At 30.8% G+C, this 141,226-nt stretch overlaps 1 protein-coding gene across 1 annotated transcript; it reads right to left on the bottom strand.

The window, feature by feature from the left end:
• Nucleotides 1-19,785: 19,785 nt before the first annotated feature.
• On the bottom strand, nt 19,786-114,351 carry myd (mayday). Its single transcript, XM_065498549.1, has 5 exons — nt 113,769-114,351; nt 66,915-67,185; nt 52,357-53,179; nt 20,755-21,439; nt 19,786-20,685 (listed from the first exon to the last, which is right to left on the bottom strand). The coding sequence occupies exons 3-5, from the start codon at nt 52,866-52,868 to the stop codon at nt 20,611-20,613; spliced, it is 1,272 nt and encodes a 423-aa protein (XP_065354621.1). The 5' UTR covers nt 52,869-53,179; nt 66,915-67,185; nt 113,769-114,351; the 3' UTR covers nt 19,786-20,610.
• Nucleotides 114,352-141,226: the final 26,875 nt, after the last annotated feature.

Here is a 141,226-nt window from a genome sequence, read left to right as displayed (position 1 = left end):
CTTCCGAAAATCACTCAAAAATATAAATTATTGAAATTTTAAAAGAAAAATGTCTTTTCTCTTTTACTTAGTGTTGGGTATTATATGGTCGGGCTTGACCGATCATATATTCTTACTTGTTTTTTTTTCACTTTTGCATTTTTATCAAAACTTTTAATATAACTGTACAATTTCATTGAAAACGATTCATAATCATCCATATAAATATTATAAAGTCAAGTGTTGGTTTGTTTGTGTGTGGAGCTGATCTCTGATCCGATTCAAATGATATTTTCTATTTAGAAGAGTAAAACAAAGAAGAGACAAAGAAGAGTAAAAAGGACATAATTATAATCAACTGTTTATCTGACTCTATTGGACATAGATCAATGATATTTGGCACAGATTTTTCTCCCTTAAGGCCAAAGCCACGCAATGAGCGTATATGCAGGACATTTGCTGAATCTTGCCGTTTTATAATATTTGTTTTGTCACTGCATTGTCAACTACTGCATTACCAAACATTGGAGACAACTACAAGATGAAGCTAATTAATGCGTGTTATGTATTTTGCAGCCATTAATGAGACTAGTAGAAAAGATAAGATATACATATTAAATACATATATGGGGGATTTCATGTCAAGTGAACCAACTTTTGAAATCGATGTCTTCAGAAATTTACCTCAATGTCAGTTCTATTGGATAGTAATTCAGACACAATTTTTTTTAACAAGATCGGTTGAGAACTCTCTGAGTTAGAGGGGGTCAAAATTTGACATTTTTGCAAAGCAGGTGTTTTTTTCTCATCCATGTAACTTATTACCTATTGTTCTTAGCAAAATGTGTCCCAAATAGTTTAGATAGCTCTTTCTTCAATCTTTCGAAAAAAAAATTTAAAAACAAATAAAAATTTTTTCAAAATGGGCCCTTTTTTTGCTCAAAAGAAAGCTTGGGTCTATTCCTTTAAGACGTATTCGGTCGCTTAGTGGGATGCGAGTGGGATATATAGAAAAAAATGTTTTGTAACTCAAGATATAAAATTTTTGATTTTTTATTGGCAAAATCGAACTTTTTTCTGAAATGGGCCCTTTTTATACCCTACACCACCATAGTGGGGAGGGTATATTGGGTTAGTGCTGATGTTTGTAACATGCCTAAATATTGTCCCAACACCCACCTTATAGTATACCAATTTGCTTAGGATCACTTTCTGAGCCGATTTACAGATGTCTGTCCGTCTGTCCGTCCATGTAAACCTTGTAATCAAACTACAGGTCACAATTTGAAAGATAATTCGATAAACTCTTCTATTACCCCAAAGACGAAGCCTATTGATTTTGGTTAGAATCGGTCCATTATTTCTCCTAGCCCCCATACATTTGCCCTATCTGAAAATAGTTAAGCTCTCATAAATACCTTAGTTATATAGATATCCAAACCAAATTCTGCAAAAATAAGTTTTATATATGTAAGTCAAACTCGCCTCACCAAATTTTGTGATGATCGGTCCACAATTAGTCATAGCTACCATATAGGCCCACTTCCGAAAATCACTTTAACTAGCTTAAATCTCTTAAAAATATTGGAATTCTTATAAAACTGAACTCAAATAATTTGTATATATACGAAAGTCATATCACTAAATTTTATAACGATCGGTCTATAATTAGTCTAACTCCCATATAATGCCCACTACCGAAAATCATTTTAATGAGTGTAGATTTCTTAAAAATGTACGAGTTATTTTATTGTAAGTTAACAATAGTTTTAACATCAACATATAAATGAATATGATATGAACAAAAAAATTAATGTCTTTGCCAGGTGGCGAACCACTAACCTCCCGTTTTCCAGTCAAACACACTAGATAGCTGTGCTAAATGCAAAAGTTCATTACCAACCTGTATAAAAATAAGTACTTATTCTAGTATTTAAAATAATGTGCTGGGTAACCACCACTCCTTAAAAAAGAATGCATGAAATAAATAGTTATCATTACAAAAATTCACAAAATTTTTGCTGGGTAATTATCCAACCGTAAGCTTATGACATTTTAATAATTATAAAATATAATTATTGAGTATGGCTTCCTTAATTGCTTCCCAGAAATGCTCAGCTTTTCAATTAATTCAAATGAAATACATATTTAACCCAGCAGTCATGCAAGTAGTCAATGTGTATCCCTTATAAACAGTAACTGTGACTAATGTCATTTGGCACGTATGTGTTCTTTGTAGTGCAGAGAGAAGTCAACTGGTTACTTTATACATCCCATGTAATCTAGCGTGAAGACAATTTTCAATTAAGTGTCTCTAAGTAATCTAGAGTTAGTCACTTTAAACGTTTATTTTTTGTACTATTTTTTTTTATTCAAATTTTTTATATATAATTCTCATCCCATGTAACCTAACGTAGAGTAAATTGTCACTTTAGTGTCTCCAAGTATCCTAGAGTGTAGTCACTTTAAACATTTATTTTATACTTCTCTTTATAAAATAGTTATGTTACGCACCATAAGTAATCTATTGGAGAGTTGTCGGAGGAAGGATTGTTTACAAACAATCGATTATTGGACTGTTTATGATATGTCTTTTTAACTGACTACTTGACGTTACTTAGCACCTGTACATGTTAAAACAAGTAAGAAAGTATGGTCGGTCAAGCCCGACCATATAATACCCTACACTAAGTAAAAGAGCAAAAAAATGTTTTCTTTTAAAATTTCAATAATTTATATTTTTGAGTGATTTTCGGAAGTGGGGTTATATGGGGGCTATGATCAATTATGGACCGATCACTATGAAATTAGGTCGTGTGATTTATGTCTACATTAAAGTTAACTATGTTGAATTTTGTGTGTTTACCAACATTTTTAAGCGATTTATGCACGTTAAAGTGATTTTCGGAAGCGGGTCTATATGGGAGTTATGACTAATTATGGACCGATCGTAACAAAATTTGGTGACATGAATTTTGTGTATATAAAACTTATTTAGAGTGGAATTTGTGGAGATACATGTATAAATTAAACATTTATGACCGATAAAGTCCAATTTCGGGAGGACATTTGTATGGGGGCTAGGTGAAATAGTGGACCGATTTCAGCCAGTTTCAATAGTCTTGGTCCTTGAGCCGAAGAAATAATATGTACCAAATTTGATCGAAATATCTTCAAAATTGCGACCTGTACTCTGCGCACAAGGTTTACATGGACAGCCAGCCAGCCGACCAGACGGACGGACGGACATCGCTTAATCGACTCAGAAAGTGATTCTACGTCGATCGGTATACTTTAAGGTGGGTGTTAGACTAATATTTTTGGGCGTTACAAACATCTGCACAAACGCATAATACCCTCCCCACTATGGTGGTGTAGGGTATAATAACTAGTTATTTAGCTGATTAAGTAACCAGTTAGGTAGCTAGTAAGATAACTCACTCCAAGTAGCAGGTATGTAAATCCAATGCCTTGACTACTTTGGACCAGCTATCAGACAGTCTCATTGTAATCAGAAATGGTCAGTGTCATAGTCACGTAACTACTTATGTAACTAGTTGTCACCATAAGTGATAGGTAAAAGCACTAGTTCGGGACAGGAGACGGAGAACTCCTGGGACATAACTAACTACTTATGTACGTACGTACATGCATATTTATGCAACAAACATTTATAATTATTTATTCATTCATTCGATAAGATATAAACACAAAGTTCAATGTTTAAGTTCTAAGAATTCTGTTGCATTTTCTCCTTCTGCAAATAAATATTTAAATATTTTTTATTCAATATTTGCACGTGTCCTTTGCATTCGTACACAATCAAGAGAAATTATTTACATTTCTTTCCTTTTTGCAAATGAATCGGAAAAGAAGCAAAAAAACAAAAAAAAATAAAATAATATGAACACAAAAAATGCATTGGTCCATGACTGAGTAATGAAACGTGATTCAATGAAAGGATTCTCAATGGCTTTAGTTACAATTTCAGTTTTTTTTTTCATTTTTGGTTTGTGTTTATTTAACACACAAACTCTTACATTAATACCTATACTAACACAGCCACACACACTTACAACCGACTGCAAAAAGGATACACACGCAAATTTAAATAGTAAACGGCTTTAAACATTTGGAAGATAAAACTATTGCCGATCTTTGCAGACGTCATGTTTTAGTTACTTCAGGACGATATTCAGAAGTTAATTGGAAATTTAAAAAAAAAACAAGTAAGAGTACTATATTCTGCCGTGCCGAATCTTAAATACCCTCCACCTAAATATGATGGTATAACAACTGAAATAATATAACAATTGTTAGTAAGACTAGTTTACGCAGAAGATATTTTTTTTCAAATGTACAAAAAATTGTATCTAATTCAGCAATTTATAACTGAAATTCCAATTAGAACGTATGAAATTTAACAATTTATATACTTAATAATTAGTTAATAAGTTTGGATCAACATTTTTCCCTTTTAACCTCAAGTGAAAAAACAGAGTAGAAAAAAGGGTATACAAATATATTTAGACAAATTTCAAAATATTTGGTTATGGGACTTATGTGGGAGCTATGACCTATTATGATTCGATTGTCATAAAATATTTTAACCTGATTTTTATGTATTTATATGAGAGCTGTGGTCAATTATGGACCAATACTCACAAATTTCAGTATTATGATTTTTATACAAATACAAATTACTGATCTGTGTACTATTTTGGTTTAATATATGGATGCTAAGACCTATTATGGACGAATTATGAACCAATATTTAAAAAAATCTTGTAGTACGATTCTTGGATACAAATTACTGATAGGTGTAAAATTTTTGTATATATTGAATAAATTTTTTTCGAATTTCAACCTGATAACTATATTTGTAAGAAATTTATGAGGATTTTAGTGATTTTCGGGAATGGAACTTATATGGGATCTATGGTTAAATATGGACCGATATTCACAAAACGCAGAAGTATGATTACTGGATACAAATTACTGATCTGTGCGTAGTTTCATTTTGATATCGATATGTTTTTAATATTTTTTAAGGTTAATATCTTTTTCGGAAATGGGCCTTATAGGGGAGCTATGACCAATTATCAGCCAATCTGCATAAAATTTTGTACAGTGATATCTATGCATATGAGTATTATTTTTGTCGAATTTCAGCTATTTATAAGAGATTTATGAGTACTTAACTGATTTTCGGAAGAGGACCTTATATGGGAGCTATGGTCAAATATGGACCGATATTCACAAAATCCTGTAGTATGATTTCTAAGTATAAATTATGGATCTATGTAAAATTTTGTTTTGATATTGATATTTTTTAGATATTTATGTAGGTTAATGTGTTTTTCGGAAGTGGTCCTTATATGGGAGCTATAACCAATTATCGGCCGATCTTCATAAAATTAGGTACAGCGATTTTGGTATATATGGGGACTATTTATGACGAATTTCAACTTAATAGCGATATTTATAAGACATTTATGCTTATTTAAGTGATTTTCGGAAATGAACTTTATATGGGAGCTACGGTCAAATATGGGCCGATCCACAAAAAATTTGGGGTTGTAATTTTTTTAAGCACGAAACTTATTTCTCCTGAATTTTGTGTGGGTACTGCAATTTTGTAGGCATTTACAGACCATATAACCATATTTCGGGAAGAAATTCACCACTTATGGTGGTGGAGGGTATAAAAATATAAAAAACCACGGTATTATTTTTTCGCGGTTGTTAAAAAAGTTCACGCACCAAACGCAATCAAGTTTTTCATTAAATTTTTTCAATTATTTTGAAAAACAATATATTTTATTTTAATAATAACTGCGGTATTATTAACATAGCTGTGGAACATACAACATTTAATAAAAGCTTTGTAGAAATAGAGCTTTCTATGTGGTAATGCAGTGTATATAAATTTGCAAGCATTCATTAAAAATATGAACTTTGAACCTATATAAAACCCAAACTTCAGCGAATTTCGAAATTCTGGAGAAATTTAAATTTTGTAATGCCATTAAAACATGTACATTAGGGTGGCCCCAAAATTAAAGTTCCGACTAAAATGAAATGTTCCCGACTAAAATGAAAATTTGATTCATTCTACGTTTTGAAATTTTTTCGTCCTGAGGTCAATATTTGGCGAGCTGGATCAAAGGATAAATAGGTACTTTTTTGAGGCTTTTTACATTTTTTCCATATTTCTTCCAAAGGAAGTATATATAAATTTGTTATCATATGATACCAAATTACATGATGTTTATGATCAATAAATTATATGAACAAATTAAAAAAAACTAAAATTTTGTCGAAAATTTTTAAATTAAAAATTATTTTTTTTTTTTTAAATTTCTAATAACCAATTGAATGCGTCTCTCAAAGACCTTTCATATAAAACCAAATTTACATATACTTCCTTTGGAAGAAATATTGAAAAAATGTAAAAAACCTCAAAAAATTACCTTTTTATCCTTTGATCCAGCTCGCCAAATATTGACCCCAGGATGTAAAAATTTCAAAACGTAGTCTTAGAATGAATCAAATTTTCATTTTAGGCGTGAACATCAATACCTTATTTTTTCTCCACCCTAATGTACATAGGTATAACAAAAATTATCGAATTCCGAAGTGTAAAGTTTCAAAATTCATTATTTTTTATCGGCCTTAAATTTAATAGCATAGAAGATACTTATTGGTGATTTCTGCAATTGAAAATGTTTGTTGGGAATTTATGTATAAAAAACCAATTTGTATTTGTACTGACATCAATGGCAAGAATTTGACAAATATTTAAATACACTCACTCAGGCACAATTACGGCTTTTGGTTGGTGAAAAGATTTTAAATATTTTTCATATAAAAGTGCATTTTTTTTTCAGAGTTAACAGATTTGCTCTATCGTAACTCGTTTTATATTCTTTATATATATAATTCTTCTGTATGTGTGTTAGTAACTGAACTCCTCCTTAACGGCTGGGCCGATTTCGATGAAATTTGTTGTGTGTGTTTGAGTGGGTCCCTGGATGGTTTAGATTCACAATTGACCTCTATAGGAACAATGGGCATGGCACCTCCCATACAAAGTAAAAATTTATTATTGCATGTCTGGAATACTATTATAGTGGGAGTCTTCAAACTTTATGTCAGTTGTGGCAGAACAACGTTTGCCGGGACAGCTAGTAAATTTATTTTTTATGGAAAATATTCAGTTTCGTTTGCTTCTAAGATTTTCTGCAGTATTAAATTTTTGGTAAGTTTCAACATATTTGATTGGTTTGATCCAGCATTGTTTTCGATAAATTTCTGTTTCGGCCAGAAAATTTAATTTTCATATTTTACACATCCATACATATGTTTGTATATATTTCGTATCCTGCATTAACATTAGCGCTGAGATAAATTTGATAGCATTGTTTTCTTTTTTTTTTTAAGCTACTGTGAGTATCATAGTGGGACTCTTATCTCTGGTACTGAATATATAGTATCTGAATAACTGTTATTTCCATATTTCAGTATGTATGAATGCATGAATGTGTATATTAATCTGTTTGTTTGTGAGGATGTTGATTATAACGAGGATGTTGAAATTATAAACGCATGAATGCAATAATCATGTTGAATCATGAACATTTCACAGAGGAGGGTATAAATACATTCTTTACGTGTTTGTTTACACTAAAATTCGCAGATGATAATGCATTCATGTGTTTACATGCATCCATATATACAGCGTGAAAACAAATATTTCGTACAAATTGAGATAAGGTGGAGCAAAAACAGTTTAGGAAAGTTATCAAAGTGAAGCCTGATGCTTCACCCCAATGCGATGGCAACAATGTCAAGTTAAACTGTCTTGTGTGGATGAACTTCACGACATAAGACAGCTGGGTGAAGAATGGCCGGAACATAGGCTTGAGTTGGTATCATAGAGTGATTACACCAGCTGAGCCATCTAACCCGGAGTAGATTCTGGAGATTCTTCAGTGCTGTAACCCACAATTTCCAACACATGACTGGAAAGTTGTGAAAATTATAGAAGCGGACGGATCTAGATGGCTATCGTTGTCCTGAACAAGAACTCATTGGAACCGCTAAGGAAGAAGCAAGGGAAGTTCTACTATCGATATTACTGTCTATTGAAGTGACAAAACGATGTCAAACCTATGCAGTCTGAAGAACCCAATGAGTACAACTATACTACTGATTCAAACGATACTGAAGACACTTATTACGTCTCTAGTTAAATATGGCTGGTATCCACCTGGCGCATGATGACGGAGACCAAATGGAAGAGTCTGTAATATAAAAACAAGGCGAATGAATTCAGCAGAATTCAGTGATCTAAGCTGACACCAATTCGCATCACATCATATGGAAAGGCACTAACACCAATTAAAGAGTTGATAATTTTTCAACTTCATACTGGGTGGTTAGAAGTAGCTAAGAAGGGCTCAGAATCCACTTTAATTATCTCGTATTGAAGAGATATTCTTGACTTAAACGCTAGTGAGTGCTGATCACCACAGTATGATTGGTAAATGGGTGATCTCTAATGACTGCTCATTTTCTGATCAATGGTGCGCTCACACACTCTCTACAATGTTCACCCTTTATTGAGGGTATAGATGACATTGAAGTAGCCGTAGACATACTGATGAAGTCGTTTCGCTTTGGCAACAATACGCAAAGACAGAATTGGTGGAGTCCTGAATACATAGAATAGAATACATCGAAATCACCGAGTTCGGATTTTTTTATTTCCGCACAATAACTTAATAAGTACACAGCATGTATTAGATGGATCTACATAACCAAAATTGGTAAACAACACATACTAAACCAAAGGACTTTATATCATTTGATCTTGTACACATAGAAAGCAGATTCGTGATAGCAACCGAATTTGTTGCCAATCGAATGATTCTACCCTGGCAACCGAATTTTACAGTTGTGGCTACAAAATTTTAGAAGATGTAACAAAAGTTTGGTTGCTTCAACTTAATTTCTTCTTTATCAACTGACTTTCTCTTGATAGATTTGATTGGCAACAAATTTGGTTGCTATCACGAATCTGTTTTCTCTGTGTAGTATTCATTTGAGAATGACTTGAGCAGATCTCTGAAAATAACTCATCATTGAAGGCTCTTTACCGCGTATGTAGTATTTATACCCTACACCACCATAGTGGGGAGGATATAATGCGCTTGTGCAGATGTTTGTAACGCCCAAAAATATTGGTCTAACACCCACCTTAAAGTTTACCGATCGACTAAGAATCACTTTCTGAACTTGAAAATTTGGTACATATGTTTTATATATACAAAATGCATGTCACTATATTTTGTTACGATCGGTCCATAATTAGTCATAGCTCCCATATAGACCCGCTTTCGAAAATCACTTTAACATGAATAAATCTCTTAAAAATGTTGGTATTAAAACTTCCATATAGACATAAATCACACGACCAAATTTCATGGTGATCGGTCCATAATAGGTCATAGCTCCCATATAAGGCAAACTTCCGAAAAGCACTCACGAATACAAATTATTGATATTTTAAAAGAAATATGTTCATTTACTTGGTTTAGGGTATTATCGGTCAAGCCCGACCATACTTTCTTACTTGTTTTGTTGCCTTTCTGGAAATATGTGGAAGGAATTATGTCAGATGCCGGTGAAATTAATGGTGATTCATTGGCTGTCAACTCATCGATGAGGCTAAACGCTGGATGCTCATGGTAAGGACTCCTGGATCCTGGATTACACTGTGTGTAATTTTTTGAGTCATAACCATATACGGACACCACTACGTGATAAAAGACCAAAAAAAAAACACCCAAAGTCATGCACTTTTTTTTAAGGGCTCCCAAACATTTGGGACCTCAGTGTCATTTTCTCAGGCTCATACCTTGCAAACAGTTCGGAATTTTGAGTTACTTTCTGAGACAAAGTTGTAGCCCTTATTATAAAGAACAAAAATTGTAAACATATAAAATCAAAAAAACTTCATCTTTATAAACAAATCTACTTCGAAAAAAACCAGTTAAACCGGTTTGGATATTTAAGTTTTTTGAAAAGTTTAAATATAATTTTTTTTATATATACGATAATTTTAAAAAATAGATATGAATAAATGAAAGTTAACTTTATAGGCCATATTAAAAAACAAAAATATTTGCTACTGCGAAGATTAAAGCTTTACAAATTAGACCTATTTATAATGTAAATTTAAAATTTACGGAAAATTTTCTCTATCAAAAACTAAATACGTTTTTTAAATACCCTAATATATTCTGAATTATTTTGGAAATGAAGTTGTTTGCTACGTCTATATCGTTCAAAGGTCTTCGCCAGGATAAATGTACAATCGTGCACAGAATACTTAATACAAACTATAATAATAGTTTGCATAATGGAATCTGCAATAAATTATATAATATTTTTGCGATACACACATTCATGCGAAAGTAGCGTTATAGTGCAGAGTCAACAATTATTGTTGTGTTGTTATCATCACGTGCCCAAACAAAATAGTTAATCCCTTTTCAGGATTGCAATGGAAACTTTGACAGCCGTTTGTTATGCGGAATCATTTGATGTAAGTGTGTGGCTTACAAATGTAGAGTTTTCAAAAATTATGAATTATTTCATATTATCGTGAACAGTATTTTTAGCCTTTTTAGTGAAGAGGGTATATCGAGGTTTGTATAGAAGTTTATAATTCCATTTGTAAAAGTAAGCTTCAAATCAAAATTGTACATATACTTGTTACTTTTAATTTGAACAGTATTATTAATAGAAATATATACATACAAATATAGATAGTATTTTTTTTTGTGAAAATGTTAATCTTTAAAATGTTGCCAATATCTCTTTAATAAATCTAGTGTTATTTATTGTTATTGTATACAATCCATTTCCTTTACAATTGTAATAACAGTTTTAAATAAAAAAATATATAAATGGCAAATTACATTTCCTGTAAAATGTGATGATGATGATGATTACGATCATGGGGGGATATTATGGAAATGTTAACACGTATACATATATGGTTATATTTGCATACATAAATATGTATGTATGTATATTAACCCATTAACGCCAAATGGATAGAAAAATACCCAATATTAATTGATAGATAAATAAAGAATATAACTGCTTAAGAAGAAATATAGGGTCATGTCTTGGTGGGTAATCAGCGGTTCAAAAGTCTGCAATTTTACAACTTCAAAAAATCTGAACATAAAAGGCTCTGGAAAATAGAGCGAATGGAATTCCAGAAAACCCTCTATCAATTTAAATTTAACGGTTTTAACATCTGGTTTCCATATCCACCATCTTTTGTATACATTGTCATAAGTGGATACTTCAATTATCAGCACATTGCTGTCTAACATTAACATAGAGGCTGCTGAAAGCTCTAGAAATAGAACATTCTAGTTTTGTTCTTTCGATAATTCATGAAACTTCTAGAAGATGGCACTGTGTATATAAATAGTAACAGCAACTTGCAGTCAGTCAGTGTATTATAGGCGCTATTAGACTTAACATCAACTGTATTAGCAGTGTGTTTTTAAAGTGTGTGTATTAAAAGAGAGTGACTATATAAATATAAATATAAATAAGTAAAGAATTGTTACAAATGTTAAACTACTGATCGCTTTTATTTGCAATTAAAGAATACGATTTATTTAAAGGAAATAAACCACGTTTTTTAAAAGGTAAAAACGTAACAATATGTTCTCTATTTTAATATTCATTTCGGCATTAACTTGTTCTATGAAAATAAATTTTATTTTTCGAGTAAAAATTATAGATATTTTATAGAAATTCGTAGTAAACCCGATGGATTAAGGAATACGTATCAGTTAAGTGATTTGTCTGCATTCGTGGCAACTTCACCTTATTAAATATTTTAGGAATTAATAAATTAAACAGAATCTAAAAAACCTAAAATGAAATCGATCGGAATACAAACTACGGAATTAAAATCATTTCGAAGAAAATGTGTGACAGGCTTGTATGCATAGATTTGTCTTAAATAAAACAACTCTATACACAGAACATATGTGTCACATATTGAACTGGTTTCAATTATTTCATAATTAAATCAAGTATTCATTTGCTCAAAAACAAAATTTCTTGATATTTTCTATTGAATTTTGAGTTTTGAATTTGATTATTTTGACAATTGAATATTCAATTTTCGTTATTGGTTGAATTTCAAATACAAAAATTATTGAATAGATAATTTTCGTTATTGAAAACACATTTTTGTTATTTTTTGTGTTTCAATTACGAAAATTATCTATTCAATAATTTTTGTATTTAAATCTAACAACAACAACGAAAATTATTCAATTAATCGAACAATTGATTAATCAGTAATTTGATTAAAGAAATTTGAATTAATCGATTAATCACACATACCTAATTTATATACATATGTACATTCTGATTTAAAAAATATTTACTTTCGACACAAATTACGCAAAATTAGAGAATTTTAAAGTACAATTCCAAAATTCTGAAATACAAATGGAAATTTATTAAATACAATTGGAATGCAATTAGAACATTTTAAAGTCAATTCCGATTTCTATTTTCTTTTTGGTTGAAACGATTTCAGATCAACAGGCAGTATTTAGATTTCATCCGCCAAGGTCCTGCTCTCAAGGTCATATTCCCTGCAAATAATACGTCTAGTCCACACACGCATGTAAAATATTGACTATATGGAACTAGGACTAGTCCAAAGGTAACCCAAATGTGTTGAAAAAACATTGTATATTTAACATTAGATGCCGTAGGGTTGGACAATAAAACCCAGCGTAGTAGTCTTAAAAAAAGTGTTTAAAAAACTAGACTACAAGTAGCAGTAGCAACGAAAAAACACAAGTAGTCTAGTTAAAAAATTAATAAAAACTCGGAGTCAATAATTACTACTTCTACTGCTACCTTCACATTTTGGTAGCAGTAGTTGTAGTAGTACTAATAAAAGAAACATTTAAAAGTAGCAGTGTAATTTATTTTCTATAGCTACCTTAAAAAAGAAAAAGTTTTGATGTAGCAGTCATTAGTTTTTTATTAATTCTGCTACTTTTAAAATTTAGTAGTAATATAAGTAGCAGTTGAGGTAGTAGAAGAAGTAGCAGTTAAGTAGCAGTTGAAGTAGCAGCTAAGTAGCAGTTGAGGTAGCAATAAAATAAGTCAAAAATAAAAATCTTCAGCCAAAAAATTATATTATGTTGTTGTTGTGAATGTATATTTGTGTATGTTGGTCGTGTTGTAAACAAAAGTTATTTTTGTTATACACACAGAAAACACGATCTTTCTGTTAGCAACACGAACATCTGAGACGAATAAAATCGAATAATTCTTTCAAACTCTCTCAAAACAAAAACAACACACAGTGTTTAATTCTGTCAATTTTGGTGTTATGACTGAAGATTTTCTTTTTTGACTACTTTTATTGCTACCTTAACTGCTACTTTACTGCTACCTTAAAAATTAAAACTCGATATAGAGCAGTAGCAATGATTTGTATTTTTATGCTACTACTCCATTTACAATTCATGTTTTATTACTACTGCTCTGTTAAGAGTTTTATATTTTGAAGGTAGCAGTAGTTTTAAAAAAACAAGAAAACGAAAAAAGACAAATGCTACTGCTACCGCTACATACACTTTTTTGAAGCAGTAGTTGCAGCAACAGTTAAAAATTTGTTAGTTATCGTAGCTTTTTAAACACTGCTTAAAACTACTCCAATATTTCAATGTGCTACAATATCAATGATAATATCATTGGTGGTGGGTAAAAACAATTAATTTTTCGGCATTTTTCTAAGTTTTAAAAATTAATAATATTTTTACAAAGATTGAGAATAAATAATTTTAACAAATGATTTTTTATATCCACCACCAAAAATATGGGGGTATGTTGAGTTTGCCATTCCGTTTCTAACAAATCGAAGTATTGGTCGTAGAACCAAAGTGAACCAACTTTTGAAATCGATGTCTTCCGATCGGGATGAAATTTGCACCAAGGTTAGTTATAATTTATAGTAATTCAGATATAATTTTTTAACAAAATTGGTGAGAACTTTCTGAGTTAGATAGGGTCAAAATTAGACATTTTGGCCAAGCTGGGTGATTTTGAAGTCACTCACATGGAAATTTAACTGTAGGTACTTTTATGTATAATTGCTTAAGTATTTCCAGAGCTTTATGGTATTTTCAGAAGACTTTGGAAGTTTTAATTCCGCATACTATAATACCAATTGCACTTCAGATCCTAATGGAATCAGATTTTGTTCATTTTGATGAGCTAGCGGAGAGACTCCTTGGTATGGATAGGATTAAAGACTAGTTTAAATATGTGTGTAAACCATAAATGGGAGTATTTAATTACATGGACTAATTAATTGATGATTTCATTACCATTAGATTGCAAATAATATCAATTATTATTTACACTTTAATTATAATGATTTTTATGCCCACCATCAAAAAAGATGGGGGTTAAATTGATTTTGTCATTCCGTTTGTAATACATCGAAATATTCGTCGTAGAACCTCAAAAGTATATATATTCTGGGTCCTTATAAGGTTCTCTGTTGATAAGGTTTGTTTGGTATTGAAAATGGATAATATCGGTCCATGATTTCACCTAGCCACCATATAAATGTCCCACGTAATATTGTTTTAGCAGTCATAAATATGTTGATTATGTGATACAAAAGCATGTCAGAACCCCTGAATTATATATTAGAGGAAACTTTTTTGGGTGATTTCTCTTGTATTGACTAAAGAACTGTTGAATTGTATAACTCAAATCAATTCCCATAAATATATACATATGTATGAATATGAGTCTGTTTAAAGATCTACTTAACCACAAATAACCATTTTCTATAAAATACTTATATTTAAATAATTTTATTCGGTACTCGTTAATGTGTTGGTATAAATATACATACATAAGTATCTGTGTGTGCTTTTTTAGTATTTTTGCAGTTGTTTATAAATTCAGATTTCTTTTTTAAATGTTTGCGAAAAACTTTCGTATAAATTCATAAAGTTTTAAGTGAAGTGTTGTTCAAAAGAAGCAAGCAAGCAAACTTTTCTAGCCAGTGCGCCAAAAACTATTTTTGCAACTTCGTTATCGTTTATTTGAAGGAACTTCAGACGAAATGGCACAGAAAAAAAAATCAAATAAACTTAAATGTTGAATTACTTAAGCATTTTTGGATTTCATTTTACAATTCAATGACCTTTGGACATTTGACAACTATGTGCTACTTGTACTTATAAACTGTTTGACTGGGAAACGAGCATTTTCAAGTGTATTTCGTAGTTGTTACATATTTTTTTTATCATATATCGATTTCAAATGGGTACAATTGAAGGCAATTACTAACAATAAACGCTTACAAGTAGAAAGTTAAATAAGTTGATATCACTAAAATAACTTATTATAAGTAACGAATATAATAACGTATAATTGTAAGAATATTCCGGGGAATCCCCAGAATATACAATATTTATTTTTTTTTTTCCCGAGAAATGTTTTTCGGGATAATTCGTAAATTTCTTTATAAGTTCTCTTTTTAAAGTAACAATATTAAAATTAGTTTTGATGACTAAGTTTGATGACCAAGCAATGATTCACAGAATTCCATTCCGCTCAAAAATAAAAAACGCTGTCAAATTAACATCAGAAATACAAAATTATTAAATATTTTTGGAATTAATAAATTATACTGAATCTAAAGAACTTAAAATGAAATCGATCGGAATAAAAACTACGGAATTGAAACCATTCCAAAGAAAATGTGTGACATGTTTGTATGTATAGATTTGTCTTAAATAAAACCACTCTATACGAGTTTGATTGTTTATTTAAATATTTAAGAACTAAACATTCAAATCTAACAACAACGAATATTATTCAATTAATCATTTAATCGAACTCAATTAATCGAACAATTGATTAATCAGTAATTTGATTAAATAAATTTGAATTGATCGATTAATCACACATACCTAATTTATATACATTCTGATTAGGGTTTTTCATTTCCCGACCTTTTTTGATTCTCGGGAATCGGGAAATTTTTTTCTATATAAATAAATTAGGAATATTTAAGCCAAATTTCATATAAAAACTTAGTGTTATAATTATTAAATATTAGAGCTTCGAATTAATTAATAAAATTTGAGCTTAATTCACTAAAATCTTAATCCGTAATTAAAGAATGTCAGCCTTTCATTCCATAAATCCATTCCTAGTATTTAATTTTTTAGATTCATTCCAAAGCCTTTGTTTAAACGGAATTAATTTTAAAGTTAATTAATAACTTTGAAAGATTCAATTTTTGTTAAATCAAATCATTTACAAAATTATTTGAAAAAATTGTCTTAAGCCTTTTTGTACTAGATTTGAATTGAAGAACAATTTAAACATTTAATAAATTTTTGAAGATATTTTGTTATGGATTTGAAGAAGAAATTTAAAGAAATTAGAATGATTCAATAAGAAATAAATTCTATAAACAATAAATTCACTTTTTAAATTTTCATACGAAAAACCCCAAATAAATAATAATAAACGGTCTATTATTGCCGAGATATAAGCAAAAAACTGTAAAAAACTATTCACTGTTTTTTGGTGAAAAAAATAGAGTTCTAACTTTTTTTCTATGTATTTTCGTCAGTTTTTAATTCCCGACTAAAAATCCCGGGAATCGGGTAGTGAAAAATTGGCAAAATTCCCGGTAAATTTGTACCGGGAATTTCCAGGATAAAAACCCTAATTAGAGAATTTTAAAGTACAATTACAAAATTCTTAAATACAAATGGAAATTTATTAAATAAAATTGGAAATTTGTAAAATTAGAAAATTTTAAAGTCAATTCCGGTTTATATTTATTTTTGTTGAACCGCTTACAGATCAACAGGCAGTATTTAGATTTCATCCTCCAAGGTCCTGCTCTCGACTAGTCCACACACGCATGTAAAATATAGCCCATAAGAGACTAGGAATAGTCCAAAGAATTCTATGTATTGAAAAAACATGGTATGTATATTTAACATTATGATGTCGTTTAACTACAAACTCTTATTTAATAATGACATTGTCCATGACTGATTTACATTGGACCATGTTTACTCCATTTCATCTAAAATTTATCATGTAGTTCAATATTATTTTCAGGGTTGTTCATTCAACAGATGGACAGACATAGCTGGATCGCCTTAGAATTTATTTATCCAGTGAATAATTCAGTAAATAATTTCAATTCATAATTTCTGTAAGTATACACGTGGAATGCCGAAGAACGGTTTAGGGCCTATGAATGGTCGTCGGGTAACCCTATTGGCCCAGCAATCAGCATGTTCATTACCAGCGTGGCCTTCATAACCAGGTACCCAGAACAGAAAATTTCCATTTTTGTGCTGTTATTGTAAATACTAGACTTCATGTTATATTTTTCTTAAGTTTCATCATAATCGGCCCAAAAATATATAACATTTCGCTATTATATAATATATAATTTTACCTATGACCTTCACGATTTAAGGGTTAACGTTTTCCGATTTTAATAAAACTTTCAGACTATATTTAAAATTACCTGTACTATAATATTCTGAACAGATTCTACTTAAAATTAATAACAGTAAGGAAATTGGGCTCATTCGCCAAAATATGGCCAAGAAATTTGTTTTTCTCGAAAATCACAAAATTTATATCGCTGGTACGTAAAAACTATAGGACGTATTGTCATACTTTTTTCATATTTTTATTCCCTATTATGTTGTCAATAAATCCACATGTGATGATCAAAAAATTCTGATATTTGTTTAACAAAATTTTTAAAAATTTGAAAATGGAGTTTTGCAACTGCCGTTAAAAAAATTATTATTTTTTGGTCATATCTGCGAATAGGTTAACGGTTTCCTACTAAGACAAAAACTCATATACATGTAAATATGGTTATATTTTAAGTAAAAATGAGCTTTTATTTTAATATTTCTAAAAATATGTTAATTTCGTTCCTACATTTCTTGTTCTAATGGCCTGAGACAGATTAATAGCCTGGCGAATTTTTAATAACTTTAACATTTTTTAACCAATTTTTGTCTTTTATATCTCATTCGAACGACAATTACGTGCACATTTTGATTTTTTTAAATTAAATTGCAAAAGTAATTACTTAATAGCAAAATTTTTACAAAAACTGAAAAATTGCATTTTTTCCCCTTCGGCACGGGTTGCAATCATGATAGAAAGACAAAATTTCATATTTAACTATAGTTTTATATATGGGGGATTTCATGTCGAGTGAACCAATTTTTAAAATCGATGTCTTCCGATCGGGATGAAATTTGCACCAAGGTTATATCTATTGGATAGTAAATCAGACACAATTTTTCAACAAGATCGGTCAAGAACTCTCTGAGTTATATATTGACATTTTGGCCAAACATGTGTTTTTTCTCATCCATGTTACTTATTACCTATTGTTCTTAGCAAAATGTATCCCAAATAGTTTAGATAGCTATTTCTTCAAAAAAAAAAAATTAATATTTTTTTCCGAAATCAAAAACATTTTTGAATTTTTTTTTTGAAAATGGGCCCTTTTTAATAACTCAGAGAGTTCTTGATGGATATTGTTGAAAAATTGTGTCTGAATTACTATCCAATAGGTCTAACCTTGGTGCAAATTTCATTCCGATCGGAAGACATCGATTTTAAAAATTGGTTCACTTGACATGAAATCCCCCATATTTTTTTGGCTTATAAGGGAGACTCTATATGCATGCATTTTACAAGGTTAAATTTACCAATTATATTTTCGAGTAATAGACAACTTTTATTTTTTGCCCAGTCGCTATATGGGAACGGATCACTGAGCATCGGTGCACAGTGGTTCAGAAACGTATTTTTTTGGGCAATAATTCGGTATCTCGTGAACTATTAAAGATATTATTACGAAATTTCACATGGTTGGGGCTGAGGTGTTTTCGAGTTGATTTACAGTTGTTCAGAATCCTAGATGTAATGGGGGCCAGTACATGGTCCCTCAAATTTGGACACCTCGGGTCTCAAATTTTTAAAAAATCGCCAAAAATCCATTTATGATCCGAATGAGCTGAAATTTAAAATATAAATAGTCCTTGAGAAGATCTAAAAATAAGCTTGCACGTGTAAGATATCTCCATTAGTTGAAGGGATATTAATGTTTATTGATTTATTTGTTTTTATATTGGTGATAAAATTCTAAATCAGATAAAAATAACTTGCTAACAGTTATGTCGTCCCTATAAAAAGTTACATGCATCCAAATTTGGATTATGTAAAATGGGCCGTATTTTTTACGTTTTTTCCCAAAAAAGTTCCTATATTTTTTCTATTGTAGGAAAAAATTTACTTCGGAACTATACACAATTTGTATATGATCCTAAAAGAGAACCTAATGCAAAAGCGTGTAAAGTAAAACTTGGCTCACTTGAGCGGACCTAGTCGCCCCCAGACCTATCCAAACTTGGCCAAATTAAAAAAACAAATTTTTGGTTTGAGTAGAAAATTTTAAAAAGGCAAAGCATTGATCCTCAAATAGCCCTATATGTTTCTTAAATACTTGCAAAATCTTTTTATACTATCACACGGTAAATAACGTCACAGTAGGAAGTTTTCTAAAAAAAAACTCAGTTTTTGGAACACATTAATCTTTTTTGAGGTTGGTATTTTTTATCCCAGTTGTGCGTTTACAAAATTTAAACAAAATTTTACTCTTATTTTTCATAATTTTAAGAAAATGTTTTTATTTTCCATTTTATACAAATACAATTTCAATACATTTATTTAATAATTTTATTTGTTTTCTTTTTTTTTTGTAACTAAAAGGAGTGTTTTATCATTTGTGTATGAATATATGGGTGTGTATTTGTACGTGTATGTGTGTAAGTATATTTGTATGTGTGAGTCGATTTAAGAACTTAAATATAATATCACTATATAATTTCACATTTCCTTTTCGCTTTTGTTGTTATTTAAATTTAAATTTATTTTAGTTTGTTTTCAAAGATATTGCTAAAAAAGTTGTTGCTTTTGTTAGAAAAAACACATTATTGTAATTCCAAAGGACGGTTAACAAAAAAAGATACAAAAATTTAACAAATTATTTACATTATGGCCGAAAATATTATCTACTCAACTGGTTTCTGTTGCACAGAATTTAAGGAAACTAAGTTATTAACTTTAGATAGGAGGATTAAGAATGACAGTCAATAAAGCAAACTATGAAAAAAATCTGAATTTCTCTTAAAAATTATTTATTCAAATTGTAGGTTTTTTATGCAAGAAAATTAAAGCAATTTCGTCACAAATCTTTATTAATATTTTGAGACTAAAGTCTTCAAAAAATTCTGTGCAAAAAAATGTTGTTGAGTAATTTTAATTATATAGTTAGCAAGTATTTAAAAATTGACTAAAATTACTTTCAAATTGTTGAGTTAAGACAAAGATATGTATGTATGAGTATTATAAAATATTTATGCAGGAAAGGATCCATTCACAGACAGAGACAGAGAGCAATTATAACCAAGAGATTTAAAATTCCGTGTGAAAACTTTGGGCAGTATCAATCATTTTAGAGGTTAAAAATATTTCAGCATTTGAAACTAACTGCAAAAAATAAAAACAAAATCCAATTAATTAAAAACAATTCATTCAGAAATCACACAATCTTATTACCTCTTTCAGAGTTAATTTACCATCACGATTATCATCGCATAAACTAAATAAAGTGGCAGCCTCCTGCAGAGCATATCTGGGTGTCTTGGGATTAACATAATTCAACAGTTCACCTCTATCTGCCTTGCCGTCTTGATTCTTATCAATAATTCTTTTGAACTCCTCTCTTCTCTCCACCACTGTCTTTGATATCAACGATTTTCTTATCAAATCATCATCATCGGCCACATTCACTTCGGAAAATTCCTCTATACTCAATTGATCGTCACCATCCTGATCGAATTGTCTGAGTAAATCATCTACCAATTCCAATAGATTTGAAATACTCGATTCGGGATGACGAAAGGATAGATACTCATCAATCGTTAAAGTGAATAGGTCCGTTCTGGCCGCCTCAGACCATCTCGCCTTGTCGCGCATCATATCTTCACGGGCCTTACGATTTAAAGCAGTGTGTTTGATTTCATTGTGCTCATCGATATCGGCTTCGGTCATGCCGTGTTCTTTCAAAAAGAAACGATGATATTCTTCCCAGGTTATAAGGCCATCGGCGGGTGCTATATCCACCCGACGAAATTCCCGGGGATTGAGTTGTATAGCCTCATCTATATGGTCCACTATGTTTTTATTGATATATTGTCCCAGTTCTTTGATGGTCAAGTAGTTGTCATGGTTGCGATCGGCTCTAAAATAATGAAATTAAAAAAAAATAAAATTTCATTAGTTTTCAAAAATTAATTTTCTTTCGTTTTATAAATCATAAAACGAAACGACAATCATTTGAAAATATAATATTCTTCCTTCGCTTATAAATTAAATCCTTAGTTTGTCAATAAATCTTAAATATAAACCAATTTATATTTTCCAACTCCTTTTTAACGAAAACAAATATGTATGTTGAAAGAAATCTCTACAGATTTATTTGTTTCCAGGAAATCAAAAATTCTTTAAGCATACAATGTACTTTGGAAGCCAAAACCCCTTCCCTCTCCACAATCAATTAATTTATGTTATGACCTTCTATAGATTTTAAGGAAAACAACAAACCTCAACCTCAAAATTCCAATTTGTAAATACTTTGGAAATATTTAATAGCCTCTGATGCATTCTACACCATCCATGTGGTCTGCAACAGAATGTGTGTATTTTGTTGTTGTTGTTGATGATTTAAGGATTTTCAACTCAATTCATAAGTCGGGGGGATTTTTAGGTCTGCTTTGTCATGGCCTAAATACTTGTGTCATTAAGATTTCGATAATAAATTATTGAAACATTCGTTCGTTCCCATGATAAAACATGTTTTAGCATGTTTGTATTTATTTGTAGGACATTTGTTTTGTGTGACTGAACGAATGAATCGATGAATGATGAGAATAAAAGGATAAATGGACATTAATACTCGTACATGTACAGTGGCTGATAACACAAAATGAGAACGATATACGTTTAGGTACAATTCAGTTTTTAAGGTCACTTCTTTAGACATACAGATGGCAAGATAATCTTTACCAGATTAAGGCAAACATGATTATTGGAAACCTGAACGGCCCGCCACTCTGAAATAATAGCAGACATGAATAGGAATTTAATAACGGACTACGAAATTCCGCATAATGTAATGGGAAACAAAATTGATAGTACTATTCCTACGCTGGTGGACTGGATGCGGAGGAAAGTATGGTAATCGGACCTTAATTGTGTTCACCGATTCACAGTGGTATAAAAAAGAGGGAAATAAATCTTCTAAACGGTTAGTTCAGTTTGAATGAATATTCACATACGCAAAGATAAAGTGTTGTCGAGTTTAAGTTTTGATTTTGGACCTCATGGTCCAGAATATGTTAACCCTCTAAATCCTCAAGTCATGGGTCTTTTTTATCCTTCTTTTAAAAAAGAGCAACAAACACCATTAAAACACCCATTGAAGAACGCTTATGCTGAAATATGCTGGACATCGTATGGTAATGAAGAGGAATTGCCTAGAGCTAAAACAAATGTAATTAATGAAGACTTCCTATCCAAATTCTTAATAAATACGAAATTAGCCGTAGGCTCTCTTTTGGTGTGTCTTATTTCTGACTTTCTGGTTGAATTTTCCGTTTTGATGTATTCAGGGACTTATAGTAAAATTTTGTTGCAGAACATTTTAACTCCTTAAATCCCTGTTTTAATGGTGGTTTTTGCACTTTTTTAAAATAAGGAGGATTTAGAGAGTTAATATATTCTACAAAAATATTCTCCGTAACAGTTTACATAACTTTGCTGAACACATTTTATACCTAAAATGTAAGGATCATATGGTTTCTTATGCCATACATTAAATAATTCTGAGTTTTTCACACTGTATTTACCTGAAAAAATGCGTTTTTTGAAAAAGTATGCAAATATATGCAGCTGAAATATAAAAAATTCTGTAGGTAATTAACTGTCCTAAAGAACTGTTATGATGTTATAACTAACATCTGCTAACATTTTTTTGTAAGTCCAAATAAAATTCAGTTTCATAATTTTATTATTTCATCGTAAGGTCACTTTAATTTTTCCAATTTAATCGGTCTAATAGCCGAGTTCACCAAGATCTCTCTATATATTAATAAAGTACTCACTTTCAACATTATTTTCCATTTTTTAATTTTTAAAAACTCTATATATTTATTATGAAAACTTTTATTAGAAATTGTATCAAAATTTGCTGCACTCAATCGTTATATGAAAACTTATTTAGAAATCGAACATAAAACAACTGATAAAGTGACAAATAATCAACTTTTTTGCAAAATTTAAAAATATATGTTTACTTTGTTATATTTTTATTTATAGTAAAGAATAAAAAATGTATTTTTCAAAAATTTAAATTTTACATTTTGGCCAAGAAATGGGGAAATTTTCCTATAGTGCAGAGTTGGGAAACTTTAACCACCCCTCAAATGAAATTCAGATGTGTAAACTTTCAAAACGCCGATACACGGCGTTTTTGTCTCCTCTATCAAAATTTATTGGTCGGACTTGGTAATTTTGAAAAAAAATTGATTTTGTTGTATAGTGTTATTTGAAAAAGAAATTTCAATGAAAATATTTCTAGTATATCTAAAATGTTGACAATTTGAGCAAAATCATATAACGTATAGAAGTTGCAAAGTTTATTTAAAGTTTTAGGGTTAAGTAGCTAAATTTTGCAAACACATTTTATTTCATTAACCCATAGAAGTTTAAATTCAAAAAGTACAAAAATAAGGACCACCATAATGAAATGCCAGAGTGTATTTCTAATATAAATATTTCAAATCAGTTTAACTTCTTGGAAATTGCATGCAACGAATAATATTTGTGTGTAAGAATATCTAAATGTTTGTGTATCCAGTTAGAAAGGATTAACAGGATTTAATAAACGATTAAATAACATATGATGTGACATCATGCGTCGCAAAGTATGTGTATATATTAGGTTCGTCAATTATTCGAATTTTATTTTAATCGAATAAAATTTAATAATAATTATTTTTAAAAAATTCCTCGATTATTTAAACGAATAAGGAGTAAAAATATTATTCGAATAATTTAATAAAATATATTTAATACCAGATAAATTTTAATAATTTGTTTGTTAACAATGAATGGAAATGTAAAATTAATAATACTAAACCATTTCCAATTGTATTTCAAAAGTTTCTAATTATATTTCAGAAATTTCCTATTATATTTCAGAATTATCTAATTGTATTTTAGAAATTTCCTTCCGCAAAACGATCCACTAAGAAGGGATTTTTGTAAATTCAAACGTTTAGGGGGTAAAAATGGGTAAATTTGGTAACCGTATATCTTTAAAACTAATAAAGATACAAAAAAAACTTAAAATTGCAAGTTACTCCATTAAAAAAAAAGCTGACAGTTGTTTGGCACTTTTTTGAAAATCGAACTCTTTAGAGGATGAAACGGGTAAAAAAATTATTTTGGTACTTTTTTGGCACCAAATGTATCTTTTAAACCAATAAACACAGAAACAAATTTTAAATCGTATTCTTTACTTATTAAAAAATACAAAATACATGAATTTGGTACTTTTTTGAAATTTGAAATCTTAAGGGATAAAATTTGTTAAAATATGTTTTTCTATAAATTGACTTAGACATATGAATATTTTATTATGAGCACCCACCACGATATATAGATTTATTTCACTAAAATTTAGCACCGCAATAGGTATAAAAAAGGTAACAAAAAGTGGGTAATAACGGGAAAATACATTTTATTTGAAATTATTATGCCAATTTTGATAATTTTTTAAACATTGGTTCCTGGATTCATAAAAAAATAATTAACAGAGTGTTATTTAGAATTCGAGTGGACCAAATCCGGGTATACAGTTTGGTACTTTTATTAAAACATATTTTTTCTTGAGCACATTAACACAGATTTTAATCGTTGAAGAGATGTCTGTAGCACAATTTTTGTTTTTCAATATGGAGTATTTTTTAAATTTCAAACTTTACCCCTAATGGTACTTTTTTAATATTTTAAATTATTTAACTTATCGACATTAAAGTTAGCTATTATGTATCTGACTAAAGTTATAGTTATTAATAAGGGATAATATTTAGGTACCAAAATGTGAGAACTGAACTATGGACAATTTTTTGTTCATCTAATGGTACTTTTTGAATTTTCTTTAATAATGGACCTAGAAATATGAAATTAAACATAAATTTTTCTTTTTTCTAATGGTACTTTTTGTATTCTCTTCACTAATAAATATAAAAACATGGACTTGAGCGAATGGGAATCCACAAGTGGGGGTTTATGGTACTTTTTCTTTATTTTAAATGTACTTTTTGAATTTTCTATAATAATTGACCTAGAAAAAATAAATAGGAATCAGATGGAATAAGGTTTGGAAAATTGTGTACAAACGCTATTTGAGATGTCCTATGCTACATAAAAAACACATTTTTTAATTGTACATTGATATACTTTTATTTCAATATCAAAATAAACTTGGGCAATATGCTTCTTTTTTTTCAATTTTAATTGGAAATCTAATTTACGAGTATTCGATTAAACGACAATTATTGAAAGAATAATTTTTTATTCTAAATCGAGGAAATATATTTTTTCCTCGATTATTCGAATGACAACCCTAGTAACATATAAACGTATGAATGCATAATCCAGCAATTATTTCTTATTTGCAAATTTCAATGGCCACATTTAATTAATTTCATTTTCTCAATTCATTCTTTTTTTGCTGTTTTAGCATAAAGTAATTAAATAAATTTAATAGTGTTTGTAGCGTTTAAATACACTTCACAAACGGGTTGAATGAGATCAAAGCTAAAATTCAAATGCAAAAGTTTAAATATAAATTTCAAAATAAAACCGCACACAGTTTTTTTCTCGCCACATTTTTAAAATTTTTTCCAACTTTGACTGAGAGCTTATATTTTCGTTGCTGCTATTTGCTCCAACTTGTTTGTTGTTTGTGCAGCACTTAAATGGATTTTTAATTTAATTGAAGCGATTATTGTCATTATACATACATACATACATACGCAAACACATTAATATTTATTAATTTATTTACTTAAGTACGCCATGAATAAATTTATAAATATTTCAAAATGGTAGATATTGAAAAGTTATTAAGAGACTGTTATGGAACACTCCTAATTACTTCAACAATATAAACGTTAAATAAAATGTAAAGCAAACATGTCAGAGTGTTAAATTTATTCGACTGTGTCGAATCTTATATACCCTTCATCTTTGTAGAAAAAGAAAAGTATTGACGTCAGAGTGAACCAAAAAGAGACATGGTTTAAATGAGAATGTATTGGTTTTGAAATTAAAATACCCAATAGTTCGGTATTGATTTTAGTTATCATTATGTGTATGCTAAGGAGTATTCGATTTATGTTATTAAAATGGGGCATACAAATGATTCAGGGCGGCGCTATGGGTACCTTTGACATATAAAATTTTTAAACACATCCAATTTGTTTGTTTTCCATCTAACCCATTTCAAAGATTCTTATATTTTTAGAAAGCACTTGGCTAGATCCTGAATAATTTCCGAGTTATAGGCATTTCAAAATTGAAATTATAAAATTTTGTCATACATTGGTCTGCTTTTTTAAAAATATAGGTCGTACTTTTGGTCCGAATGAACTCGATTTTTATTGTTAGTTAGACAACTAAATTACGAATAACATACAAAAGATTCAAGAGCAATATCCATCACGGATCCAAAAATAAACGATTTTAAATTTAAAACATCAAAAAATAGTAGATTTTTGCTGTTTTTTTTTTGGTGAAAAGGTGACTTAACTCATTTTTTTTTTATTAAAATGAAACTTTCTTTAAGAACATATGTATAACAATTTTATAATTTTCTGTAAGGTATCTTTACGGAAAACATTTTGGTGTAAAAAAACATGTCCTATTTATCGAATATATCGCAACTACGCCCTTCGGAATTTGACCTATTTTTTTATCAAAATTTTAACTTTTGGCCTAGGGTTTTCCCGGGACAAATTTCTCGGGAATTTTGCCAATTTTTCACTACCCGATTCCCGGGATTTTTAGTCGGGAAACCCGGGAATTAAAAACTGAAGAAACTTCAAAGAAAACAACTATTTTTTTAAAAAATGGGAAAAGGTTTTTTTTTACAGTTTTTATTTGGGGTTTTCGAATGATGCAATAATTTAAAAAGACATACGAACATCGCTTTATCGACTTAGGTATTTATAAGACGTCAGAGTATATACATATTTATATTCTTTATGGGGTCGCAAAATAAAATTGACGAACTACACTTAACGATCATGGTATAGGGTTAAACAGCCGTACGTAACATCATTTTTTTCTTATACTATATGGATGCAACGCACGTTTTTCAAAAAATTCTGAATATTTCATAAAATATTTGATATACTACAAGTTATCATTTTGATAATTTATTTTTCTGAATACGTACTGCTGACGCATTAAATATCTGTTGGTAACAATGAAAGCTTCATAATGAGTGTGTTTGCAGACATTTTATTATCAAAATTCATAATCATCATTGATTTTGTTAAAAAAGTTCAACCACAAAACGCGGTAAAGTTTGGAGATAATTTTTTTTTATCCAAAAAACGGAAATAGTTTTTTTTTATCAATATATCAACCTGGCTCGAATCTTTTTTTAAAATTCGCTGTTTTACTATAAAAAAATAAAAAAAGTAATAAAAATTTGAGAAAATTTTGAGTTTAAAAAACCGTTTTTGTGGGTTAGTTGTTTTTATTATATAACATACATAACAAAGGATAGAAAGAATTATTAATTAATTCATAATTCCATTTTCGAGACAAAATAAATTGTGTCTCTTAAGGATTCAGTTAAATGTATTGAATTCATTCCTTAGTGAATTTATTCATTTGAGAATTCATTATTTATAGAATTAATTTCTTATTAAATCATTATAAATTTCTTCAAATCCATAACAAAATAGCTTTAAAAATATATTAAATGATTAAATTTTTTCTTCAATTCAAATCGATTACCAAAAGTCTTAAGACAATTTTATTTGATTTAATCATTTTGTAAATGATTAAATCAAATAAACCTGAATGAAGAAAAAAATGTAAACTCAATTTGTAGTAGATTTGAATTAACAAAAATTTAATCATTCAAAGTTTGAATAAATTCTGTTATTAATTAACTTCAAAATTAATTCAATTTAAACAAAAGCTTTTGAATGGAGCTAAATAATTAGACGTTGGGAATGGACTTATGGAATGAAAGGCTGACATTTTTTAATTACGGATTAAAATTTTAATGAATTTTAATAAGCTCAAATTTAATTAATTAATATGAAGCTGCGACATATAATGATTTCAACACTATGTTTTTATATGAAATTTGGCATTAATATTCCTAATTTACAGTATCATTATATATTTCGGGAATAACCGGGTACTCGGGAATGTGGAAAAAAATGTACCGATTCACGGGAATCAAAAAAGGTCGGGAAATTAAAAATCCTATTTGGGCCACATGTTCTAAAATCATAAAGCTGGGATCAGAAAACTGAAAGCAGCTTTGAAACTATTTCCCCAAAGTATTATCCCCTCCCCGAAGGAAATGTGCACCCTATGGGCAAAATTGTAAATAAAAAATATTTTTATGATTTTCGCTCAATATGAATTGCGATATTCCCGTTGACCTTTTGACAAGTTTTTTTTTTCACTTTGTTATTTAGAATGTCAAATTTAAAACACGTTGAAATTTCATTGAGTTTTTTTTTAATAAATAATGATTTTATTACATATTTATTGAGTAAGTAGGTAGGATTGCAAATATCAGAAACAATTTGATCCACATCAACTTTTTTTAATTTCTCTGTTTAGAAAAGTTAAATTTTGGTTTTACAAAAAAAAAATTCAAGTCAATATCTCAATTAGATTCAAAAAATGCCACTTTAAAACTCCGTCCTTAAGGCTACTCCTACGTCAAATTTTATCCCGAAAAGTGTGTTTGCGGTCATTGTCATGTAGAATCTGTCACCAATTCCAGTCATAGTTTATGTTATGAATTGGACACATGCCTTGCCCTACACCATAATATTGCCACCGCCAAACTTGACAGTCTTACTTAGGGTTTTTGAGAGTTTTTTGTTCGAGTGAAAGCAGCTGATTAAGGTTAATGCCCTGGGGATTGATTTACGTTGTAGTATAAATAGTTGGAATAGCCTTTGAAATACCTTTCATTTGATATAGATTTTGTATATGCATAAAATATAATCCGAGATATATCCAAAGATATTTAAACATAATCGAGGTATAACTAGCTTTTTTGCTTATATCTCAGCCATTAATGATATCACTTGTTAGTCCTTATTTTATCTAGAGGCTTCTGATAAACTATATTTACAAATATACGATTGTTTGGGCAAAACATCTTAAGTCGAGATAAGAAAATATCTTAGTTTTTTTTTATAATAAAACTAACTTTTCAAATCGCTCCGTTTACACTAATGTGCTTCTTCGACGAATATTAGTTTCTGAGATATCATAAAAGCACAAATCAACTTATTTGGAGTTGTTGTTGATTTGTTTTTGACAAAACAACTTAATACGCAAAAACTGTTGAATTTATCGATAACTATTTTATTATTTATCCTTTGTATAATTTTTTGAGACAAATAAAAAAGTTCTTCAAGGACAAATAATAAAATATTGATCGATAAATTCAACAGTTTTAGAATTTGAAAATTCTACTTAAGTTGTTTTGTCAAAAGTTCACAGATATATATTTTATAGAGTATAGATACTCTGTGAGCATAGTAAAGGGTACACTAATAGTGTGTAGAGCACATTTGAGATTAAATTCCATCCTATCTAGTTCAAATATAGATTAAAATAGCAATTAAAAACGAATACAAATAGCTGAATGTCAGTCTATAAATTTTGAATTAAACCACCCATACACGCATATTAAAATAAGTTTTAAATCACATTTAAAAATGTGCATTTAATTGCCATTATATGACCCACAATTAAAAACCGCCAATAGAATGAATGTTATTTAAAAAATATTGTTCTTGTTGTTCATGATGATGCGGATAACGATGATGTTGTTGATAATGTTCGTGTGTTATTTGTTGTTGGTGCCAAAACATTGCTCCAGCATGTCCAGCCTCACCCACTTTCACTCACAGCAACACACAAATTGCCACAAATCCACTGAAGATAGAGGAAAACAACACAGCGCAACATTAAAAAAAGAAAAAAATACTGGAAATTGTACTCGTATAACGCCCCAATAATTGTGTAATTAAGAACACAGGACTAACCGAATAATTTATAGAGAACTTCAGCCCAACAACAGCAACAACGCCAAGTACAGCAACAGTAGCAAAGGCAGCCAGCCAGCCACCAACAACAACGACTATAACATGCTTAACACAGAACTAAATACTCGTACTACGACCGGCATGAGGAAGCGAAAATTATACAGAAAACTTAACTCCATCTTTCTACAGTGTAGTTGAGAATATGTACTTTAATTGTATTTTCCAGGAATTTCTAGATTTTCTTTATCCATTTATATAAGATTTTCTTAACAAATTTTATTTAAATCAAAAATCTGTCATACTTTTTCAAACTACATGAAACCACTGTCTCCTCATCTCTATCATTAGAAAAACTTCTGCAGAAGTTATTAAACAGTATTTAACAGTGTCTTGTCAACACGACTACTAGAACGATCCTGTGAGAACCGTTCTCGTGGGAGCCCCAATAGTCCCGACGACTTATTGCATAAGTATAGGATACATTTAAGACCATCTGGTCTGAGCAGATTCATAAATTGCCCCCTGTACTAGTGTCGTAGAGCTTAAAAGCGGAACACTAACCAAATAGTAGATTTCCTCATCTTGTAGATAATAACCAGTTTTAGCCAGACCCATTCGCAGATTTGGATAGAAGATGCCATATTGACCTGCCCGTGATTGATACAAAATATCAGGGTTTCGATATTCAGCTCTAGCAACATATTTCTTACATTTGACTATGCAATAAATATGAAATTATCTCATTTCATCACAATCAGCTAATATAAATATTCATACTGTTCGTTCGTATTACTATTAAAATTGCAATGCTAGTCTGCAATTTTTAGTAGCAAACACAATCCATTGCATATCCACCAAAATATATGTTCGTGCTTTAGTACCACACACAGTTTTTCTGTCGTGCTAATATTGCACTCCATTCGTTTTATTTTGTTGTGCTGGCAAACTTTTCTAGCAAAAATACACACTTCTGTAGTTGTGCTATAGCACAATTGACATTTCTGCAATTGATGCTATCAGTTGCTGTTCTTGATAAGTGCATAACAACATATCAGTAAACACACCCAATGTACAGTTGGGCAGAATCAAAATTTTTTTGAAATATATCTGGCATTTCTAAACGGCTGATCTGATCAGGATAAAATTTGACGCGGGCATAGACAAGGAGTATTCGAGTTTAAATTATTGAAATGGGACCTACAAATGCCTCAGGGGCGGCGCTATGGGGGCTCAGAATAGGGTACCTTCGTCATGCAAAATTTTTAAACACGTGCCATTTTTTTGTTTCCCATTCGATTTCAAAGAGTTTTATATGTTTAGAAAGCGCTCGCCTATGTCTTGAAAAAATATGCTTGTGTGTGCTATTTATCTCTTATACTTTTCGAGTTATAGGCATTTCAAAATTGAAATTTTAAAATTTTGCCATACCTTGGTCCGCTTTTTTAAAAATATAGGTCGTACTTTTGTACCGAACGGGCTCGATTTTTTTTTGTTAGTTAGACAACTAAATTATCAGTAATATACAAAATATTTCAGAGTAATATCGATTATAGATCCAAAAATAAACGATTTTCAATTTAAGAATTCAAAAAATAGTAGATTTTTGCTGTTTTTTGGATGAAAAGGTGACTTAAATCTTTTTTATTAAAAAAAACTTTCTTTAAGAACATATAACAATTTTATGTTTTTCTGTAAGGTAGCTTTACAGAGAACATTTTGATATAAAAAACATGTCCTATTTTTTGAACATGTTGCCCTTTCGTCCTTCGGAATTTGACCTATTTTTTGATAAAAATTTCAACTTTGGGCCACATGTTCTAAAATCCCAAAGTTGGGATCAAAAAACGGAAAGCAGCTTTAGAAACCTTGATTTGTTCCCTATTTATCCCCAAAGTATTTTCCCAGCCCCGAAGGAAATGTAGACCATATGGTTAAAATTGTAAAAAATACCATTTTCGGGATTTTCGCTTAAATTTTTAGGAATTGTGGGATTCCTTTTAACCTTTTGAAAAGTTTTTTTACACTTTGTAATTTGGAATGACAAATTTAAAAAACGTTGAAAATTTCATTGAGTTTTGCTAATAAATAAAGATTTTATTACAGATTACATATTTATTGAGTTTCTAAAACTAAAATTTTTATCAAAATTTTAATAGGATTGCAAATACATATTAGGAACAATTTGATCCACATTTATTCCGAACATTTTTTTTTCTTGTTTAGATATTTTAATTTTTGGTCTTACAAAAAAAATGCAAGTCAATATCTCAGTTAGATTCAAAAATATTTACACTAATGAATAATCGTTATTTCGTATTACATACTTGACAATAAAATAACTAGCAGCATCCAAATAGCCAAAAAACAAGAAATATCAATGCAACCATAGCAAAGCAACCAAAGAAATGTAAATTGCTGCCAGAGAAAATTGATAGCACAACAAAACAAAAACGAATGCTGACGCGCAATATTAGTTCGGCAAAAAAGTGTGTATGCTGCTATAGCACGAACATATATTTTGGTTGTTGTGCTACAATAACGAGTTGACAACTGGTTGTATCTGCTACTAGAAATTGCAAACTAACTTTGCAATTTGTATAGTAATATATGAATAGTAACAGCAATTTATATTAGCAGAGTTATACAAAATTATAATAGTAACTATATTTTTAGTATGCAGATTGATAAAAATGTATATTTACTGCAATTGACGGCTAATATAGTAGCAATTGTAAACCCTGCAAAATATCATCTGTCATGGAAGGGTAGGCGTGGTAATATCAATATTAGCATAAAATCCTTTGTTCCTTAGCCTCACTATCAAATTCAGAACCAACACTTTTGGCAGTCAGTAGTTCATAACAAGCATAACAGGCTTCGTAACGGGCTTGTAATCACCAGTGCATATTCCCGCAGCAGGTGGAATTACCAAGTGCTATTCACCAAACCAGTGCACTGTGCATTCGTATGGGCTTGATAACCATTGATAAAAACTCTGAGAGCCTAAATTCTACCCCATTAAGTCGCGGAAGTGGAAAATGAAGTATCCTGCACATCAATTCCATGTCATTGCTCCAGCGCACAGTGGTTTAGAAACTTTTTTTTTGGAAATAATTCGATATCTTGGGAGCTATTGGAGAGATTCTTACGAAATTTCATATGGTTTGAGCTGAGGTGTTTTCGAGTTGATTTACTAATGTGGGTCAGTGCGCACATTGGTTGAGGTTCATAGAACGAGCGGCTAAAAATAGAAGAAGTTGTCGAAGGACAATGAAACTTGGAACATAGGCATTTTTTGTTTAAGTCAAGAAAAACATGGAAAAATCAAAATGATCCGCCCACTTTTACGTCCACCTCTCATACAAAGTAAAAATTAAATTTTGACCTACGATATTATTTTTTTGGCACATAGCTTTTTTGAAAAATATACGCCCACTTCTACGCCCACTTCCTATACAACTTGTATTGAAAAAGTGGCATAACTGGTACCGTGAAATAGCTCCCAAATGAAATAACTCCCAATGAAATAACTCCCTATGAAATAATTCCCATCAAAAATGAAATAATTCCCAAACTTGAAAAATGAAATAACTACCAAAGTGTAAAATGAAATTACTCCCAATAATCGGCGGTTTCATAATTTTAAAAATATTACTCCCAAAAAAGCGAAATAACTCCCAATGAAATTAATCCCAATAGAAATGAAATAAATCCCAATACGAAGCAATTTATTTAAGTAATTTAAAAAAAGGAACTTCTAAAGTGAAATTATTCTTCGCTTAGCAAACATTTTTTGCATTGCAGGCCTATGGCGTAGCGCAAAGTTTTACTCCCCTGGGATGTGTCAAAAACTGGCTTCAGTCAGAAAATTTGTTTTGCATTGCCGGCCTTCGGTAGGGCGCTAAGATTTTCTCCTCAAAAACTGGCTTCGTTCAGAAAAGTTTTTTGCATTGCCGGCCTACGGCCGGACTCTAAGGTTTTCTCCTCCGGGGTGTATAAAAATCTGGCTTCGCTCAGAAAAAATTTCTTTCATTGCAGAAAGGTTAAGAAATCGTTGCAAGCTGACAAAGACCGACGATGTAAAAATAATATTTTCTGAACGAAGCCGGTTTTGATACACCCCAGAGGAGAAAACCTTTGCGCCCGGCCGAAGACCGGCAATGCAAAAAACTTTTCTGAGCGAAGACAGTTTTTGATATTTATGTGTTCTGCTTTTGCAAAGTAGAACCCAACAAAAATTAAATAACTCCCAATACAGTGAAATAACTGCTAATTGCCAAAATAAAATGAAATAAAACCCAACAAAAATTTCATTGCGAGTTGTTTCATTGGGAGTTATTGCATTATGAAATAACTCCCTATGCGTTAGGAGTTGTTTCATAATGAAATAAGTCCTAAGTTGTATGAAAAATTTGTTGGGTGTTATTTCATCTTTTCGTGGGGAGTTATTTCATTTGGGAGTTATTTCACGGTATCGGCATAACTCACTTGATTTTTAATGAATCAACTCAATTTTCACAAAATATAAATATTTTAATTGTAGCATGGGCTCCTGATACCATATATTGTAGAATATATACCTGATAGAAAAATCATGAATAAGTAATTTAGGTCTTTTAAGAATTTTTTAACATCATTATCGTAATCCAATTTTTTGAAAAAACGTACAAATTTGTCAAAGGGGCAAGGTTTGTCGAACATCTGAGGAGTAAATAATTTTTTTTTTAAATTCGCCAAATTTGAACAGGTCTGGGGGGTGATATGTCCGCTTAACATTGAGTTATCTTTCCGGATCATATAAAAATTCTATATTGTCCCGATGAAATTTTTTTTTCTACAAAAGAAAAAATAGATGGTTTTTTTTTGGGAAAAACGTAAAAAATACTGCCCTTTTAACAAGTTTCAACTTTGGATGCGTATAACTTTTTATAGGGAAGAGATAACTGTTAGCAAGTTTTTTTTATTTTATTTAGAATTTTATCGAATTTTTTTCGACCCTCCGTATGCCCTCCATACCTAAAAAACCACAAAAAGATCGAGCAAAATTAAAAAAAAATAAATCAATAAACCTGAATATCTCTTCAACTAATAGATTTTTTGTAGATATTCTCAAGGACTATTTATATTTAAAATTTCAGCTCATTCGGATCATAAATGGATTTTTGGCGATTTTTTTAAAAAATTTGATACCCGAGGTGAACAACTTTGAGGGGCTACGCACTGGCCCCCATTAGCGGTAGGAAGCTGAACAATCGAAAACTCGAAAACACCTCAGCTCAAACCATATGAAATTTCGTAACAATATCTCGAATAGTTACCACGATACCGATTAATTTAAAAAAAAAAGTTTCTAAACCACTGTGCAGCGTCTAAGTAAGTTTATTGAAATTTATAGGCATTGTCAGAGAGTCACCATGTGTTTTCCAGAAGCAGACATAACAATATCATGCCCACACGCAATGGTCTTACAAATCATTAAGGGTAAGATTCCAGAAGATTCGCAATAAAACCTTCTATATTTTCATTAGAAATTCCAAATATTGTAAAATTTGAACTTTGACCTTCACGATTTAAGGTTAACGCAGTACGGTTGAGTTCAGGAATTCCGGCTTTCTATACGAAGGTCGATTGGGTGTTCCTGGACGAGGATATTCTTAGGCGTAAGGCGTATTTTGTAGGAAACTTAAAATACTGAAAATCAATAAAATTTAATATTAAATTTATAAAATATTCCAAAAATTAATTAAAATAATGAAGTGCTTATTGTGGTGTCAAACTTAAGGAACATTTAAAGATTTTGCAAACGTGATAAAATAATATTTTAATAGTTATTCTTAATGGGTTTTCATATGTATTTTTTAATTTTTGTTTTTGATAATTCTGTTTTTACACAGAAAAAATTATATTTCAATTCAAACATTTATCCCATATTGAACTGGTTTCAATTAATTCATAAATAAATCAAGTATTCATTTGCTCAAAAACAAAATTTTGAATTTGATTATTTTGACAATTGAATATACAATTTTCGTTGTTGGTTGAATTTCAAATACAAAAATTATTGAATAGATAATTTTCGTAATTGAAACAAAAAAAATAACAAAAACGTGTTTTCAATTACGAAAATTATCTATTCAATATTTTTTGTATTTGAAAATCAACCAATAACGAAAATTTTCAAATTCAATAGAAAATATCAAGAAATTTTGTTTTTGAGCAAATGAATACTTGATTTAATCATGAAATAATTGAAACCATATGTGACAAATATTTGAATTGAAACGGTTTAAGAAATAGTGTAGACGTAACAAGACATACAATTGACAGCTCTCCCTAATGAATTCCACCTTGTAGTATACATTTAAACGATATTGAAAAGAATTTTTTAAACATTTTATAAAAGTACAGTAAATACTGTCACAATATTAGACTGTGTTTATTGTTTTAAGTAGTTTTTATTTGATTTTCATGAAAACCAGTTGAAATTAGGTTTTGATTTGTATGGAAACCTAAAGATTCTAAAGAAATTTAAGTACTTATTCAATAAAAAACTACTCATTTTGCGCTGTTGTAAATTTCATACATATAATAGGTATTTTCACGTTCGAGCATTGTAATTTTGTTGGTCCTGGCATAACGTCATAGATATGTATTGGGGGTGACTCTAAAGTGTGTAGTGTTTGGAGGAAGGATATTCTCTAAGTGGCTAGCTTGTACATCGAATTTCTGAATTGTGTCTCTCGCCCACTGCATTGTTTGGAAACCTATAGGATATTTGTATACAATTTCACAGCTTTCTATAGGCACCATTCAGTTTTCCTAGTAGGGTGTAAGTTAAGCAAATATATCCGGAGATCAGCTTCCTTGTTATGCTTCAAAGCATCACTTAATCTGCGTCGATTGAATTGAATCTCAAATTTTGCTCTTCACTTTTAGCAGTTAACATATAAATTGTGAGTATGCTGGTGTGCGAATTTTATTAAAACGGTATAAAACGAGTTAAGAGACAGACACTGAATAAAATTAAAAATTTTCTGTGCACAAAATTAATAGTATTTAAAAGAAACTCCAGCACACATACATAGATTTAAAGGATGAAATGCTAAAGAAAGCACCCTGAAGTAGGATAAGGAAAAGCTGTTAAATCATTTAATGCTCTAAAAATATGAGTTTTAATACAAACACACATTTTTTTTATACCCACAAATATACATATATTTATACTTATAAACATACCTACATATACATATATTTTATTTACACAGTGTATACGTCGCTGAGCATACAAAAGAAGCTATGTGTAATTTTTAAAATTTTTTTATTCCATAATTATATATTGAGAATTTATAGAGAAAAACCAATTTCGAATATATCTATTGGTTAAGGAGTTAGCGCCAAAAGGGCTATGTGTAAATCATATGTGGGGCTTAGAGCACAAGGGTTCAAGTGACTTATGTTTAATAATGAGGAAAAAGAGGCTGAAGTTAATTTAGAATAAAAAATGTTAGATGCTATCTGGAATATTACTTTTTAATTAATAGAGATCCTGAGATATATTTTAATCTAACACGATAAAATAATACCATCTTTTACATACAAATACCCAAAAATTACCTTTGAAGTACGGAAAGTCGCACTTATACCCCTTGTGCTTTAAATTTTTTTAAAATATCTGAATTGCCTAATAAGAAAACCACATAGAATCAACATTTATTAACATTTTATTAAGAAAAGTTTTTATGGTTCTTTGTTACATTTGTTAGTCGTCATAATCAGAATCCATGACATCATCAGGCTCATCTTCATCCTAACTTTGACTTTCGATTCTTTCCGGAATTTCTTTCGTTCTATTGTGAGGAAGTGCTTTAAACCATTCATGGTAAATTGGTTGTATATAGCAAAGAAGATCCTGAATTCTTGAATTTCTGGAACATTATTGTTTTGACGCTGTTTTTTGGAGGAAGTTGTGGTAGTAACTACATGGCTCGGCCAACATTTCGAGCTTTCATATTTACTTTGGTGAAGTTTTCTTGCACATTCCTAAGATCATCTTTGTATGAGATGGTCAGATTAAGAGAATTCATCAATATTATTTTCAGATTCACTTATTTTTAAAGATTTTACACAGAGAAAACAGATTCTGTCTTAATGCTCGAATTTTACAGTTGTGGCTACAAAATTTTAGAAGTGGTAACAAAAGTTTGGTTTCTTCATCCAACATTTTTTGTTATTCATTGATTTTCTGTTGCTAGAACCGAAAAATTCTAAGTGTTCAACCAATTGATTCGATTGGCAACAAATTTGGTTGCTATTACGATTCAGTATTCTCTGTGTATGTACCAAAAATAATAAACAATCGACAATTATTAATATACTCGATTCCATTATTTTATGTTACTTTTTATTTTTAGGGAAATATTTTGATAACAAGTGATGGAATGAATTACTCGCAAAATTTAGCTGAACACTTATCGGAATTCACTAAATCAGTCCATGTGAAAAATTAATTTTAATATTAGCTTAGAGCACAAGGTGTTTAAATGCTCACCTACCGCTTGTGTTCCAAGCAAAACAGGTATTTTAATGACAATTGCTAGAATTGGTAGCCATATCTCGCTAACTGATGAGAATCCCACATTCAACTCTTGTGCTATGAACTTCTCTGAACTTCACCTACTAACTCCATATATTAACTCAATTTAAGAAAAAACCCCTTGTGTTTTAAGCCCCCCATATGGAGAAAATTCAAAAAGAGTTAACTAATTCTGTTTAAATAAAGTTCAATAATATTTCGTCAGTTCGTTAAAAATAAAAGAAATTAAAAACAAAAAAATATGTACATATGTATGTAGTATACTACATACATATGGGCTAATCCTGCGTGACGAACGTTTCATTCGTACACGTTTTCATATTTAAATATGAAATTTTTTTGGTTTTTCAAGTAAGATACCTCCAACGTATACTATACGCTATAGTGAGATTTAAGTGCAATTCCAAATGGCATAAGACATTTCTCTTTAATTGCCATTTCTTGCGAAATAATTGATCGCAAAATTTTGTGACGCACGTTACAAAAAGTGAAAGTAACTTTAAAAGTTGAAGTGTTTATTCGTAATTTTAGCGAATTTGGCATAATAAAGCACACAAAATCTTATTCCTAAAAGAAAGATGAATGAAAGAGAATTCAAATATAACTTATTTGCATGAACAATCATTTGCCGTTTTCATAAAAAGCCGAGAAAATTTTGTTAAGCACGTTACGTGACGCTCGTTACAAATTATCCAGTTGCTAGAAAATTATCTCCTTTTCCGTGAGAAGTTGCGAAAAATTCCATTCAAAGTGAAATTACTCAAAATTCATTTGTATTTAAATTGAATGGTCAAAAATATAGCTGTCAATCGAACCATCTTGTTAACATTTCAGTAATTATAAAAACACATTAAAAAATTAAATTTTTTGTATAAAATTAAGCTATCTGACCTAGTGTTGGATTTGATAATCATTTTTATATGAATGACCATCAAAATACATTTTGTTTATATATAAAATATAATATACATATCAAGTCTAATATTACAATTAAGAATTCCAAAAATATAAATTTATTCAAAGTATTGGCTATTGTTAGCTATGACCTTTTCCCATCTTTCTGGCAACATAGGAATCCGAGCCAAAAGAACAGCTTAGCTTTTGAAGACTCTGTTCTGAAGTGAAGAGTATTCTAGATAGAACGTTCTGCATAGATTAAATCAAATAGTAGTCGGACGGTCTGCGGTCTGTACTATAAAGCGGGTTAATCAAATCTTCCCAACCACTTCATTCTAAATACTTCTTAACAGGTGTTGCAACATGTTGCGATTCCAGCGTTGTTACGATGGAATATTACGGTTTTATGTATGACAGCATATTCTGGGCGTTTTCGGCCAATGCTCGCTTCAAACGAATCAGTTGCGTTCGGTACAGGTTCCCTGTGATAGACTGACCAGAGATATGGCGGATATTTGGCTTTGGTGTCGATATGCATTCGAATTTTAAAAAGGCGATTTTTCGCAAATTTTTTGGGAAAAAAGTACTTTTTTCTTTTGAAGTTATCGCAAAAAATTTCTAAGCTAACTTTTCATGAAATATTTTAAATGAAAAAAAAAAAAATTTTAATTGTTGATACCGAGGGTCTATTTTTTATGTAAAATTTAAATTTACGGCAAAAATTCTCAAATCGCATATTCGATATGAAAATATAGTAACCGATTTTAGATGGCCCAATATATTTTTAATTATTTTGTAAAGGGTTCCGATTACACCGACCCTGGTATGGATATTATAGCAAAAAAACTAAAAATTTCCATTTTTGGGATTTTTCAACATTTTTTTTGGGAATTGCGGGATTGCTGTAAAAAAATTTCAAAAAAATGCACAAACGAAGAAATAGGATCGTTTTAAAAATGTAACATACCCGAGGTGTCCTACTTTGAGCACCCTTGGTCGCGCCCCTGATGGGCCCATGAGGTCCAAGTTCAAATCTTAAACTCGACAACACTTCTTCTTTCAGCATGTGAAAGTTCATTCAAATCGGACTTACGGTTTAGAAGTTACATATTTATTTCCCTCTATTTTTTTTTTCTATACCACTGTGCGACGCTTTTAATCTAGAGTTGCGACGCGAAAAACAATGTGTTTGCGATGCCTTGAAGGAATTTGTTCGAACAAACATCAACCTTGCACTTGGTTCATCAGGAATTACAGCTACGTTGTTGGAAGGCGGTCGAACTGCTCATTCAGCACTCATGTTGCCATCGATTATGCAAATCAATGAAAATCCAACATGTAACATTTCCAAGAAGATCGTCAACGTCAAGAAACTCAACTTGATTGCGAACATGCATGTCGAGCTGCAGAACGACAATTTGCTGGACCTTGGCAAAGGCAAAATCCCGGTTGACATATCGACCGGCTGCATTCAATTTTCCGTCGCTTTCTGCCAGTTCCCCGAATTAAAATCTGAACTCATACGAAAGGTGTTTTCAAACATTGCACAAAATCACAAAAATCATGATGGGTTGAGCGAACGTGCTTATTGGATGCGAAAAACATTGAAGTCAACTAATTAAATTTTAAGATTCAACGTTTTAGGATGAATTTTTGTTGAAAAACTTTTTTTCGATTTTTTACTCTTTTTTTCGAAATGAACGCATTTTTTTAACAGGATTTTGGAAAAAAGAGTTGTGTACACATTTCAAATGTTCTTACAACTCAATTTTTGCTCTCCTGAAAACATCTTAAATAACACATAGCTGGTTTTGTACACTTAAGGGCGATATGTATAATTTATAAAGTGTTTATAATGTGCTGTGTTGTATTGTTGTTTGAGTATTTGAATAATATTTTTAAAAAATGTACATTTACAACGCAGGAAACGGAAGTTACATTTCCATGTATACATACATACATATGTATGTATGGATGTATTTACACATTTATATTTACACACAAACATTTCATACATATTTGTGTACGAGTACTAATACTAGTACAAAATTGTTGTTAATTATTCACTTGTATTATCAACAGCAACAACAGAACAAATACTCGTTTAAATACACTCCCGGGAATAAAGTTAGTAAAGTGAGTTGAAACTTTTCTTTTTCTTTTATTTTGTTTACTTCACCTTGCAACACGTATTTGAAAATTCTGTATTACAAGCTAAATATGTAACAATTGTATTTTGTGTGTACATATGTATGTTTAAAGCATTTTATTTACCCTTTTTGCCATTGATTATGATAAGGGTTCAATTATCAGCAGGAGGGGAAGACTCCAGTAGTTCTGGGTAACTGTCCTGAATTGGTAATTTTAGCTATCCTTTAGGATGACCAGTTGTTTTATAAATAGCTACGTTATTTTAACATGTACGGGTGCTTAGGTGAAGCTAATTGACTGTATGTTTAAAGCATTTTATTTACCCTTTTTGCCATTGATTATGATAAGGGTTCAATTATCAGCAGGAGGGGAAGACTCCAGTAGTTCTGGGTAACTGTCCTGAATTGGTAATTTTAGCTATCCTTTAGGATGACCAGTTGTTTTATAAATAGCTACGTTATTTTAACATGTACGGGTGCTTAGGTGAAGCTAATTGAATGTATGTTTAAAGCATTTTATTTACCCTTTTTGCCATTGATTATGATAAGGGTTCAATTATCAGCAGGAGGGGAAGACTCCAGTAGTTCTGGGTAACTGTCCTGAATTGGTAATTTTAGCTATCCTTTAGGATGACCAGTTGTTTTATAAATAGCTACGTTATTTTAACATGTACGGGTGCTTAGGTGAAGCTAATTGACTTAAAAATACATCTTCTATACAGTCCAATAACTGATTGCTTGTAATCAAAACTTCCTCCGTCTACTCTCCAATATATTACTGCTGGTGGGTAAAATAACTACTCTCCAAACTTTTAAAGTGTACTTAGATACACTAAAGTGACAATAGACTTCACGATAGGTTACCTGGTATATATAAAGTAACTAGAGCACATAGGTGTCAAATGACCCAAAATATATAAATTGGAGTCAGCCAAATGATGTTTAGTTACAGTTACTGAATATAAGGGATACATTGACAATTTGCTAAACTGCTGGGACGTTCACTATTACAAGTACCTTCAAGATATAAAGGTGTTATTATACTATGACCATGTATTAAGCCATGTGTACACTACCAAGTTTACTTGCGAAAGTTGCTTCCAGAAGTGACTTCGTGTAAACACGTATTAGAAGTCGACTTTCAGAAGTCACGGCATGCAGAAGTTACTTCCAGCAATTATGTGGAAACACGTGTTTGTTGCTTGCTGGAAGTAACTTAAACTTAATTTGCTGTGAACTGCAAGTGTTTTAAAGATTTGCAGAAGAAGTCGGGTAAACTGTTTGTGGTGTTCTCTTCTGTTTTCTGTTTTTTTGAGTTCATTTCCAAATTTATACAAATGAACGAGAATAAATTCGTTTGGAGTAGTGAGAAAACATTTGGTAATTGAAAAACAAAAAAAGTTATACTGAATTATGGGACACGTCCTCAAAACACTATAAAGCCGTGTGTCCACTATCAAGTTTTCTTGCGGAAGTTGCTTCCAGAAGTAACTTTCATAAGTTTTTGCTGTGTAAACACGTATTAGAAGTCGACTTCCAAAACTCACGGCTTGCCGAAGTCGTTTGCAGTAATTATGTGGAAACACGTGTTTGTTGCTTGCTGGAAATAACTTGAACAATTTGCTGTGAACTGAAAGTGCTTTGAAGACTTGCAGAAGAAGTCGGGTAAATGGATCGTGGTATTCTCTTATGTTTTCAGTTTTGTTTCGTGTTTTTTTGGAAGAGTAACTAAAAGCCGGTCTGTTGGAGGTATAGGCAATCTCTTTTTAGTACCCTGCTTTTGAATACTTGTTTGAATTAAAGATAAAATGTATTCAAAATCATCATTAGACATTCTCAGGAAATGTTTCAGATGCATGCAATCTTCGGTCCGCAATTCTTCAAGCACCTAAGTTCTCACCCAAACCTTCTTTTTGGTTCTTTTTTTTAATTTGTTGTTTCTTTTCTGCCAATCTTGTTCTGTTACAAGAAATTTTATACTTTAATTTGTTGAAAAGCCAATTTGAACGCCTGCAATTTCGTCGTAATAACTTCTACAAAGTACTTCTGGAAGCAGACTTCCGCAAGTTTCGGTTTGAGTGGAAACATTTCCGCAAGCGACTTGCTAGTTGACACACGTCTTAAAATTAAAAAAACCAAACGCTTTAAAGGCGGTAGCTGCATTTAATCGGTAACGATAATTGCAGTTATTTCGGTAAAGGTAGCTTAGAGGTAACCAGCCAACCTTGTAATAAACTGATCCTAATCATTATACGTTTTTTGGGAAGTTTGTGAAATAATGGATTCGAAAGTGTTTCGTGTTTTGAATAAACATTTTAGATTTTGCCACCTTAGTATAGAGGTATGAAATGCAACTGTTGCATCGATATTTCTGCATGATAAGGTCTCTGACTCATCCTTATATATTTTGATAGCACACCACCAGGTATTAGCGTAACAAAATCAGACGACCTAGTTGGGCACATGCGAATTCATGGTATCTTTGAGAACGATCCGAACTACATGTCACCGACTCGATGTTGTACAGGAATGTTTAAAAGTTTTTAAACCCTAGTGATGTTGTAAATTGCTTATAGATGAAATGAATCAATTTGGTCAGATCAAGTTAGGCGGCAATAAAATAATATCGATTAGTTGTGGCTAATGAATCCTTTGAACAAGATTCATTCTGGGGACTATATATTAGCTTATCAAAATTGTAAAACTTTGTGTTTTCAAATTGAAGTCAAGTATAGGGTGAATCATTTAGAGGTTTTTATATCATAGTAAGGGTAGGGGTATAAGTTTGTCATTCTGTTTGAAATTTTCTGATTTTTCATTTGCCATTGTGGATAATTATAGATAGCGGAGTCTAAATTACCATATCTGTCTGCCCGCAAGTCTATTGAAATCAACATTACGAAGCTCCAAAATAAGTCATAAACATGATTGGTACTTCAATATGTCGGATACAGTTCAGTTCGCTTGCAATTTAAAATCAAAAAATTCGGGTCACAAAATTTCAAAAGGCTTCGGTTTTTAAGGATTTTTAATAAATGAAAACAGTTCAGTTTTGTTTCTTTTAATATATGAATCCTATATGTGTTGAATTTTATTGGAATACTAATATTTTTAAGAAGTGTGGGTGCTATAACTAATTATGGACCGGTTGTTATAAAATTTTGTGACATGACTTTTATTAGAGTGTCCCTTAGAATTAAATTTTTTGAAATGTTGAGACGGTACCCCCTGAAAACTTTCATAATGACATAAAATACCACCAAAAAATGTTTAGCTTGGTCCAAGAAGGGCAACCCGTATGAAGGTATGAAATCCGATAATGTTTCATACCTTGGTATTCACTCATATATAAACCAAAAGCCTTCAGAGACCATGGAATCTAATTATGGGGAATGACAAGTAATACCAGTATTGATCTTATATAAAGGACCCAATCGAAAATTCATAGGACCATAGGATGTACCATGGTACTTGCCTAGAAAACCAAGCACCACAGGTTCGATCCCTGGCAGAGGATGAAAAATTTTCATCATGGTCGAGTTTTTAAAAATTAACCCCCCTCTAAACAATCCATCCAAGAAACCCCCTGATCACCCTTCCCCCTGGGGAGCAGCCCGCCACCAACTCTAGGAAAAAAGGTAGGAATCAAATATATAGAAGGCGTTGTTTCTAGACAACGACAGATGACAGCTCCATTATCCTAGACCAGCTACAGCAGATCAATCATTTACTTAGCAGGAACAACAACCGATTAACGAAAATGATACAAAATAACGATAAAACTGAATCTAATGGCAACATCGTACTTGGAAACGCACGATACTGCAATAACTAGCAGTGTAATCTTAATGGGTAATCGTATAAGATGGAGATGCATTGTGGAAGCCAAATGCTCCCAAGAGGGGTAATGGAGAAAAAAATAGTACACCCGAATAGAGTAGAGTCGATCTAACACCCCGATAAGATGAAATCCATTTGTCCATCAATGTTCTCCTTAAAGAATAATTAGTTTTAAATATATGATTTATTATAAGATTTGTATACTTATTGTTAGGCCTAATGATATAAGGCAGATTCAATAAATAAATATGAAGTAAAAAATAAAATTCTAGTTAATTGCATGAGCTTTTCTGTTCAAGCCATTGCCTATCTTGTAAATATTTTTACTTGTATATGATTCCTATTAGTTATTCCATTTTTATGTTTTATTGTTGTGAGTGTAAGAGGATTTCATTTAAATACTCCTAGTTACAGTAACAAAATGCGTTGTTATTATGTATGCAAAACCGCACGAAAACTTTTAAATAATGTAGAAAAATTTTATCTTGGGGTTTTTCTGAAATGTATGTAGGTATTTATACCCTACACTACACAACTATATGTTTGTAAATAAAAAACATTGTTTTATTTAACTGATGTCTACATAAATTACAGAATAATATAACATAATTCGTTTTACTTGTACTAGTTAGATTCATGAAGAACATTTACAAATTATTCCCTTGCTAATAAAATAATTAATCTTAGAATGTATAGTTATAATAAGAATTGTTTTTTTTACTTTCAGAGTCTAAAAAGCCTACTTTTATTATAATCACATTGTAGCATGTCCTTTGTTAAGTGTTGGCCGTGATTTTATTACAGATTTTACTTGGTTTATTTGAAAAGGGTGTGGTTTTTTGGGTTTGTGTGTAAACAAAACTACTTTTTTATTTGCTCAAAACATGTCATTGTAACAACCAAACCTCAGTGGAGTGAACATTAAAGTAAATGTCTTTTTTTTGTGCTAATTTGTAAAATATCGCTAGAATTATGGCAAACAAGTATTATATTATAAATTTACTTATTTAAGTTTTTGACAAACCCATTTTAATATGAAATGAATGTTTAATTTTGTTTACAACACATTTATTATCAAATAAATTCTGAGATTAAGGAGACACGAACAATTTTACGGTTGCTGTAAGCGAGCTTGACTATTTGAGTTGAACCGAGGACTCAGAAAAGTTTCTCAGATATATTAAGATTTCATGTAGTGTAAATTTAACTTTAAAAATTTTATACTATTTTGAAGGTAAAGAATGTAATGAAAACAAAATTCACGAATTCCTTAATTACCGTAGTCACATGAGCTCTTCGTCTACATCGTATCATGAACTAATAAGTCTTTTACTGATTTAAAAATAAATCATGGAGTATTTTAAACTGAGGATATAGACATACATATATCAAACTGGAAAAAATCCTGGATATGAATGTAGGCTAAAACAATATTGTTTTTTGTTCCACAAAACTTACTCGAACATTTTATTTGGGTAATGTCGGACTAACATTATTCATTTTATAAAAAATTGTTTAGGTTGCTATATTGTTATCAGTTTTTATAGTTCCTGTGTTGCCTGAAGATTAAAGGATAAATCGATGGCTTACGAAATCAAAAAGTTCTCTGTGTAACTCCCTAACCTACACCCTTCTATGATAGCTACGGATTTCTATCGATGCGTTTTGTCAGTACAGGATCGGGTGATAACTATAATTTTTTAGATACTTAGTCTGTAATACAAATAAAATAACTAGGGAGAGTTCGCCGAAGCTCCTGCGTGGAACAGTTGGCCGAAGTCTCTGTATTGAACAATCGCCCTAAGCCTAGGTACTATACAGACGACCGAAGTCTCTGCAGTCAACCGAAGTCGAGTTTCGAAAAGAAGATGGGTTGACCGATTTGTATCACTCGACATTGATAAATTAATATGAAGTGGTTATACACAATTTTTTATAAACTAAATGAGAATTATAAGTTGGTATCATTTAAAAAAATGATTTAAAAAAAATGCATATACGTTAGGTACCCTCTATTTTTTTTTACATATATATAAAACTATAGTTAAATATCATTATTGCAACCCGTGCCGCTCGTCGCTCAAAATTTTGAGGTGCATGTACAAGGTAAAAAATGCAATTGTTTCAGTTTTTGTAAAAAGTTTGCTATTACATAATCACTTTTGCAATTTGATTTAAATGAATCAAAATGTGTACGTAATTGTCGTTCTAATGAGATATATTAAAATATTAAAATAAAAGCTAATTTTTTCTTAAAATATATCCATATTTACTTGTATATGAGTTTTTGTCTTATTGGAAACCGTTAACCTATTCGCAGGTATGACCAAAAAAAAAAAATTTTTTTTAACTCCATTTTCAAATTTTTAAAAATTTTGTTAAATAAATTTTAGAATTTGTTGATCATCACATGGGGATTTATTGACAACATAATAGGGAATAAAAATGTGAAAAAAGTATGTCAATACCTCTTATAGTTTTTGCGTACCTTCGATATAAATTTTGCGATTTTCCAGAAAAACTAATTTCTTGGCCATATTTTGGTGAATGAGCCCAATTTCATTACTGTTATCAATTTTAAGTAAAATCTGTTCAGAATATTATAGTCCAGGTAATTTTAAATATAGTCTGAATGTTTTGCTAAAATCGGAAAATTTTTCAATATTTGGAATTTCTAATGGAAAGATAGAGAAATGTTATATATTTTTGGGCCGATTTTGATGAAACTTAAGAAAAACATAACACAAAGTCTAGTATTTACAATAATAGCACAAAAATTTAAATTAACCCTTAATAGCTCTTGGGGTCCAAATGACCCTGAACTTTTAAAATCACGAAAAACACTCAATATCAATGATGCTAACTTTAATGTTTTACAGAATTAAATAAACTGAATCATTCGAGTTATTTTTTAAATTTAAATATAATAACTGAAACTTGCTAGCTTTCCTTTCGGAAAAATTATGTAAAAATTACCATTTTGGCGGAAGTAAAGTGATGGCTCTAGATATTTATAAGGCGTTCGATAGAGTGTGGTATGCTGCACTTTTATCAAAACTTATTGCTTTAGGCTTCGGTAATAACTTATCTTGATTTATATCGAGCTTTCTCAGAGATCGCACTATTGTTATCAAACGAGTTCCGTTGTTTCTCCTACTCTATTTATTATTCTTCAAAACGATCTCCTATGTAAAACATCCAACCCTATCTATTCTTTTGCAGATGACAGCAACATTTGTCATTCGTATTCATTCACTTATAAACCAAGACTGTCGGAGATTGGGGCAATGAGGCACCTTGTAAAAATTTCTGACAATCTCTGAATAGGATCGCTTTCAACGCTCGCAAGACTCAGTGTTGCATGTTGACATAAAAACGAACGGCAGATTATGTTGCTTCATCTGTATTTATGGATGGTGTAAATATTGTGGAATAGGACGCTTTTGATGTTCTGGGCATGAGAATACAATGTGATGTCCGCTAGTCTAAACACATTTTTCAAGTGTCGAAAGAAGCATTCAAGTGTCTCGGTTTTCTGAAACGGTGTTGGAATTACTTCACTCCATCTGATCTCCTCACTATTTACACCACCTATTTCGGACCGAAAATTGAATACAACTCCCATGTATGGGCCGGTGCTTCAAAGTATACACTCCCTGCCACATTAATAGGACCCCTAACATAATTTTTTCAAAAGGTTATAGTTTCTACAAAAAAATTATTACGAACTTATAAATTTAAAGGCAATTTAGATGTTATTGAATACTACAAAAATTGGTTCAATATATACAGTGGTTTTGTTTTTATAAAGAAATTTGTAAACCAAGTAAAACAAATGCCTTAAAATTTTGCGTCACATGAATAGGACCCTACTATAAAAAACTGTTTATGGATAATTTGCTATAAAAATTTGTAATTTTATTTAAATTTTTTACAGATTGTTTCGTAAATTCGATTGGGAATAGAATCATACAATGATTTCATGTAATCGAACGAAATCGTCGAACAAGCCACTTTTATGCCTTCAATAAGTTCCTCTTTGGGAGTATACTGCTTTCCAGAAGCATAATCTTTACTACCTAGCCCCAAACATTTTCAATGAAGTGAAGGTGTGTCGAGTAAGGGGGCCAATCGAGCACATTAACATACATACATTCATTCTACCACCCGGGTAGTATGAATTGGGGCATTGCACTATGTGTCCAAAAGCCAAAATTGCGGCAGAAATTATTTCCAAGGGATCTAGCATCATACAACTTTGTGTAGAGACCCATGTTGCTAAAATAAGCATTTTAAAAAAAAATTGCAAGAACCCCCTTCCGTTTTTTTATGATAACCCCCTAACAACTCACTAATCATTTTCAAAAGAGATTTCAAGCTATATTCTCATATCACTTTCGACAAATACCATTTTTTTGTTTTTTTCTTTTACTTTTTTCAGCTTGAAAACTTTAATTAAAAAATGTAAACTTTCACTGCTGTTTACATATAAACTTAGTGACCAATTTTCATAAATTTTTGGCATTTATGTCGTCGAAGTGTTAGGAATTGATCCATAAAATTTTTTTCAAAAAGCGAAAGTTGAACATTTGAATTTTTGCCGCAAAAATTGGAAATGGGCACATAGTGCATTGTCATGCTGGAATGTCCACAGTAAGCTTCCAAACATGTTCTGAAAGTGCTTCCTGTAGCACTCCAATATAGCAATTAGCGTTCATGGTGCTGGAAAAAAATTTCAATTCCCAGGTACCATAACAGGATATGGCTCTCCACACCATAACCCCTTCCCACTCTGCTATGTAAACGATCCAATTGATGCTCTATTTTTCATTATGAAGACCCATCAGGGCCTTTAATATTTTTCCCGTAGTTTGACTCATTCCGTAAAAAAATAGATACCACATTTCAGCTTCCTTTCGTTCAGCAAGATTGAGGATCGACCTTTAATATTTTTCCCGTAGTTTGACTCATTCCGTAAAAAAATAGATACCACATTTCAGCTTCCTTTCGTTCAGCAAGATTGAGGATCGATTGTCCATATTCCTTTTAAATTTTTATTTTTTCAGTGTCTGTTAAGGTTTTCCTCGACCCATTTAAATTTTTTTTTATTAAAATAACATAATTTGCATTAAAACTATTATTTTTTCTATTGCACTTGTTGACTTGCTTAAGAAATCTGAAGTTAATGCGTCCTAATAAAGTGACGCAAAAAATATAGATAATTTTGGTCTCAAAACAAAAAATAAAAAAAAAATTATAACTGGACTTTTCCAGAACACAAATATCGGAAAGAATTGCAGTTGCATAAACTACAAAGGGGGCGGGTCCTATTCATGTGGCAGGGAGTGTATTTTGGTGCGTCTCAACCGCGAACAGGAGAGGGCGAAGTAGGGTATCCAATGTGAACTGCGTTTTACTGTTCTATCGGTACTACAATGGAATGCGTTCTGATGAAATTAGGGAACTTGTTCCTGATACCCGCAAATTTTTACGTAGTACACGTTTTTCATCAAGGACACATCCCTTTTTTTGGTCGATTGGCCAGTGGACCGCATAACAGACTACAGGGAAAATTCGTTCTTTAAACAAATATAAAATCACATGCAAGAGATTTTTAGATATTTCTTTCAGATCAAGACCAGGTATTAGTTTAAGAGTATTAGAGTCATCCTATGGTAATCAGATATCTTATAAAATCATCATTGGTATCTCAGATACTAGGTAGTATAAAATTGTAAATTTTACACTTTAAGAGACTATGAAAGAGTGTCTTATCTTTCCTAAAGTCCTGGCAACTGCAATAGTAGTCATTGAAAAGAAGTCCTACTACACTCGTATTTTACCAAATGTATGTTTAAAATCCGGTTGACTAATTGATAAAAACCGGTTAAACGAAAATTAGACGCTTTACAAAAATCCGATATTGCGTAGAAACCCCGTTTTTCCGATTAATCGGTGTATAAAAACTATTTGAATTCCATACAAATTCATGGAAAAAATAAAGTAATTTTGGAAGACAATTTTTAGTTTTTAATTATTGAACCCAAATGATTGGTAGTAACCCTCGTATCTAACTGAAATGTAATACTATTGTATTATGTTGAGTCTTTGAAAAAACATTAACATCATTCAACCTTATTATTAAAACACTCCAACCGTTTGATTATTTAATGGAACCATCATTAGTTAATGATTTCTCACTCAGTCACTCTTACTTTTGCATAAATTTGAAATCATAAGCAAACAGACAAAAGAAAGAAAAAAATATAGAAAACTGTATAAATTAACTCACCGTTTAAAAGCCTTTTCCAAAATTTGTTTCTCACTGGCGGAACTTGCAACCAAAATAACAGTTTCCGGTGATGATACAGAGTTTTTCTTTTGTTGCTTGCCAACATTGCCGCCACCAACAACCTTTAGTGATTTTGATGGTGCCGCCAAAGCACCAGCACCTGCAGCTGCTGCTGTTAATGATAACGATGATGACAATGATGATGAGGAGTGAGAGGTGGAAGAGGACGAGGAGGATAAAGTCTTTTTTGTGTCTATATCTGATGCTGGCACAATTTTATTTCCTGTTGCATGCTGTGCTCGCCATTTCTCACTCCATTCGAGGGAATAATGTTGCATGAAATTCTGTTGCTGCTGCTGTTGTGCATTTGGGGGATTTTTAAGTGAATGTTGCAATTTATATGTGGTCGAATGCAGTATCAGACCAATGAAAAACATATAAAACACAATGGCAAACACGGTAGACCACCGTAGCCAACGTAATTTCTTACTCAATTTATTTAACAATGACATGTTGCTGTTTTGCCTTTTAATGCTCCGCTTATACTTTACAGTTGTTGCAATTGTTGTAGCTGCTGCGTAAATAGGTGTTAATCAGGAGTATGAAGTACATAAATATTCGAAATTATTGCTTTTATTGTCTGTGTCTTGTTGGGCACAATTGCTGCCGTTACGCTTGTTGATTTATATTCCTGACAATATTTTTCGTTAAACACCTGTTCGTAGTACGTTTTATCGTCATGCAACTGTTCACCTTTTAACAGTTATTTCTTAGAGATGCTGTTGGTTGTGTTGCTGCTAGTATTGTTTGTAATTATTCGAATCTGGAAAATAAAGAAAGTTTTTGTTTTTTAGTTTTTCTCTAATTATTTGAGTATATTGTAATTTTTACAAACATTTAACTAGTAAGTAGGTAAAAATAAAAAAAATTCGTATGAAATTTGTATTTTTTTAATATTTTATTATTGGGTGTATGACATAAAAATGCGGAATTTTCAATAGATGGCGTATCTTTTGAACGCGGTTTTTGTTTTTAATTTGAAGGGTACATATTTGTCATTTATTCTCACTTAGTTATTGAACATTTACTTTGAATTATGTAACAATGAATCGTTATATGCGGGCAGTTTTGCTTGACTTAATTAATTTGAAAAAAGTGCCGATTTTGACATGGAAGACAAAAAAGTTTGAAGACCAAGAAGTGAAGGCATTACTTCATGACGATTTTTGTAAAACTCAACAAGAGTTTCCAAAATCATTGGGATCTACTCAAGCATCAATTTCAAAATGTTTGCGAGCAGCAAGATTCATCTAAAAGCAGGGAAATTGGATACCATACATTTTGAAGCCGAGAGACCTTGAAAGACGATGTTGCATCTCCGAAATGATGTTTGAACGCTATAAAAAAATAATTTTTGCACCGAATAATTACTTGTGATCAAAAATAGATCCATATGTGAAGCCCTGCCAACCATCGGAATCGACACCAAAGCCAGATATCCATGGCGCTAAGGCAATTCTCTGTATTAGGTGGTAGTAAAAGCTTGCTATCTATTATGAGCTGCTGAAATATGACCAGATCGAAAATGATTCGTTTGATGCGACCATTGGCCGAAAAACATCCAGATTATGCGGCAGATATGAACCCGTAATATTTCATCATGGCATCGCTCGGCCACATGTTGCAATAGCTGTTAAAAAATATTTAGAATGAAGTGGTTAGGAAGTTTTACATCACCCGCTGTATAATCAGGAGCGTGCCCCGCCCGACTACTATTTGTTTCGATCACAGCATAACGCTCTCTCTGGGATACGCTTCACTTCAGAACAGAGCATCCGATATTGGCTTAATTCGTTCTTGGTCTCAAAAGATGAACAGTTTGTTTGTCTCGGAATCCATATGTTTCCAGAAAGATGGGAATAGGCTAATAATGGCCAATACTTTATATTGTACAAATGTTTCAAAATAAAAGTCAAAAATTTGAAAAATCCCGCATTTTTAAGTCTTCGGAAAAAGGAGTAAGCTTTTTTGAGATATCCATTATTCAAGGAGGATTTTCTATGCTAAATAAATACAGAAACGGATTTCTAGGAAAAAAAATTTAAATCTACAATTCATTAGCTTTAATGTGATATCATAAATGGTAAAATCTAACTTATTTTGGCCAGGAAAAACATATACATATACCAAAAATTATCGAATTCAGGAGAGTAAAGGTTCAAAAATAATTTCGTATACATCTGGAGAAGGCAAACTATTCGTAATTGATTATTGGGAATAAGAAAATTTTAAATTAAAATATTATGCGCTAATATGCAGTGGCAATTATATAAGCTTTAAATTCATAGTCGGCTAGGTTAAGAACTTAGTTCCATCAATAAAATTTCTTAGTAATATCCAATCAGAATTCCTAATATATTCCAGGTTTGGCATGTTGTCCATAAAAAAGTTATCGTCTCTAATTAGACTAAATGCAGAATATTAACAGAGGAAAATTTTTAAATATTGTTCTTGTATTAAAAATGCGTTTAAAAAACATATCTAATGATATATGATGTCCAGATTACCGAAAAATCCGGATTAACGACGTCCGGATTATCAAGGTTTTACTGTACTTGGATACACCTTTTATTTGCAAATGTAGGAGGAAACAAATATAGAGTAAGTTCGGGTAATTCGATTGGAACAGTTCTCAGCTGGTGTTCTACTACAAGAAAAAACCCATAAACAAGCCATTGAAAAAATTGGTGGGTAATGTGTAGTGTTTATAAAAAACCGACTTTTTAAAAAACCGGTTTGTCGGTTAACCGAAAATTGGGCTTTTTTAGAAAACCGGTTTTTCGGTTAACCGACATCGAAAAAACCGGTTAAACCGGTTAACCGTCATATATATGTAGAAAACATAAAATGTCCAATAAAGTATATACAGCTTTAAAATTTGTAGTTTTTAGTAGTCAGGAATGGTTAATATTAAATACCTATGAATATACAAAAGTGCTAAGTCCATTTTATTTTGTAAAAATTTCAAAATTATTATCTCAGTCAAATGGAATTGAGTATAAATATGTTACTAAATATATAATATACTTGTTTTAATTATTTGTTTATTCATTAAATTTTTCTTATATGGAACAGAAAATGTAGCAAGTCCCAAAAAAGGACCTATAAGATGCAAACGCACTTCTTCTTAGCTGTGATTATTTGTCATTATTAATCATACCAAATAATTAATAAAACTCCATTATCAGATTTCAAAATATTTCAAATTATGGATTTTGGAACGTTGTTATTTCTGAAAAGGACTTTGTACACTAAGCTAACGAAATGAATAATAAAATAAAATTTTAAGAACAAAACACACTAATGAAGTCAAATTGATTGAAAGAAGGTATGCACATCAAATTCAACTTGACGTTTGGTAAAATCATCAAATCAGACCAATAATGTTTGTACAATGAATATAAAAAATGCACAAAACCATGAGATTTCTTAATTTTAAACCTATATTTTAAAAACCGGTTAACCGAGTGATAAAAACCGGATAAACCGGTTAACCGAAAATCAACATTTTAAATTAACCGGTTCGCAAAAAACCGAGATTTCGAAGAAAAACCGGTTTTTCGGTTAACCGGTTAACCGGTTTATAAACACTAGTAATGTGGTATACACTGTTGCCAGATTTGCCGATTTATCGGCATTTTGGCGATTTTTGATTTTAAAATTGGCAAAGTGCGACTTGCCGATTTTAGTCCTCAAAATGACGATTTTATGAAAAGGCAATGTTTACATCAACGCCAATGCTGAACGAATATTTAGCCAAGATAATATTAAAAAAAAATAAATCGTTTATATATAGTTACATACTTGAAAATTAATAAAGCCTGATAATTGATTTTCCCAAAGTTGACACATTGTTAGTCTGAATTTCGTATACGTCATTGGAAATGTCTTTGAAATTCCTTTCATATGATATCTGAATTGTTTATGTACTTGACTTAGTATCCGAGATAAAGTTGAGTCGTGGCTTTTTGCTTATATTTCAGTCTTTTGTAGACCGATATTCCAGATTTTCTATAGCAACCGAACCAGAACCATAATAGACAGACAAACATTTATATATCGACTCCGCTATTTATAAGGTTATAGAATGAAAAGTGTGGATCGCAAATTAAAAATACAAACGGAATTATAAACTAATATATAACCTTGCTACTCTTGGTGAATAGTATACAAATATTTAATTTTTGAATACACATATTAAATAATTCTTATTATATAACACCTACTTTACAACATGTGAATTCCTTATTGTTTTCTAAAAAACTGACAAATTTCACAAAAAACTGTGTGTTTTTATTTTTTCCGATTTTTTGACGATTTCAAATATGTTTTGCCGATTTTGACAATTTCGACGATTTTATACCAAAATAATCTGGCAACAGTGGTGGTATACCATGTTCTGTTAATATTGTATACTAAACCACATAACCGATGCATAGTATTTATACCCTACACCACCATAGTGGGGAGGATATTATGCGTTTGTGCAGATGTTTGTAACGCCCAAAAATATTAGTCTAATACCCACCTTAAAGCATACCGATCGACTTAGAATCACTTTCTGAGTCGATTAAACGATGTCCGTCCGTCTGGCTGTCCATGTAAACCTTGTGGGCAGAGTACAGGTCGAAATTTTGAAGATATTTCGATAAAATTTTGTAAATATTATTTTTTCGGCCCAAGGACTAACCCTATTGAAACTGGCTGAAATCGGTCCATTATTTCACCTAGCCCCATACAAATGTCCTTCCGAATTTGGACTTAATCTGTCATAAATGTTTAATTTATATATGTATCTTCACAAATTCCGCTCCAAATAAGTTTTATATATACAAAATACATGTCACCAAATTTTGTTACGATCGGTCCATAATTAGTCATAGCTCCCATATAGACCCGCTTCCGAAAACGTGCATAAATCGCTTAAAAATGTTGGTATACACACAAAATTCAACATAGTTAACTTTCATATTGACATAAATCATGGTGATTGGACCATAATTGGTCATAGCTCCCATATAAGTCCCACTTCCGAAAATCACTCAAAAATATAAATTATTTAAATTTTTAAAGAAAAATGGTTTTACTCTTTTACTTAGTGTAGGGTATTATATGGTCGGGCTTGACCGACTGACTAAGCTTACCAGAAGCTCCTCCATTCATTCTTCGCTTCGAAGGAGACATTGAATGATGTGAAACTAATTTCCATTTCGTTGTTTCTAATAGCTCAGATTGTTTTCATCAAATCTTCCGCTGCCCATTTTCTTACTTCGCCTATCTTTGGCATATTATTTGTTTGAAATTCTTTAGCTATACCACATACAGTAAAATAGTATTTAAAACTATTGCTATTTTAAAATCCTAGCTTTGGGATTTATTAAAATCTTTGATTTTAAACAAACCACATATTCGCAAGCTTTTACAAATTTTGTATTTGTGAGAAGATCTACTTTGAAACCTCACAGCCCCGCTTCTTAGGAGTCTTTGGGTTCCTTCGTAACTAGAATTCTCCTCTGCTACGCCTTTGTTAAAATTCATGTCAATCAGATCAGCCAGCTAGAAATGACAGAAATGTTTAGAAAATATTTTGATTTAATCCCACTGTACTTTGTTAAGCGTTTAGAAATTTAACATTATAGTTTCTTAGGACTGCTTCACTATCCGTTAAAATACGAATTGTTGTCAATCTTCTAGAACCATTTGGGCTCGCCATAATAGTCATGTTCACAGTCTAAAAAAATACATATACTTCGGATTAGTTCGTAGTTTTTAACGTATGATCAGCAACTTTTGAACCATCTGTGTATTTATCGGTTCTTAACTATTCCTTACGCATATTATTTTGACACCTTTCAGTAGTACTGTCTAGTTGAATAGTCATTTATCTGACTCTCTTCCATTATAATCAATCTAATAACTGTAGGAGCAGCATCATATTTCTCATGTATGTGTCATGGGTTGGACTATTATATCAAGCTTCACAACAATCCATACTCCTCGAAATTCGCCTCAACCCAGGAGGTCATAGTTCCTCAGTATCGCAAAAATTTCAACTGTGATATCTAGTAAATTGGTTGTTAATTCGAATAACCGATTGCACTAATTTGCTGCTAATTGGCTTTTCACTGTTTTTATTTTTCTTTATTCGCAGTAAACAAAACTTTTTCGTTGATTCTTTTTCTTTTCGTTTCTCCGTTTTACTTTGTGTGTTTGTATTAAAATGTTGTCTTCTGTTGTTCTTCCTGACAACGATAATGAATGCTACTGTTCACTGTTGTTGTATTTTTTGCCACTGTAGTGTTGCCATTTTTGTATATTTTTGGTAAGTTTTACCAAAATCGTGATCACTATTAACCAATTAGTCGAGCTAATCTTTATTATTCAATTCCTCTTTACTTTGATTTGAAATTAAACTAATTTTCGGATTCATAAAACTTACGGAGCCGTAAAATTGTGGCAACTCTAGACGTACCTAGTCTTGGTTGTCGTTGTTGTTGTTGTTAATTGTTGACGTACTTCACTTTCATGCATTTATGCACACATTGTTCGTTGTCGTTGTTTCTGTCGTCATTTGTACTGGGTTCTGTTGTTGTGTTGTGACGTTTGTAGACTCATTTTCTTACTCTTTCCGTTTCCGTTGCAGCTATTTTGTTGTTTATTTTGTTTCTATATCCTATTCTTAGGACTGTAAGAAGACTAACTTTTACACTGACTTACTACAATATAGTAAGTACTATAGTGTATTACATATATACATATATATGTATAATGTAGTATAAATAGTTTTCTACAAGTATTTTAGTTGTTTTATGCCTGTGTATGTCAGTATGTCCCTCATTCATCTTTGAACAAAATTTAACAGTTACAGGAGCAAAAGAAAATGAACACATACAGAAAAAAAGGACAAGATGCAACGAAGTAAAACGAATATTTTAAAAACTTTTGTTTCAAAGTGGCAAAACAATGCATTTGAAGTTTATCTTTGCAATCTTTTGCACAGTGATTGAATAATGAAAACTGAATGTTGTCATTTGATAAACATAAAAAATCATTTGAGCATCTAATTGAGTCTATGATCACTTAAATATCTATCTTTACTTTTTTCATTATTTAAACAAATCGTTAAAGTTGACTAATAAACAGTGTTGCCCTTTCAGTTAAGAGCAGGGAAATTTAAAAAGTCACGGAATTATTGATCCGCCCTCGAATTATGAGCACTATAAAAATACATAAGGGATTTCCTGTTTGTCGTATCTAAAGATATATATCCTGAGAATACTTGATATGATAGATTAATATTGCTCATACGCAGACATGGTTTATGTGGAAAAAAACAACTGCAACTGATTTTTGTTTTAGTTTAATGAGTAGATATTAAAAATGTATTTAATAGAAACCAAAAATATACAATTATTCTTATATTTTTTCATTTAGAACTAAATTTAGCAGAAAAAAAATCAATTTACAACTCGTTACCTTAAAATACGGATGTCGTCGTATGTAGCAAAAGTTAACTTTTCAACACACGGTTTTGAATGTTTAACATTAAATTTCTTCAAAATAGCCCTATGGATTCTCTCCGTTTAACCTGTTTCGGTTTTTGATTCTTAATGCTCTATATTTATGCAATTATTTTATATCTTTTACGAAATATTATCAAATGCTACAATTATCTATAAAATAAAACAATATTTTTAAAAATGGTAACAAAGTTATTCAAAAATATATTTACATGAGCTTTAGAAAATATATTTCATTAAAACCGTCTTACAAAAACCGGTTTCTCAAAAAATGAGAAAAGTTTAAGAAAACCGAAACCGGTCGAGTTTACAAAGATGAAAAAAACCGGTTGACCGGTTTTCTGTTTCGGTTTTGGATACTCTAATGATACTACTCTGTATACTATGTTTATTGTGTTATCGTAACCAACCAGCAGAGACCTGCGCCGAACGCCTAGAGGAGGTTAAGCCGAGCCGCCGAGTCTTGAAATATTAGGACATCATAAGAATATGACATGATAGGAGACCTTGTGAATTGAATAATTCTTCAAAAAATTCCGATCATTCTCGGCGGAAAAATAGCACATCATGCTTTTTAAATCATTTAATTTGTTGACATCAAGTTATTTGGGTTTTAATATTGCTAATTTTATTTGAAAGAAGTTATTATTTTTTTTAACAGTTTTATAAATCAAATCACCCTTACAAACATCAGTCTATAGCCGACTTGATAAATGGTTGTATTATTATATTCAATTGGGGTATTCAAACGGTCTGTTATTAAGTCGTATTGTCATAATGTCGTAAAATATTTTTTTAGTTTAAACAAATTTTTGTTGGGTTTCAAACAAAAAAAGTTATAAACTAATAAGAATTTTTGAACTATGTTTATTGGTTTGTCATAAAATAACACTGTTTTTGTTTGCAGCACAACAAAAATTTGTTTAAACTAAAAAAATATTTTACGACATTATGACAATACGACTTAATAGCAGACCATTTGAATACCCCAATTGAATATAATAATACTACCATTTATCAAGTCGGATATAGACTGATGTTTGTAAGGGTGATTTGATTTATTTGATAATAGCAGGCCGTTTGAATCCCCCAAACATATGTATTTTATTTTACTGAAAGGAATGCATTTAAAATTCGTAAATGTCGTATGTCTATTTTTGGTGCACATACGACAAAATATGTACATGCTCAGGACGATAAAATTTTGTGACTTACGAATATCTCGGTAGATATACAATTTTGAATAAAAGTGATGATAGGATTAAAAAGAGATTGCGAAGTGTATTATAAATATGTAATAATCTCAAAATCGAAGAATTTCACATACAACATTCGTATTTTGAGGTAACGAACTGAAAAACAAGCTTTTTATATGTGTGCGTGAGATATGATCGAAATTTTCTATTCGTTTGAAATTCCTATCGATGCCATTGTGTGGCACGTAGCGTCGACCACATATCATCAGCGTCCATATCATCCAAGGCTAAACGAAGTTGGTAATCATCGACCTATAGCACCCGCCGTTGGCGGTGATGACCTGGCCAACGTCTTTCTCAAAGAAATATGTACCGATGTCTACGCTATATCAAAATCTATACCAAACATTGAATCTCATATGGCTTGATATCGTCTCTACAAATGACAGCCAATTCGACATTTGTTGGTGTTTCTCATACAAAATTTCAAAAGTAATTTTATGTCTGCACTTTTGATTCAGGGGGTAAACATATACAGCCTAACTACAAAAGCCTTAAAGTCGATTTTAAGTCCATAAAGTTGACTATTATTTTTTTGGACCGATCACCCTGAAATTAGGGCGGGTGATTTATGTATTTTTTTAAAGTTATTTATGTTGAATTTTGTGTGTATACCAAAATTTTTAAGAGATTTATGCACGTTAAAGTTATTTTCGGAAGCGGGTCTATATGGGAGCTATGACTAATTATGGACCGATCGTAACAAAATTTTGTGACATGAATTTTGTATATATAAAACTTATTTGGAGCGAAATTTGTGTAGATACCTATATAAATTAATCATTTATGACCGATAAAGTCCAATTTCGGGAGGACATTTGTATGGAGGCTAGGTGAAATAGTAGACCGATTTCAGCCGCTTTAGGCTTGGTCCTTGTTCCGAAAGAATTATATGTACCAAATTTGATCGAAATATCTTCAAAATTGCGAGCTGTACTTTGCGCACAATATTTACATGGACAGCCAGCCAGGCGGACGGACATCGTTTAATCGACTCCGAAAATGATTCTAAGTCGATCGATATATTTTAAGGTGGGTTTTTTGGGCGTTACAAACATCTGCACACACGCATTATACCCTCCCCACTAGGGGAGTGTAAGGTATAAAAAGTATTTAAAGTAATTATCAATAAAAATTCGATCAACTCGATCCAATAAAACAGAATTGTTATAGACCCCTGCATATTTTTGGATGAGCAACAATGACGTAAATAGACGTTTAAAACCAAATGATAAAAATTGTAGCAAATCAAGTTATGGCTAAAGTAGCAATGTTTCCGATTAAAAATACACCCTAACTGTGAAAGAAATGTTAAAGTTAATTTTTGTTAAGTCGACTTTATTTTAAAACAGAACTTTTGTTTTTATTTGAAAAAAGCTTCAAAACATTTTTTAATATTTACATTCAAATAATTGAAATTATTTTTTAAAGAATGTATGTATGTAAATAAAAAATTTAAATTTCAAAAATTTAAAAAAAACAATATGTACGTAAATGTTCAAAACAGAACGATTTTGTTTTGAAATAATAAAACAACATTTTGAATTATACATTTGAAATTAGTTTTGTTTGCTTTATGTACTTAAAATCGAATTTAAGGCTTTTGTAGTTAGGCTGATAGCTTTTAAATGCATGTTTAAATATTGTTACGAAATTGTACTTGAATTCAAATATAACGATTTTAATGGCTGATTTAAAAGTAGCATAATGCTTTCAAATAACAGTGTAGTAATAGCAAACTGTAACATACCTGTGGGCATTATTAAATAAAAGCTTTCAGTTGACCATTGATCGTAAGTTGGCAACGCTGTTTGAATTCGAATATTCAGTTAAGGAACATTGTAGAAAGTACACCACAGATGGCGTATGATCTAGAATATTCGAAGTTTGACAGTTAAAGAGCAATCTAGAGTGCAGATGGCAGTGTTATAAATAGTGGCAGAGGTTGCAGTCGTTAGTGAGTTTATCAGAGACGCTTTTCGAATAAACATCAACTGAGTGCAAACATGTATAAAAACATTTAGTGGCTACTTAATTCTGTGGTTGTTGTACATTTTGAATAAATAAAGAGTTGTTACAATTTTTTTAAACTACTAAACGGCTTCATGTGCAATCAAAAGTATCCGGTTTATTTAAAGGAAATAAACTAACGTTTTGAAAAGGTTAAAACGTAACAATATACATATGTAAATGGCCGTATTCATAAACAATTTTTAAATTTAAACAACATTTTAAAATCAAATTTTGTATGGAAATTTTGCTTTAAAATTTTGCCATTGAAAAAAGAAAACTAAAAACAAATTTTGAAATTTGTAGTCAAGAATCCCGCAATTCCCAAAAAGTGTTGAAAAATCCCAAAAATGTTTTTTTTTTTTTAATTTTTTGGCTATAATATCCATACCAAGAGCGGGGTTATCGGAACCCTTAACAAAACAATTAAAAACATATATGGCCATCATTTGAGAATTTTTTAATTTTAGATAAAAAATAGGCGTTTTTTTGGATGGACCTGGTCTCCTCGGTATCAACAATTTACAAATTTGTTTTCATTTAAAATATTTAATGTAAAGTTAGATTTTCAAAAAGTATACATTCCTAATACACCTTTTTAGAAATTTTTTAGATAACTTAAAAAGAAAAAAAGTACATTTGTTGTTAGTCAAAAAACTGGAGGAGGGTGGGTAAAAATTTTGAAAATTTAATTTTCATATGTAAATATCTCCTAAGTTATAAGAGATAATTGATAGCTATAATTATAGTGCTCGACGGGGAGATTCTGCAATGTAATGGTTTTGAAATCGGAACCCAGCCGAAGAAAAAGGATCGTTTTAAAAATTGAACATACCCGAGGTGTCCTATTTTGGGGAACCCTGGCCGCACCCCTGGTGGGTCCATACTGTCAAAATACAAAACTTAAACTCGACAACACTTCTTCTTTGTGCATGTCAAATTTCATTCAAATTGGACTAAGGGTTAAGAAGTCACTGATTTATTTCCCTTTTTCCTCATACCACTGTGCCCTGTTGGGATCAAATTATATAAAGTATTTTTAATATAGTTTATCCTGTGATATTTTAAAGTCCATTTAAATTGATATCTGATCAAGAAAAACTGTGTACGCAGTGTTACTATTTAGGGTCTTTACATTCAGGTATGTGTCGAGTTTTCCATGTGTATAAATTAATGTTGTACAGTGTTACCAAATAGTATAACAAGTGACAAATCAAGTACATACAAACAGTTTGAAACATTATTTTTCGATTATTGCGGTAACAGTATTTTAACTGGAATTATGACCTGTTTTCTTGAAAAAACTGAAAAAGGGTCAGCCATCCTCCATGTAAACGCATATCGAAAATTGAAAGCGTTACAGCACAGTGTTTTTACAACTCAAAGAATCATTGCCAAATTCTTGTTTGGTGCACTCAGGGAAAAACTGCAACTTAAAAATAAGAACGTGTCATATAAATTCAATAATGTTCATTATAATAGATTATAATGGAAAAATTGTATTGAAGTACGTTAAATTAATAATCTTCAAATTGAAATTAAGATTTTTTCCATATTGAAATAAAAATTTTCAACATTGCTAGACTTTTGTTAATGTTTCTTATTGAATCAATATGGTTTTTATTGATTATAATTTGTTTTTTCTCTGAGTGTATTTTTTGATAAGTATAGGGTGCCAAAAAGGTATCAAAATACAGTTTTTCCCCTAAAAGGATCGAATGTATTAGTTTGTAAGATATAAGGTTAACGAATTTACCCGTTTTTATCCTTTTTACACCCTAAATATTAGAATTCCCAAAAATCCCTTCTTAGTGGATCTATTTGAAGAAGGAGGAACCTACAGATTAAATTGCATGCTATTAGCTTCTGTCATTTGAGCTTTGCGATGATGTATCCCAGTGGGAAAAAATTATAGGACTTCAGTATGTAGGCCTTCCAAAAGGCATACTTAAACATTCTAAAAGATCCGATACTCATTTCACACTGCCTGCTCTTAGAAGGTGTTCAAGAAGGCCTATAATCCCCTTCTAATAACAAGTGGTTGAATAAAAATAGTCTACAAAAAAAAAAATACTCTGCATCTCTTTGATTGACTCTCTTTACAAAATTTACAACAATAAATTGCTTGATGTGGCTTCTTATTTATTTTTGTTGTTTTTTAAGTATGTAATCAGAAATTATCATGTTTCAAAAAATTAAACAAACAACTTCATTTTAATTCTTATTTTTATTTTATATCTTCTAATAAGACTTTAAATAGGTCTTCCATGGTAGACGTTCTATAAAACTTAAAAATGCACGACTTTTCATAGGTCGTCCTTTAATGCCTTATTCTAATGCTTTTTTTCTCTTTTAGGCACTTTATTAGCCCTTCCATAAGACTTTGCAGGCTTTGCAGTAGTCCTACCTTTCTAGGCATTCCATATGACAGTCCTCTACAGGTCTTTCATTAGATCAGTAATAACAGGTTTTTGTACAGGCATAAGACCATATAGTAGCCCTTCGAATAGCCCTTCCAAAGTAGACCTTCTAATAGCTCTTCCCAATTAGGAATTCTAGAAGCCCTTCTAGTAGCTCTTCCTAAGTAGGCCTTCTCTCAGCCCTCTAACAGCAGCGAGTGTGCAAGGCCTTGGCTCGCAATAACACGCCGTGTAAAATTTAAATGATTTTGCAATGCGGCTAGAAGTCCTTGTTTCTGCAAAAGAAACTGCATCTTTTTCCCGCTGGGATCAGTCAGTAACGTTACTCTTTTATATATGTATATAGATTTGTCTTGTTTCACCGATAAGTTTTGTCTAACATTTTGTTTATATAATTTTAACTTGAAAATAAATTTACTTGACTATTCGATTAATCGACAATTATTGATCGAATAATTTTTGATTATAAATCATTCGAATAAAAAATATATTTTTTCCTCCATTATTCATTACCAGTAAGTAGTGTGACTTCAGATTATGACTTCAAAACTTTTCAAATAAAGTTACAACCACATCACTGTGCAATATTTCATATACACTGTAAAAGTTTAGCTGTATGTATTCTTGAATTAGTACTGGATAATGATGATGTTTCTTCTACCTTAGTGTGGCGTTCTTGTTGTTGTTATTTTTGTGTTGCTGTTGTGTTACTGTGCACGTTTAACCCAGTTGTTGAACAAGTTAAAATACTTGTTTTTTGTTAGTTTTTCTTCTTCTTCTTCTTCGTCTTTTGTTATTGTGACTTTTTATTTAAACCAGTCCAGCATAAATTTATTTTTAACATCAAACAACTTTTGCCATTTGGCTTAAACTACAAAATTCACAAAGAGCAAAACAAATACAAATATGTCTTCGATTACGTTCGACTCTCCTACTCTGTCAGATGTTGTTGTTGTTGTTATTATTGTTCGATTGACTGACTGTTTTGTTGACTTGTTGTGCCTGTCGTCTGACTGGTTTGAAACATTAAATAGCAAATGTTGTTGACATTACTCTGTGTGATTGCATCAATTTATTTGATTATCTTGTCTCTAGTTTTTGCTGTTTTCTTCTATTTTTACAGTTTTAGCTTTTTAAGCCTGTCCATCAACTCGTTCTAAAGTCATTCACACTCTTTTTTAGTTGTTGTTATTTTTTCTTTCGTTTTTTAACTTTTACTTTTTAAATTCAAAATGTTTGTAATTGTTACATTAAGTACAATGACTCACTCACTAATTTACAATTATACTTACACAGTTGGCTGAGTTTTCGTTTTTTTCTCTTGTTTCTCTTGTGTGTTTCTCTTTTGACTTTGGTTAAATATTGTTGTTGTAATCATATGCTAATGATAATTAAGTTTTGTTTCATGCTTTTGTTGGCATGTGTTGAATTAATGGGTGTGTGTATGTTTTTAATTTAATTGTTGTTCAATCGCCAGTATTGTTGGTTCAGTTATGTTGTTGTATTAAAGTTGAACTTTATGTTGTTGTTAAATGCCAGAATATCACAGTGATTTTGTTTAAACTGAAATTGAAAAAAATGGAATTTAAATATTTAAAGAAATTAAATTAATTATACAAGTTTACAAAAAAATCAAAATTTTTTTTATTTATTGAATGAAACAGATGGCATATCTTTTGAACGCGGTTTTTGTCTTTAATAACTTAAATGTCATTTTGAAAGGCACATAAGTATCTGTCATTTATTTTCACTTAGTTATTGAACATTATATTGTAAATAACAAAGTTATTTTTTGCTTCGAAAGTGTCGAAGTTTGTGCTGAAAAATTCATTTAAAAATTTTAATTTTATACAAAGATATGACCAAGCCAGAATTAAAATATTTTGAAAATAAGGCAATATTGAATTTACACTCAAAACACTACGAATTGTAAAATCCAAGCATAAAAACAATTTTCTTATCATGAACATCATGTCTAAAGTGTCAAAATTTTAATTTTTTTTTTCTAATATTCTAGTGTCCGTGACCGTACTAATTAAGTCGCTAAAAATTGAAATAAGTGTCAAAATAAAGTGGCGTTAACTATATGAAAACACCGCTGCTGTATCCATATAAATTTGTTAGACTGCTGACCTTTTTTACCTTTGTTTGATAACACTATACAACTAATCAAATTTTTTTCAAAAATTACAAGGTCTGACCAATAAATTTTGATAGAGGAGACAGAAAAAAAACACATGTGTATCGACGTTTTGAAAGTTTACATCTGAATTTCATTTGAAAAGTTTCCATTTACTAAAAGTCCCTGAATACACAAAAAAATTCAACTAGAAAGTCAGAAATAAGACACAACAAAAGAGAGCTTAGGGTTAGTTTCGCATTTACTAAGAATTTTATTTCAAAGTACCCCAAAAATTTAGCATGAAAAAAATAGTAATTTAACTAAAATTTTTTTTTCGATGGAATCTACTTTAAAATAAAGTTCTTAATAAATGCGAAATTAACCCTAAGCTCTCTTTTGTTGTGTCTTATTTCTGACTTTCTGGTTGAATTTTCCGTTTTGGTTTATTCTGGTACTTATAGTAAAATTTAACTGGTAATATTTTTGCGGAACATTTGAACCCCTTAGATCCCTGTTTTAATGGTGGTTTTTGCACTTTTTAAAAGAAGGGCAAAAAAGCCCATGACTTGAGGATTTAGAGGGTTAACATATTCTACAAAAATGTTATCCGTAACATTTTACATAAGTTTGCTGAACACTTTTTATACCTAAAATGTAAGGATCACATGGTTTCTTATGCTGATTAACAATAAGAATGTACAAGAGTTGGGAAACTTTAGCCCCATCCTAAAATTAAATTCAGATGTAAACTTTCAAAATGTCTCCTCTATCAAAATGTATTGGTCGGACCTTGTAATTATTTTTGTGTTGTACAGTGTAATCAGTATCTTATATATTTATTTTATATTTATTCTTCAGAATTGTGTATCCTTTGAAATTTTAAAGTCCATTCAAAAGGATATGTCGCACACATATTTCAAAAGTGACACAACTCAAAATTTAAATTTTTCTGAAATATAATAAAAATATATATACCAATTGAAACATAACACAGAGGAACAAAATTGACATTTTGGTTTGGTGCCGCGGAAAATGTTTTTGATAAAACATGTATGGGACATTACATAGTCAAAACTATATTTAGTTTTTTTTGAGGAGTTCTTGTTTTTAAGATATCGCGGTTTTAATTTTTTTGGTTATTCTGTATTTTTTTCTCTTTTTGTTGGGTTTTTTCATAAATAGAGACTAAAATTAAAAGCGCATCTTTGTACTGGTATTCTACACAAAATTATCTTTTCTTTGACATCAATTTTGTTTATCAAAGTTTCAGGATATATTGGTGATATCGCAAGGATGTTGAAAATTAACTTTTTTCAGTTTCATCCTTATAAGTTTGACCTATGGTAAAAGGGTTCAAAATTTTTTCACTATATACAATAAAAACTTATCAGTAAACTAATTTATATAAAAATATTGAAAATTCGCTGAAAATATACTAAACTATTTGGCAAATAACTCAAAGTTTTACAGTATTTTTCATATGTATTTCATATTAAAAAAACTATATAAATGTTCGTAACTTGAATGTTTTACACCTGTTTTTATTTTATAAATATAATTTCTCTTGTTATATTATTTAATTATGGCTAGTAAGATGAGATGCTGTGTTAAAGATCCTAATATGTTTTGTTACAATTGTGACGAATATATGATAAAAGATCAGCGAAAATCAATTACAACACTGTTCTTCAATTATATTTTGCTTACTTTGGTATTCAAATTCGCAACATAGACAATTCCTGGATATATAATGTAGAAATAAATATATATGTTTGTAAAAATGTATGTATTTCTGTAAAATACTAGTGTTTTTAAAAAAAAATTTAAGATATTTTCACCAAAAACGCTGTAAATCACGTAAATTCAAAATTCGCAATATTTTAAAAACGTCAAATGAAGTATTTACATTCCTGTAGTTAGATTTAAATGTGCATTAAAAAATAAGACTAATGACTGCCTAAAAATTTATTTATAAAAAAAATTGTTTTTTAGGATGTAAAATTTCGGGATATTATCTAAATATTTCATTAAATTTTTAACTAATTTTTCATTTTAATTAAAAACTATATTCGCTATAATGCCTTGAATGTGCAGTGATAAATTTTTATTTAAAATTTTCATAATGGACAATTTTATTAAAGATAAAGCTAAAAAAGTCAAATTTCAACTTTCCTGAAAGATCAGACAAATATGCCAAAATATCCATTAGAATTATTATACTCAAAAGAAGCATATGTTTATGTAGACCAGTCTCATGCTAAAAAAAATCACATTCTTAATTGCATTACCCAAAATTTTGAAGAAAAACACAAAAAATAGGGTATTCAATGAAAATATAAAAACCGCGATATTTCGAAAACGCGAGCTGACTGGAAAAAAACAAGTATAACATAGTAATGAGGGTTCATCAACGTGTACAAAAGGTAGTTCAAATCTCGGGCACCAAAATCTCTGTCCCGCAGTGTAATTAAAGACATAACTTTTTTAGCAATATTTTTTTTATAGATAAACACGAAAAAGTAAGTGAGTTAAGTCACTTTTGAACTGGGTGTGTGATGTAATTCGATCAAGAAAAACTGAGTGTTACTTTCATGTATATATCGATTTGTCTATGTGTACAAATGACTGCTGCACTGTATAATAACAACACTAAATTTTATTTTGATTTTTAGATTGTGTGTATTTTTTTGTAGATGGATAAAACGTATGTCAACAGACGAATATAAAGGATATTGCGAAAAAGTTGCGTGCTAGCAAGAATTATGCTAAAGAAAAGGAGATGTTTGAGTTTCATATCTGCAAGCAAACTATGGGAAAGGCAGTAACGAGGCCAGAAAATGAATTAGCACTGGGCTTAGTTAAAAAGTTAATGTTATTGAAAAGTTGTCGAACAGAGTTGAAATTGTTTGAACTTATTCATATTACATACGTGACGGAAAAGTATGTCGCATTCTAAATCATACTAAAGTTTGTAAAAAAACGACTGCATATATTTTAACACGACAATTATCTAGAGAAATCCATATTATTCTCTGTTAGTTCTATGTTTTGTCGCGTTATTGATCCCATGTTTATAGGTAACATATTTTATTGCTACTTAAATGCTATCGCAAAATGGAAACAAGAAAAAAGTCTCGATTAATGAAAGAAAACGACATCTACTTTCATTGGTCGAGAAAAATATTTTTTTTTTTGCAGAATAAACAAAATTCTTGGGAATGAAAACGTTTTGAAAATTTGTAACCCTACTGGTCATAAATGGCAACTAGATAGGTAACTGTGAGCCAAAAACCTAATTTATGAGAATGTATTGCCATGTATTTTGTTATTGTATAACCTATATGTGTGAAAAGAGAGTAATTTTGTTTGGGGGATATGTTTGGATATGTCATATGCGCATTTCACGGATTAATTAGACAGGATCTTCAGGAAACCTTTTCCCAAAGGTTTGAGATAAACTAATGATATATAGAAGCTTTATTAGTAAAAATTTCAAAGCTTTGACAAAACACTAATCATAAACATTGATTTTATTCTTTCTTACATTTTTCTTATTAAGAGAAAATAAAAGTACCATATTATTATTGAGTATACTTGTTATGATTGATGAATATCACTCATACGCTAACATGGCTCATGCGAAAATTGCAACTGAGAAAACACATTAGGTAAAAGGCATTTATTTTTATTTTTTTTGATATGATTGATATTCATCAAATTTCAGCTATCTCAATATCTGGAAAGGGGAATCGTTTTGTGGGGTCCAGACGAACTAAATTCCGCCATATAGTTGCCCGCTCAAAGTTTTGAGGTGCATTTTCGGGGGGAAAATATGAAATTTTTTCAGTTTTTGTAAAAATTTTGCTACTAAAAAATTACTTTTGCAATTTAATTTAAAAGAATCGAAATGTGTACGTAATTGTCGTTCTAATGAGATATAAAGGACAAAAATTGGTTAAAAAATGTTAAAGTTATTAAAAATTCGCCAGGCCATTAATGTGTCTCAGGCCACTAGAACAAGAAATGTAGGAACAATATTAACATATTTTGAGAAATAACTATTAAAATAAAAAATATTTTTTTCTTAAAATATGTCCATATTTACATGTATATGTGTTTTTGTCCTAGAAGGAAACCGTTAACCTATTCGCAGGTATGACCAAAAAAAAAATAATATTTTTAACTTCAGTTTCAAAACTCCATTTTCAAATTTTTAAAAATTTTGTTAAACTAATTTTAGAATTTTTTGATCATCACATGGGGATTTATTGACAACATAATTTCTATAGTTTTTGCGTACCTGCGATATAAATTTTGCGATTTTCAAGAAAAACTAATTTTTTGGCCATATTTTGGCGAATTTCCATATTTTGTTAATTTGAAGTAAAATCTGTTCAGAATATTATAGTTAAAGATTTTTGAAAATCTCGGGGATCGGGATTTGATAAAGAAGAATAAAGAATAAAGAAAATCCCGAAACCTCGGGAAATCTAAAATCCCGAAAATTATACGAAAGAAACGTACATAATTATGTCTTTACAATTGAAAGTAAATTATTTATTTAGCAATTAATTTTTATTATACACTAAAAAGCATACTATTGCATCTATGGTGTCGTCTGTCATTCTGGAACGAATTTTGTTTCCGACTGCTGCCGAAAAACATCTTTCACATTAAATCTTTGACATTGGCAAACCCGTTTGCAAATACTTATAACAAATCTGCAAGTATTTTCCTCTTGTTTCTTCAGAAATAAAGTGATCTATTTCTTTTGCAAGTTGCAAATCTACATTATAACTTGGTTTCGTTATTGTCATTTGGGTTTTTTACATTTATTAATAATATCTTTTAGCCTTTGAGCAATCGAGATAAAATCAATGTCGTTTGAAGAGGATTTAAATTGAGTTTTGTTAGATAACTTACAAAAAAAGGTGAAGTATTGATTTTGCAGAGCCCCACTCAAGGAAAACCAAAAATACCGCTTTCCTTTATTAACTACTATGTTGTAGCAGGAGTTGAGCTTAACAACTTTTCTGAACATCACTTTGCTATATTCGGACATGTAGAATGTCGAAATGCATGAAAAAGGCACACAAAAATTAAAATTTTCCCTATTTATTGATGAAAAACGGAATTTAAAAAATCCCGAAAATCCCGGGATTTAAAATTGAAAAATCCCGGGCTTCTGGATTTAAGAAATCCCGAAAACCCCGGGATTTTCGGGAACGGGATTCCCCGTTTGGCATCTCTAATTATAGTCCAATTTTAAATACAGTCTGAAAGTTTTACTAAAATGGGAAAACGTTAACCCTTAAATCGTGAAGGTCAAAGGTAGAATTTTTCAATATTTGGAATTTCTAATGGAAATATAGCGAATGTTATATATTTTTAGGCCGATTTTGATGAAACTTAAGAAGAATATAACTTGATGTCTAGTATTCACAATAATTTATAATAACAGCACAAAAATGGAAATTAACCCTTAAAGGCACTTGGGGTTAAAATTACCCAAACTTTTAAAATCATAGTGTAAATAATCCATAATTTACTGAACATTTAAAATTCAAGTTGAATATTTGTTTTTATTTATTTTGGATGCATATTTTATTCATGTGTATATTTTAATTAAAAATTCTTTATCTTTTAATGTGAATATAAATTTATCACATACAATATTTAGTTAAATATTTGCATCTCTTTCGTTCAAAACTTTCTATGTGTGTAGCCATTTTTATTTATATTTATGTCCGCAGGAGATTTCACAACTCAAGGGATTTCTTGACACAGAACATCACTTTTTGTATCTACAAGTACATCAGCAAAGCAACTTGGACACCATTCATGTGAATACACTCGAATGCCAATTAAAAGTTTATCTTGGAAATATAATATATTAAATAAAATAACAAACATTTGTAATTAAAAATTTGCAAAAGTTTAAAGAGAAAATATTTTTAATAATATTTATAACATAGAATTAAAATAGCTGGTAGTAAAATGTATGTGTATCAGGGAAATAAGACATCACAAACAAATTGACCTTGGCTTTTCCGATTTTTATCATATTCGATAAACACATAATCTTTAGGGTCATTTTGACATTTCCATTTTAATTTATTCTAGTTTCGAAAAATTCGGATTTTATTCGCGGTTTTAATTAAAAACAAGTAAGAAAGTATGGTCGGTCAAGCCCGACCATATAATACCCTACACTAAGTAAAAGAGCAAAAACATTTTTCTTTTAAAATTTCAATAATTTATATTTTTGAGTGATTTTCGGAAGTGGGGTTATATGGGGGCTATGACCAATTATGGACCGATCACCATGAAATTAGGTCGTGCGATTTATGTCTATATTAAAGTTAACTATGTTGAATTTTGTGTGTTTACCAACATTTTTAAGCGATTTATGCAATTTAAAGTGATTTTCGGAAGCGGGTCTATATGGGAGCTATGACTAATTATGGACCGATCGTAACAAAATTTGGTGGCATGAATTTTGTGTATATAAAACATATTTGGAGCGGAATTTGTGGAGATACATATATAAATTAAACATTTATGACCGATAAAGTCCAATTTCGGGAGGACATTTGTATGGGGGCTAGGTGAAATAGTGGACCGATTTCAGCCAGTTTCAATAGGCTTGGTCCTTGAGCCGAAAAAGTAATATGTACCAAATTTGATCGAAATATCTTCAAAATTGCAACCTGTACTCTGCGCACAAGGTTTACATGGACAGTCAGCCAGCCAGCCGACCAGACGGACGGACGGACGGACATCGCTTAATCGACTCAGAAAGTGATTCTAAGTCGATCGGTATACTTTAAGGTGGGTGTTAGACTAATATTTTTGGGCGTTACAAACATCTGCACAAACGCATAATACCCTCCCCACTATGGTGGTGTAGGGTATAAAAATTAGCTATTATGTATTTTTATTAGGGTTGTCAATTATTAGAAGTTAATTATACCCTACACCACCATAGTGGGGAGGGTATTATGCGTTTGTGCAGATGTTTGTAACGCCCAAAAATATTAGTCTAACATCCACCTTAAAGTATACCGATCGACTTAGAATCACTTTCTGAGTCGATTAAACGATGTCGGCTGGCTGGCAGGCTGTCCATGTAAACCTTGTACGCGAGTACAGGTCGCAATTTTGAAGATATTTCGATGAAATTTGGTAAATATTATTTTTTCGGCTCAAGGACCAAGCCTATTGAAACTGGCTGAAATCGGTCCATTATTTCACCTAGCCCCCATACAAATGTCCCTCCGAAATTGGACTTTATCGGTCATAAATGTTTAGTTTATATATGTATCTCCACAAATTCCGCTCCAAATAAGTTTTATATACACAAAATTCATGTCACCAAATTTTGTTACGATCGGTCCATAATTAGTCATAGCTACCATATAGACCCGCTTCCGAAAATCATTTTAACGTGCATAAATCGCTTAAAAATGTTGGTATACACACAAAATTCAACATAGTTAACTTTAATATAGACATAAATCACACGACCTAAATTCATGGTGATCGGTCCATAATTGGTCATAGCCCCCATATAAGGCCCACTTCCGAAAATCACTCAAAAATATAAATTATTGAAATTTTAAAAGAAAAATGTTTTTGCTCTTTTACTTAGTGTAGGGTATTATATGGTCGGGCTTGACCGACCATACTTCCTTACTTGTTTTTATTGAATAATTGTTTACCATTTTTATTTTATTATTCGATTCGATTTTTAATATTTGCACGATTATTCGAACGAATAATTTATAAAAATATTAATAATTAATTTATAATAATAAAGTATGGTCGGCATGAAAAATTAGAAAATGAAGCTACGCTGTTAATCTATATCTATATAAATATATAAATGTCTTTGTAAGTTTGTTTGTTGGTTTGGTTATTTGTTTGAGCATCACGCCTAAACGGCTGAACCGATTTTATTGAAATTTGGAACGTAGATAGATCCTTACTGGGAAGCGTCAATAGGCTATATATTTTTTATTTTACTACGACAGGGGTAGCGAAGCGCACCGGGTCAAGCTAGTTGTGAATAAAATTAAAAGTTGTGGAAAGATTTTAATCATTTATGGCTTGTTTTATTTGGAACTTAGTTTTCTTTAAGTGTGAAAAAATTAAGAGCGTATATGTATTTTCCAATTTTTAATTCCGTTTCAAAAACCAAAAATTTCGAAATTTTTCTAAAATATGGTCTGACTACGAAGATTAAAAACGTGTTAAGTCTAGCTTAAAGGTAATTTTATTGCGGAATTTTGTTTTTTTCAGTTTATTCATTAAACTAAACCGTTTTTGAGTTATGCGAATATATGTTGTGCAACCTCCTCCATTTTCGAAATAACGGTATATCTCGAAAATATGAGCTAACCTAAAAAAAACGGCTAGCACCACTGAATTCATCGTACCCGAATTAATTTAACCCACTGGGTGCTCTTCTTGACAGAAAAAAAATGTTTCAATTTCGTGTACAGTGTTATTATAAAACAATTATGAATGTTCCAGTCATTTTCTGTATGGGGACAACTGTTTCTAGGTTTTCGTCATACTTTACTTTTGTGCAAAATTTATAATGTCCAAGAATACACTGATAATACACTTGATGTTAATTCTAACAGCTCCTGTGATACACTGACTGACACCAAATTGCTGTTAATATTTATATATACATTGCCATCTTCTAGAAGTTTCATGAATTATTTAACCGACAAAACTAGAATGTTCTATTTCTAGCGTTTTCAGCAGCCATAATATTAATGTTAGCAGCTTTAACAGTTAATATTGGCAGCACTGTGCTAATAAGTTGAAGTATCCACTTATGACAATGTATAGAAAGGATGGTGGATGTGGAATGTGAATTTGCACCACATGGGCCCACTAGTGGTCCCCAAAGTATGTCAAATTTTTAAAACGATCCTATTTCTTCGTCTGTGTTCCATAGCTACCAATTATCTCTAATAACTTAGGAGATATTCGCATTTTTTTAATAACATCGGGTCCAAATATTTCCCGATTTTCTCCATTTTTCTTTTAGTGGACTAACAACAAATGCATATATATGTCAAACCGAAAAAGAATTGTTTAAAAATAATGACTGACTCCAAAGTTATATGTATTTTTACAAAATGAAAAAAAAAGATATTTTGAAATTTGTAATCAGGAATTCCTAAAAACTGTTGAAAAATCCCAAAAATGGAATTTTTTTAGTTTTGTTGCCTATAATATCCATAACTTTGGAGTCAGTCACGATTTTTAAACAATTCTTCTTTTGTTTGACATATACATTTGTGGTTAGAAAAATGGAGAAAATCTAGAATTATTTCGACCCACTGTTATCAGAAAACTGGAGTAGAGTGGTTAAAAATGTTTAAAATTTTATCTCAAATGCGAATATCTCCTAAATAAGAGATAATTGGTAGGGAGATTCTATATATGCAATTTTGGGGACCCCATGGACCAAATTAAAAATTTAAACTCGACAACACTTCTTCCTTGCGCAAGACAAATTTCATTCAAATCGGACTAAGGGTTTAGAAGTTACAGATTTATTTCCCTCTTTTATTTCTAAACCACTGTGCGATGTTAAAACCGTTAAATTCAAATTGATAGTTCAATTTCGTAATAATATATTTAACAATATAATCGCAAAATATAGACAACAAATGTGATCCAAATTTTATCCTGATTCAGGAGCAGTTCCGATAGGACGTTAATATACGGATCGTCCTTGGACCAAAACAGACATTTCAAAGTTTTCGTGTTTTAGTTATATTTGACCACATAACTGATCATGAGATCTTAATAAATGAAGAAACTAGTTTTTTAATTAAACTTCTTTGTTTAACATTTTATTATTTGAGACTTTTTTTCTTCAATATTTTTTTTTTATATAAAAAATATTTTTTTTAAATTTTAGCATGAAAATCAATTTATTCGAGTATTAGATTATTCGATAATTACTAATCGAATATTGTTTTATTCTAAACTAAAAATTTGTATTCATTTGACTAAAAATCATTATTTTATTTAAAATAATAAAATTAAAATGTTTAAAAGACTTCAAAGGGTAAGATCCAAGGTTAAAAGCTTGTGTATTTTCTTTAACGGAATTCATGCTATTATGGATACTGAGCAACACACTGATATTAAATTTACTGCTTTAACTGAATACAGTCATCATTTGTTAAACCTTAATAGCAAACATTACATTAATTTCACTGAGTTCTATTTTACTTTCTGCTGGCAAACAAAATATGTGGGTTACTTTTGAGATAAAATAAAACTAGTTATTTTCCTTTTTCCCAAAAAAATTCACACATACGTGTGTAATATATACACATGTATTTCATTTCAACAGTTTCCATCAAAACTAAGTAAATTTGATATCCATATGGACAACCAACCAACTCTGTCCATTACAGTGCAACCGTAGAAAAATACTCTTAAGCCACACATGCCCGACATTTAACTAACAGTATTGTTTTTTTTTACACAAAAATGATACTTTTGAAATTCCGATCTTGTTTACAGTTGTAAAACAAAAAATAATAATGTTGCAATTTTTAATATAGTTTTTTTTTTCTTGTTGTTGCTGCTTTTTGTTTTGACACAAAACTGCCTTCCCATACAATTGTATTGTAGTTCATATTGTTATGGTTGTAGTTGTTGTATTTGTACATGTATTTATGGTTTAATAAAAGTTTTGCCACAAAAAACCAACAACAACAACAACAAGTAAGAGTGTTAATTTCGACTATGCCGAATTTTATATACCCACCACCAATATAATACGAACTTTTTGTACAAGAACATTAATCTATCAATGGTAAATTTCACATTGCTATCGGGATCCAAATACGCATAGTGCTAAGTCAAAACAAAGTTTTCCATGTATGTTAAGTTAGTTTAGGTTAAAAAGTCAGCAAGTATTAACCAGCTCACTTGGGTCTATGAATTGGTCCCTTTGTGATATCCTAAGAATCAGGTTCTCAAGAGGTCCTTCACATGTCAGAAATTGGTTCAGTGCTGAACCAACCAGACGCACGAATGAACGAATCCATCTTCCTAACATCCAGAGTAGATATATCCGCTAGGCAGTGCCTTTTGTCACAGTCCTAGCCCCCGATGGAGCAGGGCAAAGACAAAGGAGATATTCAACCGTTTCCTCCTCGTCTTCATCATGGCAACTTCTACAAAAGTCGTTGTATGGAGTGTTAAGTCTCCTAGCATTCGCACCAATCAGGCAGTGTCCAGTAAGCACTGATATCAGAGCTCGCAGCCGAGCCCGTGATGTCCCATTGAGAGACATTGACCTATGATGGTCGAAAACGGGCCATGTGAGCCTCGATATCGAGCAATTTGTCAAATTAGACCATCTGCGCTGAGCAGACTCAAATAATTTACAAAATTCATCCGCAATAGCATTGCCAGATACAACAGATTGGCCCGGCACCCATAATAACTCCAGGTTAGAATGTCTCGCCATCTCGTTAAGAGATACCCGGCATTCATGTACCAATATGGAAGTCGAGTAGAGACCAGAAAGGGATTTGATAGCAGTCTTACTGTCATTACAGATTCTCAGCTTGAATTATACTACATTGATCCTGTAGCCTGAAACACACCCCTTCTGAAAAAGGGAAATATCAAAGCCACCACCCACCTCAACCGCAGACTTGGAGCCATTTGAATAGATGACAAACGTCGACCACCAATGATACAACGATTCCATTTATGTCGATCCAAAACATTTTACAGATTCGACCTATTTTTGGACATATTGGTTAGATATTAGTAATAACTATTTGTGACAACTTTCGGTTTTCTAGGTCTCCTCCTATTTTAATTGTTTCTAAAAGTCGGACATCAAACATTTCTCAGACGAAGTTAGATCTTCTCAGAATTGTATAAGGACCCAGAATATATATACTTTAGTGGGTCTCCGAATAATAACACTATGTAACAATTGGAGACTTTTGGAGAAACACACGATCATGACTGTATAGGTTCGATTCTACTACCAAAGGGTAGTAAAACCCTATACTCAGTTTCTCTATTTTGGTGACCAATTTTTTTTTGTGGGCCCCCAAAGATTCTGAAAACAATGATTTGTTGTTAAAAAAAGTACGTTCTAGTGTCTACATCTATCTATAATGCACTGCAATAACGAAGAATGGGGAAATGATTATAGGTATGATCCGGGCCCATCACGTTACCCAATCTTGATCACGCAAGACCGGCTTGATGTAAGATATGAAAAAATATTTGAAAGTGGGCAAGGTTTGAGGAGCTTCTGAACAGTAAATATAAGCTTTTTATATAAGTATTTGATATCGATGGAAACCTTATAACTTGAAGATTGACATTTTAGTGAAATGAATTAATTTTGTGTTTTTTCAGACGTCATTTACCTTAAAAACTAACAATATTTTAAAATGGTGATTTTCCATCAAGAAAAATATAAACTTTGAATTTATGTAAAATTTGTACGGTTACTGACATCACAATAAAATTTGGAAATAATATAGATCTAAATGTTCTTAACCCTCTAACCGGCAAGGCTGCTGTATTTGCTTATTTCTCCCGTTATAACGGTGAATATGTGTAAAGGGACAACCAATTTACTTATTGTGATAAATATGAACGTGCACTTGTCTTTTGTTTTTTTTTATTTTCACGTATTTTCTTTTTATTCAAAGTATAACCTGGTATATTTTTTTACCTCAAAATAAAATTGGCCGGTTAGAGGGTTAAGTCAATTGCATTACTATTGTTGCCATTCTTTGTTTTCAAACACCTAAATTCCTAAAACGGGGAAAATGTGTTCCAAAAACTGTGTTTTTTAGAAAAGTGAACACTTTGACATTATTTACAGTATAATAGCAAAAACGTTTTGTATGTATATAAACAACATATAGGGCTATACAAATATGAAGAGTTTTTGAGGATCGGTACTTTGCGTTTTTTGAATTTTTTACTCAAACCTAAAATTTTGCTTCAAAATTGGCCAAGTTTGGGCACAATGTCCGCTTAAGTGAATCAAATTTTACTTTATACGTTTTTGCATTAAGTTCTCTTTCCAGATCATAAACAAATTTATATAGTCCCGAAGAAAATTAGTTTTCTATAAAAGAAAAAATATGGGGACTTTTTTGGGAAAAAACACACGCATACAAAGTTGAAATATATAAAAAGATGCTTCAACTTTGGATGCGTGTAACTTTTTACAGGGACGAATAACTTTTTATAGGACGAATTTTATCGCAAATATACGTCATATATAAAAAACAAATTTCGACCTTCCGTAGGCCTATCTTATATAAAATACGAAAAACAGATCGAGCAAATTTAAAAAAAAATTAAACCTAAATATCTCTTGAACTAAAAGAGATAACCTACTGATATAAGCACATCTTCTCAAGGATTATCTATATTTTAAATATCATATCATTCGGATCATAAATTGCTTTTTGGCGATTTTTTTTTAATGTGTGACTTTAAGTGTCCACCCACTGATCCCCAATCCGAACACCTCAGCCGTGTAAATAATACAGCACAATATAGAAGTGTGGACTTGATCATACTATTTTAACAAAAAATCTTTGTTTTAGTGTCAAAAAGAGTAAAAACGAAAATTGACTAGACACATTCAGAATGCATTGATATGTTCACAAGAGTTATTCAGCTTTACCGTAGCTAAAACTTTGCTAAATATTGTTAGTGAAAAATTAGGAGTCTCTGGAGTTATTCTAAAAAAAGTAAAAAAAAAAAATTTCTTTTTTTTTAAAAATTACACGAAAAAGCTATTTTTGGGGAAAAAATGTTAACAAAATTTATTTGGCGGACTCTTAGCTATATTATTGCCATATAAAGTTAAGCGGTATCACCAAGTCTGAATTAGCTATTGTTGAGGGCTCAATGATTTTCAGAATCTTTGGGGGCCCATAAAAAAAAATTGGTGACCAAAATGGACAAACTGAGTATAGGGTTTTACTACCCATTGGTAGTAGAGTCGAACGTATACTGTCATGATCGTGTGTTTTTTGAACTGTTGCACTGTGTAATTCGATGAGTTACAAAAAAATTTATGAGAAAATGTATTTTCCGGATTGGGGCCTTATACATATATGAGCTATGAATAATTCTCGATCGATAGTCACTGATCTGAGAAAATATGTCCGTCCCTAGAGGTCCTATAGTGCAGACAATTGACAGACGAACGGACAAAATTGTCTTGGAATTTTATAAGGACCCAGAATATATATACGACCAATATTTTCATATGTTACAAACGAAATGACGAACTCATTATACTCCCATCTTTTGGGTGGTGGATATAAAAACATAAAATAAACAATACGAATGTATGTATGAATGTAGCTACATACATATGTATGTATATCTATGTATAACCCCAATAATACGAGTGTACTTTTGCTTCAAGTACTAACACTCACTCATATTTACCTACACACTTACACATGACTGTGTATTGGATAGTGTGTGTGTTTGTGTATCTGTGTACCTGTCTCAATGTCTGTTTATTTGCAGCAGTTACAAATAGCTGGGGGCAACGAAATAGATACACAGCAATAAAATCACACACTCATTCATAGAAACTTCTTTAGGAACTAAGTTTGTTCAATGGCCACAATTCATGTCCAATATAAATACGCCTTGGGGTCTCTATTGAAAACTGATGTTTAGATTACAGTGGGTGGAGTTTAATTCATATTATTTGGAAACAATATACAATATCCCATTTAGTTCCTAGAGAATTGTATCTAATAATGCCATATAATGCAGGATATTTGTTTATTAGCATGACGCTTATTTTGCAATTTTTGGTATAAAATTGTTCTCCGTCATCTAAAAACCAAATGCTTACAATTTGAGCAAAATCGGATAATATTTAGAGGTTGCACTTTTCACTTGAAGTATCAAGTTTTGGGTCAATGTACACTGATGAAAAAACGACGTTGCAAAATCAACAGCGGTTGGTGTATTTTGACACTATACGATATCACTGATGGTGGTGAATTTGAAAAGAGTAGCGATTACACAATTCCAAATATAATCCGGCGTGAAATCCACAACGGACAGACTCAAATTGACAACGGCATGGTATGAAATCGGCAATGGATGGTGTCAAATTGACACACAAGTCAGCCAGCAAATATTTGAGCTTTCCTGTAAGCAGGTTTGAAAGGGAGAGAATCTAAACTCCCTTACAAATTTGCTTGGTGGATGCTGGATTTTGAAAGGGAAGGAATTACATGATTCCATGGACACATATGTCTATTTTATACAAGAGAAGGTGTTCTATCTCCACATTTGTGGAATGTGGTCATTAACTATCTGCTCAAAAATTTGGTTGAAGAGTGTCCGAAATTCATTTTTTTCATGTTCGCCGATTTGGATTATTATTTGGTATTTTGTTGTCAGATATCTGAAAATTATGATTCCGTAATATTAGGCTGATATATTTATTATTTGTTTGGACAGACACGCTCGAAGTTCATATATGTTCGCTTGTTTAAAATGGCATGCAAATTTACTGTATATTCAATCTTTTGGTACAATCACAGTAAACTTATCATTTGACTTTTTTTGTATATTTTCGGTAATGACAATTGTCATAGATGAGATTTGCATTAAAAAAAATGGGAAAAAGTGCCATATAAAAAATTTCGTAGAACAAAGTATAAACATCATCCAAATTTCAATTTTCATCAACTTCAGTAAACTGCATCTTTTTAGCGCTGTGGAGCGCTGTTTAACGAAAGATGTCAAATTACAGCGAATGGAGATGGCACTCAAAATACTAAGTCGATGAAGGAATAACAGTGGACTGAATCTTCACACTTAAGGAGAATGACAATCCTGATAACATAAAACCTGCGAAGTCAGTCTTTACGCTATTTAAATGGATGCCAGAACATCTAATGACCATAAAGCTTGCACTGAACGAGGTCCTGAGGCTTAACGCGATAGCCGTGTGGAATCGAATGGCCATTCTAGAATTATTAGAAGCATACAAAATTTTCCAGATCACATGATTACCTCACTTCCAGAACTTTCATCTTGATAAACTTCGGTTTTTTAATTTCTGCCATAACGGGTCTATCATTTATACGGATGGCTTCAAAAAAGGGATGGAATCAGCGGATTAGTATGTCTTTTAGACTCCCAAATTTGCAGGCTATCTGGCTTAGATATAACATGGTATCTTTTACTGATAATCGTATATTCATATACAAAACGAGTCTGATCCAGGAATGCCAGGCATCCTTGAATGGTATGACAAGACATTCAACAGTTGCACTCATATGAGACAGGGATATTGTGGGCAATTGTATTGTCGATTACTTGCCGAATAAAGGCATCATGATGTCTGATGGTGATTTCCTAAGTGGCACTCCACTGTCCAATGATGCCTACTACGAACTTGCTCAAACAAGGTAGGATAAATAATCTACCTGTGCTATCATAAGAATGACAAGGTAGCGGTGATCGTCAGAGACTGCACTTTTGGCACCCAGTCTGGAAGACTTGGGCTGTTCATCATGACTACTAAAGAAGTTGTCAAAATGAAGAAGATACCATTTTTCATTTTATATATATACACTAGGATATCTGCGTGCTAGGTTGTTAGGGCAACTCTTCTTTAGCACCATCTCTAAATTATCTGATAGGAAGTTGGAATAGGAAGATCTGGTAACCATATTAACCCGGCAATTCCCAGTGTCACCTACAGGTGACAAAGATTAACGGTAGTTTTAAACATGGAAACAGATATCATTGATAAATAATGATATTATTTATATACAGACAAGATCCTGTTTTATATCTGATTTTATTTTGGCAACGCTAGAATTTTATTAACTAGGGGATTTTTAAAAATCTTTATGCAGTGTTTTTGATTTTAACATACTGATGTGTGTTTTATGATAAATAAGTTGTTATAAAAATGCCAAACGGTTAAGTATCACAATAATTTTTTTTAATAAATACTGCTAGATATTCAGGCTAACAATATCAGCAAGTAGTTTTAGAAAATTATTTTTTCTCTGCCCAGTGTCACCTATTGGTGACCCCCGGTATAAAATCGCAACTAGCTATATTTTTTTTTATTTTAAACTTATTTATAGTGTAAACTAGACGTATTTTTACTATTTTTAATAAAAACAAATTGTTTCTCCCTTTGGCGAGGGTATGGGAATTGCCGGGTTAAGACCGGATATGCAAATCCCTCCTTGAGTTGGCACCGCATCCATCAAATAACTTTGTTTATTTATATCTTCTTAACCTCTCCTCTATCTTCTCGGCTACCTTCAATTCTACTTCTCTACTAGACTATCTTCCAATATTTCTCTTTGCTCTATTTTCTTATATTTATAGGTAACACGATGGGAACAAATGGACCCAAGTGAGCTGAGCAAATTTTGGCCAGTTACCTGTTAAACTAAACTAATAATGGGTTATGTATGTCAGAAAACTTATGGATTGCTATTTTTTAAACTCGAAAATTCAACTAAAATGAGCAACCTCTAAACGTTATCTGATTTCGTTCAAATTTTCAGCATTTGGTTTTTAAAAGTCAGAGATTAAAATAAGGGTCGCCTTAGAGATTATGTTTTAAATTACAATAAATAGGATATGTAAAGATTCTCATCCTGGAATTTCAAGTTCTTAAAAGTAAGATGTAGTTATTTACGATATTTGGAAATTAGAAGGTAAAGCAGTGGGTGGACACTGCTTTAACTTATAATTTCTAAATATCGTAAACTCATTTCACCGTCAAATTCACCGTTAAATACGAATTAATACAAAACGATTAATTCTTCGTTCTAGCAAACATCTGAAGTGTGATGGCATCAACAAGTGTTAACCTATAGCCCTCTCGTATAATTCTTAGCGCGTCTGTATGACATCTGTTCAAGACATCTGAAGTAGGGGTAATTGAAAGTTCATATATATACATATATAGTATTAAATGCATATATACATGAATGTATGTATATATGTGAGTATATGTGTGAATTGAATAGTTAGTCAGTTTGGTAGAAATGGCATGTAACTATTGTTGTTTCTATAAAACTCATAACTATGAGTACTCGTACGTATGTACGTACGTATGAGTACGACTAGAACTTGCAACAATGTCAGCATTATTTTTTCCATTTTAACACAAATGAAAGGAAACTTTACATATTCAGACTCATGCATTTGTTTCTGCATTCAAACTTACGTTCAATTTTTTTTTGTGATGAACAAAAATATTTCTTTTCGATACAATTGTTAATTTACATACATCTATTCAAGTGCATTCATGAGAAGAATAGTGTTTTTTTAGCTATGAATTCATAAAAGGTCAGGGTAGCTTCTTTTTGTTTTTTGGTTTTTAAAGGAAATCGTAAATTTTTGGGGGAACAAATTTTTTATGTTTGTTTTGCAGGTATATTCTATTGTTTTTTTGAGATTTAAGATTCATAGGAAATTATGTTCTGGGTTGGAGAAAACTGTTCGTATACAAGCGGATCTCCTAGTGTATTCTTATCACTATCGTGTAATTTAGATCTGAGTTTAGTGCTAACATGGCTGTATTATACAGGACAGCCTAGTCTCTATGAGCAAACGTCCTGGAAATTCCAAACTTGTCCATGAAAATATGAACTTCTGTATTCGAGAAAGTTCAAGATCTGACTTCTGACACACCATTTCGACCAACGAGATCATACAGAATCTTTCAGGATAATAATTTATTTTTCAAACTAAATGTCGGGGAATTGGAAAGGAAGATTTATTCCAGCAAATAGAACGATGGAGAGAGTTGAGATCTGACTACAAAGATATTTTACAGTGTCTTTTTTTCCCAAATTCTTGTCAAATCCCAGCAACCGGAAATTGTTCTCTATTCGAGGAAGTGCAAGAAACCTCACCTCTTTACCCTTGTATTTAACAAGATCAACTCCGAGATCACTCTTACAAACTGATGTATTTTGAATAGTATGTTAAGCTAGAAGCTGAATATCTTGGAAAGGAAAAATGGTGAGAGTCATTTATTACTGACTCCAAAATAGTTCACTGATTTTAAACTGTTTACTGGTGTACTTTGCACTACGCCCAGGAATTCGTTAGGTTAACTCCTAAACCTAGTAGTAATAGATTGAGCCGGAATGGAAGTGGAGATGAAGTTGACTAGCATGTAGTTCGCAATGGAATGGAAACCGGTTAATGTTCGATCATACTCTATAGTGGCAAATTAACGTTGATACCGAAACGGAATACTTGGTGAAATTTTAATCGTTAAATTTTACATAAACATCTCCAAGTTGCACTGCAGTAATTTTCACGTTGAAGATATTACTTTCAATGCAGGTGTTGATGACGCAGATAAAACGGTTTAATGGTGAATTCCATTTTGCCCATAAAAAATCCGCCTTTTTGATGTTTGCCGCATTTTGCCAACACTAATATTTATCTGCCAAAAAGTAACGTTCGCCATTTTCAATTATTATAAAAAGAAACCATTATAGTTTTGTCGTCAACAAGTGTAGTCGTCCAACAACAAGTAATTGTTTTATTTAAAAGTACTTTGATTTATTTTATTAATTAATTTGTATCAATTTGTTATTTTATAGAGAATAAATTCTCCTTTCACCTAATTCTTTTGTCAACCTTTTATAATGTTAGTGGAAATAAATTTTCATTACTAACTTCAAGACGACCTGAGTTTTTATTTTTCAAGAGACGACAGCAGGAATGTTTAAATCAAATGTAAAATAAACACTACTCCCTCTAGCTCCCTCCTCCCATAACTTATTACTTCATTATCAAATTTATTTATGTAACGGTACCCTTCTGCCTAGGACTGAATAGATGGAGAATCTGGGATGGGATACTAGGAATGGTTACAGTAAAGCCATGCAACCATGTATGTCCACATTCTATGCTTTTCAAGCATAGAATACTGAGGAATTTTTATATTTTAGCCAATTTTCACTCGGTCATACAATTCCTTGTGGGGTTAATAAAGTAACAATAATGAACGAGTGATATGAAGATATTTCTCTGGTGATGTTTCTAATCATGCCACAATCAATAACATCCGCATATCGAGATAATGAGCCGTAGCTCCCCGAATATCTGTATATTATACTGACTTTCTGTAATTAAAAATCTGATAAAAGTATTCAAGATGGATTCAAGATAATTTTCGCAAACGTTGCAAATATATTAGATCAGGATTAAAAACATTCATGTAAAATATTATCGTTAAAAAAACTTTTTAATTTTGTTTTTAACAAAACGTACTTTTTTTCATTATTTTTTAACAAAAGTTTATTTTTTCGATATTAAAATGGTTTTATATCAAACATCCTTAACATTTAATGTGGTGACTTATGGCAGTTAGTTGTATCTATTGATAAGTAAGAAACTTGTTACCATTTCCAGGTTCATGCAGTTTTTTAAGAAGGCGAAATAAATAAAACTCATTTTCCTAAAAATTTTAAATGTGCGAAAAAGTACCTTTTCTTCTGCGGCTCCTCAATTATATCATAATAAGCTCGAGTTAGTGATTTTTTATTTTTGTCCAGAGTTAGACTGCTTTCTGTTTAAAATTTAAATGAACAACTTTTTCCTATCCCTAATAATTTGTTTTTAATAATGTTGCCAAATTACTGCAGTAATTTTTCTTAGTTCATTTTTACAACAATAACAATTACAAATGCTGGTAAACATTATGGTTTCATCTTTCCATTCTACCATCCATCCATTCATTCATTTATTCTTCTCTCCATTCATTTACTTTCAAGTCAGTCAACATAACATCACAAAATAATCACAATACATGAAATTGTAATAAAATTGTATGTACGTAGAATGTATGTATGTTGAATGCAAGTACATTAGAACGTCTCAAGAAAAACAACCAAATAACTAAAAAAAAAACAGGATCAGGGAGCAGTCCATTGTCATTGCGGTGGTTGGTATTGATTGAAGGTTTTTACTCCAAGATTCTTTATCCGATCTTCATGAAATGATTTTAACGATAATTTCAGTAGTCTTATGCAGCTGATAAAACATTAAAGATACTTTTCAATAAAGCGAAAAGGAATAACGATTCACAGTTTCAACACTTATGCTAGGGAAGCCAGAAAGGAGAAGAGGTTATTTAAGATGTATTACGGAGGCATCACTTCTACGAAAAGTACCATCTAAAGAGCCCGGTATGTCTAAATCATTTTCTAAAGAATGAAGCACCGAAACTGTTTATAAATATACATTTACCGGGTTGTAGCGATTATAAAATGAGGGGTTTACAACATAGTGCCAGCCTTTATGGTCAACCTGAGGTAGATTACAGTTGTATTTATTCCCTTACATCAGTATTTAGATGCTTGACATATTTCTCCTTAATATTTTCATCAGAAGCAGTTCTGATAAGTCGGCCGTAAGACTGCAGTCAGTCGTACAGCCATGTCCAGTACACCTAATTTTGATTTTAATTTTTAAGACGAGAATACCGGCCAGAAAAAGGGCCGCAAACTTTGTTCTTCGGTATTATGTGATATTATTCAAGATAAAATTTATCATGCAATCAATGCTCTCAGATCCAAAGTGGTGAAGTCGAAATGTCTACTAGATTGTATACCTTATTCTTTAATATAAAAAGAACCTAACTCGTGTTTTTTTAAGTCTAGATTTATCGCCAAATTATCGTAAGCGACAAAACACAAATTTTACAGGAGGTTTTTTCGATTATTTTGAAATTTATACATAAAATTAAAAATGTTATGATGCGATATAATATAATTTCGTTCAAGCTATTTGTCTATTTCTCAAAAATATTTATAACTTTTGAAAATTAAAAATTCATGGAATACATAAACAACAATTTTTCGAATTGAAATAAAATTGTTATTTATGAATAGTTTTTAATGAAATTTCGCAGTTATGTAAAATTTTCTATTTAAAATGGAAAAATAAAAACGAATTTTGAAATTTATTATCAACAATCCCGCAATTCCCCAAAAAGTGTTGAAAAATCCCAAAAATGGAAATTTTTAGTTTTTGGCTATAATATCTATACCAGGGTCGGAGTTATCGTAACACTTCACAAAATAATTAAAACCATATTGGGCCATCTAAAATCAGTTACTATATTTTGATATCGAATATGCGATTTGAGAATTTTTGCCCTAAAGTTTAATTTTACATAAAAAATAGGTGTTTTTTTAATGGACTTGGTCCACTCGGTAAGTAAAATTTTTAATTTTTTTTTTATTTAAAATATTTTATGAAAACTTAGCTTTCAGAAAGTATAAATTCCTTATACATCCTCTTAGAATTTTTTTGCGATAACTTAAAAAGAAAAAATGTTCTTTTTTCCCAAAAAATTAGCGAAATTTTTTTTTAAATTCAAATGCATATAACTTTGGACTTAGTCATTATTTTTAAATGCTTCTTTTTCTATTTGACACATACATATGTTGTTAGTCCAATGAATTAAAACTGGAGAAAATCGGAAAATATTTGGACACGCTGTTATCAAAAAACTGGAGTAGGTTGGGTAAAAATGTTGAAAATTTAATTTTCAAATGCGAATATCTCCTAAGCTGTAAGATATAATTGATAGCTACGACTAGGTCTTTTGTAGCGCTCGATGAAACGATTTTATGTGTGTAATTTTTTTGAAATCGGAACACAAACGAAGGAATTGGATCATTTTAAAAATGTAACATACTCGTCCTACTTTGAGGTCGCGCCCCTGGTGGGCCCATGAGGTCCACATTCAGAACTTAAACTCGACAACACTTCTTCTTTGCGCATGTGAAATTTCATTCAAACCAATCTAATTATTTAGAAGTTACAGATTTATTTCCCTCTTTTTTTCTATTAAGTGTCGCTTACGATAAAATTCGTTTACTGTAAAAATAAAGATTGACTTACGATAAAATCCTACCCCCTATAATTTTGAAGATATTAACAATTTTGATATTCTGAGAACGCTAAAACATCAGTCGGTCCATAAAATTTTAATTTAGAAAATGTCGCTTACGATAATTTGGTGCTAAGGGCTCGATATGATCGGACCATTTATCGAAATAAACGAAAATCTGGACTTACAAAGAAAACGCGAGTTAGGGCCATTTTATATTAAGGCATTGATATATTCCCTAATTCAGCTAGGATATCACTATATCAATCTAAGACATAGGACAAGAAATCATCCATAAGAATTATAATGCTGAGGAATTCGTTTTGCGACATTCGCATCCATTTGGTTGCGATGGATTGGCTTATGATAGCCATTTGTATAATATACTAGACTTGGATAGTTCCTGAACGAACTAGTTCAATTGAACGATTCCATTATTTGAACTAAATGAACTAGTTGAAATCGTATGCTCACTTAGTTCAGTATTGAACTATGAACAAAAAGGGCTCATATGTACGCTCTTAACTTAATGCGTGATTTCGTTGTTTTCCCTTTTTCTTTTTATACGAATTCTGACATAATGCCGAAAAATAAAGGTCATAATGGATAGAATTTCAGAATTATATGCAACTGACAGCAAATTAAAAACCCAAGGAGCATTTTAGCACTAGTATCATATCTGCGGTTTTAGTTCAGAACAGAGATATTTTATTATCTTGTTTCATTTCTTGTTCTTTCAAAGTTCAAAGGTCAAAAAGAGCTACCTAGTTCATTTTTGAACTATGAACTAAAATGAGTGATCATTAAAATGAACTACTAAGAACAAGTCTAGAATATACTCTTTGGTACTGCAAGACTGTTTTGACGAAGAGGAGGAAGAATCATTACAATACATTTTAAGTACTGACCGCTCCGCGAATACTAAGATATTGTTACGTTTTTACCTTTTAAAACGGTGCCATCTTCTAGAAGTTTCATGAATTATTTAACGGATAAATATAGAATGTTAATGTTTAAAAGTTAATGATGGCAGCACTGTGCTGATAAGTATCCAATTATGACAATGTATACCAAACATGGTGGATGTGGAAATTAGTGTTAAAACCGTTAAAATTCGTAACAATGCCTCGTTAGACTATGATAAGGTAAAGTCCCCGGTGATCTTATAGGATTCATCAGGAGTATCGTATGGTACTCTTGGGAGCCGCATGAATTACAATACAAAATCCAATGCTTTATTTTTATCGGCCGACAAAAAATTAAATTTACAAAATTTGGTGAGGAGGTCGAGCAGGTCTAATATGCTTGCACGTATCTAAATATTTATATGTTTGTTGTTATTATTGGTAGGTATTAACAGTATTTTGTTTCTAAAAGTTCATCATCATGATGCTGCCTGTATGTCTGTCTGTTTTTTATTAAAGCTCTCATTTGTTTCTGTTAGTGGTGATGTGCCTGTGTGTGTGTATTTGTTGTGTACGGATGTCAGTTTGCAACTACTTGAGGCGCTGCAGTAAAATGCACAAAAATATGCAACTAATTGTACTTGGTTAGATACAATAAGAACAACAACGGTAGCGACAGCATAACAACAGCAACAACAACAATAAGAACAACTAAAACAAAGTGAACAAAAGAAGAACACAAAAACTTACACATTTTATGAAAATGATTGACGGATAAAAACGAAACACAAAATATGTAGGTACGTTAGTGATAATGTTGCTGATGATGATGATGATGATGAGGGAGCGTTGCATGTTTTAGTTGATGATGTGTATGTGTCATGTTAATAAATGTTTATATAGTTGTTTGTGCCAGCAGTTCTAGGATACAATCCCGAACTAGTGATTTTACCTATCATTTAGGGTGGGAACTAGTTACTTCATGTCGTAAGCAGATGGTCAATTTACCATTTCTGATTACAATGAGAAACTGTCTCCACGCTAGATTACCTGGGATGTATAAAGTAACCAATTGTCTTCTCAGAGCACATACATGTCAAATGGCCCAAAATATGTATTGGGGTCAGCCAGGAGATCAGACATTAGTCGCAATTACTGTCTGTAAGGGTACATTGACTACTTGCTTAACTGCTGGGATCACTGTTGCCAGATTTGCCGATTTATCGGCATTTTGGCGATTTTTGATCGGAAAAATGGCAAGGTGCGATTTGCGGATTTTAGTACTCAAAATTACGATTTTATGAAAAGTTTATATTTAAATCAAGATTTTCATATTGTTACGTTTTAACCTTTTCAAAACGTTAGTTTATTTCCTTTAAATAAACCGGATACTTTTGATTGCTTTTGATTCAAAAGTACAACAACAGAATTAAATAGTCACTCAATGTTTTTTTTTATACACGTTTATAAATTCGCAGAAATACAGACACAATTTATAATGTACACGAATTTACTTGAAAAACACAACACACTTTAAGGCACTCAGTTGATGTTTATTCGAAAAGCGTCTCTGATAAAACTGACTCACGACTGCAACCTCTGCCACTTTTATAACACTGTCATCTGCACTCCAGATTGTTCTTTAACTGTCAAAATTCGAATATTCTAGATTTTACTAATACATACGCCATCTGTGGTGTACTTTCTACAATGTTCTTTAAATGAATATTCGAATTCGAATACAGCGTTGCCAACTTACGATCAAATCAACTGAAAGTTTTTATTTAATAATTCCCACAGATATGTTACAGTTTGCTATTACAGCACTGTCATTTGAAAGCATTATGCTACTTTTAAATCAGCCCTTAAAATCGTTATATTTGAATTCAAGTACAATTTCGTAACAATATTATTGGGGTATTCACATGGTCTGCAATATGACTGTCATAATATCCTAATTTATTATAATAGTTGTTGTAGTGTTTTAAACAAAAAATTATTATATTTTGACAAACCAATAAACATAGTTCAAATAGTGTTATTAGTTTAGAACTTGTTTGTTTGAAACACAAAAAAAAATTGTTTAAACTATCATAATAATATATTAGGACATTATGACAATTAGACCAAATAGTAGACAGTGTGAATACCCCAAATATTTTAATTAACAAATAGAATGAATACAAATTGAACCGTAATTGTTTTTGTAGGAATGAAGATTATATATAATAAAAACAGAATCCAAATTTAAAGAGCTTAAATTACTTGATTTTAATAATTTAATGAAACAAAATGTAAAATGTTTGTTAAGATTTTTGAAAAAATTTGTGAAATTTTTAATTTTAGTCGTCCGCCAATGTGTATAACAGCTACTTGAAAGATTTTTATAAACCTTAGAATTACTAAAGACTTATTAAAGTTAATAAGTATGATACTTTTATTTTCCCGAAATTAAAAATTCGAATACGACCTAAACGTTTCAAAATTGTTTTTGTACATGACTTAGTATTCGCGATATATGTAAGTCGTAGCTTTTTGCAAATCTTTCAGCCTTTTGTAAGCCGATCTTCCAGATTTTAATTAGCAACCGAACCAGAACCATGCTTCAAATGAAATAGATTTTATCTGAGATGAGTAGTTCGAACAAAATGAAAATATTTCGATTGCTAAACGATAAGGTACTGTTTTTACCAGTATGTACATTAGCCTGGATCGATTTGTCCTATCTTGCACATTTCGATTTTATCCAATAAAAAAACTATTAAAAAAAATAAATACTGAAATATCATTGGATAAAATACGAAATTCGCAAGATAGGATTTGATTTTAGACCTATGGTTTCTTGGGGAAAATTTCTTAGAATTTTCTGCTACGATTTTTCGTGAAAAAAATCGACCCACCCTAATGTAATGTTTTATTGTTATTTCTTCTTATATAATTACTCATGCAAGTATTGCATGCTTTTTAGTGTCTAATATAAATTAATTGCTAAATAAAAAATTTTCTTTCTTATAATTTTCGGGATTTTAGATTTCCCGAAAATCCCGAAACCCCAGGTCGGTATTTCGGGATTTTGTACCAAATCCCGAACCCAGGGATTTTCAAAAATCAGTCCCGATTAGCATCTCTATATTTATCCTTACCACTCATGGTGAAGATTGTGAAAGTTTTTAATTTATGTATAATTTTTTAAATAATTCTTATTATATAACACCTATTTTATAACATTTTTTCTAAAATTTCGCAAGAAAAAAGTACGTATTTTAATGTTTTCCGATTTTTTGACGATTTCAAAAATATTTTACCGATTTTGACGATTTTTTAGTCCAATTTTGACGATTTTATACCAAAATTATCTGGCAACAGTGGCTGGGATGTATAAACTAATAAATAGTCCAAAAATACACGGAGTGTTAACTGAATGAGGAAGAGTCAATATAAATTTAAACTTTCAAGTAAAGTTTCTCCCTGTCCCAGTTAACCTTGAACACAAGGCTAATGTTGCAGCATTTAGTCCTTCTGAAATAAGAACGTGATTCTCATAAACTCATAAATTTATATCAGTATATCATACTACCATGGTAGTATAGAAATTTAATGCCCAAAATTTAAATTTCAAAAAGAAATGTCGTATTAATACGTTCTTTTATATCTTTACTCCAGCATGCTGGACATTGCAGGACTACCCGTTTAATGTGCATTTTGTTTATCACTGGTACAAGAATGAATGATGCAACAGGCATATGAATGTCAGTGGTGTGTCAAAATATTTTAACATGAAATTTCTTTGTCGTTAACTGATGCTGATGTGACAAATTGAAGATGATCAAGAAAAACATAAAGTCAGATTGGATGAAGAAAAACTTTATCATCAGGCTACTAAAAATTTTGTGAAAATTGATGTTGTCACTCTTGATTAAACACTGAGAATGAAACTGTTTTCAAAATAAAAATTCAAAGGTATGTATACAATTTTGTTGTTGTGACATATTGAACGTGCTTGTCAACATGACTTAGAGCAATAATAATAAAGGGGATACTGATGCTGTTGACATATAAAAACATATCATAGATACTAATGAATACTAAAGGGCTACTAAAGGGTGTTTTTTTAAGCCCCATAAAACTATACATTTTATTCGAAAGATCATTAAATTGCATTATCTTTGAAAGCGATTTCGGGCATATGGCCATTGTGGACGTCCAATTTTGGCCACTTTTTCGTGCTTGCTGGCCGTATGTCTTGAATAACACGAACAATGTTGGCCTCCAAGGGCAACAATTGTTGCTGGTTTAGCATCATAAACCAGTGACTTCACATGGGCCCATGGGAAATAATAGAGAGCTGTCAAATCACACGACCTTGGAGCCCAATTGATGTCAATTTCTCGTAATCAAATTTTGATGCCAATTAATCAATGGTTGAGGTCATTGTATGAAATATAGCGCCATCCTGTTGAACCCACTCTCGCCCGGATCAATGTCATCCATATTTTTAAACAAAAATTATTAATCATTGTGCGGAAACAACCTCCATTTGCCCTAACGCTAGCTCTGGCAGCCACCAGCGTCCATTTTTCTGATGGTTTGCCAGAGTCTACTGATCATAAATATCAATAAGTGAGAGCAGTTTAACAGTTAACCCTATCCGGCTTAAAATAACACACAGAATTTCCATATTTTAATTACCATAGTCTGGTTTTTTGCTAATATTGGATCCAAATCTTCCCCGGTTAGGTTTATATGAAATTATTAAGAATTAATCAAAAGGATAAAAGATAAGGTACAAAAATTTTAGCATTCAAAGCACATATCAACGTCGAATCTCGCCATTCCGTGAAATCCATCAAATACATCTGCAAATATGTGACCAAAGGCAGTGATATGGCTGTGATTGGATTTAGTGCGGAGAATTCCAACGATGAAGTCACTTCAAATGTACCACTATGTTAGCAGTAACAAAGCAATCTGGCGCATTTTATCATTTGCCATTCAACTGTTGTTCATTTAGTCTTTAAATTTTAAAATAGTCAAAGAGTGTAATTTAATGAGGCGAATGTATTACAACCAGTTGATCGACCGCCATCCACAACATTGACCAGATTTTTCGAAATATGCCGGAATGATGAATTTATCCAAACTTGGAAGCAATCGTCAAAGAAATTTCAAGCTCGGAAACAAGGAAATCCAACATCAAGGCCCAACATCATTCCGCATTAGCCACTGTGGTTCCAAATCAAAATCTAGGTGGACAAAATTATGAAAATCGATATCTTCAGAATTTGGAAAAACTAAATTTTTTCGGAAGCTGACAATCCGCTCTCCTCCAATACAAATGGGTTTTTCAATTGGATATTTCGTTTTTCGACAGAAGCGCCAGAAGTTCAACAAATTTTGAATCATATTTTCGGTAATTTTTTTTTAATATTTTACTGCTTTACTAAATTAGATATATCTATATAGAAATTCATACTTCAAAACATAGATAAAAATTGATATAGGATTTTATTAAATGTATATCTTATATTTATGGGCCTCTCCATTTTCCAGTTATAGTCCTTTAAACTTGGTTCTCAAATATACTGATAATTTTTTTTTCTAAGAATGTAGCTTGCCAAAAAAAAAGACCGTCGAAGCCCGTCCAATGACTATATACATCATTTAAAGAAACTTCTGGGGAATGTCTTTGTAAAAAAATTGTAGCCGCCAGCACCAGACGAAGTACTTTTTTTTAATTTTTACGGAATGGAATTTTTAGAAATATTTCTTTATTTATTATTGATTTTTATATATCTAGACCCTACTGTAACTTGAAAAAAAGTTTATATTGATCTTTTAAATTTTTTTTGGAATTGGAGATTCCAATTCTATATAAAAAGACTGCCAAATAATTTTGTCCACCTAGATTTTGATTTGGAACCACAGTGATTAGGTCGCATTTCCACAATCAATCGAAGAAACGATGAGTGTTTCTATTTGCGTTTGCTATTAGTCAACGTTCGTGGCCCAACATCATTCCAAGATTTGCGAACTATAAAAGGTTATTTGCATGACACGATTGTTAAAGAATAACTCTCATTGGGAATACACCCTCAGATATGCTGTGCTTTCGTCAAATGCTCATTAAATACGAACATTGTTTTCGATAATTATTTCAACATGCTTCCCATCAAACGCACTGATTTGTGGAACAAATACAAAGATGCCAAGTGTGATGATATTTTGCATCAGATGCATTAATTGAGGACATGTGCTTGATGAAGTCGAACAAGGTATTATATGAGTTAGGAATGACAGCTCGTAATTGTGCGATGCACGATGCATTTAATAAAGTTGCGACGCGAAAAACAATATGATTGCGATGCCTTGAGCGTTCCACAGTTGAATCGACAACAAAAACATGCGTACGACATTCTTATGAAAGTTGAGAAAGATTGAGCCGGAGGGAATTTTTTTTGAATTTTGATTTTGGCAACAATACTCTCAATGATATTGCATTGGCGGTCGAACTGCTCATTCAGCATTTAAGTTGCCATTAAATATGCAAATCAATAAAAAACCAACATGCCGATAAACTTAATACATGTTTGAAGTTGTCCGTTTTGTGGAAACACGTCAAGAAACTCAAGCTGCAGAACGATTAATCTAGAGAAGTATTTTCTAAACAATTGCCGGTTGACATTTCGACCGGCTGCATACAATTTCTAGTCGCTTTCTGCCAGTTCAACGATTCAAAATCCGAACTCATTGGTTGAGCGAACGAGCTATATTGGATGCGAAAAACATTAATGTTGACGAATCGATAGATTCCGTTAATTTCCAAGATGATGCAGTCAAATATCCAACCGAGTTTTTAAACTCGCTGAAATTATAAGAATTTCCTCATCACAATCTCTAACTGAAAGTCGGATAGGTAATCATAATGTTCCGAAACATAAACCAACCACGTCTTAGTAATGGCACCCGACTTGAGGCAAAAAAAACTGATGAATAAGGTCATTGAAGCAACAATACTTACAGGAAAGTACAAAGGAGAAGACGTTGTGATACCAGGGATACCAATGTTTCCGACCAACTGCCATTCGATTATAAACGTTTGCAGTTTCTGGTACGTCTTATAATATGTACAACACCATAAAATTCATTGAGGTCATAAATATTGTTAAATGTTGTGTTGTTAATTAATTAAAATATGTATTTCCGTCCCTCTTTGGTATTTAAAGTCTATATCGCCATGGGAAATTTTTTTTAAAATCGGAATTTTCGTTTAGAAATTACTGATTTATTTCAACTTTGTTTTTGGAATTCCCCCACTGTGCTTTGTGTTTTCTGTTGCAGTATTTTAAACTTGCGGATTTTTAAACAGTAGAGCAGACAGACAAGTAATTGCTATTTGATTCTCAGCTGTTGGTCGGATGCCATTTCGAAAAGTGCATTTGCCAAACATATTTATATTTGTATCATTTTTGCTTTGTTTTGATTTGTTTTGTTTTCTTCCGCTTCTCTTCATGTTTTTTGTTTTTCTTTTATTACTTTTCTGTTTATTTAGTTGGCCCAAACATAAGACACTCATCCAAACTGAGTAGCCAAGTATGAGTTGGTGCCATGAATATAAATGAATGTACAAGTCATCGTCATGAATGTGCTCGTTCACAAGACGACGGACGACATTAATATGAAAGTGAAAGTGCACTATGGGTACTTGGTGTAGTACCAAATAGACACAAATCCGCAGATAATTACTCATACACTGAATGTGTAGACATAATGGATGTGTAAGACATAAACACCAACAACAACAATAATAACCACATAATGAAAACAACAACAACTAAAACAACATCAAATAGTATGAAAGAGTCGGTCGGTCATAACAAACAAGAAAACAAAAATGAGAGTCCAAAATGTTTGGAAACGAATAAAAATGAACATTAGTTCGTTTATTTAACTGTAAAGTACGAATAAATACCCATTGGCTTTGGTCCACATTTGATTACGAGTGTGTTGGTGAGTAAATGGAAGTAAAATGTTTGTATTAAATAGTACATTCCATGGGTATGTTGTATGTATGTATGAATTCATGTATGGACGTGTTGCGGTATGATAAATTTGGGTTGTTAGATTTGTATTTGTTTATATGAATTTTGGGTTTGTGCATTCTACACTCAGTTGGAAAAGTGGGCGAACAAATTGTGAGAATGATAGTCTTAAAAATACTATTTGATAGTATTGAAACTTAAATAATAAATAAATTAAAATAAAACCCATAGCCAAATTGTAAAGTAAAAATAAAGTTCTTAAAGCGCAGAACTTGATATGTGAATAAAGAAATCGTATTGGCCAAATAACAATTCTCTGAATACGAAACATTCCAAAAAATTCATTCAACAGAGATTTTCACAGATTAAGGGGTATAACCTTTTGAAGTTTCAGTCTCATATTTGATTAAGGATGAGAAGAACTTGAGCTAAATCGTATAAAATTAACTATATTAACGGGACCTATAAAAGATGGGTTCGAGTCTTACTTCGTATAATTTAATCATATTTCATTCTACTCCCAAAATTTCACTAAACGTACACTTATTCCAACAACTGTACACCCAATGAATTGTTTGGCTAAGGTCTTTGTATTTCTGTGCCTGTCAGTTTACCAGACCGACTGCCTCTACATATGACTACCAAACCTTACACAACAAAACACAGAACAAACATTATGAATGTACAAAATGTTTATTTGTATTTGGTATCAAAAGTTTGCAAAAAGCCAAAAAGACACAATATTGTGCAACACACAAGCAAATTCAACAAATACTGCAAAGAGCGTTAGAGCAGAATTAAAGCCAAAAATACAAAAAAAAATAAAAATCCAAAAAATACCACATGAACGAACACATACCATATATGTAAGTGCATACAGTGTTGGTCAAAACATTTTGGACAAAAATATTTATATAGGGAAACAAAATCTTAAATATTTAAAAAACTAAAGAGATAATTTATTAATTATTCCAATTTGCCAATTGTCTAAATTACTTTACAATGGTATTCTTCAAATTATTTCAGATAGTCATCGTAGTTGAGAGGTCCTCCAAAGTCGGGCATACAAAATTTTTAGTAATTGAAAATATATGTATACAAAAATACGCATACATGTGTTGGTTATCTCTTTTAGTTCAAGAGATATTTTTGTTTTTAATTTTACGCCGACTTTTGTTTTGGATTTGATTGATTTGAAGGACATTTTTCGGTTTTGGAATTTTTTTAAAAAATATCTGTTGTATTTTTGATAAAATTGCAAACTAACAGTTATTTGGTCCCTATAATAAGTTACACGCATCCAAATTCGGAACATCTAAAATAGAGTATATTTTTTCCAAAAGGGTATTTTTAACACACAAATGTATGTCATATATGCCGAATAATATATGGAAACTATTTACAGAGGCGTTCGACCAATTTGTACAAAAGCTTCTAGAGTAATATATTCTCTTAATCAAGAGTTAAGTGTAAGGACTGTACAAAGAAGAGGAGTTTCAGCTGGCTCAAAAGCTATAGAGTACGAAGGAAACCATTTATATCGCAGACAAATAGTAATGCGGATATGTTATGGTGAGGGTTGCATTTCTGGTGAAAGCTTCGGACCTTTACACAACATTTTGGAAACTGGATGAATGGTTCGCATACTATACTATATGGAAGTGTTGGTGCAAGGAGCACGTGTTGGAACTGTTATAGTGGGATATCTGAAATAATCTTGGGATTTGAGAAAATTTGATTTGAAAAATTGTATTTTTTTGAAAAATTTTATGGAGAAGATTTGTGACCATTTTTGGAATTGTGTGAAAGGTTCGCATATTACGCTATATAGATATGGTGGTCCAAGAGGTACTTGTTGGAATTGTAGTAGTGGGATATCTGAACTAATCTTGGGATTTGAGAAATTTCTACTTGAAAAATGTAATATTCTCTCTAGAAAATTTTTCAAAAAAAAAATAAAATTTTTCAAGTCGAAATTTCTCAAATCCCAAGATTATTTCAGATATCCCGCTACCCCAGTTCCAACAAGTACCTCTTGGACCACCACATCTATATAGTGTAATGTGCGAACCTTCCACACAATTCCCAAAATAGACACTAATCCTCTCCAGTAATATTACATTTTTCAAGTCGAAATTTCTCAAATCCCAAGATTATTTCAGATATCCCACTACTACAATTCCAACAAGTGCCTCTTTGACCATTATATATATATAGCGTAATATGCGAACCTTTCGCACAATTCCAAAAATGGTCACATATCTTTTCTAGAAAATTTTTCAAAAAAATACAATTTTTCAAATCAAATTTTCTCAAATCCCAAGATTATTTCAGATATCCCACTATAACAGTTCCAACAAGTGCTCCTTGCACCAACATTTCTATATAGTGTAGTATGCGAACCATTCACCCAGTTCCCAAGGTCACTAATCCTCTCCAGCATTTATTTTCAAAAAACTCAATTTTATTGAAATTCCAATATTACTTCTTACTATTCACGTCAGAAATTTATTTTTTTATAATTTTTTATATTTTTTATAGTTCTGAAATTATTTCAGATACATATTTCAGATATATTTCATGTACTATAATTTATTAATGATGACTGTTAAGTGCTTAACAGTGCTATGTTGACTGTAAAATGATCAATGTTAAAAATGTGGTTTTTGTCTGTGCTAGTTAAATTCGAATTTAACTTCACACATCATCCAAATTCGTGAAAGGGTTTTCAGAACAGGAAGGCGTCACTGTCATACATGGTCATATACATATTCCAATGACAATAATAGAGAATCTTATATATATTAGTATGTGTTAATAGTTGCTGGATTATTTGGGTCCAAAATCGTCAAAAATGGAACAAAAAATATTTGTTTTGACTGATGTTTGGTATCTGGTGTGTTGTGGTGAATCCACGTTTCGTCCACGTTTCACCCATCTTGCGGAAAGCATTCTCATACCCAATCGATCATTCAGAATTTAAACCTTTGAGCCATCGAGATGCTATGGCTTCTACAATCTCTTGCACTTTCAATCTCCGATCGGCCAACACCATATCGTTATTTTTTTTCAATTGTTTCGGGTTAGAGACCTCAACTGGGGGTTCAGAGGGTTCATCATCTTTCGTGCTTGTACGGCTATATCGAAATTCAGTAAAACACTTTTTTAACATTGAAATTGATAGTGCAGAGTGGTCATTGTATTTATCAAGCTTAGCCATGGTTTGAGTAATGATTTTTTCCTCAAAAATGACGCAGCTTCTTCAAATTTAATAGGAGTCAAATGGCAGGAGTATTGTTTCCCTATTAGTTAAGAGGCGTGAAAATCAAAAATCACGACCTCATAAAATACATTTTGTTCTTTATTTTTACTGAATTATTTGTTTAAAGATGTTTTAGACGATCACATTTTGGTACAGTAGCTAAAATAAAATCCATTCCGTTTTATGCCTATGTTAAAGTTTTAAAAATATACACTTTAATATGATACTGTCTCAAAAATGTGATGTGTCGTACAATGTGGTCGTCTAAAAAACTGTTATCAACTTAGCTTTCTAAGTGAATGAAACTTGATATCATTCATTTCACTATATGCAAACGACAAGTCGAACGAAATCTTAAAAATTTCTATACAAAATTTGATTTCTGTATTTTCGACACTTTGAACACAAATGTCAAAATCAAAGAACTCTGCCGAAAAAAGTTTTCCATATATAGGAAACCAATTTTAATCGACTTTGTTTTTCGTTCGAGATAGAAGAAAATTTGACATACCACTAGCTTTTTCTGTATGTTTGTCTGTTGAGGCCAAATACTTTTTTTGCAAAACAATGTTATATCATTTAATACAACAATATTAATAATTCCTTTAAGAACTCAAAATTTCAAGTTGTATTAAGTACTAGAAAAGATAATTTTCCTGTTGGATATAAATATTTTTCTTTTTTCATAACAGAAGTTATTGTTAATAAAATAATTCAGCATAAACATGTCTAAATGATCAAATTTGTTGTTATGCATTAAACATTTAATTGGGCTGACAGTTAAATGTATAATTTCCAACATCCCGGGAATTTTTTTTTTAGAAATTCATCCCGTTTAGGAATCTATATATATAAAAATGAATGTGTGTTTGTATGTTTATTTGTTTGACAGCTAAATGGGTGACCCGATTAGCTTGAAATGTTTACAGTATTTTAATGTATGTCTCTAAGGAACTTAGGCTACTACTTGTTTTGAAATTTCAAGTGGGCGTGGTATCTCTCATTCAAAGTTAGTATTAAAAACTTATATATACCCTTCTCACGAAGCTGAAGGGTATAAAAATTAAATATTTAGGAAACAAAAAGCTAGAGTCCTCAAATTTTACATGAGCAATTCCACCGTTTGTATAAATATTTGAGTCAAAAATGGGAGTAGTAGCCTCAGTGGGCGTGGTACCTCCCATATGATGTAAATTAAAAAATAAAATATCTACGAAACTATAATAGTTAGAGTCGTCAAAGCATCTCTGTCGTTTTTATAAAAAATTTGAGAACAAAATGAGCTGTGGCAGCTTTGTTATGAAGTGGGATATTATAAGAGAGCTTCTATAAATTTATTATGGGTAATTCTACCATCAATACTAATATCTAGGATAAGAATGTGATTGCTATCAATAGTTAGCGTGGCACCTACCATTCAAATTAGCACTAGTAGGCGTGCACCTCCCATTGATATGACAAATTATATATAGAAGAAACTGTAAACGATAAATTGTCAAATCTGGCAAATGTCTATGTGTTATATAATCCAATATGTTTTGTCGTATTTTTTATCTTTTTTTACATTTTACTACTGAGGATGTATTGTTATTTTAGAGTGCATTTGTTGTTTCTAAAATATTTACTTTATTTTTCTTTTAAATTCTGTCCAAGAAGTTTGGACCGATACTGTATACATGTATGTATGTAGTAGTCAAAAAGTATCCAACCAACAAAACAGGAGACCAAAACAGCAGTAGCAGTTAGTTAAAAAGCTACATAAACAAACCCAACATCTACCAACAAATAAGGAAACTAACAATAAACTTAAATACGGACATAAATAAGATGATATACAAGTCAAAAATCAAACTCCCTGCTACATACACTCCAGTCAAACGTAGATATACGTTCAACATTTGTATGCATACGAATGTAGATACAAATGAATGTGTAGCAAGTACCAGTATATCAGTACTTTAGATACATGTTGTACAATAAAATGATAAAATTCTTTTTCTTTTTTTTTGCATGCCAAATAAAGGAGAAAAAACATAACAAAAAAACCGCCTTTAAATAGTCTTTGTGTCTAGTTATGTGTAAAAAGTATTGATTTTTTAATACCTATGCTATGGTTCTATGATGGTGGCAACAAATTTCATTGCAAATTGGCACTAGAGTACGAAATAAGATTTTGCTTTCAGTTTTAAAAGAAAAATGGAAAAATATTGGATAAAATAGAAATCTGTTGATAGCCGATCTTCAAGCAGCTTACTTGGAATTATCAAGGTCTGATACCACTGTGTGTTTTTTTATTTTTTTAGAGTCTATTCTACAAAATATTATAGCAAGGATACCAAATAATGGATCCATATTCTAGAATAGGAAGTACAAATGATGTATACAGACATTCTGTAATGTAAACCAAGTCCAATTTGTTTTACTGAAAGTTATGCCTGTGATCTAACAATATTCCAAGATCAATGATATTATGAACTTTTTCCAAAGTTTCTTCATTTAAAAATAGTTAGTTGGAGCCAATTTTTTTAATTCTGAAAAATTTATTTCCATTGGGAAAGTTTGTCAATATTAGATTGAAGTAGGTTTTTACCATTAGAGTTTTCCAAAATTTTAAGAATTTTGACATCGCCAACATTCATGGGTTCGTGGGTTTGTTTGATAAACGAAGGATTAATAAACAAGAATTTTAGTTGTTGTTGAACGATGTTTGTAGAATCCATGTTGACGTATAGACAGTAGGGTATTCAATTAATCGGGTTTCTGATTTAATCGGTTAATCGAGCAAATAATTAATTGAGGTTTAGATTTAATCGGTTAACCGAATAATTTCCATTTTAATTTTAAATTGAAAAGAAAAACAAGAATTTTGTGTACTTAAGCATTTTGTTAATAAAATGAACATAAAAAACAAACAAAACATAACATTTCAACAAAACAATAAATAAACATGTGAGTTTTTCTAGCATTGTAGGGAGATCTTCTGAAATAATATTTAGTTTTAATAAAATTTGACTTAAAAAAACTATCTCACTGATTGTAGATGTTGGAGAAATCAAAAGTAATTCATGATAAAGAATATCCAATTTCTCAGTTTTTTTTTTAGTTTTTTCTAATCATATAAAATCTTCCATCATAATATGGATTTTTAGATTTTGAATACTTTAATACTTTCATTAAGTTGTGATAAAAGACTCGTTTCAGTAATGTCTTCAGTTTCGTCTATTACCATATCGACCTCCGACTCATTAGGACAAAAATCATCATAGAACATTCTAGAAAAAAGGTCATTTCCAAATTCTTTAGTCAGTTTTTGTGCTATACTTAAAAAAACTATTGCTAGAAGGGAATGTTTACGAGTTAAGAAATAAAATTTGTGTGTTTAAAACTATATTTCTATATAAAGTGCAAAAAAGAATACATTTCGGTTAATCGGTTAATCGTCACAAATTAATCGGTTTATTCGTTATTTGAAAATCGTCAATTTTGAATTATTCTAACAGTTAACCGTCCAAAATTAATCGGTTAACCGTTAATCGGTGAATACCCTAATAGACAGCAATGAAGAAGTTTTATGCGATAGATTGTCTGCTGAGATTTTCTCTAACAGTTTAGGAATAGCATTCACCTTAACAATTCCACTAACTTTAAGTTGAACTTAAATAAAAGTTTATTTTTGGCTTTCAAATTAAGTCCTCAGGAAAGTTTTTTTTTTTTTTGGTAATGAGGATTAACAGAATGAAATAATATAACATATTTATTCCTCTTTTATTCTAAGCTAAAATCTTAAAAGATCAAGCTAAATTATTATTTTTTTAAATCAAATAACTCCTAAATGATAATACAGGTCAACTGCAAAAAAAAGGCTTCACTAACCACTATATAGATTTGATGCATCACGGTTACCTAAGTACAAAAATGGTTAAATTTTTCAATTCTATGGATAGATTTTTTTCTAAAATTGTGAATTTTTTTAGATGTTTCTCAACATAATTTATGATAACTCAAAATAAGTTAGTCCGATATTATTGAAACTTAGAAAAGTTAAAATTTACATAACCTTTAATCCGTTTATATATTGTGTTTTAATCGGCTCAGTAATTTCGGAGTTATAATAACAAATTGAAGCAAAAAATACATTTTTACCTGAAAGTACCAAATTTTTTTGTTTTAAAAAAATTATGAAAAATCGAAAACGGCAGAAATTATTTAGGTTTATTGCTTTATCGCAAATCCACATATAATAACAACAAAATGAGATATTGATTATAAAAATCTATTGATTCTTTTCGAATTTATTTTACAATTAAGTGAATTCGCTCATTTTCACAAAATTTTATTATTTTGTTTGATATACATAAAATTCAGTAGTTAATGTTCTTCTTTCGATTGATTGAATTTTAAAAACATTTTTCCCATATTTTCGAAGTTATAATAACAAATTGAAGCAAAAAATATATTTTTACGTGAAAATACCAAATTTTTTTGTTTTAAAAAAATCATTAAAAAAACGGCAGAAATTGTCAAAATTTATTGCTTTATCGGAAAGCCACATGTAATATGAACAAAATGAGATATCGCTTATAAAAATCGATTGATTCTTTTCGAATTTATTCACAATTAAGTGAATTCGCTCATTTTCACAAAATTGTATATGCTTACAAGCAGCACTTTGAGTGTACATTTTACATGTAATTTGTTTTTGTTACAATTTTCGTTACAATAAAATAAATGCTACGTAAATTTTAACTTTTCTAAGTTTACTGCAATAATATCGGTTGAACCCTTTTTGAGTTATCATAAATTATGTGGAAAAATATCTAAAAAATTCACAATTTTAGAAAAAAAAATTTTAAAAAAAATCTATCCATAGAATTAAAAAATTTTACAATTTTTGTACTTAGGTAACCATGATGCATCAAATCTATATAGTGATTAGTGTTGACCTGTGTTATTAATTTTATTTTATGAAATGAGTTAAATGATTTATTTATCAACAGATTTTAGGCTTTAGACAAAGTTAATTCTACTAGTGGAGCTACTAGGAGAATATGTTTAATGCATGAATACTGGAGCAATGAATCTGTTCTGTAAACAAACTTTAAACTCCCATACAAATATACCAACTAAATGATATCCTAAAACACTATATTATGTGTAGGGCAATAATTAGTTAAACTAGCTATAAAACACAGACATAAGTACTCCATCACTCCTGAGTAAACAGAAATCCTTTGAAGCTCTTGCTTCCACGTTGGTTTTATCAAATATTTAAGGCTCCAGTTAAGCTTTTGTAAGTTCATACATACATCGAGTTTATTGTACTCTAGCATTTTAAAAAGGTTGCATTAAAAAAACAAATAAAAAAGAATTGCTGCTCAAATCTCATAAGAATTGTTAAAATTTAATCAGGCCTATTTTTATAATACTCTAACATACTTACATATTCACACACACACATAGTCTCAGAAAACACCCATACAGTGATAAAAATCTTGTGTTCAATGGAGATTTTATTCTTAAAATCCCTTGTTTGTTTATTTAATACATACTCAATTGATTTTTATTTTTTATACAATCCACCACTACAAGTGGCGAATGAAGGTATATATAAGTTTGTCATTCTGTGTGTAACATTGAGAAATATTCATCTTAGACCCAACAAAGTATATATTTTCTTGATCTTTATGAAATTCTAAGTCGATTGAGCCATGTCCGTCTGTGTGTGTAGCCCCATTTATAAAGTACACTTCCGAAAATCTCTTAAATAAGCATAAATGTCTTATAAATGTTGCTATCAAGTTGAAATTCGCCATAAATAATCCTCATATATACCAAAATCGCTGTACCTAATTCTATGAAGATCGGCCGATAATTGGTGGTAGCTCCCATATAAGGACCAATTCCGAAAAACACAATAACCTACATAAATATCTAAAATTATCAATATCAAAACAAAATTTCACACAGATCAGTAATTTATATTTAGAAATCATACTACAGGATTTTGTGAATATCGGTCCAAATTTATCCATAGTTCCCATATAAGGTTCACTCCCGAAAATCACTAAAATCCTCATAAATTTCTTACAAATATTGCTATCAGATTGAAATTCGAAACAAATTTGTTCAATATAAAACCTATGTACCAAATGTTACGATGATAGGCCCATAATTGGTCATAGCCTCCATATAAGAACCACTTCCGGAAAACACATTAACCTGCACAAATATCCAAAATAATCTGTACTGAACCAAAATTTTACACCCATCAGTAATTTGAATAAAACAATCGTACTACAAGATTATTTAAATATCGATCCATAATTGGCCACAGCTCCCATATAAATACATAAAAATCACGTTAAAATATTTTATGACAATCGAATCATAATAGGTCATAGCTCCCATATAATATTCATCTGAGACCCAACAAAGTATATACTTTCTTGATCCTTATGAAATTCTAAGTCGATTGAGCCATGTCCGTCTGTCTGTGTAAAACACGCTCCACGTCCAAAATACGCAAACAAAATTGGTAGACTTGCAAAAAATATGTTTATTGTTGTCCTAAGCAGTTTGGTATTGAAAATCAGCAAAATCGGTAGAACCAGAGCTATGAACCAAAATATGAGACAGCCAACAAAAAGAATTTACAATTTTCACATATTTTTGGTTATTTGTGTAAATATATTGCAGATAATACCATAAAACTTTACACACGTTATTTTTATAATAAAAGGACTAACTCTGGTGAAAATTATAAGAATCGGTTCATGACGTTCTAATAGGAATTTCAGCTATAAATTGCTGAATTAGATACAATTTTTTGTACATTTGAAATAAAATATCTTCTGCGTAAACTAGTCTTTCTAGAAATTGTTATATTATTTCAGTTGTTATACCATCATATTTAGGTGGAGGGTATTTAAGATTCGGCACGGCCAAATATAGTACTCTTACTTGTTTTTTCTATGTTTCCAAGAGCTGCTAGATTGTGAGAGAATAATTCTTTTATAAGTTTTAAATTTAAATGAAAAATAACTTAATACAAAATTGTTTTTTTATATGGATTTTAAAAGGTCTTCCAATAGAGACATCCGAACTTTGACAGTTGATTTCAGCCCGCTGGTTCAATAAACAACGATCCAACACCCGTAAGAGCTTCCAACGTATACCGAAAAATTTTGGCCTAATGGCGTAATCGGTCTCTATTTGTTTGAGAACGACGTTGGCCAGACCTCAACGGCGGGCATTTTATATGGCGATTATTGCCAACTTCTATTAGTCTGAATTAAAATGGACACCAACCACACGAGCTAAACAGCTCATTCCACATTGGACATTCTGTACGATCGATTTGAGGATATGGTCATCTCACGTGGAGGTGATGTGAACTAGCCACCGAGACCATGCAATTTGATCCCCTTAGACATTTTCCTGTCTGGTTTTCTTAGAGTCATACTCGGCGAAGGCGCAGCGATGTCATACATAATGGCATCGATTGGCATTCAAACGTATACAAAATTTCGTTAATATCTCACACACATTTTGTATTTTTTTTTAAGACTGCAAGCGCTTAATGAAACTCTTTAACAGTTTTTTCTGATCTCTATTAGTTAAGGTGTTATAACACTTTAGATTCATTTGGTCAATTCACAAAGTCTCTTATCAGTCATATTTTCATAATGTCCTAATATTTCCCGACTCGGCGGTTCGACTTAACCGAATCTTAGGTCTTCGGAGCAGGTCTCTGCTGGTTGGTTACGACAACACAATAAACATATCATACAGAGTACTATTATTTTAGGACATTTTTTGCTTGAAATGCAATAACAACATATTAGGACATTATGACATGATAAGACCAACTATATTTAATAGTAAATATATAATATAACTAGCTGAACCCGGTCCGCGTTGCTGGCCCTTACAATAATTCTGTTTTATATTGCATCTCGATTTGAATATATGGTGTCGGACAAAAAAAGCACGGACTCCCCCGACCTGACATCGCAACCGAAACACTGTGGTGGTCATTTGACAAAGTTGTTATTTCTCGAATGAAAAAATAAAAATAATTTTTTGACAATTTTTTTTTTTGGATTTTTTTTAACTTTTTTTTTTATTTGCAAATGTTTGGCCACAATTACTGACCTTGAAATCATTAGGTATAGTGTCATTAGCGGTATAGTGTAAAAATTTGATTTTACCACGCCCCTCCGCCCACAGACCGAAAATCAAAAATCTGAAGATTTACTGAAAATTTTATAAAAATCGGTTCAGCCATATCTCCGGAACCACTATGGCGATTTGGTGCAAACTTCACATAAACCATCTAAATTTTGGTTGAAATCGGTCGACCCGTTTTCGCAGTTAGTGGTGACATCAAAATGTACATTTCTTTTTATATATAAGATTAATAAATTATCTGAATTACCATTAGAGATGCTAATCGGGACTGAAATTCCGGTGTTCGGGGTTTGATAAAGAATTCCGAAATCCCTAGCCGGGGTTCCGGGATTTTCGGGAAGTCTAAATTCCGAAAATTATAAGAAAGAAACGTACATATGGCTTTACAATTGAAAGTAAATTTTTTATTTAGCAACACTGTGCTAGTTGAAAAAACTGTCAAGCGGGGCACCCAGCGGCTTAAACTAATTCGGGCACGCTGAATTCAGTGATGCTAACCGTTTTTTTAGGTTAGCTCGTATTTTCGAGATATTCCGTTATTTCGAAAATGGAGAGGTTGCGCAACATATATTCGCGTAACTCAAAAATGGTTTATTTTATTGAACAAACTGAAAAACCTGAAATTCCGCAACAAAATAACCTTAAGCAAATCTTGATATGTTTTTAATCTTCGCAGTTTATTTTACAAATATAAATTTTTTTTAGAAAATTTTCGAAATTTTTGGTTTTTAAAACGGCATTAAAATTTGGAGTCAGTCACGATTTGTAAACAATTATTTTTTTGTTTGACATATAGATTTGTAGTTAATCCAATAAAAGAAAAAAGTTGAGGTTAATTTTAACCCCAAGTGCTATTAAGGGTTAATTATAATTTGTCTGCAGTTTTTGTAAATACTAGACTATGTGTTATATTTTTCTTAAGTTTCATCAAAATCGGCCCAAAAATATATAACATTTTGCTCCATGAGAAATTCCAAATATTGAAAAATTTGACTTTTGACCTTCAAGATTTAAGGGTTAACGTTCTCCGATTTTAGTAAAACTTTCAGACTATATTTAAAATTACCTGGAATATAATATTCTGAATAGGTTTTGCTTAAAAATCATAACAGTAAAGAAATTCGGCTCATTCGTCAAAATATGGCCAAAAAAATAGTTTTTCTTGTAAATCTCAAAATTTAAATCGCAGGTACGGAAAAACTATAGGAGTTATTTTCATACTTTTTTCATATTTTTATTCCCTATTATCTTCTCAATAAATCCCAATGTGATGATCAAAAAATTTTGAAATTTGTTTAACAAAATTTTTAAAAATTTGATATTGGAGTTTTGAAACTGCCTTTAAAAAAATTAAATTTGTTTGGTCATACCTGCGAATAGGTTAACGGTATCCAACGAAGACAAAAACTCATATACAAGTAAATATGGATATATTTTAAGTAAAAATGTACTTTTATTATAATATTTATCAAAATATGTTAATTTTGTTTCTACATTTCTTGTTCTAGTGGCCTGAAACACGTTAATGGCCTGGCGATTTTTTTAATAACTTTAACATTTTTTAACCAATTTTTTTCTTTTATATCTTATTAGAACGACAATTACGTGTACATTTCGATTCTTTTAAATTAAATTCAAAAGTAATTATTTAATGCCAAAATTTTTACAAAAACTGAAAAAATTGTATTTTTTCCCCTTGTAAATGCACCTCAAAACTTCAGCGTCGTTGCGGCACCAGTTAGCGTTATCCTATCATCCTAATATTTTACACGAGTTTCTACAATACATAGAACCATTCTAGAGGGGGGACGGCCTGTACCTAGTCCATTTTCGTCCATACAATCTTGGAGCACTCTAGTGTGCAAACATGAAAAGTCTCTTTTCACAAATTTTATAGGAGACACAAACAATGTTTTAAAATGATTGGTTTTTAATATTTTTGAAATCGAACAATGCAGTTTTTTTTACTTATTTTGTAGAATTTATAATGATAAATAATCACAGTTTAATTTCTTTTTAGTGGAGTTATTGAATTTAAAGCTCTTGAGAATAACTTTAGTGAAAATAGAGAAATAGAGATGATAACATATTTATTTTTTACGTTTTTGGTTTAAATTTAATGAGTGAACCAATAATTAAAACAATTTTAATAAAAAAGTGGACTTGGCACGTTTGCACACTAATGTGCTGTTTTTTCTATAGCGAACGAGTACTTTGAGTGGAAATTTAACATGTGTTTTGTTATTGTAACAAAAACAAAATACATTTAAAACGTCCACTCTAAGCACTCGTTCGTTATAGAAAAACAGCACATAAGCTAACGCTATTGCATGTGTTTTTTTTAACTCAGATACTACATACATACATATTTACATAATTTATTAAAATATCACTCATACAACTGGTCTCACAAATAATTCCATAAAAAAATTCAACAGTGTGTGGAAACACAAACAAGAAACAGGCATAAAACAATCAAAATACAAAGATATTCCACATACCAAGCTAAATGAATAAAGGGGGGAAAAGATACTTAAAGTATTTATGCAAGTAAAAATGTGTTTAATATGAATGCTATCTAGTAGGTAGGTGGGTATGTAGGTATAGTAAATCTTATAAAGTTATATTATTGTTATTAATATTATGATATTACCTCAGGTGTCACTTGTCAAGTAATGACAAAACGAGTCCACAGGCAAGATTGGCACCACTACAAACAAACAAAGCGAAAAGCACACAAGCAGGAGCAGCAGTAGAAGTTGCGGAAGGAGCTGCTGAAGTGTTGGTTGTAGTAGTTGTAATACCCCGACACAATAACAAAGACACGCTGTAAATAACGCCCCTTTTTAAATTGTCATAAAACACTCAAACGAAACAGAACAAAACAAAATAAAACAGAACTGAACACAACAGAACATAACTGAACACGAAACGAAATAATGTTACAATAATAAACGCACGTTCTTTTATGTCTTTACACGCACTCACTCACTCACTCACTGACACTTACAACAACAACAGTTTGTTTTTACACACATGAAAGAAAATCCATGTACTATTTGTTGTTGTTGTTTTTGTTGTCGTTTAATAACAATAACGAACAAGAACAAGCAGAGCAAAAATAAATTCTGTAGTAGGTATCGATGTTATTTTGTGTTTTATTTTGGATTTGGGTGTTTATTCCCCAAAGAAAATCAATATAAAAAATAAATAAAAATAAATTTCTTTATTGCGAAACATACGAGTTTAAAAATGTATCCGTTTATTTGTCTAAACCTTTTTTACTTCTACTAGATAATTTTAAACGAGTATTTTGTTGTTATTGCTTTCTATTTTTTTTATTATTATTACCGTTATATTTATAATTGCACTCAGTTGTGTATTTTATTAGATATTATTTTGTTGTTGTTTCTTTTTTTTATACGCTTATTAATTTATTAAATTTTTTTTTTTCGTTTCATTGGATTTTCTCACAAAAAACTTCAGCACACCGGCAACGTGTGCATTACTGTGGCTTACAACCGAAACTGTGCTACAAATATTTGATTGTTTTAAGTAAATGTTGTTGCTGTTACCATAACAACTTGTTTTAAACATGGCTAACATGGTGCCCTCTCTGACTGTGTAGACAGACAAAACTAGTTAAAACATTTCCCCCTTTGCGTTTCATACAATACAAATTGGACTCTCTTAAATCTGTTTCTTTTCTACTAACGCGTACTCTTAACAGTATTTAAAATGTGGCCAGATGAAAAGTTTACCAAACTCCCACTTTTGTAGTTGATTTGGTTTCTTAAGAGGAAACATTTAAATTAAGCAAGTAAGAGTCCTATAATCGGCTATGCAGAATCTTATATACCCTTAACCAAAGTTAAGATTAATATTAAAAACAAGTTTTGGTGAAAAATAAATGTTTCTTAAAACAAAAATTAAGTGAAAAATTGTTTCGAAAAAATAATAAGGAAAAAAAAATCATGAAATGTGGTTCAAAAAAATTTGTTGGAGTTTTTGCATATATCTCAGCCAGGGACTGTAACAATTATGACATTTATAATAAAAATCACAACATAATTGTTATTTTTTGATTTTTTTGTCAGAAATATTTGTCAGACTTTGATTTTTATTTCTTTTGTCAAGAATATTTGTCAGACTTAGATTTTTTTTTCAGAAATAATTGTTATTTTTTGTCAGAAATTTTTGTCAGACTATGATTTTTATTATTTTGGCAGATATAAGAATTAATTTTTGAGTTTTTTTTACATATGTACATTAGAGTGACAGCCGATTTTTTTTTTTAGATTTCAAAGAGTGCCGGAATATTATGACACTAGGCCTAAATGTTAAGTGCTGCAAATTTGAGTCAAATCGGGCAACGATTTCTGGACGCGCATCGAGGTCAAAGTTCAGATATATGCAAAATTTTACTGTTCATATGGAATAAATAGGTGAAACTCGTTAACTTTCTGCATTGTTTTCTAGAAATATGTAGATTTATTTATACTAATGAATATTACATGTATCTCCTTTGGTTCAAAATGACCCAAAAACTGTATTATCGCCAAAATTAGAGAAAAATGCAAATTTTTCAGATTTTGAAAAAAATTTGCTACTAAATAAATACTTTTGCAATTGAATGCAAAATAATCGAAATATGTACATAATTATCGTTGTAATGAGATATAAATGACAAAATTTGATTACAAAATTTTAAAGTTATTACAAATACGCCAGACCATTAACGTGTTTCAGGCATAGAGAAAACACATAGAGCGGAAACTCTCCTGTCAAAGACCTAACTCAGTTGTCAAAAACCTAAGTGGTGAGAATATATTAGTAAAACAAACTAGGTGAAAACAAAAACAACACTCGTATGTGTAACTTTTTTGAGTAATTTTTTTGTTTGAGTTTTTTTCGAGTTTCCGCTCTATGTTCTCTATGGTTTCAGGCCACTTGAACAAAAAATTTAGAAACAAAATTAAGATATTTCGAGAAAAATTAAAATAAAAGCTCATTTTTACTTAAAATATGTCCATATTTACTTGTATATGAGTTTTTGTCTTCGTAGGATACCTTTAACCTATTCGCAGGTATGGCCAAAAAAAATAATTTTTTTTAACGGCTGTTTCAAAACTCAATTTTCAAATTTTTAAAAATTTTGTTAAACAAATTTCAGATTTTTTCGATCATCACATTGAAGTTTATTGAGATCAAAATAGGGAATAAAAATATGAAAAAATTATGTCAATACCTCTTACAGTTTTTCCGTACCTGCGATTTAAATTTTGCGTTTTTCAAGAAAAACTAATTTTTTGTCCATATTTAGGCGAATGAGTCCAATTTCCTTACTGTTATAAATTTTAAGTAAAACTTATTCATAGTATTATAATCCTGGTAATTTTAAATATGGTCTGAAAGTTTTACTAAAATCGGAAAACGTTAACCCTTAAATCGTGAAGGTCAAAGGTCAAATTTTTCAATATTTGGAATTTCAAATGAAAAGATAGCGAAATGTTATATATTTTTGGGCCGATTTTAATTTAACTTAAGGAAAATATAACATAAAGTCCAGAATTTAAAATAACAGCACAAAAATGGAAATTAACCCTTAGCAGCACTTGGGGTCCAAATTACCCTTAACTTTTAAAATCACGAAAAACAGAACCATTTTGACCCCAAGTCCTCTTAAAGGTTAAAATTCATTTTTGCACTGTTGTTGTAAATGCTAGACCCCAATATATATTTTCCTCAAGTTTCATGAAAATCGGCCCAAAAATATATAACATTTCGCTATCTTTTCATTAGAAATTCCAAATATTGAAAAATTTGACCTTTGACCTACACGATTCAAAGGTTATCGTTTTCCGATTTTAGTAAAACTTTCAGAACATATTTAAAATTACAAGGACTATAATATTATGAATAGGTTTTACTTAAAATTCATAACAGTAAGGAAATTGGACTCATTCGCCTAAATATGGACAAAAAATTAGTTTTTCTTGAAAAACGCAAAATTTAAATCGCAGGTACGGAAAAACTGTAAGAGGTATTGACATAATTTTTTCATATTTTTATTCCCTATTTTGATCTCAATAAACTCCAATGTGATGATCGAAAAAATCTGAAATTTGTTTAACAAAATTTTTAAAACAAAATTATTTTTTTTGGCCATACCTGCGAATAGGTTAACGGTATCCTACGAAGACAAAAACTCATATACAAGTAAATATGGACATATTTTAAGTAAAAATGAGCTTTTATTTTAATTTTTCTCGAAATATCTTAATTTTGTTTCTAAATTTTTTGTTCAAGTGGCCTGAAACACGTTAATGGTCTGGCGAATTTGTAATAACTTTAAAATTTTTGAAACACATTTTGTCATTTATATCTCATTACAACAATAATTACGTACATATTTCGATTCTTTTGCATTAAATTGCAAAAGTATTTATTTAGTAGCAAAATTTTTTCAAAAACTAAAAAATTTGCATTTTTCTCTAATTTTGGCGATAATACAGTTTTTGGGTCATTTTGAACCAAAGGAGATACTGATACATTTTTTTAATGTAATATTCATTAGTATAAATAAATCTACATATTTCTAGAAAACAATGCAGAAAGTTAGCGAGTTTCACCTATTTATTCCATATTAACAGTAAAATTTTGCATATATCTGAACTTTGACTTCGATGCGCGTCCAGAAATCGTTGCTCGATTTGGCTCAAATTTTCAGCACTTAACATTTAGGACTAGTGTCACAATATTCCACCCGGCACTCTTCAAAATTTTAACAACATTTTTTTTCCATACAACTGATTGTCACTCTAATGTACATATGTATATGTATGTAAATAAAACTAAAAAAATCATAGGCTGACAAATATACCTGACAAAAAAATAATAATTATTTCTGACAATATTTCTGAATTTAAAAAGCATCTTATTTTATGAAAATATAGTTGAAGACGATCCAAATGGTATGCTTGACATGACTCTCCGATATATTCTTGTGATGGCTTTTTTCATTTGAAATTTCAAGAATAATTATTACTTTTGGTCCTGACATAAGTTGGAATATGGTAGCTTCGGAAAAAGAGGGAAATAAATCTGTAACTTTTAAACCCTTAGTTAAAAACTTTCAGGCCTGTCACACATTTCGTTCGGAATGATTTCAATACCGTGTAATTTATTAATTCCAAAAATATTTCATAATTCTGTATTTCTGATTTTAATTTGACAGCGTTGGTACAGAAACTGATTAAAAATTTTAGAAAACCAAATAATTAAAATCAAATATCAATTCCACTTTGAAAACTGAAAGTGGTTTCATTCCGAAAGAAATTTTCGAAATTTTTTTTTACTTTTTCTGAAGAAGCAAAATGCGGAATGATTGATCGGAATGAAATTCTGAGACAGGCCTGTTGTTGACTTTTTTCAAAATGGAACAAAAATCCAAAATTGTATATTTTGGGTTACAAAACATTTATTTTGATATATATTCTTTTGAGCATAAAAATATAATTAAAAAAGGGAGCAATTTGAAAAAAAATAGATTTTGCAAAAAAAAATATGAAAAATTGTATGTCTTGAGTTACAAAACATTTATTTTGATAGATATCTCACTCGCATACCACTAAGCTACCAAAAACCTCTTAAAGGAATATACCTAAGCTTTCTTCTGAGCAAAAAAAATTAAAAAAAGGGACAATTTTGAAAAAAAGTTCAACAAAGTTTTTGATTTTGAAAAGAAAAGTCAATAATTGTATCTTTTGAGTTACAAAAAATTTATTTTGATAGATATCCAACTCGCATCCCACTAAGCGACCAATAGATACTCAAGAAAAATTCCTAAGCTTTCTTTTGAGCAAAAAAAAAAAATTAAAAAAGGGCCCATTTTGAAAAAAAGTTAAAAAAGTTTTTGAAAAAAATTTAAAAATTTGTTCATTTATGTTGAATTTTTTTTCGAAAGATTGATGAAATAGCTATCTAAACTATTTTAGAAAAAACACCTGCTTGGCCAAAATGTTAAAATTTTACCCCCTCTAACTCAGAGAGTTTTTCACCGATCTTGTTGAAAAATTGTGTCTGAATTACTATCCAATAGAACTAACCTTGGTAGCCTAACCTTCATCCCGATCGGAAGACATCGATTTCAAAAGTTTGTCCACTTGACATTAAATCCCCCATATAACTATACACTGGTGCATATTCCTATAAACGCACTTAATTTTTTTCTGTATTTTTGTTATATCTTTGTTGTTCTCATCCAAAAGCAAAATTTAACTTTTTTAATGAGAGACAACTTAACGGTACTTTTTGAAAGTAAACAAGTTTTTTTTTCTTATTCTTCTTGTTTGCCTTAATTATGCGATCAAATGTTCTTGGTGCTATTTTAAGTGGAATTTTCGTATAAACGCTGCAATTTACTGCAACTTTTTCTATTTGAATCAATAAATTTCATCACTTTTAATGATGCCCAAGGGAACTTTTTTGTCCGATCAAGAAAATATTCAAATTAAATTTTTTCACTACCAAGGATGTTTCAATACAGAAATTGGACGTAAAATCGATCGTTCGGAAAGTGTGGTGCGAAATTTCTTGAAGAAAGATCAAAATTATGGAGTTCGCAAGCCTACTAAGGGAAATACAAAACTAACAAGAAGACAACTTAATCTAATGAAACAAGAAGCAACCCGCAACAAATTGAATTCCACACAAATAAATAATAAATTGAATCTTCCAGTGACTTCCAAACACGTTGCACACATTTTACGAAACGATGAAAACATAAAATGGAAAAAGCCAAAATATAAACCAATGCTGAAAAAGCTCCATAAAGAAAATCGTCTAAAATTCGCAAGAAAATATATGAAATGGACAGATGTGTGGAAAAAAGTAATTTTCTCTGACGAAAAAAAAATTAATTTTGACGGTCCTGACTCATACTCATGCTATTGGCACGATTTGAGATCAAACGATGTTCGGATGTCAAAACGTAATTTCGGTGGTGGCAGTGTTAGGTTTGGGCAGCGTTTTCTGCAGTTGGCAAGTCGAAAATATGTTTTGTTCCGACAAAAATGAATAGTGCGATTTATAACGAACTGTTGGAAGATGCTCTTCTCTCATTTATTGATGAAAAAATGGATGAAGATTGCATATTCCAACAAGATAATGTTGCAATCCATGTTTCTAAGCAATCTAAATCTTAATTTAATGAACATAGCATTCCTCTGTTGGACTGGCCGGCTTATAGTCCGGACTTAAACCCGATGGAGAACTTGTGGGGATACATGGCCCGTAAAGTTTATGCAAATAATGTCCAGAATGAAAGTATAATGACTGAGACAGAGCTGAAACTAAGAATTAAACAAGTCTGGGAGGAAATTGATTCCAATCTGCTTAAAAAATTAGTGGAATCAATGCCAGACCGTATTTTTGAAACAATCCATAACAAAGGATCATCCACACATTATTAATAATGCTACAGTGGCCCATAAATTAAAGTGCGTTTATAAGAAAATACCCTTAAAATGGCTGTTAATATCGAAAATTAAGTAAACAAAAATAAATAAAGTACAAATGAATTTTTTTGTAAATAATATTTTAAGTGTAGTCTTAACTAATTTAATAAACAAATTTGTAGCCCTCTAAATATGTTCATGTTTAATTTTTAAATCTTTTTTAAAAAAAGTAATGTGCGTTTATAGGAATATGCACCAGTGTATAGGTAAATGTTTTTATTAGCATTTATTTTTATTTCGATCAACTTCATACATACATACGTACGTACATAAATAGGTACCTACTACTTCAACATTCATATGTTGCATTTATTGTTGTTGTACTGTTATAAATATTTATTACGAGTTTTTGTTATTATTACTTCATACACGCTACAGTTAATAAATGTGCTTCGTGTATTTATTATGAAATGTTCGTCTACATATTTACATAAATTTTTATAACAAAATAAATGTGAAGATTTCAAAGTAGATTCTCTTCTCTGATTTAATTTCTCTCTTACTATAATATTTTGGATTATGCGCTGTTAAGTATATAACTTTAATATACAGGGGCGGATATACAGCGAGGAAAAAAATAACATTTATTTCAGTAACCATTATGTTTAAAGTACAGCGTTATAAAAATTTACATAAAATTTGAATTAAATATTACGTTTACTCCTTCCAAATTCTTGAACTGCTGACGCTCCTGCCACTATCAAATATTTAACATTTCTGTAACATAGAGTTTGGGCTGTTACTCTCATTATGCAACTAGTGTTACCTGGCTGACAGACATTCAATGCAATCAGTGTTGCCATTTCATGTGTAATTACACATATTGTGTGTAATTTTAACTTGGATGTGTAGCCCATGTGTAATTGAGTGAATGTGTAATTCATGTGTAATTTTAAATTCCAATTATATCCAAAATATATTGTCAATGTATGTCTTTTATCTACATTTTGGATTTTAATTGAATGAATGAATTATGGATTGTTCAGATTTTAAAACCGACTGAAATAAATATGTACTTTATATGAGGGAAAGTAGCTACATATATCCTCTATTTTAGTTGATAAATAAAAAATCCAGTATCTCTAAATGTATTCATATTTATTATATTGTACTCGTTTGTTACTCAGTATAATGGAATTATTGTATGAGTATGACTCAAGTTTTAACAAAATTAACATTAAGGTTTGCAGAAAAATATGATAAGTAATTTGGAGATTGCTATGTTTGGTTTTCCAAGTGGACATTTCGCCGTTAGTGATAGTTTTGTTTGCGTAATATTGGTAATAGAAACTAAATTTTAGTTTATATTAAAGACTTTTAATTCCAACATGAAAAAATATAAAACAACAAATATTATTCAATAACTTATACATTTTTACAAGTTATTACAAATTTTTATTGGAAAAACTTAATTTTCAATTATAATTTTAAATTGTTTATAGAATAAGGGTAAAGGTATTTACAGATAACGGTATAAACTATTATATCGGTAACGGTAATTGCAGTTATAGTAAGAGTGCTATATTCGGCTATGCCGAATCTTATATACCCTTCACCTTTGTTGTGGATGCATTACTATTTTTTATAATAATTAGTATATATGTATGTATATTGCCCACTTTCAGTACAGCATCCTAAATATATCAAGAACACTTTTAAAAATTGTAGAAGTCACAAACGAAACAAAACAAAATACGCAAAGCAATGAAACCAACACACATCCAAACATACGTATTGTTGCTTTTTTGTCAAAACAAAAACAAAACACGCAAAGCAATGAAACCAACACACATGTCTTTTTTTGATGAAATTTTCAGAGGTTGTCTCAGATTTTTGCTCATATCTCCGTTATTTATGGACGGATTTTAAATAGCAAACTTCTCGAAAGCATGTCTGACAGAATTATTCAAGATTTGGATCCCGAATATATCTGGGGTCTTCACAAAATTAATTTCAACAGACAGACGGACATGGCTTAATCGACTCCGCTATATATAAGGATTCAGAATATCCACGAAGGTGAAGGGTATAAAAACAAGAACGTAGGAATTTGTGTGAGAAAAATTTATTTACAAATTGTTACTAGTTATTTTTTATACCCGTAAGAACTGTTTTGTGTTTATGCTATTGTCTGTCTGGTGTCTGGTGTGTGTTTTAAATAACAAACAATAAAATTGACTTACAATTTACTATTTTGGAAGCTTTATTTCAAATTTATAACTACAAATTTTAAAAATATAAACGTTACAAGATTTTACTGGTAAAGTATTTACTGGGAAGGAAAATGATCAGAGCTATAATTTTTAAACAAATAGTAAAAAATATTTATCTTTGAAACGGAAAACAAAACTGATTTCAAAGCACTTAAATTAGGAATAAATTCAAATTCGAAAGCAAACGGAGTGCTATTTTTTAAATATTGTTAAATTTTAATAGAAATGTAACAATTTCCAATGGAACAATCTCCGAATGAACATTGATTAATATTTGTTAAAAGCGTATTTGGAATTGACATATTTGACCGATCTCAAGAATTCATTAAATTAGAAAAGTTCACTAAAAAACAGAGACCTTGCTTTAATATCCCTCATATATCCAATTCCTGGATAAATTAAAATCACCGCAAGTGAAAATTGTCCATTAACAATAAAGTGATCGTATTTGGTCCAAACATCCCAGAGTCCACTATGACAAACCTTTTATATTTATGACAATTTTAGACCATTTCTCCTATTGAAATCACGAACATTTATTTACATGTGTAATTTTTTCTCGTATGTGTAATTTAGGTATGAGACATGTGTAGTTTATAATTTTCTTGGTGGCAACACTGAATGCAATGCTACTTTATTATTTTTTTTTTTTTTGTAAATAATTCTCATACATTTCTGCACCTACATATTACAAGATAAATGTATGTTTAGATATGTTCTAGGTACATAAATATACATATAGTATATGTACATTAGGATGGCACCACAAACATTTATGGATGTTCCCAACTAAAATAAAAGTTCAATTCATTCTAAGATACCGTTTCTCAAAATGTTTGTTCTGGATTCAGTATTTGGTGAGCTGGATCAAATAATAAAAATTTTGGTTTTTAAGGTTTCCTTTGCGGAAACATATAAAAACCTTACCAAACTCACCAAATACTGATGTCAGGACAAACATTTTGAGAAACGGTTGGGGAAAATCGACATCTTACTTTTACTCCAAACAAACGGGGCAAACCTAATGTACATATGTACATATTATTTATGTATAGATGTATATACATACATACATAGGTACATAATATATATTCATTCATATTTTCCATTATAAATCATCAAAGTCAGCCTCGATTGTGTTCTTGTGTAGTTGTTACACAAGCTGTCTATGCCTTTTGGGATTTTTTATGTTCAAGGTAAAGTTGTGACTTTTGCTCTTGTCGTTGTCGTTACTGTTGTTGCTGTTGGTTTAGTTCTTACTCTTTCTTCTTGTTGCTGCTGTTGCGGTTAGAAGTCTATTTACAGTTTCACCTTAGAGGAAATACATACTTTTGTATCCGTGTATATATTGCTGCTTGGTCATACATAAATGTGTGTGTGTGCATGTGTGTCAGTATTTTAAATTTTGTAATTAAAAATGGGGGACAGGTTTTTTAGTCGTTTTAGTTGTTCTTAAGAGGGAAGAATAATTTTGTTTTTCTTTAGAAAAGATTTGCTTTGCTGTTTCTTTTCAGATTAACTATGCTGGTTTCGAATGAAGGATTTTCTTTCGTTTAGTTGACAGGTTAAATAAATTAAGGTCGTGGAAGATTTTGCACTCAAACTATCAAATAAATGTTCGTCAACAAATTGTATTACATACACATTTCAACATTTTTAAGTGAAGGAAATATTTTTCTTGTTTATAGTTAAAATTTAAATTTTATCTCAGTACTGACCCAATTTTTTTAATCTTAACCGATTAATGTCCACAACAATATACTTACTTATTCCGGACCTCTTTCTACCTTGCAGTGTAGAGGTTTTTGCAAAGACTTTTCCACTTCGATATATCGAACGTTATTCTTCTTCTTCCTCTGCTTCTCGTACCACTCGGTATCGCTTCTGATACTCGTTTCGGCAGGCGGTTTTCTGGCATTCTAGCCACAACAATATTGACTATGTAGAAATCTGAAAGTAGATTATGTCAGTTAAATAGTATTTTCTAATTTGTTTTATTGAAGCCGTTACATAGGCAATTCCAAGTCATCGTACGTGACATTTGTACTTTCGTAACATTGTTCTCCAAAATATCGAGAGTGACATAGAACGGAAGTAATTTTGAGGTACGAAAATTTGCGGATCGTGAGAGGCGTTATGTTTTCTTTTAATTTCTTACACTAAACCAAATATTTATGTAAATAAAAACAATCTTTGGACAGTCAAATTCATTTCATACTACTTGCTAATTGGGGTCTTTGTTTTCAGCGCAATCTTAGCCTAAAACATACCAATTAAATTAAAAAAAAAATATATATAGTCAGTTTAAACTGCTATTATTGCCCTTAATGCTCTAAATACTTTCACATAGTAATATTTTAGTGTTTTCTCATATTCGAATCATCTTGAAAAATGTTTCAAGGGTTTTTGTTTTTTCAGTCGTGGTTGTCATTCTCGTGGAATTGCCCATATGCAACAGAAAACTACCACCAAAGTCGTGGTCTGATATTGCAATACTATGGTCGTTCTTAAAGATTCGTATGCTCCCGACCAGATCACCTTAGTTCCAATTTATTCCACCAAACGAAGACAACAAATGTGAGTATTTGTCTTATGACAGTAATAAAAGACCAATAAATTATTCAACCCTAGAGTATCCAAAACCAAAAACCGGGCAACCGTTTTTTCATCTTTGTAAACCGGGTTTTGTAAGACGGTTTACCGGTTTTAATGAAATATATTTTCTAAAGCTCATTCAAACATATTTATGTTAAACTTTGATACCATTTTTAAAAGTATTGATTTATTTTATAAAAAATTGTAGCATTTGACATTTCGTAAAATAAAATAATTAAATAATTCAAAAATGCTAAATTTACATTAAATAAAAATTTAATATAAACCGGTTAACCGAAACAGCTTAAGCGGTTTTTTTAAAATACAATAATCGAAACCGGTTTTTTCAAAACCACATTTTTTCGGTTAAACCGGAAACCTGTTTTTTAAATTTGCCGATTTTTTGGACACTCGTTCAACCAAATAGCCTCTGGCTGGCATAGATTGCCTTAATAGCATTAACAATAATGCTGTTGTACAAATGACTGTTACAAATAAGTCTTGTAAATGGCATAATAATAGTCGCGCCACTTGGTGGTTATGGCTTAATTTTCAAAGGATTATTCCAAAGGGTATTTATGTTCAGCTGAGTGTTTGAGAAATATATTACTTAAGATAGCCAGGAGGCATTTACAGTCTTATCTTCATATAAAATGAGATCTGAATGAAGCTGTGTACGAACGTGCAGATTGCTTGGCTAATATAGCTTTCATTGGACCTGAAACTTTCTTTGACATCCCGCGGGAATACGCAATGGCATCGTAATTTTCCCCGTCCAACGTTGGCGTTGAACAGATCGAAATGGCTCGGGATATATGTTTTCAAATGTAGAATATTATTTTATTATCTTAAAGTACTATTACATAGATTATTTCAATGTAAAAAATGTGTCCTATTTCCTAATTGGTTTCTTTACAGATATGTACTTCCAAATTTAAAAAAAATAAAATTTCCATTTTTGGTAACTTTTTATTATCGTTTTTATACCCTACACCACCATAGTGGGGAGGGTATAATGCATTTGTGCAGATGTTTGTAACGCCCAAAAATATTAGTCTAACACCCACCTTAAAGTATACCAATCGACTTAGAATCACGTTCTGAGTCGATGTCCATCGGTCCGTCTGGCTGGCTGGTTCGTCGGCTTGCTGGCTTGTCCATGTAAACCTTGTGCGCAAAGTACAGGTCGCAATTTTGAAGATATTTCGATAAAATTTGGTACATGCAATTATTTCGGCCTAAGGCCTATTGAAAACGGCTGAAATCGGTTCATTATTTCACCTAGCCCCCATACAAATGTCATTCCGAAATTTTACTTTATTCGTTATAAATGTGCAATTCATATTGGTATCTACACAAAATTTGCTCCAAATAAGTTTTATATACCAAATTTTATGATGATCGGTCCGTAATTATTCATAGTTCCCATATAAGGCCCGCTTTCGAAAATCACTTAAACGAGCAAAAATCTCTTAAAAATTTTGGTATACACATACAATTCAACACGAATAACTTTCATATAGACATAAATAACATGACTATAATGCACTCTTCCGAAAATCATTCACGATAATAAATTATTGAAATTTTTAAAAAAAAAATCATTTTGCTAATTTACTTTAGTGTAGGTCGGGCTTAACCGGGTATATATGGGGTCTTTTTAGTGACCCCAATTGAAATTGTCCGGCAAAACTTTTTGTAGAATATTTCAATCTTTAAATGTCCGTTTTAAGTGACTTTTGTTGATTTTCTCGAAAAAAGGGTCAAATTGACCTCTAAAGATAGGAGATAGAGGGTTAAAATCTTCTACAAAAATGATTTCTATAAAATTCCACAATATAACTCTGATAATAAGAATTCTCTCAGACATTAACCTATATTATTTTTTTGAGTTAGTATAATGCTCCCTTCGATCAAAAAAATTAAAACTTTTAGCCACTGTAAAAAAAAGTAAGACCATTTTATTCTACAAAAATCATCTGCTCAACATGCCCTTTCAGAATTATAGGGTCGCTATTCTGTTCCAATCAAAAAGTCTCAATTTGTTGGACAGTGTTATTTACCACAAAAAATATTCTTATTTTATTTAAAATATTCTAAAGTAACCGAAAATCAAAATTTCAAACCAGTTCTTAATGATTCTTTTAACATTATAGTTATTTTGTTATAAATACAATAACTATTTTAATTCTCCAGATATTCAGTAATAACTATTTACGTTATATGCGAGAGACGATGCCCATGGGCATGATGAAATTGCTTGTTTATTCATGTAACTAACCGAGCGAGTAGAAAATTACTTTGAGAACAGCTCAGAGAGTAAATTTTATACCGCTCTTTTTCTATTATGGATCAATATAAGAATTTTTTTCTTATTTCAAGGTATCTTACTCTTAATTTGAAGTTTAAGAATTAACTACTTGATTTAACTTCTCACTTGTACTTAAAACAATATTTTCTTACTTAATTCAAGAATTTCGTTCTTGTTTTAAGAAAATTTCCGCTTGAGTTTTGTAATCAATCCCGTTTATACTTATTCTAAGTACAAATGAGTATGAATCGTACTTAAATTTTTAAGTACACTTCTGGCTAAATTTGAGTAAAATAAACTTAAATTTAGAAGTGCTTTTTTCTTTCTGTGCACTAATCCGATCTTGATCATTTTCAAACAAGCTACGTAAAATAAGAAGAAAACGATTCGGACAAACTTTTTTGACTTCCGAGATTATAGTTGTCTAGATATTCCAAAAAAAAACTATCTTCTTTGTATGCCCTTTTTCTGATCCCGTCCATTTTAAGCAAGCGCAATGACAGGAAATTGATTTGTTTAAAGTTTAAAGACATTCCCTCATTACAATGTAGGGAGAGCTGCTGTATATTTAAATACGTGCATCAACACATGATCTCTAATGACATGCTAATGCTAAAATCATGTATGATTCACCTAAATCGAACCACTTTGTCATCACTTGCTTTAACTATTTATATGTCATGCAATTCCACCCATTTTCAGGCTCAATGTTACCGAAGTAAATTCCGGCTTTCACAGTTATAGTGTACCAGATGTTCCATAATAACTATTTACTTTGTATAATAACTAGAGTTTTTCTTTTCCCTTACATTTTCATACCTCGGGAAATCCGGATTAATTTTGAAATTTCCCGGGATTCCGGGAATACTCGCTTAGAACAAATTATTGAATTTTAAGAATGTAGGCTTCGTTAAGAATCTAAAAAATATTTTTGGTTTTAAAATGTAATTTGATAATTCTGTTTTGCTTATTAAATCCAAAATTAAGTAAATATGTTAATTAAAACTTGAAGAAAACCCAATAATATTAAACAAAATTCAATTTAACCGAAGGTAATTTTATTCCATTATAATTTATTTTATTTTTTTTTCTCTTTATGAAACGGCTAAATACTAAAATAATTCCATTTTCGATCGGAATAGAATTCTTCGACAGCCCTGAACATTCACGATTTTTTGGAATAATATGAATGAGGAACTTGTTATTGGTCTATTTGTGTTTAATATTTTTTGTTGTATGATTCTTCTGCATTTGTTTTGAATTTAAGGTTTCACTATTTCTTTGGTTAACGCATTTCAACATTCTGGAGCCGATGCGACACGGATGAGCATTATAAGATTCGATAATGCTCATCCGTCACTATGTCCCTATACTCCAAGGCGCACTACTCGAAATTCACAAAAAAAAGTAAATAGAGGGCTTATATTCAATAATATTAATCTGCAATATAAATAGACCTTTGTATACATTAGCCATTGAAAAGTTTTTTTTATTTTCGAAACCTATAGGTCATATATGACCCCAAATATACATTTCTTTAAAACACTAAAGTCAACTTTAATATGAGTTCAAAGAAGAATACAAATAAAATCGTTATTGTTTCAATACAAATTTACATTTACTTAAAATCCTTTCAACGACTAGAGAAATGTATTTCAGTTGCGTTACTTAGAGGCATTAAATTGGAAATGTAATTTTACCTTTAACAGGTTTCAAGTGTGCAGCACTAGAAGTCTCTTTGAATACGTAAATACTGAAAGTGGCAAATGAAAGTGTGCGTAGGTTTCAATTTGTTTAGGTGTTTGTATGTATAGAGGTGTAAGTTAACAAACATCTTCAGCCGTTTAGAAGTTTTAAAGTCAATACGAATTGTTTTTGTAATGCTCTTGCGAACTAAACAAGCTCATGCACACAATTTCCAACAAAAACATCTAAACGTATTTTACACACATAGATTCTTACTTACGAACATACAGTATAGGTCAAAACTTACATATTGGACAAAATTCACGTTATAACTTTTATCCAATGCCAAAAAAGTAAAGATTTTGGAAACAACAAATACAGTCTAAAATAGAAATGCATCATCTGTATTATTAACCACGAAATTTAATTTAACTAAACCGCATATATGCTCGAAAATAAGTGCTGTAAAATCCGAAATTGTCTAGATATATTCGAATAATTAGTTTATCCAAGACAGCTGGATTTCAAACAGTAAAATTTCTAATATTATTGGAAGTCGCTACTGATATCCACGTTCGTATTTTCCTAGAAGTTTCCAAAGGCATTTTTTACATATAAAGACACTTTGAAATACAGTGCTTAGGCACTTAGGCACGATAGAAAACAAGTAAGAAAGCTATATTCGGCTGTGCCAAATATTTTTAACTCGTTTTTTTTTTATTTTCACCAAAAGTTTTATTTCGATAAATATTCCAAAAAATTTAAAAAAAAATCCTTTTTAAAATTTAAAAACATTTTTTTTTAAATTTTAAAAAGAAGAATTTGAAACAAATTTAAATCTTACCCTTCACCAAATTATACTTCAAAATAAAAATTTTAAATATTTTTAGGTAAAAAAAAGGTATTTTTTTTGCACCTTTTTAATTTTTTGGAAAAAAATTTTTTCGAATTGTTTTTAAAAACATTTTCTTTTAAATTTTTTAAATTGTAAAATTTTTTTTGGAATATTTATCGAAATAAAACTTTTTTAGCACAAATTTGTTTGACGTGTTTACTCTTACAAATGTTTTGTAAGATCAAATAAAATAAAAAAAAAAATTTGTTTTGAATCATCCTAAGTAAAATAAGTTTTTCAAATAAATAAAAGAATTCAAAGGTATTTTATTTAGTGGTTACGTCTTTTTCGTCAAATATTTGTCATGTGTACCTTTAGTAACCCAGATATACAGTGGTTGACAAAACAATGGAAACTTTTCCAAATATTCCATATGTATCCCAAAATTTAAAATATTTTTTTAAAATAAATTTTTTTTTTTTAGAATTTTACTTGTATAGTTTTATTTATATAAATTAACAGAAAAACAAGCAACATAATTATTTATATTCTGAAAAAAGGGAACAAAATTAAAAATATTCACTAGTTCGCTACTGACAAAATAATGGAAACTTTTAAACTTCTGCAAGAAAGACGTGTAAAACGAAAATAATATTTAAAAGAACGATGTAAAAAGCATCCTGTTTACAGTTATTTTATTTTATTTTTAAATCTGGTAATTTTTCACAATTTCTTTTTCTAAGTTTTTCGCATAATTACTTTTTTTCAAAGTTAACGAAAATGGCTAAAGTTAAGATTTGTGAAGACTTCAAAAATAAAATAATTAACGATTTTAAAGCTGGTTTAAAACAAAAAAGTATCTGTGACAAATATTCAATAAATAAATCAACAGTTTCAAAAATTATAAAAAAATTTCGTGAGACCGGTTCTGTAAAAACTCAATATTTAGGTGGAAGACCTCGTAAGACTACTCCTAGACAAGATAATTTAATAGCGAGAGAGTTTAAGAAATTCCCAAAAATAACTCCTCGAGAGGTTGTTAATAGCCTAAAATTAGAAATAAGTACCCGAACAGTTAGTCGCTGGGCAAATGAGGCTGGTCTTGGCAAATTGTAGACGAGCAGAACGGTTCTTTTTAGAAATGAGTGGTTTTTTATAGGACGATAGCAATCATGTGAAAAAACCAATCATTTCTAAAAAGAACCGTTCTGCTCGTCTACAATTTGCCAGCGATCATTTAAACTGGTCGATACAGAAATGGAATACTGTCCTCTTTTCCGACGAATTCAAATACAATTTAAGAGGCAGTGATCGGAGAACATTTGTAAGACGACCAAAGGGAAAAAGATTAGATCCAAAGTACACAAATAAGACTGTAAAGTTTGGCGGTGGCAATATTATGGTATGGGGATGTTTTTCAGGGCAAGGTATGGGCCCAATTCATATTATAAAAGATATCATGACATGTATAGGATACATAACCATATTAAACGAGGAAAATATGCCCCTAGTTTGGAGATTCCAACACGACAACGAACCGAAACACACCTCTAGGGTTGTAACCGAGTGGTTACAATCCAACGAGGTACGTGTTTTGAAGTGGCCTGCCCAATCGCCAGATCTCAATCTCATAGAAAATCTATGGGAAATTGTAGATCGTAAAATAAGGATCCAAAATTACACCAGGAAGGAAGATTTAACGGAGGCGGTTATAAGGGAATGGCAAGATATTTCAAAGGAGACAATTGAAAAAATTAGACAGTTTTATTTCCACAATGATCACTTATAGCTTTAACAGTTAATGTTGTCATAATTATAAATAATGTCAAAATTGATACCTCTCTTATCATTTTACATAGTTTAAATTGGTTGGGATTGGATCAGTGGGCGTAGGACCTCCCGTAGATAGTAAATAGTTTAAAAATATTTAAACTTTTTATGAACCAATTTCTTATCACTGTTCGGAGCTTAGCTAAAAATGGGCAAGATTGGAAAAGAAGCAAATTGTAATTTCGAGAGTCTTTAAGCTTTGTCTGAATCACTTTCTTATATTTCATCGATGTTTGGCTGAAATTGAACGGCCTAGTGGGAATGGACATTTTCACATAAAGAAAATAGTTACAAATGAATTGCTGGAGAATTATAATACTTAGGGCCAGTTTTTTACTTCGTATTTAAATATGAATTATATTTAAGTTCTATTTAAATACGAAAATGAGTTTCTCAGTGCTTTTTTTAAATTCTATTTAAGTTTCATAAACTACCATATGTTTTTGACAGCTGACTTTTGTAGTTTGGTTTTTTTTCACTCTATTGTAGTGAAAAAACCAAACAACAGCGTCTTGCTAAAAACTGCGTCTTGTACATTTTCCTACCAATAATTTTATTGTTTAATAAACTTTTATTTCCTATTGAGCAAAATGTATCAATTTTTGTTTTGGTTGAACAGCTGTTTTAAGCAAAACTATCGATAAATTTTAAGTGTGTCAAGATAGCAACGATATTTAGGAATGCCGGAAATGAAAATGAAAAATTTTATGGGAATTTACAAAAACTAAAATTAAATTAAAAATGGAACGTGGGCAGTGCCACGGGAATAGATATATGAGAGATGGTAGTATACATACTATAGATTATTAAAAACTAACCATGCAAGCAATTGGTGGTTCCATTCCTGAGAAAATTGAGTTCTTCCAAATTGGTCAGAAAAAAATGGAATTTAATATTCCATAGAACGTGGTTAGTGCCACGAGGTTACCTATAGTAGAGATAATATTATATTTGGTATAGATTAAAAAACGCTTTCCGTGCAAAAAATCGGAAGACCCGATATGGGAGATTTTCCCATACCAAGTAAGTATATAGTTATTTTCGAATATCAGGAAAATTTAAATAACCATATACAGACACAACTACGTGGATCCCCAAAGATTTGGGGCTCGGTATAATTTTTGCAAAAAAGTGATCATTTTCTCAGGCTCATATCTTGCAAACAGTTCGGAATTTTGATTTACTCTCTGAGACAAAGTTGTAGCCCTTGTCATAGAGAACATATAAAATCAAAAAAACTTAATCTCCAAGATCAAAATCGCAAAAAACGTCGATTTTTTTACCTTTTTCCCTATTCAGGTCCATAGGTAGCAAACCGTTCAAAATTCAAGGAAACAATCAACCACAAAAATGTACCTAAGATCTCAATAAACAACTTTCTAGAACATATGAACTTCCTAGGAATGATTCTTAACACCGTTTAGGTGGGTCAATATAAGTTAGTTAGAAAAAAACTAAAGGAATTTAGTGTATTGGGCCATAAACTATTTTATTATTATTATAAACCAAGGCATACTTTTAAGCAGGTTTAAAATAATTTATTTTGAATTTTTTAAAGTTTTTTGCGATTTTGATCTTGAAGATGAAGTTTTTTTGATTTTATATGTCCACAGTTTTTGTTATTTATGACAAGGGCTACAACTTAGAGAGTAAATCAAAATTCTGAACTGTTTGCAAGATATGAGCCTGAGAAAATTATCCATCTTTTGCAGAAATGCGTGATTCTGGAAAAAACTGGGAGACACGGGGCTTTTTTTTTGGGTATATTTCCATGATTTAAAAAGTTACACACAGTTTACTGTGGTTCCAAATCAAAATCTTGGTGGACAAAATTATTTGACGCTCTTTTTATATAGAATTTGTTTCTCCGATTCCAAAAAAAAAAATGTTTTAAAGATCAATATAAACTTTTTTCAAGTTAGAGTAGGGTCTAGATATATATAAAAATCGTTAATAAAAATTAAAAAATAAGTTTTCATGTGTTTCTGAAACTAAATTTTTAAAAAGATATGTTTTTACTATATTTCAAGCTACAGTAGGGTCTAGATATATAAAAATCAAAAATAAAAAAAATACATATTTCTAAAAATTCCATTCCGTAAAAATTAAAAAAAGAGTATTTCGGCGGGTGCTGGCGGCTACAATTTTTTTACAAGGACATTCCTCAGAAGTTTCTTTAAATGATTTATATAGTCATTGGACGGGCTTCGACGGTCTTTTTTTTGGCAAGCTATATAAGATTCTTAGAAGAAAAAAAATATCAGTATATTTGAGACCCAAGTTTGAGGGACTATAACAGGAAAATGGAGAGGTCCATAAATATAAGATATACACTTAATAAAAGCTTATGTCAATGTTTATCTATGTTTTGAAGTATGAATTTCTATATGGTAAAACAATTGAGATATATGTAATTTAGTAAAGCAGTATTCAAAATTTTTTGAACTTCTGGCGCTTCTGTCGAGAAAACGCAATGTCCAATTGAAAAACCAATTTGTATTGGAGGTAAGTAGATTGTCAGCTTCCGAAAGAACTTCGTTTTTCTAAACTCTGAAGATACCGATTTTCATAATTTTGTCCACCTAGATTTTGATTTGGAACCACAGTGCAGTTGGGGTATTTACACGGTCTGCTATTAGTCATATTGTTATAATGTCATAATCTATTGTAAGTAGCTTGACTAAAAATTTAAAAAGATACGAAATTACAGCGGACCGAAAGTCTTAAGAAAAAAAATCGAGATTATTTAAAATCGCTGGATATTTTTTATACTTTTAATGGCAAATTATTGTATACAATAAAAACTAACAAGAAATTCCGGTATTAATTAAATTCATTTATTTTTTATAAAATTCTTGAGTACAAAAATAATTATAATTTTTGGGTTGAAACTTTTCGTATCATATATAAAGCTGTTTTCCTTATAGAAATGATATAGAATAAATGTTTGTTCAATGTGTTTTGAACGTTACTGTACATAGAAATATCCATAGTTATTTACATAGTTGTACGGTACGCAAAAGAAATGCTAAAAATGTGCAATGCTACTTTAGAAACCACTCGGGCCTTGAATGAAGTGCCAGGGATTTGCCATGCAAACAAGAAAATAACAACATTGTGCACTAAATTCAAGTGATGCCATTGTTCTTCACTCCCTTAGACAGACGCACATGTGTATGTAAGTATATGCACAAATATACACAAATATACAGTTTGTAGCAATAGACCGGGTACACAAAAAGGACTGGTACTTTGAAATTATGGACCAGAATTAAAACAGTAATTTGTTAGTACAATTGAATAAAAAACAGAGTGCTAAGTATATATTTAGCTGTGTCGAATCTTAAGTAGCATATTTCATCATTCAGAGAGTATTTGGAATGAAATCAATCCATAGTTCGACGGATGGCTTGCTTAGGTGGACGTTAATGTGCGCCATAAAAATCACTGATTTTCAAAGTAAATTTGGTAGCGTTTGGTAACAAAAATGGACAAAATATGTCATTCACAACGGGAGTTATGGACTAAAATGTGAGACAACTTCCAAAAAACTTAATGTTTTTTAAAACTTTACTGAAATTTACAATACCGAAAATGGGCTTCGTCTGAAAAAACGTCTTTTTTTCAGAAAAACCACCGAACTGCAACTTTAACAGAACCACCATTTTCATAGTGGATTTTAATTATTTTAATGCGATTTTCGAATTCATTGTAACAATACCCCATGCATCTACTACGAATACGTCAAAAAACTTAATGTCAAAATTATCATATTGTTGGTGTTGCCAGAATTGAAAAACAAAGTTCTTGTTCAAAAACCCTGTATATTAAAGAGTTACGACCCATAAAATCTAATTTCGGGAGGACATTTGTATGGGGGCTAGGTGAAATAATAGACCGATTTCAGCCAGTTTCAGCAAGCGTTGTCCCTAATAAGTGCATAAAGTGTTAAAATTATATAATTTTTTTAATGTCCATCGTATTAAATTCATTGTGTCAAATTGTCTACCGATATGTGTCACTGATTTTTTTTAATTTTTAAACATAAAAGCCATTTGCATTCATTTTCGGCGATTTTACAAAATGTTTGACTTCCCTCATAATATGAGGCTGGCTTAACATGCAAAGGCTCTAAGTCCACTTTTTTAGAAATTGAGATTTTAATGCAGTAATGTACAATAAGTAAAAATACATCGATTACAAAGAAAAAAATTGCAGTTATCTCGATTTTTGTTGTTGTTTTGTAGGGATGAGCAAAAGCGCTTAGTCCAATTTATCACAATTTATCACAAGAAAAAGCTGTAAGTCCCTATAAAAAGTACATCTTAACCATTTATGTAAAATTGTTTAATGGCATGTATTAAAACAAGTAAGTAAATGAGCAAAATCATTTTTCTTTTAAAATTTAAATAAAAATTTCAATTTACCCATCGGCATGAAATTAGGTGACACGATTTCCGTATATATAAAACTTATTTAGACCTAAATTTGTGTAGATACCTATATGAATTAAACATTTATGACAGATAAAGTATTTCGGGTGGACATTTGTATGGGAGGCAGGGGAAATATTTCAGCCAGTTTCAATAGGCTTATGTACAACATTTTATCGAAATATCTTCAAAATGAATCGACTCATAAAGTGATTCTGAGTCTATCGGTATAAGTTAAGGTGTGTTTAGACCAGTGGTGCTCAAACACATACCATCAAAGCTTTGTTTGTGTTGATAAAACAGCGAAGAAAAAAACAACACCACAACCGATTTGATCCCAGATAGCATTTGGAAGATTGTTTTTTCAAAAATCACCAAACCGAGTCTTTTTCGAGTACTATTGGTGATCAAAAACAGATTAATAAGTAGTACGCTTAAACAATGATTCGAAAATGATGCTCATTAATAAATAAAAAGTAATTTATTTGAAAAACAATAACAAAATGTACATCAATCATAAATAGATCATTCAGGTGTTCTAAATATGATTGTTTACAAATGTTTTTTTAATTATATTTCACGCAGTTGGAAGATCAAAATTGTTTCATGTACTATTGTTTTTGTTTGTAACATGACAACAACAATTAGACTTAAAAATTACTCAAAAATGTTTCCTAAATACTTATCAAATATCAGCCGAAAGTAATTAGAAAAGAGGCTCATAAAAGATTCGTTTAGAAGATACTCCAAATGATGTTGGCTGGGCTAAAATGAGTTGATATAATTCTCATTTGGTTTATAATATTAAATGTATAAGTATTTTAGTATTACAGATTGGGTGACTAATCGAAATGCTAAGTCTTTTTTGACAAGTCTTGATGACCTAAAACTGATTAGTAAGTAACCTGCTTAAAAAATGATTCCTATTAATGATTAAAAAGTGATTTATTTGAAAAACAATAACAAAATGTACAGCAATCATAAATAGATCATTCAGATGTTCGAAATATGATTGTTTACAAAATTTATTTTGTAATTATATTTTACGCAGTTGGAAGATCAAAAATTGTTTCATGTACTATTGTTTTTGATTGTAACAGATAAAAAAATGACTCAGAAAAGACTCAAAAATTACAAAAATATGATTCGAAAATTACTCCACAATTAACAGCAATTCGACTTAAAAATTACTCAAAAATTATTCAAAAACGAGTGGAAATTGATCAGAAGAGGGGCTCATAAAAGACGCATCAAGAAGAGTCGCGGGTAGGTACCCGACAAAAGTATCAATTACGATCAGAAAATGAGAGCATATTCCAGCTCTTTAATTGCGCTGAAGTATCAAAAATTACTCGAATTTGATTAAAATTTCCAAAAAATGTTAGTTGGGATTTTGTTCTCTGAGATGAAAACAAAGCAACCAACACATGATCATTACAAGACAACACACAAGTAAGCTTATAGTGTATGTGTATGAAAGTAACGCCAGCAGAATTTGCTTGCCCTATCACACGTGCTATGGAATTGTGATATTGAGCGACACTGGTTTAGACTAATATTTTTGGGCGTTATAAACATCAACTAGGGTGATCGATCGATTCTTCGACATTTTTTAGAAACCAGTTTTCGGTTTCTTCGAAAAATTGCAATTTAATATAAACCGGCTTCGGTTTCGGATTTTTAATAATAACCGGTTAACCGGTTTTTTTAGCAAAATATTAAAATGCATAGAAATAAGAAGAAAAAAAGTTTTATTTATTAAAATAATAGTTATTAAAACAGAAAGAAATCATATAATTATGATAAAGAATAAACATGAATTCTAATAACAAAAAATAAGCCATTAATTCTAATTTTGATTACTTTTTAACCTTCACAAGGTCTTCGGGTCAAATTTGACCCATTTTGAAATTAATATTGATTTTTTTCTAAAAGTGGTTGATATTTTGTGATTTTTATTTAATTTCAAATGTCAAAAACTATGTTAGGTTTTTAGAAAAACAAATTGGCAAAAAATTACATATACAGTGACGGACATTACAATAGAATCACTACCAATATTTCATTTAAAACCAGGAGCAATCATAAGGATTGGTATGGGCCAGAAAATATAAAAAAGTGGCAAAATGTGTTGTGGACGGACGAAACGACCATTAATTTAATTGGTAGTGATGATAAGACATGGGTTAGACGTCCAAAAAATGGCAAAAACCAAAAACGTTTAAACATGGTTGGGGAAATATTATTATATGGGGATGCTTTTCTTGGTATTGCGTTGGTCCAATTTATTGGATTAAAGAAAATATGGATAAGCACTTGTATGTAAATATTTTGGAGAACGTTATAAAGCCACATGGAATAAAGAATGGAATATGCCCTTAAAATGGCTCTTCCAGCAAGATAATGACCCAAAGCACACGTCAGGTCTTGCCAAAAATTGGTTTTTATATAACAAAATTCATGTTATGGAATGGCCGTCTCAATAACCAGACTTAAATCCTATGGAAAATAGTAAAAGACAAACTCGGACCTGAAAAATTGAAAAACAAGGAAGAACTTTGGCAGAAAATTCAGGAAATATGGTATGCAATTTCCCGATCTACATGCGAAAGTTTGTTAAATTCAATCCCCAAAAGATTTGATGCTGTTATTAGAAATAATTGATATGCAACAAAATATTAAGAAAACAACGAATTCTTATGATGATTCTTTATTTTTAATCATTTTAAGACTGATTGATTCTATTTGAATGTCGCATATTTTATTTAGTCTTTTAGATTTGACATCGTTTTTAACATAAGAATGTGTTATTTTTTTCTTTTATTTTTTTCTATTTATTTTTTTCTATTTATTGTTTACGTTATGAGCATTAATATATAATGAACAAATTTTAAATTTTGAAATCAAATTTTGTAGTTTTACCGCTTTAATCGAATTCATATGTAGTGATTCTATTGTATTGTCCGTCACTGTATATACAATTTTTTGCACTTAGGTGCAAACCTAACTACGTTAGGTTTTTAAAAATACCGAAACCGACTTAACCAAAAAAACCGGTAATAACCGGTTATTAAAACCGGGCCGATCAAACTAATATCTACACAAACGCATTATAGCTATATTCGTGCCGAATCTTATATACCCTTCACCAAATTGTTCTTTAAAATACAAATTTTAAATATTTTTAGGTATTCAAAATTTAAAATTTTTTTTTTCAAAATTATTTCAAAATTTTTTTTATTTAAATTCATTAGTGAAAAACATGTAAGAGAGCTATATTCGGCAGTGGAAAAAAAATTTTTTGATGAAAAAAAAAAAATTCGGTTAAAAATATTTTTTCCGATTTTGACCCATTGTACTTACTATAGCCTTATATACATCGTTGTAATGGACTTTGAAATATCTATCATTAGATATCCATATTGTCTATATTAATGACTTAGTAATCCAGATATAGATACAAAATTGGCCAAAAATCGAGGTTGTCCCGGTTTTTTGCATTTATCTCAGCCATTTGTGGGCCGATGTTTTCGGTTCTAATAGCAACCGAGCCGTAAGAATTCCCGATATATAGATGTATGAATCATATATGTAAGTTATTTGGGGGCTACGGAAAGTTGATTTCAACATACAGACGGACATGGCTATATCGACTTCGCTATCTATAACGATCCAGAATATATATACTCTCGTGGGATCGCAAATGAAAAATGTAGAAATTACAAACAGAATGACAAACTTATATATGCCCTTTCCACTCATTGTGAAGTGGAAAAGTACAATACTTTCATTGTAGTAAATAAGAAATGAAAGACAAGTTCTAATAAAAAGACCTAAGTCCATAAAAAAATACAAACTAAGCAATAGAAAAAGCTCTAAGTCCAAAAAAGCTTTTATCTCGGCAAATACTTATTTTATCATTTTGCTTTTACGCACATAGTAAACAAAGAAAAATACAAAAAAATTGCGTTTACAGAATTCAAAAATGTTTACGCAAAAAAAAGTTTGAATGTTTTTTGTCTCTCCTGTAAAATTTTAAAATATGGACTTAGAGCCTTTGCATGTTAAGCCAGCGATATTATAAAATAATTTATCAAAAAGTAAAATAATTTAGTATTAAAAAAATGGATACAAATAGTACAATTTTGAACTCTTTGTAATTTTCATTTTACATCTCTGTTATACATATTATTTATACACAAACCCACTGACATACAATCAGATCTTCAACAGTTACACCAGCATGCACATCCGCAGTCCACCAGCCATCATCCACCCAATCTCCCACTGTAACAAATGCATTTACAATGAGTAATAAAGAATGCTTGTTGAATGAGTGCTACCCTGCCTGCAATTGGAAGTTATATTTTCGATATATACACTTGAATGTTTCTACTTCGTTTCGAAAAAATGTTATGAACAAAATTTTACAAGAATAAATTACAATTTAAAAGAAAGAATTTTAAAATAATTTTTGAACTAATTCATACGATAATACAATTATAATGCAATTTATCATACAATATTATTATATTTTCGCAAAAAAAAAAAAACAAAAATGTTCGTCATGTACAAATTTTATAATATTTATGAACATGTTCTTATTTTGAATTGAAAAAGTTTGGGAAAAAAAAGTCATGTTCGATTAATAATATGCACGAAATTTACATTTTTTCTGTTAAGAGGGGCA

The sequence above is a fragment of the Calliphora vicina genome, chromosome 1, assembly GCF_958450345.1.
Source record: "Calliphora vicina chromosome 1, idCalVici1.1, whole genome shotgun sequence".
Taxonomy (NCBI): domain Eukaryota; kingdom Metazoa; phylum Arthropoda; class Insecta; order Diptera; family Calliphoridae; genus Calliphora; species Calliphora vicina.
This window is presented reverse-complemented; position numbering and strand designations above follow the sequence as displayed.

Coding starts and splice junctions, on each gene's coding strand:
- myd (XM_065498549.1), bottom strand. CDS start 52,868: ATGTCATTGTTAAATAAATTGAGTAAGAAATTACGTTGGCTACGGTGG. Junction 21,440..52,356: donor TTGGAAAAGGCTTTTAAACG/GTGAGTTAATTT, acceptor TCATTATTTTAG/AGCCGATCGCAACCATGACA. Junction 20,686..20,754: donor GTAAATTAACTCTGAAAGAG/GTAATAAGATTG, acceptor TATTTTTTGCAG/TTAGTTTCAAATGCTGAAAT.